The sequence below is a fragment of the Trichosurus vulpecula genome, chromosome 2 (assembly GCF_011100635.1).
Source record: "Trichosurus vulpecula isolate mTriVul1 chromosome 2, mTriVul1.pri, whole genome shotgun sequence".
NCBI lineage: Eukaryota > Metazoa > Chordata > Mammalia > Diprotodontia > Phalangeridae > Trichosurus > Trichosurus vulpecula.
In genome coordinates, this window is record NC_050574.1 from 308,767,578 (window position 1) to 308,911,756 (window position 144,179).

Consider the following 144,179-nt stretch of genomic DNA (forward strand, 5'->3'; position numbering starts at 1 on the left):
TCATTTTCCCAGAAACAGAAGCTGTGGGCAAGATCCCCTGGAGCCTGCTGTCAGGCAGGAGCTTGGAATGGAGCAATTGTCATGAGCTGAGACCTGGTACAGGAGCAGAGAGCTGCCTATGTGTGAATCCAGGAAAGAGGTGGGAGCAGTCAGCCTACAGAGGAAGATCCATGAGACTTGGAAGTCAATCTTGAGACAAGATGAAAAAAGGACTTTTCTTGGATGCACGTTCCAGTTCTTCTCAGCACTAAGGCAGTCAAGTACCTTTGACTGAGTCTTGCTTTTGATTGAATCAAAGGTCTTTGATGACCTGCTTAAGTCAAAGAAAAAAAGCCTAAGTCACGTAAATTTGAGTTACATGGTTATGATGACCTCTGACTCTGAAGAAGTATATATATACTTGGAGGTTAGCATTTTGCTTTACAGGCTCACTCACTGGAAAAGCATTCCTATGATTTCACCAGATGAGAGTCTGGGTAGCCTTTAAGGAGCTCCCTGACTTTAAAAACCAGTAGTTGGTACTTCTCTATCTGGTAACAATGTATGTATTGCTACAGACAGACAGACAGAAGCCCTGTCTGTTGATTTGGGTTATTTGCTCTGTTTATATAATTTCTGCTTGTAATTTCTGTTTGTGTTTTTCTTGAAGTCCACGGTACTGACTTTTTCCCTGAACTAAGTGAAAGTGATATTGTAAACCCCTTAAAGTTGCTTTCCTTAGAAAAGCAGATCAAAGAATCTGTTCTACCAGCCTTTCTCTGTGCTAGTGTTATTGGCCTTACACAGCCACAGTAGTTACAAGTAACATTGTTGTTACATGGAGGTACTATTATTATGCTCATTTTGCAGCTGAGGAATCTGATATAGACAGAGGTTAAGAGACTTTGACCATGGTGACACAGCTAGTAAGTGTCTGAAGTAGAATTTGACCTCAATTCTTTCTCACTTCAGACCCAGTGCCTGAGTCTTGTATTCTAACAAGATTATATAATCTCTGTGTTTTCCTATTTTCTATAACTAACAATGCTTTGCTTAATATGGTAGGAGAAATTAATAAATATTTAAGTAACTCTCCAGCTTCCATTCCTATTTCTTACACTATATGTTGTAACCAGAATGGCCTTTGTTTTCTTTGAATGACTCAGCTTACCTCATTGAGCCTCTGGACACTGTGGCTTGCTCTTCCGGGGCAGGAAGCCCAAAGAGCATTCCAGGAAGCAGACAACTTCCTGTGTGATGAGTCATGGGGCTGGCTGAGGGGAGGTGTTGACGGCTGCGCTAGGGGGAGGGGCCAAGTCGGGAACCAATCGGCCCTGGTCGTTCAGGCGGTGCTTGATGATGTTAAAAAACTCTATAAGAGGGGAGAGGACAGCTTGAAGATCCTCTTTTCCTTTTCCGGTTGGAGCCAGAGACAGTTACAGCGACAGTTACAGCGACAGTTACAGCGACAGTTACAGCGACAGTTACGTCAGTTACAGCCACAGCCACAGACACAGCTGAAGCAGGAGCTGCCAGTAGCAGAGCTGACCTACGGGAGAAAGCTGAACAAAGACTTCAGGCCAGTGGGTAATCTTATTACCATAGAGGGGGAAACATGATTTTGCTTTACGCAATCATGCTTCTCTGTAGCCTCCTGGTTACTCTTTCAAGGCGTACTTATTGGGCCTGGAAGCTTTTGATCAATATATCAAAATGGGGTTGCTGGTTCATGGGTTGGTTACTGTGGAGCCTAAATAAATGTTTTGATTCTTCTGCCTTCTACTTTGAGAGTTTCTTATATCCGGCGATTCCGAACGTTTCAGACATGTTTATGATCCTATTTGAGATTATAAACTCTGCCCTCCTAATACATATGTATATGTATATATGTATGTATATATATTGATCTTCTTGTCAGTACCTGATAAATTGTTAAATATTGTCATAGGCAGTAATTATTATGACTTTAGAAGAAGAAGGAATCACCTCCTACAATCACTAAGATGATCAAGAAATTGAGTCATGTAAGGATTCAATGAATTCTCAAATTTAGCTAAATAAAGTGGATTAGGGAGAGCAATATAGGCAGGAGAAATATTGCAAAAAAAATTTTTGGATATGGAAAAGACCTGCTTACAAATATGGAAGCATTGGTAGAAAAATTCGACGAGTATAGAGGTTTCTTATATTACTTTAGAAATAGGCTAATTAAATTGAAAATATAATTTAGGGATTTAATAGGGAAAGTCTTGTATTCCTGGCTTTACTCTGAAAGCAATGGGAAATTTATGAATTTTAATACAGGAGAGTGGCATGATCAGAGGAATTGAATTCATTCATTGGGAAATGGGGGAAATAAATGTGGGCCACTACAATTAAATATAGTCCAATTCCAAAAGTCAGTTGTCCAGCAAGCTTAAGGAAAATATTGGCCCATTTTAAATCTGTCTAATAGTTATGATGTTCAACCAGGGATGTGAGGATATAATATCAGCAAGGGTGACATAAAACACAAATGTACAGAAATGTTAACTCAGAGATAATCCATATCATTAGATGTCTAATCATCAGTACAATGATAGCATTCATATAACTCTTTAAGGTGCTCAAAGAGCTTTACAAATATTCTCAGCTGATCCTCCTAAAAAACAATGGGACTTAGGTGCTATTGCTATAATTATTTTATTGTAAACTGAGTGAGAGATAAGTTAATTGACTTGTCCAGAGTCACACACTTACTAAGTGTTGGAGATGAGATTTAAACTCTAGATTTCCCGACTCAAAGTAGAACTCTATTATCAACTACACCACCAAATATATGCATAAATGTTTCACCTTTAACTCAATGGATGTAATGAGAAGGCTGCAGAATTATTTCTCTAAGTTTTAAAGAAACCACTACTGAAGTTGTTTTAGTGTCATGAAACATGCTTAACTAATAGAGAAAATCTCCCAAATATGCTGAGTGACAGTAGAAGAAGTAGTTGTTAAAAATATTTTCCAAGCAATCCATCCTCTTGAGACAGCAAGAATAGAACCTAGTGAATTTGCTGTGAAGATGGTTTTATCTAGTCTAGTTTGACCGGAAAATGGTGATGTCTCTGTGGAACCAAATGTATTCTGGCTTCCACTAGGAGAATAATTTGCATTTGCAACTTACAGAGGGGAAACTAAAGCCAGAATCTCTAAAGTTATCTGTAGGGCCTATTGAGTAAATAATTAGGCAATGACAAAAAGAAATCAAATATTGGAAAGAACCCCATTCCAATGGGCCTTGGAACTAGGGTTACAAAAGTTAACATAGACCTTTCAAAAATATCCTCCAGGAAGGAGAATTCAGCAGTTCAGATGGAATTCAAATTTTCTAGGGAGCATTAAGAAAAAGGAAAAAGAAGAAATGGGTAGGGCCTGTTAGTTACTATGACACCCAACACTTTTACTCAACTTTTGGCTTTTAGAAATGTTTTTTAATGCCAGAAAGAAGTATTTTGATAATGTTCTTGTATCCAATATAAATGTTCTCTACTGGGGCTGCTAATACTTCAACAGTATCACATGGATTCAATGGCAAATATACAAATTGATGATACAGAATTTTCAATTGAAAGAGGAAATTTGTATAATTAACAATTTTTTGAAAGTATATGAAAGGCTGTACTATTTGCATCAAAAGTAGAGATAGGTAGGTGATACAGTGCATAGGATGTTGACGTTGAAGTCAGGGAGAACTAAATTCATAATCCATTCCATACATTTACTAGTTGTGTTATTCTGGACAAGTTTCTTAATTTTTTTTTCATTTGCTAAATGGGAATAATAACAACTCCTGCTTCCCAGGGTTGTCCTGTGGATCAAATGAGACATGTAAAATGGGTTGAAAGCCTGAAAGTTATATAAAGTTATATAAAATGTTAGCTAGTAGTTGCATCATACAGTGAGCTAATAATAGATCAAGATTGGTAAACTGAGTGCAAATGTCAACTTTTCGGTTACATTCATTTTCATTCTTAGATATGTTGCTGAATTTTTGAGTCAGTTTCCTTATGAGCAAAAGTGATCTAATAGTTGTAATATATCTCACTGAGGCATAAGTAGGATAAGCTTCTAAGTAATGGTATAACTTTGCAAATATTAAGTGGCTTGGATACCATATGATAAAAATTACCTCTAGTTTAAAATTTTCACAATACTCAATCCATTTATATCAGCTGCTGCAGAAATGGATCAATGATAACCTGAATAAGTAAACTAAGGTTATTCTTACACTTGAAAAAGTGTTTTGTTTGGTATTTTCCATAAAAAATCAGTTCATTTCCAAGGTCAATGCTATTATTTTTTTACTGTGTACTTAAGACACCTTATTGATTTTTAAATTTCTCTCTGTGTCAAGCTTTGTTTGGAATTATTATCATCTTTATCACTATAATTAATTTTGATAAATGTGGGTGAAAACAATGTAAATATTACATTTATCTTCTTGTTATTTATTTTTACAAATTACCTTATTTCTCGTTGTGATATATACGTGACCCATTCTTCTATTTTAGCATTTACCTCAAATACTTTTCCTCTTGTGATTCCTGTTGAGTTGTGGGTTCCCAAGATATATGCTACTGAAATTTTAATTAACAATTAAGCTTCATCGCACTAAAAATAAAAAGGGTTTTTATGACAAATAGGAGTTAAACATTAATATGAATCTGCCACTTAGAAATGAGAACAAAGCTTGCACTTTCTCAAGTGTTATAATCAAATATTAAAACAAGTTCTTATAAAATAATCTTGGCAAGGTTATTTTTGAAGAGCAGGGTCCACATATCCACATAAAATTGGCCATGACTAGGCATAATGGGTGAGATTAATGGAAGGAAAATTTAAGATGAGAAGCAGGAAAAAAAAATGTTAATGAGAATTACTGAATAGTGAAATGGGTTTTCTAAGTCAAAGTTAGAAAATTCAACATTTTCCATACCATTTGCACAAAGAAAATATGCTATTTAGTGATTCAGATTGTGACATGGACATCAAGACAATTATGTTTTTGTCCCACCATCATATTTATTTATTATGTGACCTTAAGTGCATTATCTTTTCCAAATTTCATCCCCTCAGATTTATAAAATGGCAATAATGCTGTTTTTGCTATCTTTTGTTAGAATATAAAATTTCTGCCCTACATCAACCCCATGGTTCATCTAACCCAATGTTCTGTCTTATACAATGGTAGTAAATTGTACCATGTACAAGGGTAATTAAATTCTATGGCCTCAACTTCAAAAAAATTAAGGGTATATAACCTCCTTAACTTCTCTTAATAAGGGGTTATAAAAATTTTACTCATGATTTTTCTAAACTATAATATATATGTATATATAGATCTACACACATATATGTGCAATGTGTGTTTATGTATATGTACATATACACACATATAAAGCATATATGTATATATGCATTCATATGCATATATGTATATTTTTTAAAGACACACATATACTGAAATGAATTGTGTTCAGCATACGCTACCTTTGTTTAACAATTTAAAACAAAGTTTACTTCTCTGTATGGAGTAGTACATCAAAAGATCTATGATTAATGATCTATCATTTCATCAAGTATGTACCCCACAAATTTGGATTATAATCCTTCCATATCTTATTAGATTATTTCACATGTTGTTGGGCCAAAAAGTTTGAATGACCAAATAACCAACCTCCTAGCAGGTGAGCCTATAAAAATGAAAGTAAGTTGGTGTTTTAATGACAGTATATGTCAGTTTGTATTTTAGAAAGACTATAATTGAAATCTTTCAAGTTTTGCAGGATTTGCTAGAGCTTAGATTCCAATGGTGTAGCCTCTATACACCTAGGTTCACCTTCACACTACAATAGATAGATAGATAGTAGATTACATATAGGACTATATATACTACTAGTATATACATATGTTATATATAACAAACACATATACATATGTGTATATGTGTTTATATAGATATAGATATAGCAGCATATATAGTACTATTGTATACATGCAATAGTACTATATATGCTGCTATGTCTATATTTACAATATAGACAATATATGTTGCTATATCTATCAACCTATCTATCTAATCAGAATAAGACTTTTATGGAGATATAAAGTAACATTTCCTTTCCTTTGTTCCCAAAATATATCTTCTAAGTTTTGAAGTGGGTCCACTTGTTCCTAGTGTGTTGGGATTTGATTTGATTTTTTAAATCTATATTTACCCAGAAATATTCTTCAAGCCATTTTATATCTGAATTATACGCCCTCTTGGCCTTTGGCATTGAAGTTTTATCTTTTGTTTTGCTGGCTTCTTGGGAAACTTTATTTTTAAGGAAATAAAAACCACTCTTTTACTCTCTCTTGAGCATGACAAATGGAGATACATTTATATGCATTGTTTATAAGTTTCTATAGTCATATCTTAGGCCTTTAAGAGCAAGTCACCCAATGCTCTGAAGTTGTTTCTAGTTCAAGAATTTAGTCAAACCTGTACAGAATGGTAAAAGTATTTTTTAAAAAGTCATTCATGTCATTACTTCATTAGTATTTCTCTATATTCCCAATCTTATTGAAGATTTCAAGTATTGTTGGGCCAAAAAGTTTGAAAGGCCAAATAGCCAACCTTTTAGCAATGAGTCTCTGAAAATGAAAGTAAGTTGGTGTTTTAATGACACAGGATTAAAGGATTTGTAGCTCAAAAAAACCTTAGAAAAACTCATTGAATGGGCTCGACTCAGGATAGTTTGCAGGTATGATCTTTGAATAAAATGAGATCTTCATAGGTCATTTAAGAGTCAAGAATGGATAGTTTACTTAGCAAAAGCTCTTATCTCAGTTGCATACCTTACTCCATTGTTTTACATCTGTTCATCATGTGGTGACTCATGGGCTTTGGGAATTCCATCAAGTATGTGGTCTTTTTTATGTACCTACGTGATCCAGAGATGAGGTCAACATGGCGAGAGGCACCCAGGAAATTATATTAAAACAGATTGAGACTTATCTTACTGAGCTAATTTAAGTTTTGGAGGACAGCTTCTGTGAGATCCAGGGGAAAACATTTATCTAATCTATCTTGTGTGGGTGTTGAGATAGATACTGACTCAAACATTGTAATCATCATTTCAATACCTCTTGTTTTACAGATTAAGAAACTGAGTCACAAAGGGGATAGCTGATTAGCTCAAGGTAGTCTGGCAAAACTATAATTCAATTTTATTATCTGGTTCCAAAATCTAGTGTGTTTTCTAGCAGATCTTGTTTAGATTAGGTCTCACCAAGATTTACAATATCATATTAAAACATTGGAAGCAAAGTTACTGCTGGAAAATCCTTACCTCCTCTTGGAACTACATTTCCTGAAGAAATAGTAATTCAATAATAGAAATAGAAATAGTAATATCAAATAATATCAAGAAACTTACTATGTTCTACATCAGAAAGATGCTGCCTATCATCTTCATATAGCAGAATATTTAAAAAGCTCTATATCATTGATTCGAAAACTCTACAAAATCTGTGTGTATTCCATGCTTTCTCTTTCCCCTACCCCACTTTATTAATCTTTGTGAGCTCAGTGACTAGGTAGAAAGATGATGGAGATGGGGAGAGAGAAGTATGTCCACATGCAATACTTCCACTTTCTTTTTGTAAGATGGATACTATTATTATCCCCTTTTACATTTGAGGAAACTAAGGCAAATAGAGGTTAACTGACTTGCCTACAGTCACACAGCTGGTAAGTATCCCATGTAAGATTTGAATTAGGTCTTCCTGAATCCAGGCACAGCGGTGAAGGACCAGCCTTCTACACATTGCTTTTGTATGTGCCTCTAGGAGAAAACCAATTTAAAGCAATTGATACCTGTATAATACCATAGTAAGCAGCTGGGTAGTATCATATATAGAGAGCAGGGCTTGGGGTCAGAAAGATATGAGTTCAAATCTGACTTCAAACATTTACCAGCTGTGTGACCCTATAATGGTAAGAAGGGTAGGATTTTTTTTTACTGTTTTCTCCTTTGGAATGCTAAGGTAATCAAGTACCTTTGAGTCTTGCCTTTCAAATGTAATGGCAAGCAAAATGAGACTTTTTGCTGTTTTTTGTTTGAGTGCTTCTCAGCAATGAGGTAATCAAGTGCCTTTGATGAGTTTTGCCCTTGTTTCTTTGATTGAATCAAGAGTCTTTGATGACCTGCTTAAGAAACAAGAAAGCCTAGCTCACATGGATTTGAGTCACGTGGTTGTGATGACCTCTTACCCTGAGAAAGGTATATAATATCTGAGGTTGTCTTTTTGTTTTGGAGCTCACTCATTGGAAGAGCGTTGGTGTGAAGACTCTGGGAAGGTGTTAAGGAGCCCTCCTGCCTTTGAAAACCCAGATGTTGGTGCTTCTCTCTCTGGTAATTGTGTACGTATTGCTATGGACAGACAGATAAAAGCCTATCTCTTGATTTGTGTTATTTTGCTCTGTTTATGTAATTTCTGCTTATAATTTCTGTTTGTGCTTTCTCTGAAGTTCAGAGTGCTGACTTTTTCCCTGAACTAAGTGAATCATATATGTACATTTAATTAAAGTGAGATTGTAAACCCCTTAAAGTTGCTTTCTTAGAAAAACAGATCAAAGAACCTGTGCTAGCAGTCCTCCTCTGTGCTGGTGTTATTGGTATTACACAGCCATAGTAGCAGCAAGTAATAGTGATGTTACAGACCCTAGGCAAATCACAACTTCTGTTTGTCTCAGTTTCCTCATCTGTAAAATTTGTATAACAATAGCATCTTGCTCCTAGATTTTTTCATGAATATTATACAAGATAATAATTGTAAATCATTTAGCACAGTGTCTGGGAAATAGCAATTGCTACGTAAATGTTAGCTATTATTATTAATAGTCATAGTCAATGAACATTTATTAAGTGCCTGTTATGAGCCAGGCACTGTACATAAGCCCCAGGGATACAAATAAGAAAAAAACTGTGATAGGGCAAGATGATGCATACACACACACACACACACACACACACAAAGTGGGATGGGTAGAAGACTACCAGTGAATGCCTTGAGCAGGGGAATAATGTTTGTGCAGTTGAAATGAAGCAGAACTGCTGCTAAAAAAAATGATGAGCATTACTGTATACTTTCAGAACTATATAATTAATTATAACAGATTTGGAAAGTATACCAACAAACCTATACAATGTTAACGAAATATAGATCCATTGCCATAAGGCAAGTATTTAAAAAAATAAATTTAAAACTTTATCAATTAATTGCCCAAGATGAAAAAGAGGAGTGATAGACATTCTTAGACCACAGATTAAATAAGTCAGATTAGCGAGAGAAATATTTTGAATAAGGTAGATATCACTTCATTGAGCAATATTAAAGACTGGTAACAGGTACATCGCACTGGTTTATCATATGTAACTGGAAGCCAATTGCATCTTGAAGGAGCCTATGAAATCACTAAGACCTATGAATGGAATTAAAAGGCCCTTGGTGAGCAATATCAACATGATCCCAGACAATGTGTCAACAAAAATTATTAAATGAATGGCTAAGTCATGGGATTTTTTAAAAAATGGAAAAGGATGGGTTTTTTTGTTTATTGTTTGATTTTTTGACAATAATTGAGGACCAGGTCATCACCACCTAAAACTTCAGAAGGATTATCTTTATGGAGCATATACATAGAGATCAAAGTAGATTGTTTCAGGAAATGGTAAAAACCATGGAACATATTAGTGCTTACTACAAAAATTTTTGTACTTACTGAATGCATGGTAAGATATAATATGGTGGCTAGAATTATTCATAATAAATTCTCTGTTATTCAGTGAACAACCCACAGTAAATATCATACAAATGAAGACCTTTAAATATCTTGAAGAATTGAAAAGTTAAAGTATGCTAGAACCTGAACATCATTACCAAGTTGTTGTCCATACTCACAAGTATACCATCGATAAGCTTAAAAAAAAAACAAATACAAACCCAGTGTTTTAAATTAGCATTTGATGATATATAATCGTATATATCTTATATAATCTACAAATTTCACAAAGCAAAACTATTATTTTTCAGTAGACCTGCCAGAGAACAAAACATAGAGTTTAAAGTCATGTGGGAACTGAGTGAAGTATATATCATTCCTGTTATCCTTTCTGATACTAGATTTGAACCAAGGATGCTTTCAGGGAGTACACAGAGAATGAGCTTATAGCCAAATGCTTTCATTTGCTTAAGAAAAACCAGTTATTTTATCTACCTGTGCTCTACTCAGTAAAACATTAATTTTAAAAGAATAGTGGTAACAGTGATTTTTTTTTCTGAACTATTTCTATCTGTACACCATCAAAACAAATGATGACAAGATGAGTAGCAACCACAGTAACACAATTCTTATATATTTATATTATCTCCTTTGATCCTCAACATAATACCAGGAGGTATTATTATCCCTATTTTCAGAAATGAGTAAACTGAGGATCATAAAAATAGATTGTCTTTGTCAAGGTCAAAAGATTATCAAGTGGCAAAGTGGGAATCGAATCCAGGACAGACAAACATTGAATATCTTATTTTGAAGGCACCTCAAGAATTTACATACTCCAACCAACCATTTTTCCATTTTACTTGTGGGTACACTGAGTCTTAGAGAGGGGAAGACACTTCAATTATAGGGCCAGTAAGTGGCAGAACCAAGTCATTTTTGATTGCAGGTCTTTTACAGTATACTGTCTCCTTCATTAGAATATAAGATTATTAAGAACAAAAAAAGTATGTTCCAAAAAGGCAACAACATTTATAAAGCACCTACTATGTGCCAGCCCCAGTGCTTCTCACTAGGGGCAGGTGAATGGCATAATGGATAAGAACAATGGGTTTGATGTCAGGAAAACCTGAATTCACATATGAACTCAGACGTTTCTGAGCTGTGTGACAGTAGGCAATTATTTAATCTCCTTTTTCCTCTGTTTTCTCATCTGTAAAATTGGGATAATAATGGCACCTACCATGTAGGGTTGTTGTGAGGGTGAGATAAGATAATAATTGTAAAATGCTTAGCACAGTGCCTGGTACATAGCAAGTGGTACATAAGTGTTAGCTATTGCTACTACTATTGCTGCTGCTGCTGTTGCTCCTGCTACTACTACTACTACTACCAAAACTGCTACTAAAAGAAAGACCAAAAAAGTTACTGCTCTAAGAAACTCATAAGCTAATGAACAATGCAATGGCATACAAAGAAATACATTCAAATAAGATTTATGCAAGATAAATTGGAGATAATCTCAGAGAGAGAAGTCACTAATATTAAAGACAAAGGAAAGAGGCTCCTGGGAGAAGGTTAGATTCTAGTTATCATTTGAAGGAAGCCAGGGAGGCAGAGGTAAGAAAGAAGAAAATTCTAGGTATAGAGGACAGCCAGGAAAAATGCATGGAGTTGGGAGATAGAGTGTCATGTTTGATGGAGAGGGGAGGCAAGAGTCAACAGAACATAAAGTATGTGTAGGGCAGTAAGGTATAACCGTGTTGGAAAGGTGGAAAGGTGCCAGGTCATGAAAGGGTTTAAAAGCCAAACATAGAATTTGATATTTCATTCTGGAGGCAATAAGGAGCACATAGAATCTATTGAATAAAAGTATAATACTGTGCTTTAGGAAAATTACTTTGATAGATGAGTGAACGATAGATTGTAGGGGTAGAGGAACTTGTAACAGGAATGACATTACATTAATGACAATTACAATACATGACAAACAGGAATGATATTACAATAGTCCAGTAGTCCAATGAAGGCCTACACCAGGGTAGTGGCAGTGTCAGAGGGGAGAAAACAGGGATACTCAACATATGTTTCAAAAGTAGCGGCCACATGGTACAGTAGGTAGTGACTTGGCCGCAAAGTCAGGAAGATCTAAGTCCCACCTCTGATACCTACCAGGCTGTTTGACTCTGGGTAAGCTACTTATCCCCTTAGGGCACTAGGACAGGCAACACAGAGACTGTATCTTGCAGAGAAAGTGCTGACTGATGTTTGCAAGGGGAGATTCCTGAACTTGGAATTCCTTATAGCAACTAAAGCATGGGTCCAATCCCTGTCCCCTTATATAACATTTACCTGCTGTTTTCCTCATTATTAAAGTATATTTTTTTTTCTTTTCCTGTAAGGTAGGAAATTTCCAGATTCATAAAATTCTTTAACCTCATTCAGGAAGCTGGATGACTTTGTTTGGCTAGTGAGTTAATTTCACTAATTTTTGTTGGATGATGCTGGAAGAAGTGGTTGAGGGTCAAGAGCTAAACCATCACTCTGAGCACCAGACTTAACATAAACTGTGTAACACACATGAAAACTGGAACTTTGCAGAGGATTGTTTTTTAAGTTTCCTACTCAGAGTATTTGGGAGAATAAAAAAGAAACACTTTTTTTTTATTTGAAAGTGTCATATATTATGATTTGTTACTATCCTGAAAAAGATACAGTTTGGGGAAAATATGCACTTCTGCTGATAATGATTCTAACAGAATTCTCACTGTCCTTTAAAGCAGTATTAATCTTACTTTTTGTACTCTTTGCTAGCTAGAGATGATAACATGCATAAAATGGGACTGGAATTCCTTTAGGATTTTAAAAGAAAGTCTGCTTTTCAAACAAATTTATTGAGATTAAGTAGACTAGGTTCACTGAGCAGTGGAAAAATTTAATTCAGACTGCTATCGATGCCTTCCCTCACAAAGGCAGTTAAACAGGAAAACATTACTCTCTGACACTCCTGTGCTTTGGGTCCTCAATGAGGTGACGCTGAATATGAAACAAACAGAAGAAAGTGATGCATGTGTTAAAAAAAAAAGATTTTTTTTCTTTTGAATTGGTGAGTAGTTTGATGCTTCTTGTTGTTAGTCTTTCTTTCCTTTATGAAGAGGACCAATAACATGAAAGTGAGTCTTGATTTGCCCTTCAGTTGAATTTAAGTAGCAGAATTGCCTCTAGTTGACAGCCTCTCTCCTTGAGAGTTCTCAAAGTCCAGTGGCAAGACAAATGTCAAGATTTGCTATGGCTAAGACACTTTGGTGTCTTGGATGTCTGACCAAGATCTGAGTGCTACACAGTACCTACTTCAGCTGCCTTCATTGCCATTGGTGGAAAAAATTGTTTTCATCTGCCCATTACACTAGAGGAAGTCATACATACTTGGGGTAGTTATTCCCCATACTCAGTGAAAGGTTTGAGACCCTTCAGTTACCTTCAACCTGGTTTAGCCTGTCTACAGAAATGGCTTGCTGGGGTGTGGCCAATGCAAATGCTACAGCTTCATAGAGCCACAGGTGAAGGTTGGGGTGATAGGATACCAATGCAGTCACATATCTGCAAGAAGTCTACAAGATTCTGCTAAAAAAAAACCAAAGAAACAAAAAACAACTGTGATCGATTATAAATATCCCATAAGTTGCCAAATTTCCTATTTTTTCCATTAAGCAAAGAGGTGTGATATGTGTGAGTATACATACATTGCATATATAAAGGGTATACCTAAAATCTTCTATTACATCTGAATAATTTAAACCTGCATTAATATTTTAGGGATACTAGATCTATATCTAGACAGACAGATAGAAAGACACACACACATATAGGTAGAGATAGAGACATAGATAAAGATATGCATTTGTGTATATGTGTATATATAAACATACATATATATACATATATGTATGATTTGTTGATATATACCTATACAATTCGTTTCTAATTTTATCTAACATTTTCTAATATTTTAGGTATAGCACTTTATAGAAAACTATATTTTATGTAAGGATATTCCACATTCATGAACAACTTGGTAAAAAGCTTCTCTCCACTGGTAGAAACCCAATTATATTTTCCATAATCAAATGGAAATATTCTTATTTATGATCAAATTTTAATAAAATAAATCAGTCAGGAACTATCATTTTGCTCCAAAAATTGTTTTCATGAAAATATAAAAAATTTCTGCCTTCAGGCACAATCGAAGCTTCACCATTTGGTTTTTTTATTGCTTCTTGGAATCACATTCATGAAGCCCTTTGTAGTCACCCTGGTAGTGTTTTCTGGGTCAGTTTGATGGTCATAAGCATGTATTTGATGCAGTCGACAAAAAATACAATTGACACATTTGAGTTTAGTCAAGATCATTTTGAAAAACACCAAGAAAGAAAATTGACTAGTTCTCATTTTTTGTGTGTTACCTACTTGGCCTATGCTTCTTCTTTACATTTTATTCATCTTGTATTTTTGTATTCACTAAAAGAAGCATATTATTTACAAAAGAAAATGCTGGTGAACACAGCATTTTCTTCATATTCCAAATGATCCATTTTTAGGAAAAAGTCATATTTTTAGCGCTTCCAGAAATAATTCACTTTACTCCAACAGTTTAGAACTGTCTGGGCACTATACTTCACTTATGGTATTGAGTTCTTTCTGTGGCTACTTAGCATAACTTTAGAAAATACACATTTTTGCTTGATAATAATTGTTTATTTAACATGGGCACAGGAAACTATTTTCCACCCGAACACTCTGAGATCACAAGACTATGTCCAATCTCTGGGTACTACAAGAGAGGAGAATCTGACCATTGATGGTCATCTCTTTTTGTTTCAGTGTCCCTACCTAGAATACTCCCCCCAAATTTCTTTATATATGCTTGTTTATGTTTTCCCAAGTGTGGGGAATAAAGTTCCAGAATCGTGTATGGCCATCAAGATAAGAAATGCATGTCAGGTATGGGACAGTCTTGATTTCACTTGTGTGGAAAATATACAGTATATGAAGAACTCTTTAAGAGTCTAGGAATATATTGGGGAAACTGTTGAATAAACAACCCCTTTGTACTGGATTTGCATTATCACTGAAACTCACAGCAAAAGCAGGGAGATCAGAGGAGGGATTATGCATTTTAAGAATTCTCTTCCTCTCTTCCTTCCCCCACCATGATATGGTGCCAGGCCTCAAGGTGTAGGAGTCATGTTGCCAATATTCTTCAGTTTTCAAGAAGCAAACCATTAAGGAGTGTGTGTGTGTGTGTGTGTGTGTGCGCGCGCGCGTGTGTGTGTGTGTGTGCGTGTGTGCGTGTGCGTGTGTGTGTGCGCGCGCGTGTGCGTGTGTGTGTGTGTGTGTGCGCGCGCGTGTGTGTGTGTGTGGCCCCCCTACCTGAACTGTGGAAATTGGAAACATTGAATTACCCATGGCGTAATGTCCATATTTGTGAGCACATGTTTATTTCTACCTTATGCTTCTGCAGAAGCTCTAGCAATGCCCTTGTTATTGCCATACCTTGGGCAGGGAAAGTCCATTCTCCGAATTCTAGTTTCTAATCTGTACTCAGAAAAGGAAACAAAAAGCAAATGGAAGACAAGAATCTGAGATCAAGAACTTCCTTAATAGGCAAACTGGGCAAGCAAATGGAGCTCACCATCTTTAACCTTTTACAAGGAATTGACAAATTGGTCCTCTGGATTCTTATTCCTTGCATCGGGCTCTATGATATTCTGCAACATGCTATATGGTGGAGAGAGAGAGAGAGAGACAGAGACAGAGAGAGACAGAGACAGAGAGAGAGACAGAGAGACTCCATAAATTTGTCTAACACTGAGAGATTTCACTTTTCACTTTTTCCTCCATGGAAAGATAGATCTTAGAGGCTTCTGCACAAATGATGAAAAACCTCCCCCCTCCACAGACAATCTCATGAAATTGTCAATGGATCTTATTTGATCAAGAACTGCCTGTTCTGTTATTTTTAGATTTTAATAAATTTTATGTAGAAAATGTCTTTTATAACTATTGTACATTAAAATGAAAAAAAGCAATTCTTTTTTCTTGTCTAATCCTGACCATATATCTACAATGACGTGAAAACTGCTCCACCATATCACATCATCATAGAATCTCAGTTGTGAAAAAACCTCAGAAGATATATAGTCAAAAGTCTACCTTAAAAAAATCTCCCTTGCAATATTTCTGCGTAGTTGACCCAAAATTAACCCCCTTCATCTAGGTAGAAGGAAAATCTGTCACTACCTCAGGTACCCTACCTGCCTTCTCTTTCTTGTCTCTTCATTTAGTCTCAAGCATTGCCAGAATCCACCCAGGACTTTGTGGCAATAGGAAGAGCCAATATCCTACCTCCTTCCTTGAGCTGTTTGATGGTTTGGGAAGTGTAATTGAGATGGAATTCAACAACTTTATTCCTCCTAAAGTGACAGAAGATCAATAGGTCTTACCATTTTTCTTGCCTAACTCTTAAGACAATATAGACTTTATGATCTGACCTGCTCCTTAGTGCTTCAGTAATCTGGCACAATCATCAAAAGTGTTAAAAAAAAAACCTGAGGATTTCTGGGCCTTCCTACATACCCTACTGGTATTCTTTAGTGCTTCTTGGTCTTCCCATCTTGCCTGCATCTGAACTTTAAAAATTTTTTTTAGTGTACTATCTTTCCCAATTAGATTATAAGCTCCTATAAAGCAAAGACTTAACATAGTGCTTTGAAGAAAGACCTCAAGGGAGAGGGAATTTCTGAACCTCAAAATTCTTGAGGGGCATTGAGAGTTATTGAAACAGTCTCCTAGCTAACTGCCAAGCTGTCCTGAATGCCCAGGCTACTGAATGGATACTGTAAGATTTCCTGGACAGTATCAAGTGACTTAATGGTTTTATGACCATGGGAATTCTTGGATAGAATTAGTCTCTTGGGGGTTAGGGAAAGATTGATCCTAAGGCTAGAAAATTTTTAAAGGGCTAAGGTGTACTAGGGGGAATGAAAGACCTGGATTTTGCATTTTGATTTCATCATCCTTATTAGCATATTGCAAATCCAGTGGTAAAGGGGCTTGCCTCTCTAACAGTTTCAATCTTTTTTTAATATAAATTTATTTATTTTCAGTTTTCAACATTCACTTCAACAAGATTTTGAATTCCAAATTTTCTCCCCATCTCTCCCCTCCCCTCACACCAGGCCAGTGTGCATTTTGATTACCCCCTCCTCCAATATGCACTCCCTTCTATTACCCCCTCCCCCTTTTCTTATCCCCTTCTCTTCTATTTTCCTGAAGGGCAAGATAGATTTCTATACTCCATGGCCTGTATATCTTATTTCCCAGTTGCTTTTAAAAACAATTTGTAACACTCATTTTAAAGCCTTGAGTTCTACATTCTCTCCCTTCCACCCTCCCCACCCACCATCATTGAGAAAGCAAACAATTCAATAAAGGTTATATATGTGTAGTCATGCAAAACATTTCCATAATGGATATGTTGTAAAAGAAATTATATTACCCTCTATTCTGTCCTGTCCTCCATTTATCCTATTCTTTCCTTTGACCTTTCCCTCCACAAAAGTGTTTGCTTTTGATTGCCCCTTCCCCCAATCTGCCATCCCATCTATTATCTCCCCTCTCTTATCCCCTTCCCCCCTGCTTTCCTGTAGGGTAAGAGAGATTTCCATACCCAATTAAGTGTATATGTTATTGCCTCCTTGAGCCAAAGCTGATGAGAGTAAGGCTCATTTATTCCCTTTCACTTCCCTCCCTTCCCCTCCATTTGAAAAGCTTTTTCTTTCCTCTTTTATGCAAGATGGTTTACTACATTCTCTCTCTCCCTTTCTCTTCCTCCCAGAACTTTCCTCTAAACACTTAATTTTACTTTTTTAGGTATGATTCTTTCATATTCAGCTCACCCCATGACCTCTGTCTACATACACACACATATACATGTATGTACACATATATACATATACACACTATATACATATATATACATATATACCGTGTATATATATATATATATATATATATATATATATATATATATATATATATATATATTCCCTCCAACTACCCTAATACTGACAAAGGTCTCTTGAGTTATAATTATCATCTTTCCATGTAGGAATGTAAACAGTACAACTTCAATAAGTTCCTTATGGCTTTTCTCTCCTGTTTACCTTTTCATGTTTCTCTTAATTCTTGTAATTGAAAGTCAAATTTTCTATTCAGCTCAGGTCTTTTCAACAAGAATGCTTGAAAGTCCTCTATTTCATTGAAATTCCATTTTTTCCCTCAAAATATTATAGTCAGTTTTGCTGGGTAGGTGATTCTTGGTCTTAATCCCACCTCCCTTGACCTCTGGAATATCATATTCTAGGCCCTCCAGTTCCTTAGTGCAGAAGTTGCTAAATCTTGTGTTATCTTGATTGTGTTTCCATAATACTTGAATTGTTTCTTTCTGGCTGTTTGTAATATTTTCTCCTTGACCTGGGACCTCTGGAATTTGGCTACAATATTCCTAGGAGTGTTCCTTTTGGGATCTCTTTCAGTAGGTGATCAGGGAATTCTTTCCATTTCTATTTTACTCTCTGATTCTAGAATATCAGGGCAATTATCCTTGATAATTTCCTGGAAGGTGATGTCTAGGCTCTTTTTTATCATGGTTTTCAGATAGTCCAATAATTTTTAAATTTTCTGTCCTGGATCTATTTTTTAGGTCAGTGATATTTCCAATGAGATATTTCACATTGTCTTCTATTTTTTCATTCTTTTGTTTTTGTTTTAGAATTTAGTGATTTCTCATTTCCTGGCTTCCATTTGCTCCATTCTAATTTTTAAGGAATTATTTTCATCAGTGAGCTTGTGGACCTCCTTTTCTATTTGGCCAATTTTGCTTTTCAAGGCATTCTTTTCTTCGTTGGCTTTTTGGACCACTTTTGCCATTTGGGTTAGTCTATTTTTTAAGGTGTCATTTTCTTCAGCATTTTTGTGGGATCTCCTTTAGCAAGCTGTTGACTTGTTTTTCATGATTTACCTACATCACTCTCATTTTTCTTCCTAATTTTTCCTCCACTCCTCTTACGTGATTTTCAAAATCCTTTTTGAGCTCTTCCATGGCCTGAGACCATCTCATATTTTTCTTGGAGACTTTGGATATAGGAGCCTTGACCTTATTGTCTTCCTCTGGCTGCATATCTTGATCTTCCTTGACAGTGTGTAGGAAAACATCTTTTCATCAAGAAAATATCCTTCTATAGTCTAACTCTTTTCCCCCTGTTTGCCCATTTTCCCAGACAATTATTTGACTTTTGAACTCTTTGTTAAGTGAAGAGTATAGTGCTCCAAGTATCAGGGGCTTTGTGCAGCTGTTTTCAGAGATATCTGTAGGGACCTGTAAATTCTTGGTTCTTCCAAAGCGGTATGATCAAAAGAGAGGTGTTTACTCCTCTCCTGGCCTGCATTCTGGTCTGTGAGCAACCACAAGCACTCTTTTCTGCCCTGGAACTGTGAGGAGGGTTCCCTCTCCACAGCTGCCACCAGTTCTGCCATGCCAGCACTCCTTTTCACCCCAGGATCACCACCCAGAACTGCAACCTGGATCAGCCCCTCAGTTCTCCCACTGTCTATAGGCCGAGAGCTCCAGAAGAAGCCATGGCTGAGCCAGTGGCTGTTGCTGCCCTGAGGCTGGGTCTGGGGCCAGACCATGCTCTGCTCTCACACAGGTGAGAGAGCTCTGCCTCCCACCCCCTACCTTCAAAACTGTCTTTGGCATTTGTAGGCTGAGAAGTCCAGAAAATAGCTATAGCTACCAGTGATTCAGTGTCCTGAGGCCTGCTCCAACACAATTGGACTGACCAGAGCTGGGCTGTGCTGCACTCTGAGAATGGTGAGATAAACCTTTCCTGTAGTCCTTCCAGATTATCTTGGGTTGAAAATCTGCTTCACTCTGCCACTCTAGAATTTCCTTAGAGTCATTTTTTACAGGTATTTTGAGGGCTTCAGGGAGAAGAGCTCAATGAGGTTCCTGCTTTTACTCTGCCATCTTGGCTTCTCTCAAGTTTGTGTTTTCTTCCAAGATTGATCCAGACCACAGAATGTCCATGTGTCTATGGAATATATATTGCTCTGGGGCAAATTAGAACTCATCACAGAGGGAACAGTGTCAACTCTTTTTGGGTAACTGTGAGTTCTTTCTGTTTTCTACATTTTTATTTTGTGTTATAAAATTATCTATCCTATATGCAATATGCACTGTTGCCTTAAACACTTGCACAGGAACTGGGGTCTTATTATTTTGACATGAAGAAGAACAAATCATATTATGAGATTTCATAGAGATATCTGGATGGAGAAGAAATGAGCCAAAGATGTGATTTTGGGTCTTGACACCAAGATTGAAACTGGTCTGTGTAAATAGATCTTCTCTTCATGAATTTATTAGAATATCTTTAGAACTGTTTCTCTCTTCTGTCTGTATTACCACTTATGATGGGCCATTCATTTCACCAAAATGCTAGGTGCCAGACAAAGAGATGGGACCTGAGTTAATCAGAGTTAATCAGAGAATATAAGACATTCACAATTAAAATTCTGATAGAACATGAAACTACAAAAAGATATAAAGCAATCAATTAATTTTATTTTTAAAATAAGTATTTTTGGTTTCTTCCATACTCCATTAAAAATTTTAAAACAAATAAACCAGCTGCAAAAAAAAAATCCCTTTATCCATATCTACATTCCCTAGCAAAACAAATTTCCGTATTAGCCTTGTTCGAAAACACATATTCTATTTCTATATTTGAAGTTCATCACCTCTTTGTTAAAAAAAAAATGTTAGTATCGTATTTTGTGTTCTTTCATTTGAACTTGTGGTTTATCATAGCATTGCTCAGAGTTCTAGTCATTGGGAGATTATTTTTACCTCTATAATGTTGTTATCAAAGTATAAATTGTTTTCCTACTTCTGCCCATATCACTCTGCACCAGTTTGTAAAAATCTTCACAATTTCCTTTGAAATTATACATTTCATTCTTTCTTATGATACAAAAATATTACATTATATTCCTATATCACAATTCGTTTAGCCATTCCCCATAAGGACATTTCTTCTGTTTCATATTTCAGCTAGCAAGAAAAGAGCTGCTAAAAATATTCATATAGATCCTTTTCCTCTTTCTTTGATTCTTTGGAGTATAGGCTGGTATTATCATATTTTACCCCCAATAAATTACAACTGCCTCACTGAGGAGATGGCAGTAAAATAACTTGGCCCTTCCCCAACTTGCATTTTCTGGTGCAGAATGTTCAATAGTATATCCCACGACTAAAGGAAATGCTCTCTATCTCAGATGCAGGGAAAGATCTTTAGCAAGAAATGTGGACCATTAATAGACAAGTGGATTAGGTTAAGAAAGGAAGGGAATAAAAGCATTTATTAAACACCTACTAATAGTCACTGTGGTAACTTCTTTATAAATATTATCTCAGCTTATCCTCGCCACTACCCTGGGAAATAGCTTATATTACTATCTCCGTCTTGCAGTTAAGGAAACTGAAATAGACAGTGCTTAAATGATTCAGGTCCACAAAGATAGTAAAAGTATCTGAGACCAAATTTGAATTAGAAAAGCTAGTCATGAAGAAGATGGAGCAGCTGACAAATCAAAAGCATAGCTATTCCATTTGATAAAAATGGGTCGCATTCTTTTTATATGTGGAAAATATGTGTGGTGCCTTTGATCAATACTCTCCATTGTGGCATTGTTATACTTAATGGAGAAGTCAAAATGAGAACCAGAGGCATGCAATGATACAACAACATTATCCCAGTCCCCCAGGCTGACAATCTAGGAATTGTACTCCACTCTTCACTCTCTCTCACCCCCAAATGCAATCTGTTGTCAATGCCTGTTGATTTTACTTTGCAATAACTATCAGATGTGCCCCCTTCTCTCCTCTGACATTGCCACCACTCTCGTGCAGACTTCATCACCTTATACCTGGACCATTGTAATAGTCTGTCAGTAGGTCTGCCTGTCTCAAGTTTCTCCCCACTTCAATCCATCCTTCTTTCTGCTAGTATAGTGATGTTCCTAAAGTATGGGTCTGACTTTATCACCTCTCCACTTAATAAATTCCAGCAGCTCCCTATCTCCTCCAGGATCAAATAAAAATGCTATCTTTGGTATTCAAAATTGTTCATAACCTAGGCACTGTCTTAGATTTCCAGTCTTATATGTTACTCCCAGCTATAGACTCTGATTCAGTGGCACTGATGCCTTGGCTATTCAACAAAGAGGATACTCTTCTCAGCTCTGGGCATTATTCTCTGACTGTCCCCCCTGCTTGGAATACAATCCTTCCTTAACACCATCAACTGTCTTCCCTGACTTCCTTTTAGTTCCAACTAAAATCCCATCTTTTAAAGGAAGCCTTTTTCAACCTCCCTTATTTCTGGTGCCTTCTCTCTGTTCATTTTTTCGTGTTTATCTTGTACATAGCTTGCTTGGTATATATTTATTTGTATATTGTCTCCCTGTTAGATTGTAAGCTACTTGAGGGCAGGGACTATCTTTTGCCTCTTTTTGTATTCCTAGTGCTTAGCACAGTGACTAGCACACAGTAGGTGAGTAGCTAGGTGGCACCATGGATAGAGCGCTGGGACTTGAGTCAAGAAGACTTGAATTCAAATCTGGCCTCATATACTTACTACCTGTGTGACTTTTGGCAAATCACTTAAACCTGTTTGCCTCAGTTTCCTCACGTGTAAATAAGCTGGAGAAGGAAATGGCAAACCATTACAATATATTTGCCAAGAAAACCCCAAACAAGGTCACAAAGAGTCAGACATGGTTGAAATGACTACACAAAAGGTCTTCAACAAATATTTATTGATTGATTGATGATCACATCTCAATATACTTGCCTCTAGTAGCTTATCTAATGGGAGACAGAAAAACAATACACAGAAAAAAACAATGAACTGTATGACAGGGTATTATGTACATCTCGAGAATGACTTGGATATTTCATCTTAATGACTTGGGTGCTCCTTCCTCTGGTGGAGAATGAAAACTAACAAAACCCATATTTCACTTGCCCATATCCTCCTCTAAAACCTCCACTGGGGATCCATCCACTGTGTTGGAGGTCTTCTTCCAAATCTCTTGATATAATATGGAAAGAAATGGAGAAAAAATAAAAAATAAAACAAACAGAAAGAAATGGAGCATAGTAGCTATAAATTGGCTATCTCTTGCTCTTTTTAGCCCACCTTCCTTTGTTTTCATACATCTCTCTTACAGCTATCTTTTTGCTATTTTTCACATGGAAGTCTTTAGTAGTAATATTCTACTATCTACTTATGCCCACCACCTACTTTACCAGTTTTATTTGCATGACCCATCATTTTAATTCTTCTGAGACTATGGCTTTCAATGACATTCAGACATTTAAATAATACTAGAAAGATGGATAGAAAGATAGACAGACAGAAAGAGATAGATAGATAGATAGATAGATAGATAGATAGATAGATAGATAGATAGATGGATGGATGGATGCGTGGATGGATGGGTGGGTGGATGGATGGATGGGTGGATGAATAAACCTTTTCTTCAGGGAGAAGCCCTACAGTTCTGAAAAGGAAATTAAGCTGGGTCTTCTTTTATTTAATTCTAGACAATTATAAGACCCAAAATGCCAAAAAAAAAAGAAAAAATGAGGAAAAATAGTAAAGTTTGGAATAGCCATGAAAGACTTTATTGCAAAGGTAGGATAATGTGAATTGGTATATTTTCAGAGCCACACTGATTCAGATTTAGAAAGGAAAGGTATTTTGGAAAGTCCAAGTAAACATACTGAGCAGTAAATGAGCATGGCATTTCTGTAGGATAATGAGGAAACCAACCTGACAAAAGCAGGGAATATGAATTGAGGTATAGTAGGCAATCATTTTAACACAAAGGCTGAAGCCAGATTTCAGAGGGCCTTGAAAAACTAAACAGATAAGTTTAGACTTGAAGTTGTAGAAAACAAAAAGCTATTGAATGTCTTTTAGGAGGTTAATGATATGAAAAATAAGTGTTCTGGGGAAAAATAATATATTGGAATCTATGGAGGGAGCAAACTTGAAGTCAGGGAGGCCAGCTAGGAAAGGCTGTTGAATCCACACGCGAGTTTATCCAGGAATGTATTTGAGGCTTGCCAGTGGGAATGAAGAGAAAAGAGAGGAGAGATATAATTTGTAACTCTGCAGTCTGATGGGAAAAAAGAATCAAAAATCAAAGATGATTTCAAAGTTAGGGCTATCAAGGTAAAAAAAAATAGAGAAATTGCTGAGGGAGAAGGCAGGAAAAGGGGGAAAGATGATTAATTTAGTGTTAGACATTTTAAGTTTGGACAGTGAAACCTAACATCTTTGCTATTTACTGATTGTGTAACCCTAGGCAAATCAAGTAACCTTTCTGAACCTCAGTTTACTCATCCATAAAATGAAACCTTGGACAAGATGTTCTCTGAGGTTGCTTCTAGGTCTAAATACTATAATCCAAGCTTAGATAAAAGTCAAAGACTCACAATTTCCAATTACTGTGCTCAGCAAAGGACACAATCTATCCCATCCTCTTTTGAAGAAACACTTCACTTCAGTTTGCTTGTAAATGGAACACAAACAGGAAATAAAGGACTCATTTGCATAATACAGTCAAATCTCATCATCTACCCCATTCCCCCTGCAAATCCTTTGAAAAGTGCAGTGCTACATGATAAATCCAAATTGAAAATGCATTTCTACATTAGTTATTGTAATTACTCTGAAAGCACAAGGGAGAAATATAAAATCCATATTGTCTGTCTGTCAAATGACTCCTCTACAAAGATCTTTTGAATAGCAATAAAAAATTCATTTAAATAATCCCATATGCTAAATATTATATTTAAGCTTTTACAAAGTGTGTTGGAGGCCTTCACTTTCCTTCCAGAACTCCCTCTTTCTTCTGGGCTTGTCTACCTACCAAGAAGGTAACCCACCCAAGTGTGCCTTACTAAGTAGTGCCCTCATGTTTCTTCTAGCTTATTCCCTGTTATTTCAATACTGGAAAAATTTCCAAGTGAAACATCTGAACTAATTCCTGATTAAAAATAAATGCCTCAGTAGACTGGATTATCCATAAGGGGTAAAGCCAGGAGGCTCCTGGGACTCCAGCTGAGGTCTCAAAGGATGCAACAAGAAGTCCAGGAGGAAATAAACTAGCCAGAAGTAAAAACAGTGCAGTAGCTGCCTGTATCATGTTGGCCCTCAGTTTCTCTGTAAGATGAAAGAGTTGAAGTAAATGATATCTAATTTATCTTCTAGACATACATTCCTATTTTTAAATACACACATATGTGTACAGGTATGTTATATATACATTTGTGTATATGAACACATACACACATATATGTATGTCTATATATGTGTTTAAATATATATGTATTTAAATTCATGTGTGTTATGTATTTGATAAAGGTTCAACATTGCATAGACTTGTCTTCAAAATTGGACCTATGATTAAATATAAATGATAGAAAAGTACACAGATAAATGCAGATATAGACATTTAATCATAACCCCAGTTCTACAGCCCGTTATAAGACTTTCTCTTTATTGGTGGAGATCAATGCCCCATACTTGTGTGAAGGGTGGGGTAGAGTGGAGAAAAGTAGGAGAGAGTAGATCTCTTCAACCTTCAAGCTTTTCTTGAGTCACTGAATCTCTACCAACTTTAGGGTTATTCTGGCTTCTACCTGTTAGAGAATAGATGAGATGCTAACTTTATTTCAGGTTCCCAAAGGAAAAGATTCTGGGAAGAAGCTGGTGTGAGAGGAGCCAGCAATTTTCATCATGTTCCTAACCCCAGTTTCCTGTATTAGATTCTTCAGGGAACTTTTCATTGTACTCGTTCTCTAAGTGGAACTGTATTATCTCATTCCCAAAGGGAGAGTTTTTCACTCATATACCTGCATATATTCCCTTATTTATGCTTTCTCTGAAATGTCCTTTGCTATTGATTTGGCTAAAGGGATTATTTTAATAATTGCTATGTGTATTCATTGCAGCACTGGTATTTGGAGAAAAAGGGGTCAAACCTTAGTGAGAGAGTTTGAGGTCCTCCTCCCCCAATATTGAAACAGTAATAAGAAATTAGCTGAAACCTCACAGTCACATTTCTTAGACTAATAATATTAAAGGGAGCAGATACATATAATTCTATCCCTATATCCCTTTTCTCTGAGGAGAGCAGAGAGGTAATCTCTGGCTCCTACCATCCTGTTTTTTTCTGACAGGGAATAAAGTCTCTTCTAGAGAAAGGTGAAGGGGGGATGTCTGTAGAGATGTCTATGTTGCCTCCCTTCAAGCTACTCTGATATCTCCATGCCATGTGGAGGGTCAGCCCTCACAACATTTGGGGGTCATACTACATTATATATATATATATATATATATATATATATATATATATATATATATATATATATATATATATATATATACACACACACACACACACACATATATATACATACACACATATATATACATACACACACATATACATATGTATGTGTGTGTAATTATTATATTATATGCATATAATATATAGCATATGAATATATAATAATATAATTTAAATATATAAAATTATGGATTCTACATATAATGTAATATGCACTTGTTTTTCATATAACATATGTATGAGGCCCCATAGAGAAGTGGAAAGAGATGTGACCTTGGTGCCAAGAAGATCTAAGCTCACGTCCCACCTCTAACACTTACAGGCTGTGTAACCCTGACTATGTAACCCTCAGCAAGTCACATAACTTTTCAATGCCCTGAGAAACTCTCTGAGAACATAAATTGCTGAGAAAGGGCTGATATGTATTGGTAGAGGTAGTATCCTAATCTGGAATTTCGCTATACAAATGAAATCATGAGTCCAGTCTCTATTTCAAGATTACTTGATTGATATATTTCATTTTTGTGCTACCTACATCCCTCAATGTATCAATCCTCTTGCTTCCTTTCAGAGATATATCCCTTACAATAAAGAATTACAAAAAAAGAAAAGAACAAGTAGGGGAAAAACAGTTCTTAAAGTCAACCAACCTATGGGAATAATCTGATATTATATACAGTGTTACTTATCTATCTGTCTAAGGGAACTTCTATGTAAAGGGAAAGAAGAGGTAGTACGACCATATTTCATAGATTTGAAGTAGGGCCAGAGGCAAAGCGTAGAACTGAAGCCCCCAATATCTCAGAGTAGACAAATAGCCCAGGGCCACGGAGCGGATCAGCAAAATCATTAATAGGATTGTGGTTCATGAATATAATTCACCATAATCTATTTTAGTCAGAGATCTCAGAAAACCTGCTAGACTTTAAAATGAAGTCTGAGGAAATAGTTCCATCCCCCTAATGACAGCAATGGGTTGTCTTTCTGGGAGTCGTCACTTTACCAAAATGTTATGAATGGATAGACAGTTTTTGGGGGGTTGGGGATTGCGAAGAGGGGACTTCTAGAGATCAAATGCCTCAATTCTAAGTAAAAATGAAATATCAGTCAGTTCTCCAGGAAGAACAATTTGGTGATTGAAGAGCATGGGAATGGGACTTTTTCAGCACTCTTCAAATAAAGTGACATAAGTAGTCCTCATATGCCTTTCATAAATGGATTTATTTCATATGGGACTTTTTTTGAGCAATACATCTCCCAATATTTCATTTCTCTTTAGCTCAATTGAGATGTTATTGTTGTTTTTACTTTCCCCCCAGAGTATCAGATCCTCTACTATCTAGACCCAATCGACTTCTTCAATTCAGTAACATTTCTGTGGTCACACAGCTAGGAAGTTTCAGAAGTGAGATATGAATTAGAACTCCCTGGTGTACAAGTTCATCTCTGTGTTCACTGTGCCATAATATCTCTACGAGAGAAGGCCATATTGAAATCAGGATTGATTGGGAGCAAATCTAGAATCTTTGAAATTGACGTATAAAAGACTCCATTTAATTCCATGTCTCCTATCAAAGATAGAACACGAGACTAGAACACAGATTTTATGCCCCACCCCCAATAATTTTTACTTCAATGTGGGGCATGTGGCAAGAGAAAATCATTGTTTCCTCCCATTTCAAATCCTATGAATAGAGAAAGTAGTTGTAAAGGAAATTGCATTCATAAATGCACTCCTCAGGGAAGTAACTGTAGTAAATTTCTCTGTGGCACCTACTAGGCCAACCATACCCAGCATTTGGATTTTCTTACTTCTTGCTTGATTCTACTTCTGTGGTGAATGGGGGAAAGGGCTTTTTTGCAGATGCTGATGAAACTTTACACATTCTCTTACTTGAAATATATTTTAAGACAAGACCCTGAGGCAATGTTCTTTATTTTTCCACTGAGGTCTTTTCCCCCCACACTTGTCTGGATTGTGCTTTAAATGTGATAAATAGCAGCCACAGGTAAAAGGAGGATGAGGACTTTAAGGAGGCTGAAATATTCAGAATGTAGTCAAAAATAAATAATTGTTTTTTTTTTCATTATCACTTCTAAATTTGAAAGGAGAAAAGCAATTCTGCAGCCAACATTGTTTTCAAGGTAAGAAGAAAGCATAGTAAAAAGTAACCTAAAAAAAGTAAAAAAGAAAGGAAGGAAGGAAGGAAGGAAGGAAGGAAGAAAGGAAGGAAGAAGGAGAGAAAGGAAGGAAGGAAGGAAGGAAGGAAGGAAGGAAGGAAGGAAGGAAGGAAGGAAGGAAGGAAGGAAGGAAGGGAGGATAAATAAGACCGGGGAGGAGATCTGGTTCTAGACCCACCTCTGGCAGTAATTGGCTGTGTGTCCTTGTGCAGGTCACTTTCCCTCCAGAGGCCTCAATTTTCCTTATTTTTAAAGATAAAGAAACAGGTCAGTTTAGATGTATGTCCCTTCTGGCTCTTGTGTTCTTTGATTCTATGACTCTAGGGGCATTGTCAGCAGTGGAAATTAACATGCACATATAAAATTAATTTTTCTCTGTGGTTGGAATGATGGCAGTTTCCTTGCACCTGTTGTGCCCCTTCTACCTTTAAGATACCTGTAAATACTTTTGGAAAGGTGAGTGGTCATTGACAGATGTGAGCAAAATTGTGAAGCAGGGCAAATTTATGCTTCCCTTCCCACATATTTTCTCCTTGCTACTGAGGAATCTTCTGCTCGATTACTCCATTAAGACCTGTTCCCTGAAACCTTTCCTGACATTTATCTATCCACCTTCTCTGTTCAATCTTCCATTCTCACCCCCAGTCCTGCTCAATGCTGTCATAGCTAGTTAAGCTAAGAAACAAATTTAATCAATAGTTTTCATTAGATTAAAATTATTCTTTTCCATGTTCATTTAGCTTGTAGTCTTTTATAAAGGTTGCCTTTTCAACACCATAATAAACATTTGGGTAGGTAATTTTTGTTGGGGGGAACATAAGGAATGTTTTGTTGCAGTTAAGAAATAGCCTACTTTTTCTAAGCAAAGAACCAGTTCTATTGATTGAAATATAGAAGGAAGACCCACTCAATAGATCCACAAAGAGCTAGCAATAAAACAAGGGGAAAAAACACTACTGTTTTCTGTTTTTTTTCTTCTAAGAGCTATTCTCATTGTCCATAAGTGTGTTATAATAGAAATTCACATCTTCACTAGCTATTTCCTCAGCAGGTGAATGTTTTATCATGAAAAGCTCCATTTGTAAATGCTAATCTTACATCTAGGCCCCAAAAGAGATATCACCTCTGATTTTTCCCATTTGACACTGAAGTCTGAAAGCAGAGAAACTAATTACCCCTACTACAGCTGCCTCCAGGCTGCCTTTAATTAACTCTCCACAAGATGATCCCCTGGGAAAAACCATAAGGCTAGACCCAGACTGAAGCTGCAGGTAAGGACCAGTATCCACACCCACAAAGAGAACTAATTTCCAAATAATAGTAAGGAGTGTAATAAAGATAAAATCTCACTTGTTTTATGGTTTCCAAAGCATTTTTTTTCTTAGGTACCATTCACAGTCCATTTATATGGCTCATTGCAAAGAGGGCTGGATTTGGAATCAGGAACTGGAGCGCAAATATGGCCTCTGCTACATATTGACTATGTGACTTAAGGCAAATCATTTAATGTCTCTGAGCCTCATTTTCCTCATTAGTAAAATGAGAGTACTGGATTAAGATGCATTCTAGCTTCCCTTCTAGCTCTAAATCTATATTTCTTCCCAGTTAGAAAAATTAGTTAATAGTAAGAACCAGCATTTATACAGTGCTTCAAAGTTTGCAAAGGACTCTAGATATGCTATAATGTTTAAACCTCAAACAGCTCTATGTTAGGTAAATAGGTAGAAGATTTAAAAAAAAACAAGGATTTATTAATCACTATATGCCAATCACTTCTTGCCATTTTACATAAACTGGGTGGAATCAGCATTTATTAAATACCTTGTAAGTGCTAGATATCTGTGCTAAGCTCTTTACAAATATCTCATTTGATCTTCAAAATAATAATAGCTAACATTTATATATTAGTTTCTACATGCAACCAAACTGGGCGAAGAGCTTTTAAATTATCTCATTTGATCCTCACAAGAAACCTGGGAGGTGGGTGATATTATTAGCAAAATAATAGCATTATTTGCTCCATTTTACAGTTAAAGAAACTGAGAATTAAGGGACTAGTCCTGGATCACACAGCTAGTGAATGACTGAGATCATATTGGAACTTAGGTCTTTCTGACTTCACACCCAGCACTCTATTCATGGCACCACACATCTATCTGCCTCTTGGATGAGTAAATTGAGCACTGGAGAAGATAAAAAATATGAAGAAGGTTGCATAGCTAGCAAATGCCAAATTCAAATTCAGGTCTTCCAACATTCTGTCCATTAGATTATATTGCCTATTTGAATAAAGTTTGCAAATGTATAGTCAGAATTCTAGTCCTTTATTTCCCTAGTGAACTAAATAATATAGGGAGCTTTCTAGGCCACAGCGATGGAAAAATTTCACAGGTGTATTCAATGACAAAATAATTTTAGTTAAATGTGCTTCTTTTCTATCTTTTTCAACCAACTTTCAAATCTAAATAGAAAGATATTGAGAAAATATTTATATGCTTAATTTCCATTGCCATGATACTAGATTCTTTGGGGTGGTATTTAAAAATCTGCTTAGAAACCTATATCTTTTCATCAGTATAGAATGGAATGATCTCTATCACAAGCCTCCTGGCAATCTGCTGGAGCCTGAATTCTTATGAAAAGAAGGTTTAACAATTTTTTGAAGGAGAAAACCAATTTAAATTGGGCTAGGGGAAAAAAAAACTTATTAGAGGTTTCTAAAAAACTCTGAACAAATGACAATCAACTGTGATCAATTGAGATAATGAACATAAAATTCTTTGCAAAACTTAAAAGGCTTTATAAATGTCAGCTGTAGCCGCTATCTTTCCTGCTGTTGTTTTTGTTGTTTGTTATGAAAAGAAGCAACTCGCAGAAAAGGCACTGTTCTGAACAATTGCTGTTGATTCAATAATTAGGGCATAAGTTAGCCTACATCAATTCTACCTGGGCTCATTGTTTTGGTCCACAAAGCAAGTGGAATCATTATGGTCAATTTCATTTGTTCATCTGTAATAAAGACCAGTCACTGTATAAAGGTAACCTTGTTTTTCAGGGTTTGGGGGATCTAAAGAACAAATGCAGCAGATCAAAGAAGCTAATAATACAAATTATTGTTTTATTCATAACCATTACCATGAATCATGAAAATGATTTATATGTTGCCCTTGGAGGCTACCCTAAGCCATAGATACATCCTTGGATCAGAGTAAATTTTCATCCTCTCTTCAAAGTGTTGCAGTGCTGAGAGGGTTTCCTCTTCCAGGTAGTATCCTTCCCCTCCTACATGTCTGATTAATCTTTTTCATTATGTTTTAAGGGGGGAGGGTAGTCATCTTCCATGTACTAACACCCATACAGTTGTTGTTCAGTGGTTGTTTTTTTTTTTTTCATTTGTATCAGACTTGTTGTGATCCCATTTGAGGTTTTCTTGGCAAAGATACTGGAGTAGTTTGCCATTTCCTTTTCCAGCTCATTTTATTAATGAGAAAACAGAGTTAGTGACTCACCCAGGGTCACACAGCTAGTAAATGTCTGAGGCCAGATTTGAACTCAAGAAGAGGAGTCTTTCTGATTCTAGGTCCAACACTCTATCTACTGTGTCAGTCGGTTAGTATACTCCAAAGCATTGGCTTTGGGCTGGCTTCTCTTTACTGTTTCTCATTTGATGATCACATCAACTTCTATTAGTTAAATTATGTTTTCTTCCAGTTGTCTCCTAAATCTATACATCCACCCCTAATTTCCTAAATTCTAGCATAAAATCACCAACTTATCTAAAGTTTACTTATTAAATTTCCAGTGGTTCCTTGCCAACTTCATGGTTAAATATAAAATCTTCTGTTTCAATGCCCTTCGTAACCTGCCCTCTACCTTTCCAGTCTTTTATGCCTTATATAACTCACCCCACTACACACTCTTTAATTCAGTGACATTGGCCTTCTTGTTATCCTTCTAAAATGACAAGATGTTCCATATCCCAACTCCAGGCATTTTCACTGGTTGTCCTCCATGACAGGAGTATTCTCCCTCCTTATCTCACCTTCTTTACTTCCCTGACTTCTTTCAAGTCTCAGGTTGAAAGCCACCTTCTACAGGGACCTTTCCTTGGTCCCTCTCAATTATAGTGCCTTCACTCTCTGGATTATTTCAAATTAATCCTATACATGGTTTGTCTGTACATCTTATTTGGATGTTGTCTTTCCCATTAGTCTATGAACTCCTCAAGAAGAGAGACTCTTTTCTCTTTCTTTGTAACCTCAGTGAATAGCATAGTCCCTGACTTGCAGTAGGCTCTTAATAAATGTTTATTAACTGATTCCGTGGAATTGTCAAATTGAAATTTCTAAAACCCAGGTCTGATCCTGTTACTCTCATGCTCAAGAAGCTTCAGTGCCCCCGTATTGCCTCAAATACAAAATGCAAATTCCACAGTTTGAGATTTAAACCCCTTTAATCTATTTCTAGTCTCTCCAGAATTAGTCCATATTGCTCCCCTTCAGATGTTCTGTTTTCTAGCCAAATTGGCATAATTACTGTTCTCCTAAGTCAGTATTCCCCCTTCTGACCTTTTCTTTAGCAAAGCCTATTCTACATGCCTGAAATTCATTTCCTTCTCACCTGTCCCTTAGAGATTTACCTCAGATGACACCTCTACTGATGCCCCCATGTTTTAGTGCTCTCTCCCTCTCAATCAATGTTAAATTTGTTCTATCTTCTTAAATGTCATATTGTCCCTCAAAGAATGTAAATTATTTTAGGACAAGAACTATTTTCCTCTTTCTCTTTGTATCCCTGGTACCTAGGGCAGTTCCTTGAGCAAAGTAAGCATTTAATAAATCCTGGTTCAATTAAATTGAATGCCCCTTGGGTAACCATATTTCTGTGCTATGCCTGTATAGATTTAACTAATCTGGTTTTTAAATGGCAATCAAGGGGTAGGCCTATTAAAAGCTTGGTTAAATGAAATGAATAATTGATTTGAATAGAGAGGAATTGGATTCAAATCCCTGCTATATTACTTTACTCTAGTATCATAGTTGCCAAATCAATTAATCTCTTATGACCTTAGTCACCTCATTTATAGAATGAGGTAATTGGACTAGATGGGCATTTAGCTTTCAAGCCTAGGAGTCATACTCAGAGCCTTTTTCAATTTGAGTGGATGAGCACTCATGTTTCAGTGGTATACCCTTCCTTACTGGACCTAAGGTCATTTCCATACCGAAACAAAGCATTCAATTAGGATTTAGCTTGAGGTTATTCATGTTATTTGTTGTTTTCCTTGGGGAGCTATGGGAATATGAAAAAAAGTATTCCCGAGACATGGTTTCTATATGTTGTACTCTGTGTGTGCTGCATATATGGGGAGGAATTAAAGAAAACATTACAGTTGTTGCCAAATTCTTTCATTCACATATTGCCAGAAAGGAGTAATGAGATAAACACATCAAACCCCTAAGAGATCATTCAACTTGATTACAATATGAGAGCTCAACTCACCTTGAGCATGAATGAATATGTGCCCTGGTGGGTGAACAGAAGACAGTGTTTGGTGCAGTTAGATGTGAGCCATTATGTGGGGTGGTATTTGTTTAACACAACCCTATCATCAGAACCAGGAAATTGTGTCAGAAGGTAAGGGTCATTGGCAGCCCTGTGGGAGCAGATGAAGAATGAAAATGCAATGAAGAGTCAATAGACTTGGGCCCTGGAAGAGCTTTGCAGAGGGAAGGAAAACCTCAGGGATTTCCAGACACCTGAGACACTTAAGTGGCTTCTATTAAGACATTGAAACATGGCATCTGATACTGGACTAAAGAAGGCATATCCAGCACTGCCATAGATTGAGCCATCTTTGAGGGGAAAAGGAGCTTATGTATCTTCTTCATTTATTTTCAGGGAAAGAGTGAAGTTCTTCCCATGGTACCTTGGTGGAGTCAGAGTCCCAGAGACTTTCTTATTGAGCATAAAACATCCATACAAATGGAAGAGACCTGATCTACATATTTCCAGGAGAGAATATACTCAGGAAAGAGAATGATGATGTATTCAACTAACACTAACTAAATACTAAATGCAAGACACTGTTGTGACACACTGAAGAAACAAAGACAAAAACAAAGATTGTCCCTGACCTCAAGAAGCTTATGATCTACTAGTGGATAGTGGGAGGGTACAATAAGAACACAAACTCAAGTCAATTCTACAATAAGTTATTTAAGCACCTATTATATAATATATTTAATTATTTATTGTTTTATATATTTATATATTGTATATTTATATATGTTTATATATAAATGTTTATATATTGTATATTTATACCTATTTACATATTCATTATTATATACTTTAATTGCTAACTATAGGCAGAAATTTCTGCCTAGAGTGTCAGATGTGCCATTTTTCATTGTCTTTTTTTTTAATTTGCACAAAAATATGACTTACATGAACTGATGCAAAATGAAAATAAGCACAATCAGGAAAACAGTATACACAATGATCACAAACATATAAATAGAGAGGAAAATAAATAAATAATCTCTGTGTAATTATGATGAGCAAGCTCAGTGTCAGAGAAAAATTGAGAAAATGAACTCCCTTCTATTCTATGGATCAGAGCAGGGACATGAGGAAAGGAGGACTGTGGTTGTAGAATATTGTTGTGGGCTTATTGGTTTCCTTGAATTATTTCTTTTGTCTTTCTTTTTTTTGTTTTTGCTACAAGGGGTGAATTATGTCATGGGAGACAGATTTATCCAGAGATGGAGGTAACATAAAAACAAAAGGCAGCAACAAAAAATACATAGTAAAAGAAAATAATTGCATAAGTCATTTAACGCCTGTCTCCAAAGACCCGGGTTTCAAGCAAACTCAGGAAGATGTCATAAGATGATGTTTCTTTAGTCAAGCTGAAATCTCATATCTTATTTGTCTTCTATAAAAATTCCTGGGTTAATGATCCATACTAGTCTTTGTGGGAAGAAAAATGCCTTCATTTACTTAGGTAATCACTTTAAGACACATTTTTCCCAAAGTACAGATTGTAAAAGAAAGGGATTTCATGCCAGAGCTGAGTAACAACTGAAAGAAACTTCCTTGACAGGGAGAACATATTATGTGACTTGGACTGGGGAAATAGTTAAGAGTATAACATTATTTGGTGGCTGCCAGGTTTTATTGTTTAAAGCATTCTTTTGTATTCCTGATGTATTATTAATGCCTTGTAAATAAGAGCCCAGAATGTACCAGTCCACATAAATGTTTTACCAGCCTGGCCTGGGGAGCTGCATGGATAATAAAAGGAATGAAATCAGCATCCTTCTCAACTCATTAGGCATAAGTTGTTACTCTGTCTGTAGGCAAGTGACTATTTTGAATTATAATTGTTCAATTATATTTATTTTATTTTATTCCTTTGCTTAAATATCCTCCTATCTTTTAGCCATATGACAATTCTGGTTTTAATACCAGGTCTCCATATATTCTGCCTTCTAACTGACCTTGAGCTATAATGAACCGCCATTTCCTCTTTTATTAGTCTGTCCCCAATTACCCCCAATGCCAAGAAAATTCACATTACTTTGATTGCCTTCAAGTTCCATGCTTGTTTTCGGTCCACTACAGGTTCCATATGCTAATTTACCTATTCTAAGTATGTCCTTGGGCTACAACAAAGTCAATGGGCTCAATAAGCTTCTCAATAGAAGACTACCTATCTTATCACAGCTCTGTCCAAACACATCTGGTAGGGTAATTTCTAGCACATATTTGGCTCATATTTATTGAAACCAACATTATGCCCAAAACTGTCCTTTTAAGCTAAAAGAGTATAAAAGTGAGGAGGTTGCACAAATTCTGACAAGTCTCTGCTGCCCTGACCATTTATTGTTCAATTAGTACTTTTTTTTTTTTTTGGAGTGGGGAAGGCAGGGCAATTGGGGTTGAGTGACTTGCCCAAGGTCACACGGCTAGTAAATGTGTCAGGTGTCTGAGGCTGAATTTGAACTCAGGTCCTCCTGAGCCCAGGGCTGGTGCTCTACTCACTGTGCCACCTAGCTGCCCCTCAATCAGTGTTATTCACTCTTGTTGTTCCTTCTTTTCTGTCATGTCTGATTCTTTGTGACCCCATTTGGGATTTCCTTGATAAACATACTGCAGTGGTTTGCCATTTCCTTCTCTAGCTCATTTTACAGATGAGAAACTGAGGTAAATAGGGTAAAGTGACTTGCCCAGGATAACACAGGTAGTAAATGTTTGAGGCCAGATCTGAACTCATGAAGATGAGTCTTCTCAATTTCAGGTCTAATGCTCTATCAACTGTACCACCTAGCTGCCTATTTTTCACTCTCATCAGTCATGATTTTATGTCCAATTTAGTCCAATGGAGCACCATTGTCATCTTATATCTCAAATGCTAATTCTCAGAGTAAAAAGAAATCAAACTCTTAATATATTTTCAGAACCTCTATCAGAGGAACCTTTGCCCTCAACAAAGGCCTATCATCCAGCCTGAGAGAAATACTCTCTTAGGTAGTATTTTTCTTATGAAAAAAAAAATAGTGCTGATCAGAGAATAAGAATAGCTGTATTAGGGGAAAACTTTCTCAAAGGTTGGATAAGAGCAGTTGGAGAACTAGGTATAAAGATTAATAATGAATAACATATTATCATTACTTCTCAACTCACTGAAAAAAATGAAGAAATCAAAATATGAGCCTTGTTGCTTAACATGTTTGGTTTTGTTTTGTTTTGTTTTTTGAAGTGTTTTATAGCAGTATATATTATCAAACTCCCACCTGCTGCTTTGAACTCTGAAAGCAAAAGCCACGTTTATAAGTAGGTAGAATTGGCAGTTGCCTACATGGTATAATTAAGGAATATCAAGCATCACCCTCCTGTCCACTCCTGTTCCCACCCCCCGCAAAAAAAAAACAAAATCTCTCCACCATCTCTCAGGATGGCTGAAACTCCATCATTATATATCACAATTTTGTCCAATTGCCTCTTTTCAAAGAAATTGATGAAGTAAATGGCCAGATTGTAGTGAGGGCTTGGGGGTAAAAGGTGTCTACTACCTATTTTGTCTCAATTGAGAAAAGTACAGTGGTGATGACAATGTTGGTATAGCATAGCTGATTTTGTGCAATGAGTTACTGATAACTGTGAATAGACCAATAATGACTGTTTAGACTAGCCATAGCAGGCCATAAACTGAAGCACAGAATAGACTGAAATTATAGCATGAGAGTCATCACTCCATGATGGCCACTTGATAGTCAAGAGCCCTGGGTTCTAGCCCTGTGTCTATTTGACATATGTATGCTTAATTTAATAAGCAAAGGCAGCTCAATCAGACCACCCAGGCCAAAGCATTTATTCTAGGAAATGCTTGACCTGGTCTGATTAGTCCCAAGCAAGAAATGCCAAATTTCTTTTTTTCCCCTCTCTGTTGTGTTAACCAAGTTTGTAATTCCTTGTTTTTCATACACAGAAGATTGAATACTGGTTCCTTCTGCTTTGGTTGATTAGCTGATGCTTAACATTGACAGCTATCCAAGTGCTATTTCTCAAAACTGAATGAAGTGTCATGACTTTCCATATCTCTGTTAAACTTTTATTAGTGGAAAAAAAACACCAGAAATGATATGGATACTGTTTGGATAAAGAACTGAGGTCTAAGGGATTTGGATTTTAGTTTTCCTTTAATTTATTTTTGCCTAGGTTTTTATTCACAACTTGAATAAGAGATTGCTCACTCACTAGTACAGGCAGATAGTTTGAGTGTTTTGTTTTTTTGCAGTAATGGGGATAGGATGACCTGGGCCTTCATGATTCTTTTGCATGGCTTTCTTTTTGACCAAAGACATATATTTGCATGACTGCTAGTCAAGGTTAGAAATCCTCAAATTTGTGACCATAAAACTGTAAAATTAAAAAGCCTCTATAGGAATCAATATTATAGAATTTAGTATGTTTACAAGTATAATCTCAAGATATCTTTACTAAATGAGTTTTCTAATTACACTCTATTATTTGGTACAAAACTTTGCTTTCACCATTCTGTGTTTCCTTGCTTCCATGGTGTAAAAGCAATTTAGATTTGAAGATCTTCCCTACACAATAATAGATCATGAGACCTTCTTACATTACAGGAAGCCTAAGTCATATGTGGTGGGAGGAGCTTCCTGACAGGAAAAGGAAGTTGTATCACAGGAAATGCTGAGAGAGAGCCGTTATGGCTATTAATGGCCTTTTATGATAGTTAAAGCTGAGGTTAAGAAAGTCAACCTGTGATAGCTGTATTGGGTGTTTTGGGAAGGCCCCAGCAGGGAATCAGAGAGGTTTTGGGATGGTGAGGCTCCATGTTGTGATATTGTGTTTTAAGTTCTTTGCTGTTATGATAAAGTAGGCTAACTTGTTGTGGGAGCAGATTGCCTGGTTATGGGATATGATTCTCTGGTGTCTGAATAAATGTTTTACTTCTACCTTCTACATGGAGTGTCTTTCATACTTTGTGATACAGAACTACATAGGTATATTCATGATTATCATTGATGTTGTGTTTATTGCCTTGCTGTTACACATGGTCAGCATATAGTATCATTATGAGATGCCTCTGGCAAAGCAAACAATAATATTTCACAGCAATATCTCATAGTGGTGACTTGAAGGTTGGTGCAAATCATGCTAAATTTCTAGGGTGAAGAGATTGCTTGGTAAATATCTAGTCTAGTTCTGAATTGGGCTAGATATATTCTAAGTGATTACTGGTGTATCTATGGGTAGGAAAGCAAAGCCTAAAGACAGACTATTAGAATCAGTAGATTGGAGAAGCAATACAAATAAGGAAAGTCTGTTGGGGTATAACCCACTGATCTTCCTTTGAAGGAATTAGCTGACTAAACATATGGTCTTTAAGTTCATCAAGGAGTTGAAGGTTTGTGTACAGATACACTGGAATATGCAATTGCTAAACCACTGATAGTGATTTCTCAAAAATCATGGAGAATAGGTGAAGAGCTACAAGCCTGATTCTCAAAGTAGAGAAAACTTTAGTTGTTCAGACTTTAGGATTTTGAGCAATTTTCCGGAGGCCATCCATTTTACTCTTTTCCCTAATTCAATTATGGCCTACTTTATCAGCAATTTTCAGAATCTATGCAGAAATCTGTCTCTGACTCTCTGTTTTTCTCTCTATTTGAATGCCTGTCTTTCTCCATCTCTGTTTCTGTCTGCATCTCTCTCTTTGTGGCTCTCTCCCTTCTCTTCCTCCCCATTAGTTACGTTTCTCTCTCCCTTCAATCAAAAGATAAGCTCTATGTGAATCCAAATGCATTTCATAATCTATAAAATAGACATTGTTAATGCGCCTTTCCCCTCCAAGTCCCTTGAGACAAAGACCTAACTTCTTAATTCCAATATACTTTCAGTGTTGCTGACTACAAAATGTGGGACATTCTTGCTTCGGAAGAATTGTCAAAAGGCAATGAAATGATGCATGATGGATGTGAGTAGACTGAAACATATTACAAACAAATGAAAATGACAAAGGAAAAATAGAACAAAGGATTTCATCAAAGAAATGTTTAAACATAAAAAGGACTGATCTGTATGCTACATTATTATGAGAAACTTATAAAGGAATATGGACAATAGTAGAGAATGGGCAGCCAAATATGGGTTGTGATCTGCAATGATAGAGGGCATACTAACCAGAATGAGACAGCAGTTGCTACTAAAATATTCTGGGTAGTGATCTTGACTTCAAATCTTTGTATAAATCAAGAATGTAGGATTAGAGGTATGGTTTATGAGCATTAACAAAAGGAAGTGATGATCAATAAATTCCAGTATGGCTTCATAAAAGCAGGTAATGCCAGATTAATCTAATTTCCCTTTCTGTAGAATTATTAGAGTGTTAGTTCTGGAATCTGACATTCATATTATACACCTGGGTTTCATCAAGCATTGAACAAAGTATATCATAGTAACTTTACAGACAAAAGGAATAATTGTGAATTTGATGGTTGTAGAGTCATGTGTTTGGGGAATTCATTGATTGACTAGTGCCAAAGAATAGTAATTAATAGTCGATACGAAATTGAAGGAAGGTCTTTATAGGAGCATCCCACATATTCATCCTTAGCCTTATACTTTTCAAAATTTATATTGTTCTTGGTTGAAGGTATACAGATGATATGCTTCTCAGATTTTCAGATTGACATACATTTGATACTGGGGGGTGGAGAGCACAGAGACAGGATAGAAAGAAACATCTTGACAGGCTAAATGAACCAGTCAAGTATAATATTAGCTAGGAAATATGCACACACACACACACACATGCGCACGCACACACACACACACCCCATATGTGTATATATACACACATATACATATATACACATATATAAATATATACACATATACCTATATATATATGTATATACATGTATATGTATGTGTGTATGTATATATATATATATATATATATATATATATATATATATCCCTAAATTAAAAAAAAACATTTATCATATATGGTCTCATTTGATCCCCACAACCCTGTGAATTAATGCTAATGGTTTACCACTGAAGAAATTGAGACTAAACAGTTGAAGTAACTTGCCCAAGGTCACACAGCAAATAACTAAGACAGAATTCAAACTTGACTGTAGGTACAATGCTCTATCTGTGGCTATCTAAATGCTATTCTTTTCTCATAAGGTAAAATTCAGTAGGTATAAATGTAAAATCCAGTACTTAGATTGATAAAAGAGTGTAAAAGTACTAAACAGAAAGGCATTACTAGATAACACAGTTCACTGAGGGCCAGGACTCTCTTTTGAATTTGTATACTCAGTGTCTGGCACAGCTCCTTACATAGAGAGTGTGTTATAGATGTGCATTGACTGATACAAAAAATCTGGAGAACATGGAGGAGTAGAAGCAGGGATCTGATTAAAGTCTTCCCCCAAACCCATCAAAATTCCTGTAAAAAATGACTCTAAACAAATTGTAGAGCAGAAGAAGCTACAAAATGGCAGAGTGAAACAGATTTTCAGCCCAAGACAATCTGGAAGGACGAAAGGAAGGGTCTGTCAAACTGTTCTCAGGGCAGAGAGCAACCTAGTGTGGGCCACTATGGCACAGATGGGACTGGAGCAACCATCAGGGCACTGAATCATTGGCAGCTGCAATGGTTTCCAGGCTTCTCAACCCAGAAACATCAAAGACAGCTTCTAAGGTCAGTGGGGAAGGGCTCTCACCCAGGTGAGAGAAAAGCATGGTTGAGCCCCAGCCCCAAACCCAACCCCAACCCGAGCCCCAGCCCCAGGCCAGTGGCAGCCACTGCCATAGTGGCTGCTGCTTCTTAAGTTCTTGGCCTACAGATGGTGGGGGAATTGAGTGGCTCATCTGGGTTGTAGTCCTGGGTAGCGATCCTGGGGTGAAGGGGAGTGCTGGCATGGCAGAACTGGTGGCAGCTGTGGAGAGGGAACCCTCCTCACAGTTCCAGGGCAGAAAAGCATGCTTGTGATTGCTCATGGACAGGGCAGATCAGGAGAGCAGTAAACACCTCTCTTTTGATCATACCACTTTGGAGGAACTGAGAATTTACAGGTCCTTAGAGATATTCCCGAAAAGAGCTTCACAAAACCCCTGAAACTTGGGGTAGTGCACGCTCCACTTAACAAAGAATTCAAAAGTCAAATAATTGGCTGAGAAAATTAGCAAATGGGAAAAACAAGACTTTTGAAGGTTACTTTCTTGGTAAAAAGGTATTTTCTTCTGTCCTTGGTGGCCAGAAAGATCAAAGCATACAACAGGTGAAAGGCAGCAAGGCCAAGGTTCCGATATCCAAAGTCTCCAAGAAAAATATGAAATGGTCTCAGGCCATGAAAAAGCTCAAATAGGATTTTGAAAATCAAGTAAGAGAAGTAGAGGAAAAATTGCAAAGGTAAATGAGAGCGAAGCAAGAAAGTAATGAAAAATGAGTCAACAGCTTGCAAAAGGAGACCCCCAAAATGCTGAAGAAAATAACACCTTTCAAAATGGATTAACCCAAATGGCAAAAGAGGTCCAAAGAGCCAATGAGGAGAAGAATGCCTTAAAAATCAGAATTGGCCAAATGGCAAAGGAGGTCCTAAAGCTCATTGAAGAAAATAATTCTTTAAAAATTAATTTGTAACAAGTGGAAGGTAGTACTTTAGGAGAAACCAAGACACTATAAAACAAAACCAAAAGAATAAAAAATAGAAGATAATGTGTTGGAAAAACAGCTGACCCAGAAAACAGATGCAGGAGAATAATTTAAAAATTATTGGTCTACCTGGAAACCATGATCAAAAAAAGAGCCCAGACATCATCTTTCAAGTAATTATCAAGGAAAACTGCCCTGATGTTCTAGAACCAGAGAGTAAAAAAAAATGGAAAGAATCCACTGATCACCTCCTGAAAGAGATCCCAAAAAGAAAACTCCTTAGAAAATTGTAGCCAAATCCCAGAGTTCCCAGGTCAAGGAGAAAATATTATAAGCAGCCAGAAAGAAATAATTTGAGTATTGTGGAAACACAATCAGGATAATACAAGATTTAGCAGCTTCTACACTAAGGAATTGTGGGCTTAGGATATGATATTCCATAGGTCTAAGGAGGAAGTATTAAAACCAAGAATCACCTACCCAGCAAAACTTAGTATAATACATCAGGGGGAAAAATGGAATTTCAATGAAATAGAGGACTTCCAATCATTCTTGTTGAAAAGACCAGAGCTGAATAGAAAATTTGGGTTTCAATTATAAGAATCAAAAGAAACATGCAAAGGTAAACAGAAAAAAGAAGCCATAAGGAACTTATTAAAGTTGAACTGTTTACATTCCTATATAGAAAGATGATAATTGTAACTTAAGAGACCTTTCTCAGTATTAGGGTAGTTGAAGGGAATATATGTGTGTGTATGTATATATGTGTATGTGTGTATGCATGTATGTACATGCATATATGTGTATGAATATGTATATATGCATGTATGTGTGTATATATATTTGTGTGTACATATATATGTATATATATATATACATACACACATATTTGTATATATATATATGTATATATATATTATATATGTAGAGACAGAGGGCACAGGGTGAGCTAAATATGAAGGGATGATACCTAAAAAATAAAATTAAGTGTTGAGAGGAATATCCTGGGAGAAAGAGAAAAGGAGAGGTAGAATATAGTAAATCATCTCATATAAAAGAGGCAAGAAAGAGTTTTTACAATGGAGGGAAAGAGGGGGAGAGGTGAGGGGGAATAAGTGAAGCTTCTTTTCATTGGATATGGCTTATGGAGGGAATAACACATACTCAATTGAGTTTGGAAATCTGTCTTACCTTGAAGGAAAGCAGGGGGGAGGGAATAAAAGGGGAGGGGGTAATAGAAATGACAGATTGGTGGAAGGGGTAATCAGAAGCAAACACTTTTATGGGGGGTAAGTCAAGGGGGAGAATGGAATGAATGGAGGGAAGGACAAGATAGAGGGAAATGTGTTTAGTCTTTCACAACATGACTGTTACGGAAATGTTTTGCATGATTCCACATCTAAGACATATATTGAATTGCTTGCTTTCTCAATAAGGGTGGGTGGAGAGGGAGGAAGGGAGAGAATGTGGAACCCAAATCTTTAAAAAAAATGAATGTTAAAAAATTAATTTTGCATGCAACTGGGAAATGAGATATGCAGCCAGTGGGTTATAGAAATATATCTTACCCTACAGAAAAGTAGAGGGAGGGGGGTAGGAGAAGGGAGGTGATAGAAGGGAGGGAAGATTGACGGAAAGGGTGGTCAGAGTCCATGCTGTCCTGGGGTGGGGGAAGGGGAAAGATGGGGAGAAAATTTGGAATTTAAACTCTTGTGGAAGTGAATGTTGAAAACTGAAAATAAATTATAAAAAAGTTTAAAAACTTGGAGCTTTGCAGGATTGTAAACTCATTATGAACCAACATTATATGACAGGCCAAAACAATTATAATAGGCTCCACTAAGAGAAGGCTATTGTCCTGCCTAAGAAAGGTGGAAGTCTCACTATACACTATTTTGTTCACATCACATGTGAGAATCACTTTTAATCCTAGATATTGCATTTTAATTTAAACATTGAGAAGCCAGAATGTAACTTGGATCATTTGAAAGAAAGGTGTTTCCCATGTAGAAGAAAATACTTACAGAAACCAATCCAATCCAACAAACATTTATTAAGCAAACATTGGGAGATAGGCATGGCACTTACAAAGACAAAAAGGAAACATCAGCTTACATTATAAGAGAAATTCTCTTCAAATAGTTTACGGTAAAAATAATAGATATTTACATAGCTTTTCTTCATAAAGTTTGCATACTATACATACATTAACTCAATTTATGCTTTAAAAAAATCTGCAAAACAGGTACTAAAGGTCTCATTATCCTCATTTTGCAGTTGGAGAAAGCAAGGCATAAAGAGTCTAGATGACATCCTCCAAGTTCTCACTGCTAATAAATGCAAGAGGTAAAAGTTGAATCTAATTTTTCCTGACTCCAAATACAGTACTTTAGTTTTTTTTTTTTTTTTTTTTGTTGTTGTTCAGTTGTTTCAGTTGAGTCCAACTCTTCATGAAACACCTGCTACACCATAATCTAAAGTTATCCTATGGAAATGGGCATACACTTAATTTACTTCTCCTCAGAGGGAAGAACTAAGAGAAAAGAGGTAGTATATTCCATCTTAATGCAAGAAAACCTTTATAATAATGAGAGTTTCCAAAACTGGTTTTGTTGGGAGGCAGTAGTTTGTGTTTAATTGGAATTGTTGACTTAGAGGCGGAATGTTCTCTTCCTTAGTGATGTTGTAGACACTATTCCTTTTTAGATTATAGGTTGGACCTCTAAGCTCCTTTCTACCTCTGACAATCTATTATCTTATGATCAGCAGAACGTGCAAAGTACTTGGGAAGCATAAACAGGACACTCTTACCTCATTCCAGTTGTCCAGCCAGGGCTTTCCAACAGGAAGCATAAAATAAGTAAGGGAAAGATATTTCATTCCTACAGAAATTCAGGCAAACTTGGCTCTTCCACATAGACCAATGATGGGAAGGAATCCTTTTTACCCCAAGCATTTGAAAAAACTGGCTTAGGTATTCTACTTACTCCACTTTTCTCTGCCCCCACCCACCCACCTCCCACCCCAAACACTTCCCTTTGTCACCCTGGTCTGTGTACTATCAAAGATCAGGAGGTGTGACCATTAGTGGTGACAGTAAGAAAAATGATTACACAATTTAAAAGGGGAGGAAAACCTTTTTTTTTTTTATTATCTGAGATCTCTTGTTGGCATAGGAGAATACTAGGCCTCCAGGCAATGGACCATACCCTCCGGAGGAATCCTGGAATAGAACTAACAACTCACATTTATATAGTGCTTTACCACTTAGGAAGCGTTTTTCTCACCATAACCCTTTGAGAGAGGTAGTTCCAGTATTATTGTCTCCATTTCACAGATGAAGAACCAGACTCGGAGACATTAAGTGGCTTGCCCTTCCACTAACTTGCAGAGCAATAGTTAGAACATGAGATAGAGTTAGATAGGTAGTTAGATCTCTCAGAGTAACTGATTCAAAGTGACGTACTAAAGTAAATGCAGACAGTCAGTATGAGATTCAGCTGACTTTCTAACCCTAATAGCAGTCTTCTATTCATTCACACTGTCTCTCCAGCAAGATCTGAAGGGTGGTGAAGAGTCTTCATTAAACTATCCCTAACTTTTTTGCCATTTTTGTGCTTCAACCTATGACTGTTTACAGTTTGAGTGCCTGATACTGCTATTTGCACAGGCATCATTGAGACAGAATGTTGCAACCAAAAAAAGCAATGGATCTAGAATAAGAGAAGATGGGTTCAAATTCTTCCTCTGTCACTTGCTATCTGTGTGACTTTGGGCAAACTACATTGAACCTCAGTTTCCTCACCTGTAAAATAAGAGCTCAAACTAGATAACCTCTGAGGTCCCTCACAGTTTTCAATCTCTGATTTCTTGATAATGTAATCCTTATTAATAATTGGGAAATTAAATGTGTACATAAAAGCAATGATACCAGAACTTTACTGAAAGAGAAATAATATATGCTGAACAACTTATCATTTTTCTCTATTAATCCTAAGTCAACCATCAACTTTGTTTTGAAGCTCCAGAAATGGAGGGCTAGTCTAGAACTAATCATATTGATAGATAGACAGAAATTAATAGAAAGGCAGACAGATGGATACGTATATACTGCAGGTCTACCTGTCTATACAAACTAATTTTATTGCTATAGTTTCTTTCAACACAGCCAGTAATTCCCAATATCCAACCAAGAGATTGATCTATTTTTTGAAAAGTGGTTCATTTAATGCATATATTTTATTAGCCCTAGCATAAAGTAGGAGGTTTGCGTGTGTGTGTGTGTGTGTGTGTGTGTGTGTGTGTGCGCGCGTGTGTGCCTGACATATCCTTTTTAATATGAACCGGGTTCATGATGAATGGTGATAATCCCAATAATAAAAGATATATCAAAGTCTACTGCTGGCACTCCAGAAAACATTTCTTAATTTTTATGACATGAAAAAGTACATGTAACAAAGCTTCCCAAAACCTGACACAAGTATCCCACAGATGCTTAAGGAAAACGAGAACGACCCTGCTGATTTCTACACTTCTGCTTTGATCCAGCTTCCTATTGACAATGTATTATTGACTAGCCTTTAGCTTATGGTTTCACATTTCATGTCAGCTTTCTTCTGTTTCTCTTGCAATCTTCTCCCACAGTTAAAGAAAGGGAATAAGCATTTACATGGTGCCTACTATGTGCTGGGTACTGAGTTCAATGCTTCATAAGTGTTGTATCATTTGATCCTCACAACAGTCCTATGAGGTAGATGCTATTATAGTTCTCATTTTATAGCTGGGGAAAATGAGGCAAACAAAGGTTAAATGATTTGCTCAGTGTCAAATGGCCAGTATCTGAGTCTGGATTTGAACTCAGGTCTTTCTGATACCAGGTTCAGTGCTCTATTCATTGTGCCACCTAGATAGCTATTTCTATTCTTTTGGGGACTGCCTCCCAAATTCCTTTGCCTTCATGTTATTTCCTTCTTCCCCTGTGATAGAGGTGGTGGACAGGGGAGGATTCACCAAGTGTGAGCAGCTCACAAAATGTTGATAGATTTACTAGAGCTGTTTGTGTTTATGTGTTTTAGACCCACAAGCAGACCAAATGGTGTTGAGAGACTTAAAAACTGATGGCCAATAAAATCGTATTTCCTGGATAGTCAATAAAATATTATGTGTGCGTGTGTGTTTTTTCTCTACAGAAAACAGATGTTACTGAGATGTTTTTATTTGGAGTACCTTTTTGACATTCAGCTGTGTGAAACAAGGCATTTCATTTCTTTCTTTTGTTTAAAAAAAATCCCTCCATGGGATTGTATGAAGGCCAAAATGCAGTTCAATACAGACAGTTCCTTGGGTAAGGAGAGACTGGAGGTGTGAGTGAGGGCAAAGTAGGATAAAACATTACCCCAACTAAACAGGATGTCCCTAAATTTACATGTCCTTCAAAATTCAATTAAGCTTACACTATATTTTGTGATTTTGCTACTTATTCTATGTCCCTAACTATTCATTTTGTCCTTGTGTCTCTCCTCAACTCATTTCTTTTATCTTTCAGTGTGTTCTTATGACTCCCTTTCACATTTGTCATAATTATCGCCTTTCTCTTCTAGTGCCTTCTCATTCCCATCGTCCTCATATTTGTTTCACCAGAGGAAAGCAAAGTAGCATTCTGGGAGTGAGGAGCAGAGGGATGGAAGGTGACATACAGTTGTGTAAACATCTAATTTACACACTGGAAACAATTCTTGATTAGCAGGTGGCAATCCTGGGGATGAGAGGGAAATGAGTAGAGGATTAATATGCAAATTAAGTTCTGTGCATCCTTGGTGAACTTAATGAAAGGGGGTATTGATTTAATTTGGATAATAAATTTGGGATAAGTAGCATTCTCAATTAAAATAAAACAGCTCAAGGGAAAGATACATTTTGAACAGTCAAATCTACAGAGGCTGAAGTCTTTCCCTGGCTGGAGTGTCACTCTAAAAACCTTGGAGTTAATGTGCCAACTTACATGCCAGCCATGACAATAATTTGAATTTGTTGCGTGTGTGTGTAATCCAGTCCAAATGTTTCTGTTTCCTTTTAGCTGTATAGTTAGAAGGCATTCAGGAGGAAATCAATGCACAAAATTCATAGAATATTATGGGTGAAAGGGACTTTAGAAGTTATTTGCAACTATTATAGAAGTCACCTTCTACAATACTACCTGAAGCACTTTGTAGTCACACGATATTTGTTGAATGCATGAATGAATGAATATCCCTGACAGAATGAAACAACATTGATTATTGAAAAGAACACTCAACTTGGAGTCAGAAACTTGGAGTTCCAGGCATTCCTTCTCCAACTTGTCACATGATCATGAAAAATTGATTGAACTCTTAAGTTTCACTTTCCTCATCTATGAAAAGAAGGTATTACCCTACCTGCCTCCCAAATTTCTTTTGAAAATCGGTAACAGGAAACACTATTTTCACACTATAAACAATAATAGGAAACACTTCAAATAAGAGTGATGATTTTAGGATGATCTATTTTCTATTGTAATGAAACTATTTTGTTCTTCCTCACTCACTCCTGAAACTCTTGAAGGCAGAATTTCATCCTTATTGCTCATCTGAAACTCACACCAAATCACCCAACATTTCAAGCTATAGATTATCCCCTCCCTGTAACTCTTTCTTACTTTGATTTTCTTCACATAGGACTCTTTTAAATATTGCTTCATTTGTTATACCTCTTCTTTTCAACTGGCTCTTCCAGTCTATTTCATGACATTACCAAGTGGGAAGTAATGAAGGCCTGGGAGCAGTGAGGATACAGAAGAAAGGACAAATGAGATGTTTTGGGGGTAGAACTGTGAAGGAATGAATGTGAGAGGAATAGTTGGCAGGACCTGGATTGAATTGGATAACGGCGTAGGAGGAAAGAGAATAATAGTTAACAGAACTTGGTAGTGAATTAGATAAATGTAGTTTCCTTTTATTCTTTTTAAGTCTAATTTTGCTGATGCTTTTTTTAGATCAAGCTTTCAACTGTATCTAATTTACTTCATCAGAAGCATGATAGATTTTGCTCCAGTCCCTTATTTTGATAGCATGCATCTTTTGCTTTGTTTTGTTTTGCCTTATAAACCACATTTCTTAGATTCTGCTGTCTAATCCCTTGGGCTATTTTGTTCTATTTCATGAGTAAGTTCATGCCATTTATATTCTTATTTCTGTTTGTTAATTGTGTATTTCACTCCATCTTATTCTTTTACACTTTTATTTTAGTTCACCGTACTTTCTTTAAGATTTTATTTTCTTTAAGACTATGCTCTCCCTTTATTTACCATCTATCTTATTCCCTCTCTTCTGTTTTTTCCCCTTTCCGTCCTGTTTCCCTGTTGAGTGAAATGTATTTCTATAACCAATTATGTGCACATGTTCTTTCATCCTTTGACCAGTACAGATATAAGTGAAGTTCAAGTGTCACTCAAGAGCCTTCAGACCTCTTTTTCCTTTTCTTTCACAGGCCCAGGGAATTGGGATAATTTCTCCTAGCCTTCTTCTACTTATGCTCTGTTTCAAATTGTGTTATTCTTCTCCTACTTTTATATTCTTCTTTTAAGATCATCAAAACATAACAGAACCATTTTAAGACCCTCTGTTTAAATACTCTCTTTATGAATCTTGATGATGATAGAATTCTGAGTCTATACATATATAATCTCCCTAAATTAAAATGTTTAACAAAAGCTTAGGTTTTATTAGTCCTTCATGATTGGTCATGTTTACTTTTTAAAGTTTCTTTATATTCCTATTTTGTATTTCAAAATTTCTACTTATTAGTGTTCATTGAGAATGCTTGGAAGTCCTCCATTTCTTTAACAATCCACTTTCCCCCATCTAGATTTTTCACATATGTTTCTATCATTTGTTTATACCCAAGACAAAAATTACTTGTTTCCCAACTTCTTTGTGACAAAATAAATAGAAAAAGTTTTTTTGTAAGGATTGACAACCTAACTAGGATATCATCCTTTAAATGACAATTTAAAGTTGAGTTTTAGTGTTTTTTTTTTATTGCCAAAGGAAGTGGGGAAGGGAGAAAGGAAGAACAAAGGAATGAAAGAAGAGTGGAAGAAAGAAAGGAGAGAAGGAAAGAGAACCTACTATGAAATCAAGACAATTGTTAAAAAAAAAAGATTCTTGCTTTCTCCAACTGATGGTATAATTTATCTTAAGACTATATCTACATGGAGCTCTTGGGTGGATTGTTTTGATTACATTTCTGGGTCAATTCGAACTGAATTCCTTGATTTCCTCTTCCACCTACCTGCTTAATTATTTGAGTTCTTTGAATTATTTTTGTTGGCCAGTTATAGTATCTTGTGGTTATAATAGGAGGCAAAATAAAGTGGTGCTTGTCTAGAACTTCTGGCCTAGATTATAACAAAGTAAATAATCTTTATAGAGATGATCCCCTGATTAGTGTCTAAAATAGCTTATAAAGTACATTTACTCACTAAATTCTTTATAAATGTAATGAAGATTTCTTGTCAATGTTTTATTCACAGGATTCTCTGTTCTCAGGGTGTGGATTCATCATTAGTTCTCTAACGTAAGGAAATCAGACAGCCTTTATAAAATTCTTTTTGGTAGGAGAAAAAAACGTGTTATCGGATACATAAGCATGTGAAAAGGAAAATAAACATGGATGAAATACACATTGAACCACAAATAAAATGATGCTCTATACATCCATAGGTTGGACTTGTCAATCTCAAAGAGAAACTGCATGTAATGGAATGAACACTAGTTTTGGAGTCAGAGGTCCTGGGTTTAAATTCTTCTGCTGCCATTTATTGATCAAGTAATTCTATCTTTCTAGGCCTCAGTTTCTTCATCTTGAAAACAAGGGGGTAGGATGGAATAGATGAAATTTAAGGTCTCTTTTACACATTATTCCAGGATCTATGATCTGAAATGCAACTGTCAATGGGCAAATAATTGAAAATTACCTATTACAAAGCCCAAGTGCTTTCCTCTATAGAAGAAACACTTAGTACTTTTCCTTAACTGAAATGAGAATGGATTTGTGGTTTTACTGGAATAGGGATATTCCAATAAGAAAATCTGGACAGCTGAAGAGTGCTGAACCTGGAGTCAGGAAGACTCATCTTCCTGAGTTCAAATCTGGCCTCAGATACTTACTGGCTGTGTGACCCTTGGCAAGTCGCTTAACCATGTTTACCCCAATTTCCTTGTCTATAAAAATAAACTGGGGAAGGAAACAGCCAACCACTCCAGTATCTTTGCCAAGTGGCATCACAAAGAGTCACACAGGACTGAAAATGGCTGAACAAAAACAACAAAAAAAGCAATAAGAAAATCCCTTCTAATAGTGCAGATACATTCTTTCTCTGCAACTTATAGTCTTAGAGAATTGCCTACTTCATAGAGAAGTTAAAGAAATTGACCAAGGGGCTCAGATTCAATCTAGCTCTGATTGAATCTGACCCGTTTGTGAAAACAAGTGTCACAAAGGGATCTGATGTGTTGGTGTTTGGGGTCTCGAGCACCCCTAAAAACCTATGGTTCCCTACCATCATCATTTTTCTTAAACCTCATCATTTTGGTTGTTCCCTGAGATTGGGAAAACTGCTAAACTCACATTCTTCTCCAGCCAAGACTGGAAGCTAGAGCTATACTGCTGGCGAGAAGAAAAATGGAGAGAAATTTCCTACATAATGGCCTTCATCGAGCTCTCTTGGAACCCCATTCTCAGAAAAGATCATAAGATGCTCATACCTAGAGCCACCCCACAAAGGGTCAATGGGGGTCAACAGGACATTTTGGATAACACCCTCCTTATGGCCCCCAGGGCTTCAGCCCCAGCCCCTCCTCCTGCTCCCCAACCTTCCCGGAGCACCCATGTTTCCTGTGCTCCCCCTTCCTTGGCCACCCCCTCTTTCCCTTGGTTTTCCTTCCCTTTTCCTCTAGCCCAACCCTCCTCTTTTCCTGCCTCCTTCACAGTCCAAGTCTTCTACCCTGCATCTCCTCCCCTGGCCCCTCCTCCCTTGGCGACCCCTGCTCAGGTCCCAGCCAAGGGTCTTGTTGAGGTACCTCCCTCTGTGGTCCCTTCCCATGAAGGGACCCCTATTCAGGTTCTGGTCTTATGGTCTGCCACTATTTCAGACCCTGCAGTGTCTATTACCATGGGCCCTACCCCCGAGGCATCCCCTACTCAGGTTCCAGCCTCAGGCCCTGTCCCCACAGCAATATCTCTTCCCCTAGCCCCTTTCTCTGAGGTGGTGCCCACTCAGGTCTCTAGGGTACCTCCCCCTCTGACCCCTACCCCTCCTCAGGTACCAGCTGATCTTCTCCCTTGCCAGCCAGATGCCCTGGCCTTGCAGTCTAATCTAGTTCAGCCCACACCCCCCAGCCCCTTCCTCACCAGAGGGACTTCCTATATGCCTCCCCAAGCTCCAGGTCCCATAGTGCCTTCAGGGCTTTTTCCTCCGAGGGAAGTGCCTGCCTCCCTTACAGGGACAAGGAGAGTACATGTTCTATTCTCCATTTCGGATATCATTCAAATTAAAGAAAAACTGGGGAGATACTCAGAAGATCCCACTAAGTTTACTGAGGGTTAGGATCTGACCCTACAATTTGGACTTTCTTGGGTAGATTTGCATGTCCTCTTATCTACCTGTTGTACCACTGAAGAGAGAGGAGAATCTGGGAACATGCCCAAAAATTTGGGGATCATTTGTCTAGCAATGACCCCATAAAATACCCCCCAGGAACAGCTGCTGTTCCCAATGGTGACCCATTTTGGAAATGGCAAAAGAGTGAGGATAGAGGGAAAAGAGATCATATGGTAATTTGCCTGTTAGAAGGCCTAACAACTGCATTTCAAAAGCAGATAAATTTTCAAAAAATTTGGAAAATTACTCTGGGAGAAAAGGAAAACCCTGCCCTTTTCCAAGCCCAGCTAGTAGAAGCTATTAAGAAGTATACAAATTTGGATCCTGATTCTATTGAAGGGGCGGCAAACCTTAGCATGTATTTCATTAATCAGTCTGTCCCAGATATTAGGAGGAAACTGCAGAAATTGGCAATGGCACCCCAAACACCTGAGGCCCAATTACTGAAGATGGCCTTTGGAGTCTTTAACAATGGAGACCTGGTTGCAGCAGAGGAAAGAGAATGCAGGGAAAGTGCTAGAGAAAGAGAACATGCTCCATTCTTGGCTGCTGTCATGGCCAGGAAAAGAACCAAGGAGCACCCCTCCAGGGTGCCCCCTTGGAGGAAGCCCTGCAACTTGGGCAGTGGGGAAACCTGCCTTTGGTGCCACAAGGAGGGTCACTGGTCCAAGGAGTGTCCCTCTAGGGCACCCTCCTAGAGGAAGCCACAAGGATCCACGCCTCTAGGACCATGACCAGCATGTGACCAGGAGGGACATTTGAGGAAATATTGTCCCCAAGGTTTGAAAAGTGGTAGAGCTTCCTCCCAGTACCCTGTCCTCCAGTCTTCTCAAGACACAAAAGGAGGGGAAAACCTGGGGCTTGACAGTGCTTCCACTTTCTCCACCCCTCTCACCGAGCCCTAGGCAAAATCAAGACAGAAGTTATGGTTACCCACTTTATCATGGCTATGTTCTCTTGTTTTAACCAATTTTTCTGGCCCATCAGATCACTGGCATCTCCAGACATCCCCCCCTCCCCTGCCTACTTGAGGATCTGTTGTTTGAACACTTCTACCTTATGCTCTCCTCTGGCCCTGCCCCCTTGTTGGGAAGGGACCTGATGGTGAAATTGGGGAGCCAATTTTCTCTAGTTAAACCTCATAACTCCCTTTTCCCTCTGTTTACCAGACCTCCCCATGTTCCCTCAGAGGTGTAGGAGAAGGTTGAGTCAATTGTTTGGGATCAGGTAATTCCTGGGCAAGCTACTTCTGCCACCCTAGCCATAGTTCCTCTCCATTGCCTTCAATGTCCAATTAAGCCCAAGGCTTGGGAGGGACTACAACCATTAATTGCCACTCAAGGCCCTGACTCACTCCCTCTAGAGTTGGGCCCCTACCCAGCACAAGCTTTTGAGACTTTGAAAACTAAATTGACCACCACTCCAGCGTTAGCTTTACCTAATCTGGAAAAACCTTTCACTTGGTATGTTGATGAAAGGATAGGACAGGCTTTGGGAGTCCTAACCCAGTCCTTAGGACCAGACCCCAAGCCAGTTGCCTGTTTTTCAAAACAATTACACTCCATGTCTGCTACAACCGTTCTAATTGAAGAAGCTTCTAAATATCTAGCAGACTAGCCCTTAGAAGCTCTGACTCCCCATCAAGTTAAGGGCATCCTAGAAACAGAGAGCTGCCAGTGGCTGGCTAGCCACAGGCTCACCAAATATCAAGCCTTGCTCTTAGATACCCCTGACCTAATTCTTCAGGTGTGCCACACACTCCTGAACCCCAAAACAGTGTGGTAGGCAGAACAAGTGATTAGGGGAGCTAGGTATGAAATAGTCATCTTTAATTCCCTCCAGGGAAATTGTCTTTTACACCGGGGAGATTGTCCTTTCTCTGTACTCCTATACTGTCTGTTTGGTTGTTTGCTTAACCCTCTTGCCAGGTTTGTCTCCTCCAGGCTCCAAGCCATCGACTTCCAGATGACTGCTCAGAGTATGTACCCCTTGAACCGGATCCATTGTGGCAGGGACAGCTCTACACCCCTTGTATCAGGAAGCAATTTCAGAAGCTGAGACCTTTGTCCCTGACCCCAAAATAATTTTTGTCCCATTTGTTTGAGGGGAGAATCTTGGGGTTTAGACTGTGGGAACCCCCTTGGACCCCAAAATAATTTGGGTCCCATCTGTTTGAAGGGGGAATGAGGAGGATACAGTCTTTGGGAACCCCCTTGAACTCTACTTGAATTGTCCCACTTGATCTTGCCTTGGCCTAAGGCCATAAGCCTTTCATTATCATTAAGCCCAAATCTCTACCTAGTCTTGCCATTTATTGTCCAGCTACTTCCCACCCTTGATACTATCAATATCCATGCCTTCAACTACTTCCCACCGTTAATCCCATTCTCTTGGTTCCTGGAGTCTGACCTTATCCCAGTGCCATCAAGTTCCTCCTTAGACTCCTCCTCAAGACCCTTCCTAGACCCCTCCCCACATCACCCCAGGACCACCCTAGATCCCTCCTACAATCTTTGTGTATATAAGTTTCATCTTGCCTCCATGAAGGCATTCAGATTCAATCTAGCTCAGATTGAATCTTGTCCCCTTGTGAAAAGGAACATCACAAAGGGTAAGATTTGTTAAACAATGGCAAACTTTTAATAAACTTTGTCTTTTTCCTTGAAAAAAAAAAAGAAATTGCCCAAGGGACACAGATAATATGTGTTAGAGGCAGGACTGGAATCTAGGTGTTCCTGACTGATCCTGGCTCTATATCCACTCTTCTATGCTGCCTTAGTTTTTTTTTTTCTTATTAAGTAGGAAAATTTGTTGAAAAACTTCTATCAAACATGGAATAATTGCTAACAAGTGAGAAGCTTCAAATACTTCATAAATTAACTAGTTAAGGTCCATCCCCACCTATGTACAGAATAAGTATGTAATAGCTATTTGTAAAATCTTATTTCCAGATGATATTGGGCAAATGAATCCATACTTCATATGTGAAATACTATGAAATGATTGATGAACAGTCACATATAAAGAGTGATCTCATTTGTGAAGTTTGCAAGTAGTCAATTTTGAATAAGATTCCTATCAACTGAATTTGTTTTTTTCCAGAGAGTTGAGTTGATACTTGTATTAAAGAAAGGTTGAAAGGCTATGACAGTATAGAGGGAATATATTTGCATTTATAACTGTGTGCTACATTCTGTGCTTACTAGATTCAATTAAAGATAATTGAAACAAGGGCTGTCATATCACTAGTTGAAATCATATTTGCCAAAAGTTAGCACAGTGGTATACCTGAAGACAAATTCAATATTGTCCATGATGTGCTATGATAAAAATATAAATCTAAGTAATTGGCCCTTAATGAAGACACTCTGAGCTGGATTACCAGAATATTAAAGAAATATGCTATATGTTCGTCTGCTCTTGGAATTATGAAAATGTAAGTTCTGTACTGCCTCTAGAACACACTGATTTTGCAAGCATGTGTGGACAAATCCCCTAACCTCACAGGGCCTCAGGCAACTTTAAAACCCTAAGCTATAATAAGTTGGCAATCTTCATTAGTGAAAGCAGTTCCCAATAAGAAATCACATTTCCAGACTAAATAAAAAGAGAAAATCTCTATATACTAAGAAGACTACTTTAATTGCAGCTGAGCTCGATTAGGTAATTTTTACTCTTCCTCCCTTTCAACGAAATAAGATATTAATACCTCATCTTCTTTGTATTCACAGCACTCAGTACTGTGCCTTGTATACAGTGATGGCCAGATATTGGCTGAATTAGTGAGATGACTTTAATATAATATATATTTTTGTATCTGTATTGTTTCCAAAATGCTTTATTGAATACTAGCATATTTCAGAAAAAGCAACCCTAGGTCAGTAGTATAAGCACCGTCATTTCCATTTCATGGGCAGAGAAACCAAAACCTGGGTAGATGAAATTACTAAAGCACAGTCTCCACTGGTAAGTAGAAGGACCAAAACACAAGCCTATTTTTCCAACTTCATATGTAGCTCCCTTTCCACTAGGATCACAAGATCTTTCATTTGGATCTAGAAGAAAACTTTTAGAACATATAGTTCAAAGTCTCATTTTGCATATGAGGAAACTTCAACTTAGAGAGCTTAAGTCACTCTTTCAAGGTCACACTCTCAGTCAGTGGCAGATTTGGAATGTAAGTCTAGATACTCTATCAACACTTTGCTTTTTCTAGTGCAACACACTACTGTAGCTGCTTCTAAATAAGTTATCCTCTAGTCTGTCAAACACCTGAGAAGTTGCAAAGGGTACATAAAAAGTATGCTGAATCATAAATCATTATAAGTAAGAAAAACAAATATAGCTTTGATTTTCTCATCCTTTATAGCTATGTGAACAAAATTTCATAAAATTTTCATAAACTCTTCTATCCATTCATCAATTAATTAATCTTCCTAGTTGGTTATCATTTATGAAGCATTCCTTAGGTGTGTACTATACAGGTGCCAGAAGTGTGACACAGAATTCAGAACGAACACACTCTCCATTCCTGAATAACTTGTTCTCTTATAAAAGAATGATGCAAGAACTACCAGTCAAGTCATTAAATTAAAGAGTAAAATTGTGGTTGGTATAGCTTAGAATAAAGAACCGCTAACACACTAACTTATCTACTCTACTTACCTTCTAAGGTTATAACAAGAGCTAGCATTTATATAGTAATTAAAGATTTGCAAGGCACTTTACAAATATCCCATTTTAATCTTACAAAAACACTGAGAGGTAGGTGTTAATATTATCCCCACTTTAGAAATGAGAAAACTGAGCAAGAAAAAAAATAGTTTTAAGTAACTTGGCCAGGGTCATACAGCTAGTGAGTTTCTGAGGTTGCATTTGAACTCAGGTCTTCCTGATTCTAGATCCAGGCCTCTGTACATTGCCCACCTATCTACATCTAGATTGCTATGAAGATCAAATGTGATAATTTGTGTGAGAAAAATTTGGAAAATATAAACCAACACATAAGTGAGGAAACTTAGCATATTGGATGGAAAGATAGTCTTAGAGTCTGGAAGATCTGTGTTCCAGTCCTACCTCTGATACATACTGGCAGTGTGATCCTGAACAAGTCACTTAATATTTTAGTTCTCCAAGAAAGCTCTCTGAGACTTTAAGTTGCAAAATAGGTGCTGATATTAATTGCTAGAGGGAGTGTCTTCATCTGGAAGTTCTTTATTATAATGAAATTTAGGATATATAAGGAATTAGCTTATCAGATTATTTAGTTGAAATTAATGATAAGGGTCTGTGTGTGTGTGTTGTTGTGTTGTGTTGTAGAGGAAAGAATTACACAAGAATTTTATACTCAGGAATGGCAAATGTTGGGGAGGGCATATAAGGGGAATGATAGAAATGACATCAGAATACCTGGGTTCAAATCCCAGCTTTGTTCCCTGTTACAAACGACATGATTTGAACAAGTCATGCCATTATTTGGGGCCTTGATTTCTTCATTTGAAAAATGATGGAGTTTAACTACATGACTGCCTTTCCTACTAAGCCACACTGTCTATTGAGGGAAAGGAATGTGTAATATTCATTTTTGTATTTTACATATGATAAAGCAAATATTAATTTTTGAATTAAATAATTTTATATCAGATTGAAATAATTTGACTGAATCTTATTCTCCCTCTTTAAATTAAAAGGTTTAACGCTGTGAGGCACATAGATATTTGGATTATGTCCTTTATTTTACTGATGAGGAAACAACAGACCATAGAGGTTAAATGATTTGCCTAGTGTCTTCAGTTTAATAAGTGGAAAATCTGAGATTCCAATCAAGGTCTTCTGACTCCAAATCCTGCGTTCTTTTCCTTACAACATACTGTCTCTGGTTGCTAAATGTTGCCTCCAGTTGAACAATATTTGATGATGATGATCCATTTTTAAAATACAAAAATAGGATGGATAAATTGCTTCAACCCTATTCCACAAACCCTGTGTGATGACAATACCTTTATGCTTTTATGGATGGATGCAAGTGCATTCTGTGTGTGTGTGTGTGTGTGTGTGTGTGTGTGTAAAATATTTCTAAATTGGTTACTACTGGTATTGGTATTATTATACTGTGAAAAAGGTTAAAAATAACTGAATTTTGTATACTTTCTAAATTTTCTCATACTAACTGTGTGAACATAAGCATGTCTCTTAAGTTCTCGGTATTTCAAACTACTCTTCATATTCCAGATGAGTTGCCTATTTGCATTGATAGAGTTTCTGCACTTTAGACTTCCTTATATTAATGAAGTCATAGATACAGAACCAGAATAAAACTGTGGACGAGGGATCTTTGTAAAATGGTTTACATCCATTACTTACATATGAGCCTTACAAAAATTATAGGAAGCAAATACAGTCTTACGTTCCCTATTTTATGGATGGAAAAATTAAGGATCACAGATATCAGGTAACTCACCCAATGAGCACAAAGTAAGTGTGGGAGATAGGATTTAAACCAGGTCTTTCTGATTTGGCATTCCATTTACTATCCTCACTGTCCCTCTTTAACAAGTTGATTTCACAATCACATTATTAGTTCATTAAAATAAATCCCCACAGTACGATTTTTCCAAGTGACATCTACAAACATTACTCCCATGGAACTAACTGAACAAGGAATATTGTGAAGCCTTGTATCAGGCTTTTGTAGAGACAAGTGATTAGGTCAGGGCCTGTGTGGTGATTGATTTACATACCACTCCTCTGACCCTGAAGTGAGCATTAGTGACTTAATGGCAATCTATGGGGTTGTTGATTTCAAAATTCATATCTAACAACTGGCAAACTTACTCCTTGGTGGTGTTCAGTTGTTTTAGTTGTGTCTGACTCTTTGTGACCCCATTTGGGATTTTCTTGGCAAAAATACTGAACTGGGTTGCCATTTCCTTCTCCAACTCATTGTGTAGATGAGGAAACTGAGGCAAGTAAGATCAAATGGCTAGTAAATGTCTGTGGTTCAATTTAAACTGAGGTCTTCCTGACTCCAAGCCCAGTACTCTATCCACTGCACCATGTAGCCATCCATGCAAACCTTACTTGGTTTTCAATCAATGCCCTATCATAAGAAAGATGGCAGATGTGGTCTTCCAAGACAATGATTTTACGGGGATTTAATTTTATTTGTTTCATTTGTTTGTTTGGTTTTTGTTGTTGTTGCTGTTTGATTGAGATCTATATGTTCTTAGTTAATGGAATAATCACAAGGAAAAAAAATCCAGCAAAGGGATATAGCCAACTAAGACCACTGGATAGCATATAACTATGCTCTGGTATTTGTGCTATGTTTGAAGAAGCTTTTCTTTTTTCTTGAATTAAAGAAACTTAAATATAAAGATGTATTTCCTTGAAGTGATCTGGGAATTAGGCTTTACAGTGGCAATCAGTGTGTCTGAGAGGAAAACAGGCTTTAAGAATTGTCAAATACCAATCTATTCTTAAGGCTGATCTATGTTTCAGTTTTTTTTTTCTCTTTTGCTCATCCATAGATATGACCAAGGAGATTTCATTGGAAAGAAGATAAACTCTTTGAGTACTGTGATTATTTATTTTCACTAGACAGGCAGACAGTTCTCTCGGACACAAACCTGTAGTTAACCTTATACCATGTGTTTCGTTGTGGAAAGATGAAACAATTCCACAGAATGACTCGGAGGGAGCTGCTAGCTGTTCTGACACCAAAATGTTTAAGCAGAAAGTTGTTGAAAGCTGTTACCATCAGGCAAGCCCAAGCATGCATTGTTAATGTTAAAAAGAGATAAAGAGATAATGTATATAAATCACAAGAAAGTCTATCAGAATATTTTCCTCTAGATTTCATCTCTTTACAACCTTCTTTCTTATTGCTTAGTAGCAATTGAGAGAGTTTTGATTTTTTTTAATGTTTTCTCTCTCCCAAAGGATTTTCTATAGTGTGATTTTAAAAAAAAATATGTATATACTCATCCTTGCTCTATCCTAGGAGCAAGATCACAAGTGAAAGTATGCTAGTTTAGAAAGTTTAAACAGCTAAATTCCAATCCTTTTTTGTTGAAATTTTTGAGGCAGAATTCCTTTATTGTTGTATTAAAGACTATTTAATTCTACCACTACATGGGAGAAGTAGCAAGGCACAGTAGAACTGACCTTAAAGTCAGAAAGATCTGGATTCAAGCCCTGCCTCTGAACATATTGACTGTACTCTTGGGCAAATGACTTAACCTTTTAATGATATCCCATACAGCTCTCAAAGAATCGGTGTGGCAGCGAAGATGCTTATCTGCATTGGGAGAGGGAGCTTCCTTACCTAGAGTTCCCTACCAAAGAAATGTCAAACATGAGGCCCACAGGTAAGTTGACAACACTTCCAAATGTGGCCTGAACTAAATTAAAATGTCATTGGGAAATATTTAACAAAATCAACAAAAATATAATAAGACATAGGCAATATTATATTTTAGAACTAAATATGTAGCCCCATGGGGATCCCCCCATTTCTATTTGAGTTTGACAACAATGCCTTACAGTAATGCAATCATACATAGGACTGGACCAAATTTTAACCACAATAAATAACAGCATCTAACAGAAACTAATGGATGTATATGTCATTCATAGTCCAATATACACAAGAGTTTACAAAAAGAGCCAGCTGTACTCTCACCAATGACAAAACAACATATCATCTTCAAAAACTGGCACTAACACAACCAGAAAGGTCACAGCTATACCTGCTATGATGGCAGTAGACAATGTAGACTCCAAGAGAATGCCTGTAACTGCAAATAAGTTATTAGGTTTATCTTTACATAGGCCCAAGTTGATGACCCAGTAAATACACACGTACATATTTATGTGTGTGTGTGTTTTCTGTTCTCTGTTTTAGATGAAGTAGAATAGACACACAAATGGGTTGTAGTATGGGTTGTGCCTTGGGTTAACTCTTGGGATGTTCCTGGCACTTTGAAATGCTGAATAATAACCTTGTTTATTACCAAGTACTAAGCAACTGATGGTGTCAAGGAGAAGCTTAGAAGGATGATGAATGGAGTTCATTATTTGCCTGAACACTTAAAACTGTCCAATTTACAGGAAATTATTTAGAAATATTTTGATGGATTATTTTGTTAAATGACATGTCTATACACACATATAGAGATATATTTATCAGTCTAAGTGATTTGCATTTTTGAGTTTATTTTGTTCATGGTAGAATGGATGGGACAATGACCTTGAAAGTCTGAGTGGTACAGGGTTCAAATCCTGCATTAGATATTCCCTAGCTTTGAAAGCCCAGGCAAATCGCTTCACTGCTTTCTGCCTGAGTTTTCACATCTGTGAAATGCAAACTTGAAATAGACAGCTTCTAAGATCCTTTCCAGTTTTAAATCTATTATTCTATGATTCTGAATGCATACTTTTTTTTTTAAATTTCCTAAGAACACTAAAATAAAACGGTTATACTTGTCCTATGTCACAATAATTTTGTGACTTTAATTAGCCTGGGTAGCGGTATTAGTCTTTTCTCTTTTTGTGCAAGGACTCATTCATTCAGTAAATATTTATTCAGAACTTATTTTATATGGGTCCCTGTTTGAGTCACTGAAGTAGAGAGCATGTCCCAAAATTCTTAGTTGAGTTTTAAGTTCTAATAGCTTAAAAATACAGTAATAATTTTAGGATACCCTGTATGTACAAGACATGGTCTCTACCCTGAAGAAGTTTATACTGTATTAGAGTTAAGACTTGTATGCAAGCCTAAAGAATTTACATCAGAGAAGGTGGTGGAGCCAAGATGGACGCTGGAAAGCAGGGACTTGCATGAGCTCCCCGCAGGTCCCTCCAAAAAACCTATAAAAATGGCTCTGAACAAATTCTAGAACTTCAGAACCCACAAAATAGCAAAGGGAAGCAGGGCTCCAGCCCAGAACAGCTTGGATGGTTGCTGGGTAAGGTCTGTCGAGCACAGAGCTGTGAGTGGAAAGGAGCAGAGCCCAGTGTGGGTGGCAGCAGGACCAACCAGACCGGGAGCTGGACGGCACATGCCCTAGCCCCCTGAATAAGTGAGCTCTGGCCTACCAGACTTCTCAACCTACGAACACCAAAGACAACAGAGAAGGTTAGTGGGAAAAACTGCTGGGGACTGAGTGAAAGGAGTTCCCGGTTTGGCCACCTCCCTGGGGGCTGAGGGGGAGGTGCAGCTACAGAACTACAGCTGTAGTTGCTTCCAGCCCCAGGCCCACCTGGTGGGAGGAATTAAGTGGAGGATCAGAGCAGGGGTGCAGAGCCTGCTTAAAATCTGAGTCGCAGTCTGGATTGGCAGTTCTTGGGGAAAGAGGAGCGCTGGTGTGTTGTTTTAGGATAAATTATCTTAGCAGCTGGGTCCTAAGTTCCTGTGAGGAGTGGAAATGGGAGGGCATGATGGTCAGAGAGGTGGCACCATGGTGGCAAGATGACTGGGGTTGTGGCTGTTACATGCAAGAGAATATATAATATTCTATTTGTTAGATACACAAAGAAAAGAATCAAACAGTCCCTTCTCTCAAGGAATTTATGTTCTATTGAGAGTATCTATGATTCACATGGAAAAGTAAAGATAACATATAAAGTAATTCCAATTCAGAACTAGCAACTGATGGAATAAGGAATTCTTTTAGATTTCTCTGAGTGGCGTCAATCAGATTTCTTTATTCCTTTGGTATTCTAGATAATCAGGGTATTAAATATATATAAAAATAAAAGAATAACTAAAATAATAAGAAAAAAGACTTCAGTAAAGAGCAAACCAAAGCAACATCCTTAGTCACTCTTCTTTGCAATGGAAAGTTCCAAAGTGGAAGTGGAAATGGGTCTGTGTATGTCTGCCCTACTGATCGAATCACAGAGCCTCAAAAAGTATTAAATAAAATAAATCACTGTCTTCCAGATTTGCAAGTACTACGCTGATCAGTAAAGAATCTAGTCGCATGGACAAAACATTATTAGGCTTCAGGAACACACATTCGAGAAACCCTAAAAGGAATAACTGCAATATCGCTCCAGATAATTGGTTGTTTGGTTTATGTGGAGATACAAATGTGGAGGATGTGAAGTTGATGTCTTAGATATATCCTTTATTTTAACTTAGATGCAATTGCCCAAATTCTCATTGAAGAAAACACATTCCTAATATTTGCATCCTTTTTTCCTGAAACAGTTTAGCTTTTTATTACCCCTGTTTATAGGAAATGTGCTATAATATAAATGGGTTTCATAAAAGTTGCCAACTTTCAACAACCTGCTGGGTAATGACAGCAGTAACAACAATTCAGTAGCTGCAAAATAATATTCAATTGCAGTATCTTCTAGTTGATCCACAAATCTCTCTCTTAGGTTATGTGGTTTGTTGAAATAAAAACATATTTACTAATACTGCAATGCTATCTCTCAAATACCTTGAAATTATTTGTTTTGATGAACTTCACACCAAAATGGGGATGGTGGGGAGGATGGAAATGACACTTTCTCCACTAAAACCTCATTTTCCTACAGCACATATCAGGGCAAGGGGAGAAAGGGCAAAGTATAGAGTTTGCCAATTTCTGAGAAAGTTACAGGCAAAATGGAAATGCTATCTTTGCAGTTCAGATCATGTCTGCCTGATTTAGCTTCCAACACCTCATTTCAGCATTTGAGTTTTTGCACAAGCTGAGGAGCCAGGATGACAGAGAGACTGGGCTCAAAAATCTCTACAATGGATCCTCAAGTCAGGAGGAACTGCCTATGTGGACAAGTCACAATAGCTTTGTTTATATATAAGCAGCAGTATCTAGGTAGAGAATATGATGAAACAGAATGAAGGGGGCAGAAGTCTTCCTCAGATATGTGATTACTGACACCTGCTGATGTGACAGCTGCTTACTAAACTCCAAAAACAGCAGGTTATATAGGCTTATGAGGATTGGATTCCAATACGGTAGAACCTAACTGTATTTAGTATAGAAAAGTACTCAGTTTAAGGCAGGACCCTATAACAAGGAGGTTTGTTTGTTGACATGTTGCCATGAATTCTGGGCAACACAGTCCAACTGAAAAAAAGGTGGGGGTGTTGTCAGTGAATCTTGTTTTGGGCATCTCCAGTCTGACCTTTGTGTGCCCTTTCACCTGTTCTAGTGGTGTTCTTTTCCCTAGCTCAAGTACTCAATAAATAACTTTATACTCCCTTATTAAAATGTGATTTCGAGGGGAAAAAAATTATTCTACTATTCATCATTTACACCTTAGCATAAATGAGATTGCAATTTGAGTTTGTTTCTCAATAGAAGTCTTGATTTCACCTAAGAGATTTTAGCCATCAGTCAGAGAAAGTATCTAGACCCTGAGGGCAGCATCCTAGTGGGAATGCAACAAATACTGCTATTAGCATATCAAGGAGTCTTTTAGAGTTTGCCTTCAGGACCATTCTCTTTTCCAAACTTTATCTAATTTTTATCTGATCTGAATTTGAATTTTAAATAAAATAATAACCAATTTCAAGGTAATATATATACATACATATATGTATACACATACATACATATTATACACACACACACACACACACACACGTGTGTGTGTGTGTGTGTGTGTGTGTGTGTATAGTTGCTAATGTGCCTACTCAAGCATGTTCATCCTATAAAGAGTACACCAAAAAAAAAAATAGCAAATCTGAACCCACATGCTTTTCACTTCCTCTTGCACTCCTCACTGGGATATAACATTTTCATCAGACAAAGAGCATTTACCTTAGGACTTTTGTTGGGGGAGGTATTTGAAAATACAATTCTTAACAATGGTGCATCCATTCACCTAGGAGAGCATTCTGTTACAAATCCTTACATCTCCTAGTGCTCCATAGCTGTTGTTCACCCGATATCTTTTGATTTGTCCTATCAGCTGTCTAACTCAAGAAAGATGGGAGAAGTAAGTATAAGGGAGGTGGGGAAGAGAAACAATTTGGACACTGAAATAATCCTTGAGTTTTGGAAGAAAAATTATATCTTTTTCATTTCAAGCTCTACCATAAGTTTACTTTTAAGGTACAAGTTAATTTTGAAATGAGAGATTACAACCCATTAATACAATGTTGTGTATTCAATCTAGTCATATGATCCATTATGAACCCCTTTTTAGGATATCTCTGGTTGTGGGGATTAGCTAAATTGGAGGGAATGAGATACATATATTATTTTTTCTTCACTCTTCCCTTCTCAATCAAATTTTGCTGCTTGTAAAGATTTGACTGGGGAATGCCAAGATGAAATTATTTAGCTGTGACAAAGGGGAAAATTATGCCTGAGAGGGAAGAATGAAAAGATGATAAAAAATAGAGACAGGGCTCTTTGTTGGAACTGGCTGAAAGTTCCATCATGCTCCTTTGTAATGGGCTACCTGAAGGCAGTGGTGCTCAGAGATCCCTGTGAGTGGTTAGATGGCCAAAAATTTAAATAGAGCAAACCTACCAGTCAATGGGATTGGCAGTAGGTGGACTTATTTCTGATTGGGAAAATCCATAAATCTACATATCCTCTGACAATGAGTTTGTTTTCCCTGCCAAAAGATGGAAGAGATAGAGAGAGGATTGATGAATATCATCAAACCAGTTTAATAATCAGCAAGTTCATCTCTCTGAGAATGTACTAACTTTCAGGGTAAATGTGGGACTCCCATGAATATATCCTTTTTCTTGGACAAGATTAGTTGAGTGGTTATCAATAACAATCAATATTTCAACATGATTATCTGCTCTTCAAAATACATGGAAAATACGATCTCTCAATAAATATTAGGGACCTCTATACGAATGTTTTAATTTTGTAAGCATCCATTTATCTCTTAGTATGTGCCAGGCACTCTTCTAGACATTTGGGAAAAAATGAAAACCTGTTTCCTACAAGCATTACATTTGTGTAGAAAAACAATGTACTATGATTAAACAAAGTTTAAAATGAAGAGTTCTAGTTAATAGTTTTCTAGATCTCTTCTGAGTCTTGACTTCCTTAGACTAGTTCCCCTAGAAAAGGGAAAATGACAGCAAAACTAGGAAGCTAGTATCACTTTCTTTTTGTTTTAATGATATAGTTATAGATATTAATGGCCAGAGGTCAGTAACGATTCAGCCAAATCTCTTTCACCTTTTTCAATCCCATATTTTCTATGCTACAATCATTATGGGTTTTCAGAATGATAACTTTGAGGGCTTGAAATTTTCTCAATCTTTAAAAGCTAATTGAATTTTATAATTAAAGATAAAGTGTTGCAGGGCAACTAACGTCTCCCTTAATTTCTTTGGATTTTATTTGGAATGTGAAATGATTGGACTAATTGGCCTCTGATGTCCCTTCCAGCTCTAGATCTATGATGGTATGTTTCTATCATCCTAAGACGTGAATTTTACTGAAATAGGTTCAGGTTCTGGTTCCCTAGACACTTCTACCTAGCTTTCTCCTAAGCTTCTCAGATGGTTGGTCCCTCTAGCCTTATTAACTGATGTATGTTCATTCACTGACTCATTGAATTTCAGACATTTGAGAGTAGGAAGGGACTTCACCAACAATCTAGTCCAACCCATATCCGCAAAAGGAATCCACACTGAAACGTGTCTGACAAATAGTCATCCAGTCTCAATTGAGAGTGAGGCTGAGGGCTGTGCAACTTTGCCTCACTTAAATATAATTCAGCACAAGTTAAGATATCACCCATGATGTCATTGGTCCTCTTCAAAAAGGAAGGGAGAACAAAAACAAGCCTCTCAGGCACAAAATGTGATTTCAGGTGAGTCATATTTGTGGCTCACAATCTCTTTAATTTTATGTAATAGGAGGAAAAGAAGTTGTCACTTCTTAAAATTGTCCTGAGGATAGTATAAAGTAATAATATGCGACAACAAAAAACTTCTAGAAAGATTTAAAATGGTATATAAATTCAAGCTCTCACTAGTTAAGCCTGTCTACACCAATTGGCAAAATTTTAGTGCAAAGGTCCAGATAGCAAATATTTTCTGTTTTGTGGGCAAAAAAGGAAAATTGAACCTAATATGTGAGGCACTTATAAAACAAGAGAAAAACCAAATTTTCAAACTTTGTATTTATTAAAATAAATATAATAATAATAAACTTTTTGTTAATACAGGCCTACTGATGAGGATATAATTCTTTTTGGAAAACAATTTACTTAATTATGTTTCAAATTTAGTGTTCCCTAAATCAAAACTGATTGCAAATATTCATCTGTTAATTGTTATCTGTATTAAGATTTTACATATTTCATCTTTAAAATTGTCTTTTCACATAGAAAAGTTCTGCTGAACACTGATATTAATCTACAAGAATATGATGCAATTAAGGATATTAATTGCCTGGAAAGTATTTGTAAAATTCTATTTGATTGTTCTCAATATTTACCTTTTAGCATGTCATTGCATATAATAGATTAATTCCTCTGAATTGACGGTTAGGTAGGAGTTCCTCAAGTGCACAGTCAAATGAATTTTGAAATATGGACATTTCTTTGGCTCTTGCATTAAGGTTCAAAAAAATTACCACTGGAACTGTAGTTTGAACTTGGAATATAGATCTGTTGAAAATGTGTGTGGGAATGAAGACCTCATTTCTTGTTTTAATTTTTGACAGCATAGGAAATATATAAAGCAACTTGACATTACTTGAGATTCAAAAAATGTTGGTTGTTACAGAATTGACTTTAAGGCACTATAAATTTTGCATGTAAGAGTCATTTCATATTGTAATTTTGGGCTGAATTGATTAAAAAAAATATGAAGTATGCAGGAAAAGCTAATTTCCAAAGACATTCAGTGAAAGTTTGATAATAGTGGTTGAGGGTGGTTTTTCTTGTTCAGAAAAAAATATACCATCATTCAGAACAAAAAAAAATCATATTTTTTCATTCTCTTCTTGTTTTGATGATAAGTGCATATTAAAATACAAAAATAATGCCATGGTACAGCAATACATGTGGCATTTTAAACACTATCAAGTTAGAACTGAGTCACTATGATTTGTTTTAAAACAAGCAGCAACGAGAAGTGATGAAAGTGTCATATAAGGTTTCTGTCACAACTATTCAACTTTGTATTTGTATTCTGAAAGCAGCTAGAAATAATATGTAAAAGAAGAAGCATGACTCTATTGTAATACAACTTTTAAAAATATGTGAAAGCCGTCATGGGCCATACAAAAACAGAAAGCAGGTCATGTTTCACCCATGGGACATTCTTTGCTGACCCCTATGAGATCATCAAAAAGGGAAAAGAACCCACACGTACAAAAATATTTGTAATAGCTCTTTTTGTGGTGGCAAAGAATTGGAAATTGAGGAGATGTCTATCAATTGGGAAATGGCTGAACAAATTATGGCATATGGAGGTAAGGGAATACTACTGTGTTAAAAGAAACGATAAGCAAGAAAATTTCAGAAAACCTGGAAAGACTTACATAAACTGATGCTGAGTGAAGTGAGCAGAACATTGTACCCAGTAACCGCAACATTGTTTGATGATCAATTTTGATAGACTTGACTCTTCTCAGCAACATAATGATCTAAGACAATTCCAAAAGATTTATGATGGAAAATACTATCCACATACAGAGAAGAAACTATGAAGTCTGAATGCAAATCAAAGCATATTATTTTCACATTTTTGGGAAGGGGTTTTGGTTTGTTTTTTTTTCTTTGTCTTGGTTTTTCCCTTTTGGTTGGATTTTTCTTTCACAACATGACTAACATGGAAATAAATATGTTTAATATGATGGTACATGTATAGCCTATACCAGATTGCTTGTTGTCTTGGGGAGGTGGGAGGGAAGGAAGGGAGGATAGGGGGAGAGGGAGAAAAATGTTTGGAACTCAAAATCTTATCAGAGTGAATGTTGAAAGCTTTCTTTACATGTGATTGGAAAGAAATACCATTTAAAAAAGAAAAAGGAATAGAAACAACGATTTAGAGCATTTTTTCATATGGCTATAGATAGCTAGCTAAAACAGTTTACAAAAACTTTTTGGAGAAGTATTGAAACAAATAAAATCAAATAACAAAAGTTCTAGGAGATAGTCATAATTTGACTTGGACATAAAATTCAATATTCTGTTCCCAGTCCATTCAATCTTGGACACACATATATAAAAACAGAGAATCAGAGGAAGTAAATTTTCTACAGCTATCTTTTTTTTACCTGCTTTTGTGGAATAATAATTAAGAATACTTTTAGGAATAGATATATAGGTGTCAATATAAAAAGGGGGGTACTCTACAGCTGTATGTGGACAATGGCAGGTTTCAGAATTCGGAAATCCCTCATGATGAAGAGAAATATTCTCTATAGACCATAGAAAGGCATCTCTACACATGTGCTTTACTCTGCTATAAGTCGGAGCCAATTCTGTCCAGGAATGTTAGTTGTGCTGTAGAACATATGACCTGAGGAAGGGAGATTTTTTTGGCCAATTGTTCTAGCTATATCTTCTCGGTAAATTCCATTTATAAAAGCTAATGGAGATCAACAGATTGATAATGGCAAAGACATTAACATAAGTGACAATACTAGAAACTTTATTTCCTCAGATTAGTCCATAGAAACCAGAGAACGGTATCCATTTGCCTCCTTCTGGAAACTATACCTGGCAGTAGGAGTGGGAGTTGGAAAAATGAACCCATTATCTTTTCTTTGTATCCCTAGTACCTAGCAAAGTGCCTGACACATATTAAGTGATTAATAAATATTTAGTGACTGACTGATAACAGCTATAAGAATTGATTTATGCTGATTCATGCATCTTTACCCAATAGACATCTCCACCTGAATTTCTTAGAGTGTTCTCAGATAACGGCCCAACTAGAACATATTTTCACCACTAGATCTGACCTTTCTCCATACCATATTGTCTTTTGTTAGGGTACCACCATCCTTTCAGTCAATCAGGTCAGCAGTCTCAGGGTTATTTAGGATTGCTCCTTGTTGCTCCCAAACTCCTCATATTCAATCATTTTCCATGTTATATTTATTTTTTTGTCTTCATGATATAGTTAGCATTCATCACGATCCCCTCCCTTTTAATAATATAGTCAACACTCCAACTCTAGCCTTATCTATTAATTAGTTTTTTGTAAAAGCCTCCTAATTATTTTTCTTTCTTCCAGACACTTCTAGCTCTGACACATCTTTCTTGCAGTTTCCAAAATAATATTTCTAAAGGTCGTAAATCAACAAGATGGTGGCTTAGGCTAACTCAAAATTATCAGTGACTAACTTTACTACTATGTGGGTCAATGACTGCTAATATTTTTGTCCTGGGACATCCCCTCACCAACTGCTTTTATTAATGTGTGCCTTCTCCTATCTATTTTCCTGTTCTCCCCTTGAAAGAAGCATACTTCAGCTATGTCTTTTTAAGACTTTAATATTATTTTTGCTTAAGAAAAAGAAAGATAATTTCACACCTTTTATTATACCGTGAGACCTCTTAAGACATCACAAAAGCTATGCTAGGAGGTGAAAGAGAAGGAGACAGAACTCTTGATATGAAATGTAAATGATGCAAGCAACGCAGCCCATCAGACAACTGTCTGAGGAGCACAATATTTGGAAAATCAAGAGCTCTTACTTGAATGCTCTTTGGCTGTACATTTTTGACTACCATTAAGGTCAAAACAACAGTTAATCTACATAAGTATGTCTTCATTTGTGTTTAAATGTGACCACCTAGAAATTAATCTTCTGTAACAACAATGTTGCTAGCAGCTGCTGTGGAGGTGAAAGATAAACAACAAGAACACATAGGAGGGCTGCTAGCACAGGTCCTTTGATCTGCTTTTCTAAGGAAAGCAACTTTAAGGAGTAAACAGTCTTACTTTAATTAACATACATATACCATTCACTTAGTTCAGGGGGAAAAGCCAGCACCCTGAACTTCAGAGCAAATACAAATTGAAATTACAAACAGATCAACAGACAGGCTTTTATGTGTCTGACCAAATCATGATATATACATATTTACCAGAGAGAAGCACCAACATCTGGGTTTTCAAAGCTGGGGGGACTGCTTCAACAGGTATCCAGAGTCTTATCACCAACATTCTTTCAATGAGTGTGCCCCCAAAGGCAAAACACTAACCTCTGAGTTTATATATAATTCTTCAGGGTCAAAGGGCATCACAACCATGCTACTCAAACCCATGTAAACTAGGCCTTCCCTCAACACCAGCAGGTCATCAAAGACTCCTGATTCAATCAAAGATTCCTTAGTGCTGAGAAGCACTCCAAAAAAAGACAACAAAAGTCCACTTTGCTTGCCATTACATTGGAAAAGGAAAATTCATCAAAGGTACTTGATTACCTCAGCATTCCAAAAGAGAAACAGTAAAAAAAAAAAATTCCCACCCTAATTACTATAACATCTTTCTTCTGCCCTTGGCTGAAGTTAGGTCACCGTGCATTCAAGTTTAGGTATGTGTCAAAAGGTGTTGGAATCCTCCCTAGAGAAAGTTTTTCTTCTTCAGATAGATTTATTCCACTCCCATGGAAAGCTTTTCAAGTAGGTAAAAACAGAATCAACAACACAATGGGATATAACCAGTAGAGCATCCACAGTCATGTGGAATGGAGGATTTCTTTTTTTCAAGACCATGCTCAGAGTGCTGACCAACATATATGAGTTGATCATCCTCCCAGATTCTTTTGAAGACAGTCAGCCTCTTGAATTTCTTCTGCAGTTTGTGGCTCATGTGTATTCAGGAAAACACCAGGGCGAGATGTTATGCAAGCTAGCTAAAATGTTATTCCTTTCTGGAAGTACACATATTCAGACTACATGGAAATGAGTAGGATATGCCTAATAATTTATATAATGTATAAAATAACTTACATAAATACTAATATGTTAGGACATGCTCAATGTTTTTTTTTTTTCTTCCTGCCCTCAACCCTATCTCTCTAAACAGAGAACAACCTTTCTGAAAGAATCTTATCTTTTTTTTCTATTGATATAGTCTAGGAACTTGAGTCATGTTTCCCTCAGTTTCTGCATCTGAAATCAAAAGCAAAATCAAGTGTGATCATAAAGTTAGAATATGTGTCCAGATATTAAGTAATTGAAATGGCTGCCTGAATGCAATCATCTAGCCAAGAAACAAATAGAAATAGGATAAATAAGCTATTTCTTTAACTGAATTAAAGCTTAATTTTCCCTAAAAAAATTAACCCAAAACAAAACTATGACCATTTTTAATTTTTTCATTAAAACTGATTTTTAAGCCAATTTCCTTTTTATAAAAAAGAGGGAAAAACAAATATTAAATTGTTCTATTGCTCCTACATCGTATTAGCATGACCTTGATGAGTACTGAGAAAGAAAATCAAAAACAAATATGTGCTTAACAGATCTGACACCGGTTGAATAATAGTGCTCTTGTATCACAGGGCTATGGTGAGAAACTGTTGTGGCTATTTTTGTATTGATTTTCATGTTGAAATGTTCTTTCAGGCAACTTACACTTAGAAATAGTGGTCTAAAGTCAATTTTATGTGTCCAAGTGATCTTGGGATGGTAATCTTGATGGGGACATTGGGAACCCCGATACTTCCATCATCTGATTTTACATTTTGAAAAAAATCCAATAAACATCACCTGTGCAAGATATGGGGAGGGGGTGATGACTGAAGGAAAAAAAAAACTGAGTACTGCAGTGAATTCTAAGCTCAATACATTAACAGTACGTGTGGCCACCAAAAAATCACTTCATCTTAGACTTCATTGAGAAAATATTAGATATTTAATAAGGTCAAATTATTATTCATAGTCTACAATGCCTGAGTAATTTAGCAAAAAAGAACACTTCTGGCTTTCTATGTGACATATTAAAGATGTTAAGAAAAATGGAAAGAATATTGTAGCCTTAGGTATTGCATACTTGTTGATTATGAAAAATCATTTAATTTGGTGAAAATGATGGCAAGTTTAAACACATTGCGTGACAGTGGAGTAGACCCTCCACATGTCAACATCTTTGAAGTGATATAAAATAGATGTAAAACCGAGCACTTGGTGGAGCCAAGATGAACCAACATCTCTTGAGGAGTCCAGCAAAGGGATGTAATTTCCCCAAAATTATTTCTAGCACTTTGAAAAAAAAAACAGAATCAGTGTTGGGTGAAATCACCTCACTGATTTGTTTGATTATGGCTATATTTTGTTTGTAATTAAGATTTTCCAGGACCAAGAAAGTCAAAAGTGTCTGGAAAAGTTATATTTTATGCTAATTGCCTCAGGAATAAATGCTCACAAAATATATGTGGCTATTCACTGAAACATACTCTAAGCCAGAGCTGTCCAAAATATGGTCCACAGTGCGATTCTATGCAGCCTGCTTCTGGGTTTTAATTTTCATGAGCGAAAAAATAAAATAATAATTTGCATGGAATGCCTATTAGAATTTTAATTCCATCACTAATAAATAATCTTGTTGATGTTAATTTTCTTTGGTGGTTTTAAGCAGTATTACAGACGGAACATATCTCATGGAATTTTCAATCGATCTGTGGGATGCGTTCTGTCTGTATGATGCAGACTAGTTAGTATGCACCTAGCTTTATACTGTTGTGTTGTTGCTTTGTTGTTTTGTTTTTGCTTTCATGCTTCACGCTTTCACCTGTCATATTGATGATGCACATTCCCCCACTTTCTATTAGTGTAGTGTATTTTTTATTGTGGGTGCAGCCCTCGAATAATTATTTTACTTTAATGCAGCCCTAAGATAACCTAAGTTTGGACAACCCTGCTCTGAGACATGATGCACAGAGATGGTTTAGAGATCAAAAGATATTGTTGGATACTTGAATGGGTTACCAATTTCAGCAAAATGATAATATGGGCAAAAAATAGACTAGAAAGAGACAAAATGGCTAGATGAACTTAAACTGCCTCCATACAAGGAAAAACAAAAGATGAAGAGGAACCCATGAAAATCTAGAAAGAAAAGTTTACATCTCTAGTATTATCCATGGTGTGTATGAATTGGAATGTAGAGTACTAATGAAGAGTAAAAGTTTGTAGTCATTCATCCATTACTTCAATAAGCATCTGTTAGTCACTCTGAAAAGGCACTGAGAATAAAAAGATAAAAATGAAGCGATCCTTGACCATCGATTGCCCCTTACATCCAAACTGAAACACATCTAGTCAGCAGGGAAGGGTATGGCAACTCATGTGTTCTTAAGAAATCCCCCAACTTGGAGGCGTTCAATTCCACATAGGATTTTTTAATTCTTTTGGTGACCAGTAAGCTGTATCAAAGGAAGCAGGATTCAATTAAGCCCCGGGTTCAGCTTTGTTGCCTTTCAGAGTAAATGAATACTTATGGTGAAATACCATGCTGACACAGGTACAAAGAATTGCTTCGCTGCCATGTTTGTTAAGTGTTATCTTCTTCAGCAAACCCAAAAGACAAAAATCTGTAATTATATAAAAGATGAATTATGGGAAGATTGTTTTCTTAATAAAATAGTTAATCACTTTACAGAGGGATGTCTTATAGGATTCTACTAATAAAGCCTTCCTTATTATTTAAAATAAATTTAGAAAAACAAGTCAAATTTGTATTTAACAATAAAATATATTTATATTACTTTTAAAGAAAAACTGAGAGCTATTTAGGGCTTTTTTCAGCCTAGGCTTCTAGAGCTCAAGGACAATCACATTCTATCAGTAGTTCTGCTAGACTTGTGATCAAATAAAGTGAATAGCTGAACTGAAAGGAAAAGAAACTTATTAGTGCCCTAAGGGACAATGACTTCTGGAAGCAGCTCCATCACCCTCCCATCCCCTTACTAGTGTACAGATTTGGTTGACATAGCTTTTCAAACATGCTTTGAGCACATGGCCAATGAGCACAATGGATTATACTTCTACCATACAAAGAAAGATGACTATTTAACTTCTTGTAATGGGAGGCTCAACAGCTTCTTGTATAACCAGCTTGCTTGACCTGGCTGTAATGTGGCTGGAAAATGTCATCCAAAAAGTTGTCGTTTTAGTCATATATTTAGTCATATGTTTCTAAAATAGTGTATCTTTACCTAAAGAGTCAGGAAAACTTGGATTCATGTCTTGGCCCTGACTTATATTGGCTGTGTGACCATGGATGTGTCATTTTACTCAAACCCTCAGTTACTCCTTCCATCTATTTAAGAGTACTGAGTTTCTATGAGTTGCTAATTTGCATTGGACATAATTAAAATGGGAAGATCAATGAGAGCATGCTTTCTGAAAAAGAGAGGAATCATGACCTCTTAACCAGAATGCATTATTTTTAATAATAAAATATATTTGCATTACTTTCAAAGAAAAATTGAGAGCTATTTGGGGTTTTTCAGCCTAGGTTTCTAAAGCCAAAGGACATTGGAAAAAAATTATACATTTTACATTGGAAAAGCAAACTGGACTCTGAATTAGTAGGCCCAAGGAGTAGTTCCAGTTCTGCCATTAACTACTTCTATAGTCTTGAGAGAGTTATTTGATATCAGCAAGCCTTAGTTATTATTGCATCTATAGAAAGAAAAGTTTTGATTAAATTATCAATAGCTAAACAATCCATTAGTGAGACCCATTAGAATGGCAAGGATTATAAAAAAATAAAAGAAAATGACAAATATACCAGCTATAGAATAGTCACATTAATGCCCTGTTGATGGACCTGTCAATGGGTACAACTATTTTGGAAAGCTTTCTGGAATCACACACAAAGAATTACTAAAGTAGTGCATGTTCTTTGACTCAGCTACACTAGCTCTAGGCCTATGCCAAAAAGAGATTTTGAAAAGAGGAAAATAGTCCTATGTATAGAAAATATCTATACGAAGCTCTCATCGTCATGGCAGAAAGTTGAAAAATAAAGGGATGCCCATCAGTTGGGAGTGGCTGAACAACATGTGGTATATGACTAAAATGCAAAACTATTACATTGTAACAAATGGAACAGATGATTTCATGGAGATATGGAAAGACTTATATGAGCTGATGCAAAATGAAAAAAAGAAGAACCAAAAAATTAGTTCTATCATGTCAATATTACAAAAATGAACAATTTTGAGGACTTTTATAGATGAAAAATAAAATCAGCAGAAACGGGAGAGTAATTTATACAACAGCAAAAGTAATTTAAAGACAGCAAACTTTGAAAAATATAAAAACTATGATCAATGGTGCTATCCACTTCTTGACCAAAAAGTGATGGATTCAGGGTGCAGAATCAAACACACACACACACACACACACACACACACAGGCACTTATACACACACACACACACACACAGGTACTTATACACACACACACTGCCAAATAAGTGATTTACTTTTGCTTGATTATGCATATGTTACCAGGATTTTTTTCTTTTTCTTTTTTTTTCCAATTAGAAGGAAATGAAAAAAAGATATCTTTTTTTTTGGTTTTAATGATTCTCTTCAGTGACGGGTTCGGACCTGCTACTGGGCACCCGCTGCTGGGCCCGCCTCCTGCAGCTGCTTAGGCCCAGCACCGGATGGTGCAGGCCTGGCACGAGGCCCAGGCCTCGCTTGGGCCGCGGGAGTGCGCGAGCTCCGGAGTGGTTCGCGGTGAGACAAGGCTGACGCCCCAGCGAAGCGAGCTGCCGCAGGTCACACCGAACCCAAATTTGACATGGACCTGCTGGTGTCACTCTTGAGGTAAGAAAATGCAAAAGATGTTTGTGTGATCCAGATTTCTCCAGAACTGAAATATACGGATGACTTTGTGGTTGTGAGTGGAACCTCCCCGAGACACTTAGAGGCTGTGGCCCAGTACATAGTGAAGATGCACAAGTTCCAGAGTGATGCTTTCGTTCGGATTGAAGGGAAGGATACGGGTGATTGGCTGTGTGGATTTTGGCAGCATGGTGATTCATTTGATGCTTTCAGAGACCCAAGAAACCTACGAATTGGAAAAGTCATGGACTTTGGGCACTTAGGATAATCAGTTCTCTCAGATTGCACCAGAGTCACTGCCTGAAGACTGCATCCTTGGATTTCCACCAGAAGAGGAGCCTTCGGCATGTTCTCCATTATAGGCAGAGAGAATAAAGTAAGAGCTTTGAAGCAACTAGAATCGGGCAATGCTACTATGGGGTTTTCTGTTTGAATTTGCAGTGAATTAATCCACAGGGCGGCTTCTAAGTCCTGTCTGAAGGCTCTGATGGCTGCTGCTCAGGGCCAAGCACACTCTCACATGCTCTTGGTGTGGAAAACTCATGGAAAACGTTGAAAGCTTTGGAAACTGGGCAGTGGCAACACTTTAGGGACTGGCTGGCTGGACCTTTCAGACAAGTGACCTCAAACAAGAAGCACTGCCTACAGCCAGGAGGGACATCTTCCGACTTCACTGGAGACAGGTGATTTATGCATCTAACCAAACTTGCTTCAACATTTCTCCTGGTCCCTAATCAGTCTTGTGCAGTCGTTGGCCCGACTTGGAGAAGTCGCTTCTTGTATCATTTAAAGAACTCTCTTTTCAGCTTACAGGTTTAGCACAGGGCAGAAATGTCCTTTCGTTTAAGATCTGACTTCCCTGGGGGTCATCTACACTGAGTCTTCATGTTTATTTTTATTTATGGGGAGAGAAGAAAACTTTCATGTGAAAAATAGGCAGCTCAGCTTAGGGACTCTCTAGATTTGATATTGACACAATATGAAATTTAAAAAATTAACTAAAAAAATAATTCTATTAGTCTGAATCTAGCTAGTTATAGGAATGAGTTTTCTAGAATTGTGGACTCAACAAATCAGAATTCTAACCACAAGGGACTAGAGTAATGTGTTGTTTAGCTTGTCAATTAAAGAAAAGACTCTTCAATACTATTTAGTAAACAAACAACCAATCAATTAACAAATATTTGCCCAACAGTTACTCCGTCCAATGTACTGTATGATTCTAGATACTACATAAATGGTAGAAAGCAATGTGGACTTAGAAAGAGACCTTAGAAATCAACTAGTCAAATTCCATCCAACCTGGGAATTCCCTACATCCTTGACAAAGAATCATGCAGCATCTAATTGGATACTTTTGCGGGGGGGGGGGGGGGGGAACTCTCTACCTCCTTAAGCAATCTATTCAATTAATGAAGAGTTCTTTTTTTTAAGCAAGTTTCTTTTATTTTCCAAGTACCTATCCCTCCTTTCCACTCTTTCCCGCTCCCTGAGAAGGCAATCCATTTCATGTAGATTATATATGTGTAGTGATGCAAAATATATTTCCATATTGGTCATTTCTTTGAAAGAAAACATAGTAAAAAAAGAAAAAAAGCTAAAAACAAAAGTACACTTTGATTTGCATTCTGACTCCACGTGGGTAGCATTTTTTTATCATAGGATCTTCAAAATTGTCTTGGATCATTTTATTGCTGACAATAGCTAAATTATTTATAGTTGACCATCATACAATATTGCTGTTACTGTGTATAATTTTCTTCTAGTTCTGCTCACTTTACTTCATATCACTTCACATATGTCTTTCCAGATTTTTCTGAAAGCATCCTGTTTTGCATTTCTTAAAGCACAATTGTATTCCATTATAATCATATAGCACAATTTGATTAGCCATTCCCCAATTGATGAACATCTCATCAGTTCCTAATTCTTTGCAATAACAAAAGGAGCTGCTGTAAATATTTTTGTACATGGTCTTTTTTTCCTTTTTCTTTGATCTTTTTTGTATTTAGTAGTGGTATTTCTGGGTCTAGGGGTATGCACAGATTTTGGACGTAGTTCCAAATTGCTCTATGGTTGGATCAGTTCACAACTCCACCCACAGTGCATCAGTGCCTCAATTTTCCTACATGCCCTCCAAAATTTATCATTTTTCTTTCTGACATTTTAGTCAATCTGATAGGTATGAGGTAGTACCTCAAAGTTGTTTTAATTTTCAGTTCTCTAACCAATTCAGACTTGGAGCATTTTTTTATATGATTGTAGATAGCTTTGATGTCTTTTTCTGAAAACTGTCTGTCATATACTTTGACCATTTATCAACTGGAGAATGACTTGTGTTCTTATAAATTTGACTCAGTTTTCTATATATTTGAGAAATGAGGCCTTTATAAGAGAAACTTGCTACAATCTCCCCCCATCCAGTTTTCTTTTTTTCTTCTAATTTTAGCCACATTGGTTTTGTTTGTGCAAAAGTGTTTTTTTCATGTAATTTTTCAGATAATTAAAATGACCCTTTTTACATCCTATGATGCTCTCTCTTTTTTAAATCATAAACTCTTCCCTTATCTATAGAGATAACAGGTACATTTTTCCAGGCTCCCATAATTTGCTTATGATATTACCCTTTATGTTTAAACCATGTACTCATTTGACCTTATCTTGATATATAGTGTGAGATTTTGGTCTAGATCTAGCTTCTACTAAACTACTTTCCAGTTTTTGCAGCAAGAAGTTCTAATCATTAAAGAGTTTTGTAAACTAAGTCAAAATCCGCCTTCTACTATTTTGACATACTAGCTCTAGGTCTATTTAAATATACATATACATATGTATACATATGTATGTGTATACATATATATAATATATATATATATATGTTTTTGCACCCTTTACCTACTACAGTGGTAAATTTCCCCTTTTTTCTGTTTTGTGAGCCATACAAAGTTTATTACCCTAACTGCATGACAGTCCTGCCAATATTTGAAGATAGTTTATATTTTATCTCTCTTCTTCCCCCCCTTTTCTATGACAGTCTTTCTCAGCTCTCTCAAGCATTTTTCCTTCATATTATATGATACCCATCTACTCAAGCAGGACCTCAAAATCATAGATAATCTGCTCATAGAATCCCAGTGCTAGAGAAAACAGTGACTCCAGTATCTAATCCAATGCCCTTATTTAGGGGTGGGGAAGTTCAGGCCTACATTAGCCTAGAGAGGGCCTAAGATTACCTAGCTAATTAGGAGTGGGGCTGGTACTTGAATTCATTGTTTTCCGAATATTAGAGGACTTCAACATATTACTCCTTCAAACACTCTAACCTTCCACTTCCTCAATTTACTCATTCCAAATCCCCATTCTTCTACTTGTCTGTCTCTCCCAGGCTGCTAGCTGCTTCTTGAGAGCTTATAAACATACCCACGTCTTATCCATATTCAAAACAAAACAAAGCAACCTGAATTATTATATCTCCAATAGCTATTGTCCCGATATTTTCCTTGAGAATGCTGTCCAAAGTCTTTACTTCCTTTCCTTTAACTCTTTTTTTAATTAAGGTTTTTTATTTTTTAGTTTACAACACTCAGTTCCACATGATTTTGAAGAATTATGACCAATGGAATGAGTCATGAGAAAGAAGAAACAAAAACAAAAACAAAAGAGAAAAAAAAAGGAGAGCAAATAGTTTGCCTCAATTTGCATTCAGCCTCCATAGTTCTTTCTCTGGATGCAGACAGCTCTCTCCATCATGAGTCCTTTGGAGTTGTCCCTGAACCTTGTATTGCTGAGAAGAGCAAAGTTCATCAAGGTTAGTCATCACAGAATCCATATGTCTGTGGTTGTGTATAATGTTCTCCCAGGTCCTTTCCGCTCACTCAGCATTATATCATGTAGGATTTCCAGGTTACCACGAAGTCCATGTCTTGCCCAGCTCCCACAGCACAACAGTATTCCATTACATCCATATACCACAACTTGTTCAGCCATTCCCCAACTGATGGGCAGTCCCTTGACCTCCAACTCCTTGCCACCAAAAGAGCTGCTGTAAATATTTTTGTACATACAGGTCTCTTTCCCACCTGTGTGATCTCCTTGGGATACAACCCAAGAAGTGGTATTGCCTTTTAGTCTTTTTACCTTTCTGAATCTCACTTGACCTTTGATACTGTTAGTTGTGAAGGCTTGGGAAGATCATGGCAAAATTTGGTTGCCCAGAGAAGTTCATCAGTATTGTACTCCAGTTTTTTTACACTGTGTTTGCATGGGTTCTGGATAATGGATGATGCTCTTGAACCTTCCCAGCCACCAGTGGAGTGAAACAGGGCTCTATGTTCCCTCCCATCCTTTTTAGCATGACATTTGCAGTGATGTTGTCAGATGCTTCCAATGAAGACAAAAATAGCAACAAGGTCAGCTGTAGCACTGATGACAAATTATTTAACTTGAAAAGGCTACAAGCCAAGACTAAATTAATCAAAGAGTTGGTGCATAACTTTTTGTTCACAGATGACTGTGCATTCAGTGTAGCCTCTGAGGCTAAGATGCAATAGAATATGGACCAATTCCACTTAGATCCTTTTTCAAGCTGAACTGCCAAGCATTCAGACTCTACTGCAGAGATCACAACTCAGATGAATTGGCCAAACACGAGACCAGTGCTCTCCAGGATGTCAGAAGTAGTGAAACAAGGACACTCTCAAGGTCTCTCTGAAGCACTTTGGAGTCAATTGTGAGACATGGGAGGCACTGGGACAGGACCACCCAACATGGTGCGCCCAAATCAAAGAAGGTGCTGTGCTCTATGAGCAAAGGAGAGTTGCAGTAGCTCAGAAGAATATATAAGAGGTGCAAATTTAGAGGCATCTTCACTCTATATTTCCATATGAACTTTTTGTGCCCAACCTTTGATAGAGCCTTCAGAGCTCATATTAGTCTGGCCAGCCATGTTTGAACATGATATATCTGAGCCTGACATAGTTATGTCATTTTGGTCCTCTTCGAGCACAAAGGACAACAACCAACTTGCTACATCTGGCTCTTGACCTCATCATTCAACCAAAACCAAGCCCCACAAAATTACCAATGATTGAATTGCCAAATGCAATAGCCTTTTCTCAATCTCTATCTTTCTTTCTTCTCTGCAGCCTTTGATACCAATAATTACTCTCTACTTCTTAACAGTCTTGTCTCTCTAGGTTTCCATGACACTACTGTATCTTGGGTCTCCTCCTACCTGCCTGATTATTCCTCAGTTTTTTTTGCTGGAACTTTATCCTGTTCATGGCTACCAGCTAAGTGTGTCCCACAGGGTTTTGTTTTGAGTCATCTTCTCTTCTCTCTTTGTTCTATTTTGCTTCTGTCAGCACCATGGATTCAATTATTTCTATGCCAATGACTCTTAGATCTACTTTTCCAATTCTAACCTCTCTCATTACCTGCAATCATGCATTCCAACTGCCTATTAAACATTTCAAAGTGGATATGCCATAGAAATCAACCTGGTCAAAGCTGAATTCATTATCTTTTCCCCAAAACCTTTCCTCTTATAAACTTCCCTATTGCAATTGAGGTTACAACGATCTGTACAGTCCTCCAGGTTTAGAACACTGGAGTTATCTTGGATTTTACATTTTCTTTCATACCCTGGATTCAATCTATTGTTGGAGTCTATAGATTTTTAACTTTGCAAAATCTCTTGTATATATCCTCTTTGGCTTTCAAAGTCCTTCATATCCCCTCATATGTTTCCAGTCTTCTTACAATTTACTTACTCCCAAACACTTCAATCCAGAGACACTGTACTCCATATTGTTCTTCACAGAAAACCATCCATCTCCAAAATCTAGGCATTTTTCTGGACTACTCTCAATTCCTAGAAAGTTATCCATCTTCATCTCTGCCTCATGGCTTCCTTTAAATTCTATCTAAGATCTTACCTTCTAGAGGAAGCCTTTCCCACACACCCTTAATGTTAGTCTTCTTTTTTATATTATCTATGCGTTTTTGTACATAGTTATTTGAATTTTGTCTTTTCCGTTTAGAATGAGCTTCTTGAGGGTAGGGACCACATTTTTGCCTTTTTGCCAGTTCTTAACTGATGCACAGTCAGTGCTTAATGAATGCTTAATTACTGGCTGTTTGGTTCTAGATCTAGTCTTCTTTTCACTTTGCCATACTGCTGTGCCCAACCTCAGTAATTGATGCTTTCCTGTCTTAGATCTCTTTTCCTACCTATCCTTCTAAACTGCTATATGATGATAGAATTTTTAGTGGATCTTTTTGGAGGCAGAGCCCTCCCCCACTTTTTTCCTAACTAACTCATTAATGAATTTGTTTGTGAGAACATTCGCTCCTGAGTGAGGTCAACAGGGGAGATACTTAGGGGAAGGCAGACTTTCAAATAATTCTTGAGTACACTGTACAGACAAATGACTATTTCATCTAAGGATAAATCTGGCCTACTAGATCAGGCATATAATCACACCCTAGGAGGCTCAATGAACTCTTATTAATGTAAATAAAATATACTGTCTCCTCTCTTCTCCCTAAAAATAATTTTTAATAGATCTGAAAGTATGTATTATGCTAGAAATGCATGTCAAAAGCCATGTTCTTTCAATTCCTCATCAAATACTCTTTCTATAATAGACTGTTGCAGAGGTATAACCATTTTATTGACAGAGTATACTCTAATGTTCTATTGACCATTTACTCATATGGAAGTGGAAGGGACATCTACTCAAATCTGAAATTCTTTTCCGGAGCAATGTTCATATCACAAAAATCAGCAAATGTGCTTTATAACAATTTAGAAATTTCTCCTCTGGAGAGGTAGAGGTCACTTTCAGTAAGAGTTCCATCTTAATAGAATTCCCTGCTTGTCATTGTCTAAATAAGCCTGGACTTGCTGACCTTCACAGACCAGTAAACCAAGTCAAATTTTGCAAAAATGTTTGATAGTTGGAATTTCCATATCTGTCAATGAGAGGTGCTTTTCTGATTTTATACCTTTTCTCTACATTCTTAATTCTTTTAACCTGTTCCTGAATTGATTTTCACAGTGGGACATTATAATCAAATAAGCAAACCCAGAAATGATATTTAGAAATACAATGCAAATGCCTTAGAAAGAAATATATATGTCTATATATCTATGTACACACATGTATATATGTATATATAAACACATGTATATATGTATATGTATATATACTATATATTGCACATATGTGCATATATATATGCACATATATATGTGAGTTTGTATGTGTTTATCATAGCTGGAAAGGTAAGTAGTGGGGCAGTTAGGTGAGACAGTGATTACAACAATGGGCTTGGAGTCAGGAAGCTCTGAGTTGAAATGCAACATCAGATACTACCTAGCTGTGTGACCCTGGGCAAGTCACTTAACCTTTATTCACCTTATCCTCTTCCACTGTAAAACTTGGGATGATAAAAGCACCTACCGCCCAGGGTCCTTATGAGAATCAAATGAGATAATAAAGCCCAGAGCATGGCACAAAATAGGTGCTATATACATGTTTATTCCTTTCCCCACTACCCATCAAGCTATTTGGAGTGCCTTGAATGATACCTATCATTGTGCCAGCCACATCCCAGTCCCTGAAAATTTTCCAGCAAAAAATCTTCCTCACCCCACCCCATTTATTCTTGGCATGGCTTCCTCTCCTTCTCCTGTTAGAATTCCTAGCTTCATTCAAGGCTCAGTTCAGGTTTGCCCTCCTATGTGGAGACTTTCTTTCTCTCTTCCCCACTACTCTTACCCCCAGTTTTTCTTTCTCACTCTTCAAACTATCTTTTATTTAGCTGCTCATTATGGGTTATATTACCCAGTGGAACGTGAGTTTCTTGAAGTTATTGACTCTGTGTGTATGTGTGTTTGTGTGTGTGTGTGTGTGTGTGTGTGTGTGTATGTGTGAATCCCCAGAGTCTAGTATGGCTCATTTCACATAGTACATGCTTCATAAGTTCCTATTTCTGTCAGGTTGTGGAATTCTTACCTCCCCTGCTTTAATCTATCTTCCACTCAGTTGCCAAAGTGATACTCCCAATGCATGGGTCTGACCCCATCAGTCACCTGCTCAAAAAGTTCCAGTAGCACCCCATTTCCTTTAGGAGAAAATAAAAAAGACTTCTTCTTTTGGTATTTAAATCTATATGAAATCTAACTCTGGCCTATCTTTTCTGTCCTTCTCAATCATATACATAATGTTCCAGCCAAACTTGTTCATTTTAAATTATCTGTACCTCTGATGTAACTGTATTCTCTCTTTAATCTCCATGTCTTCTCACAGGATGTTCATCTTAATGGAAATGTACTCCATCCTCACTACTGCCTTTCAGAACCTCTAACTCTCTTCAATGCTAAGCTCAAGTGCCACTTTCTACATTAGGCCTTTCCTGATTCTTTTTCACCCCCTTCACAACCTAACTAGTAGTGCCTCTCAAAAACAAAAACAAAAAAAGACTTATTTTTACCTAGGATATGTGTAGCCAGAATGGCCTTTGTTTTCTTTGAATGACTCAGTTTACCTCATTGAGCTTCCCTGGACGCTGGGGCTTGCTCTTCCGGGGCAGGACCAGAACTTCCTGTGTGATGAGTCATGGGGCTGGCTGAGGGGAGGTGTTAGCTCCAGAACCTGGTCTACCCTAGGGGGAGGAGCCAACTCAGGAACCAATCGGCCCTGGTCATTTGGGCGGAGCTTGATGATGTCAAAAACCCTATAAGAGGGGAGAGGACAGCTTGAAGATTCTTCTTTTCTTTTTCCGGTTGGAGCCAGCGACAGTTACGACAGTTACGTCAGTTACAGCGACCGTTACATCGTCAGTTTCAGTTGCAGCTTCAGTTACAGACACAGACACAGCTGAGGCAGGAGCTGCCAGTAGCAGAGCTGATCTACGGGAGGAAGCTGAACAAAGACTTCAGGCCAGTGGGTAATCTTATTACCATCTAGGGGGAAGCATGATTTTGCTTTACGCAATCATGCTTCTCTGTAGCCTCCTGGTTACTCTTGCAAGGCGTACTTATTGGGCCTGGAAGATTTTGATCAACATATCAAAATGGGGCTTCTGGTTCATGGGTTGGTTACTGTGGAGCCTAAATAAATGTTTTGATTCTTCTGCCTTCTACTTTGAGAGTTTCTTATATCCGGCGGTTCCGAACCTTTCAGACATGTTTATGATCCTCTTTGAGATTATAAACTCTGCCCTCCTGATACAATATGTCTTGTATTTACCCTCACAGCCAACATCAGGGGCAGCAAATTGTACAGAAAAGGGTCCAGCCATGCCCCTGAAATGCCACATACAAGTCAAGCAAGCCAGTCCAATAGAAGCAGAAAAGGATCCTGAGGGAGAGACAGGAGGCAGCTTGTGCCAGGCAAGTCAAACCATCATCACCACTTTGACCACTATCTCCCCTCAGACCTTGATGGAGACAGCCCAAGGCCCGAATAACTCTGCTTCTAGACCACTGCCCTTAGCCTGGGAAGCAATACCCATGAATATGCAGCCTGACAGTTGCTCTTGGAGAAGTTACAACTACAGCACTATAAGACCAAAAAAGGAAGCTTCTTGTCCAAAGTCCTTGATGTTGTCAATTGTTCAACATCAGAAAATAATATTAATTTATCAGAGGAAATGATATTAAAGAAACATTGACATCTGCTTTACAGCTGCACTATAATGATCACAGGACTTTTCCATCTAATTTGCAGCTTTGCGTATAGTAATTACTAAATAAATGCTTTATTCCCTTATTCATTCATTCATTCTTATTCCTTGCCCCTTCTCTCCCCTCCCTCCGAGCTGTCTTTGGCACAGTCTAGTAGGGAGGGAGGGAACCAGTAATATTAAAGTGAATAGATAACCCATAATACATTTGGCTCTCCGCACAGGAGAGGGATAAAGGATGGAAAAATGTATGGGACAAAGAACGTCACCATCTCCCTTCCTAAATCAAGCTCAGGCAATAGTATGGATTTCATTCAGTTCATAGTCACCCTCAGATCATTACTATCAGACCTAGATCAGAAAACATGGAATCTTCACATCCACTCACATGGCTTTGCCCCCTGACAGCTCTCTGTGGCTCCTCTTATTCTCTTTTTGCTTGAAGTGGCTCCCTGCTTCTTTTCCCCCACAAACTCCGTTTAACTGTTGTTCAGGCATAGAACATGAGATATTCAGTAACCTTGCTCCAATCTATATTCACTGACTATTAGACCTAAGACAAGTCACCTAGCCTGGCTGAGCATCATTTTCATCATCTGAAGAATGGGAATAAAAATATAATGGAGGTTATTATGAAGAGCAACTGAAATGTTTGTAAAGCACTTTTCAATCATGTCAGTGTTTTATGACCATTGCAAATGATAAGCCTAGAAGATTTAAAATTTTTTTTTCATTGAAAAAATGGGCTTTTAGGGGCAGCTAGGTTGTGCAATGAGTGGAGTACCAGCCCCAGAGTCAGGGGGACATGAGTTCAAATCTGGCCTCAGAGACTTGACACACTTACTAGTTGTGTGACCTTGGGCAAATCAGTTAAAACCAGTTGCCCTGCCTTCCCCCCTTAAAAATGGGCTGATGGATTATTAACTAACACCAGCAGTGATGCAGAAATGAGGCTATTTATTTATTACAAATAAGCTTTGGATGACTTGCCTTGGCTTTCCTTTTTTTCTCTAATTTTAGAATGATGTCACTCAGCAAGGCCTTCTGGTCTTAACACATTCACTGCAATCATAGCTAAGCTTTAATTGAACTATTTCATTAGACAAGGTAAAATATATGGCATTAGTTAATTAGGGCTAGAAGGATATAAGAGGAGTGAATCAAGGAGTGAAATTGTTTTATTGCTCACTCCTGAATTATCCCTTAGCTACTATAGCTTGTAGTTCTTAATTTCTTTTCCACCTTCCCTCCTCCCTGAACTCTCAAATGTTTTAAAACACTAATAGATCCCAGAGCCAGGGCTAGAGCCAGGCACTGAGTTTGGTTCATTAGACTAATTACTAGACTAGAATCATCTTACAAAAACACAATCTAGGATTTGAAAACAACATAAATTGCCCAAACTGGAGTAACAGTAACATAAGGCAAAATTGAAAACCTGACATCAAAGGTTGTTTATGGTAGGTTTTTCACTCAGCCTTCTATGTTTTCTTCTCCCTTCTGATGCTTTCACTGTTTGCATGGGCTGTCTTCCATTGCAGGAAGAAGCTTCCTCTTCACTTCTGTCTCCCATAATATCTAGTTCCCTTCAAGGCTCAGCTAAAATGCTACCTTCTACATGAGTATTTTACTGATCTATTGATTATCCCAACTATTAGCCCATCCTCTCCTTTCAGATCATCTTTTTAAATCTATTTTGTCCATCTTTTTATCCTGATTGTATACATTTTGTCACCCCAGGGACTGTTTTAACCTGTGTCATCATAACACCATTGCTTAGTACTTGGCCTGGCACATAGCACACTCTATAAAAATGTCTATTTATTGTCCATTATAACACCATAATCAGCCCTTACTACTCTCATCAAATATTCCACACTTAAAAGTTATCTTTACCTTCTCATCAAAACATCTATCTTTTCTCAGAGCCACTAGGGAGAAATCTCAGCAAATCACCAGGGAAGGAAGTGATGTGTCTATCTTCTTCCAATGAAAGTCCCCATTCCTTCCATGGATATTTCCATCCTCTTTTGGGGATTATTGACAAAATAATGCTTTAATTCAATATGGTGGGAGATATATTTTTACATAATGAGTGCTTTTTTCCCTTCATACACTCAATATATAAGCATACTCCCTACATTTGTACCCTTAATTTGACACCTCACCATGACTCATCTCATATATCCAAACATTTGACTTAGATAACTTTTGTATAGTGTTTTCTTTTTTGCATGTCTCATCCTCATAAAATGTCATATAAATATGAATGATTTTTTAAATGGTAGGAGGGCAATAGCAGGTGCTTAGTAAAAATGAGCCCCTTCCCAGTCTTTCCAATTTCCTTTCACTTGGACCTGTTTTTTCTGCATCCCGCTAATCTATATATCATATATTACTCCACCAATCAATCAACTGATATTTATTAAGCACATATATAAGCAAGGACCTGTGCTAGATGCTAAGCATATAGGTTCAAAGAACTAAATGATCCCTACTTATAAGGAGCTTGCATCCCAATGGGGGTGACTTTGTTCAATCTCAATCAAATGAAATATTACAATTTCTGTGACATTTAAGTGACTTATGAGTACAGTGGGACAGGATATTTAAACTCAAAACAGTTTTAGAAATGGGATTATATGGTTGTTAAAACATTAGTTTCTCCCAATTGATATTTTTAATTAAAATTGGAATGCTAGAGCAAGAAGGGTCCTTAGGCATCATCTATTCCACCTCCCTTATTTTGTAGGGGCCAAAACCGATACCTAGAAAACCAAATGATTCACTCTCCCAAGGTCACACAACCAATGAGTGATAGTCCTATCCCTAAAACCCATGTCTGTCTCCTGTCTGCATAGTACCACTCCCAAAGTGGCCTTCAGATAAGTGGGAAAGGTTTCACCCAGGTAGTAAATTATCTTCAATTTTTAAAATAGAAGAAAATAGGAGAAGTATTTGTTGGTTTCTATATATTGACACCTGCAAAAAAAAAGGTTCATAAATTTAATGCCTGAGATTGGATTCAGAAGCATTAACCAGAGAGCTTACAAACTCCATCAAAACCCCTGTGAGTTTGCCTCTATGCTACCACAGCTTAGTGACCTTGAAAAGCAAAGAGAATGTACCTCTGAATGTGCACCAAGAGAAAAAAAAAAGGCAGTCTCTAATCTTTTTTTTAAAGTTTGTTTCATCAGTCCCCCTTTTGATTTCCATCTTTCAATATGGCCATGCTCCCCACACATTTTCAAAGGTCAAGGACTTCTGTCGCATTTGATCTTTAGCAAGCGAGTGGGTGGTGCTATATTTTTTTAAAGGCACTACTTCCAGGACAGGAACAAAACAGTGAATCTAATGAAGTACTGGAGAGAGTGATTACAAAGTCAGACCTCAAAGGTTTGATTTACTTGCTAAAGAGTAGATAGATAATAGTTTGTGGAATGGGAACAAAAAAAGAGTCATAAGATAGAGAACTGTGTGATTTTTTTTAAAGTGCCAAATAATTATCATATTTTTGAGACTTAATAGAAGTCAGCCTGTAATCTCTCTGATTTATGTGACTGTCTCCTACTGTGATGTTTCTTCTCCATCCAGGCCAGGCAGTATTTTTCAATTCCTAACTTGTCCTTTTTGTTGTGGTTTTTGTTGTTCTTTCCCCTGGAGGGAAGCAACATCAAGAATACAGTACCCTTAAATTTAGTAAACACTTAAATGATAAATATTTAATCATTTGAGATAAAGAACTATATATCAAGTGGTTATGAATGGAGAACTTTGGATGGTAATTAGCAGCTTCTGATGCCTTAAGGAGAAATAGGGTATGCTACTGCTCCAGAGCCATTTGTAGATTTTCCCACAGAGCAGAGATGCACAGGAAGCAATTAGACCAAAGTGGTCAGATGGGGGAAAATTCTTTCAAGTACAATAAGATAATTTCTAAGTATGCTGGGATTCTAGAAACCACTGAGGAGTAGACTTTATTTTTCCCTTTATTTGAGATAAAGTGATTAGTTCTCCACATGTTTTCCAGTGTTTGCTCATTTTGAAGCTCAAATCATGAAGGAGTGATTTAAAATGGCTGAAATACATGAACAGGAAAATAAATTGGGACTCAGATACTCTTTGTTGAAACTAAAAAGTTTGGCAAGAAGGAAAGAGAAAGAAAAAAAGGAAGGAGGGAGGGAAGGAAGGAAGGAAAAGAGGAAAGGAAAGGAAGAGAAGGAGGAAGGGGAAAGGGGGAAAAGAAAGGGGGAAGGATGGAGGAAGGAATGGAGGGAGGGAGAGAGAAAAGAAAGAGAGGAAGGGAAAGAAAGAGGGAGGTTAGGAAGGAAAGAAGGGATGGAAAGAGGAAGGGAGGGAGGGGTGAGGAAATAAAGGGGAAAGGAAGCTATTAAGTGAGGGAGAGAAGGAGGGAGAGGGAGGGAATGAGAGAGGAAGAGAAGAGGAAAGGAAGGAAGGGAGAAAATGAGGGAGATAGAGAGGAAGGATATACATTCCACTGTTGGTCCAATTTGGACTAAAGTGAGAGGAAAAGGCAAGCATTATTCAAGAAATGGCCATTATTGATCACAGGGGACCATTTCCAGTCATCTTAATTTATATCTGGCCACTGGACCCAGATGGCTCTGGAGGACAATGTGAGGCTGGTGACTTTGCACAGCACTTAAATCCAATTCATTTGCAAATCATGACATCTCCTTCCTGACAAACAACAACATTATTGATTAAAGCCATTCATTACTCACTGGAGCATATCCCTGGCTTGCCCTCATGTTTGCATTTATTTAATATTATTTATTTGACATGTGTATACTCTGTACATGTTCTCTATATGCATACATATGTACAATATCCATGATTATAAGTAGATCTTATCTCCCCTGAATAAATTCAAGCTCTGTGAGAGCAGGGATTAGAATCTAGATCCACCAAGACATGATCCATCCATCTTTCTGCATGTACCAGAGCCTGGCTCTCTCACCAGCCCCATGCATCAGAGAAAACCCCATGCCACAGTTCCTGAAACAGTCAAAATCCTCAGAAGGCATTGGGGTGCTAGGTTCTGCCTCTCTCAGCAGCCTATATGTAGAAAGTCAGATGGCCAGGGCCAAGGACAAGAACAAGGCCAAAGGTGGGGCTCCAGGCTCTCTTTCCCTTTGCCTGGGAATTGCTCCAGAGTCCAAACAACAGTTCCAAGGCCAAAATAGTCAGGTAAGACATTTAAGCTCCTGCTCCCTTTCCCCTAGAGACAAGTGAGCCACGTTGAAACCAAAAAGATACCTAATAGCCAAGCTCTATCTCCTCCTCTGCCTCCTCTGCCACAGATTCCAGCCATCCATCTAACTATCCATGCAGGTAGGCAGCCAGGGAGCCCTTCACCTTCCCATTGTCATTTACTATTCTGGGCTTTAGCTCTCTCTGGCCCTGACACTTTTCAGAGAAGCAGAATATAAACCCTGGGCCTCTCCTTGTGCTTTGGAACCACCCCTGAGGAAAAGGAGAAAAGCCTGTAGACTTTCCCTTTGTCTTGATGGTGAACATGAACTTTATCTTGACCTACCAGACTTCAGGGCCTGGGGCTCCTGGGACAAGATGAGCTCCAGCTTGGGGCAGAGAACCAAGGCCTGGAAATATTCTCTCTGGACTCTCTACTTCTTGTGTATAAGATCCCTTTCATATCAGAGAAGCTGTGTTTGCATCTTTAAAATTGATCTTGGGCAGCTAAGTGGCACAGTGGGTAGAACAGTGGTCCTAGAATCAGGAAGATTCAAATGGATTCAAATTTGGCCTCAGACACCTACTAGCTATGTGACTCTGGGCAAGTCATGTAATCCTGTTTGCTTCAGTTTTCTCATCTGTAAAATGACCTTGAGAAGAAATGGTAAATAACTCTGGTATCCTTGCAAAGAAAACCCCAAATGGGGATGTGAACACTCAGACACAGCTGAAACAATTGAACAACAATCAGCCTCTAAAAATCTTCCTTTATTAATGCTTTTTACCATGTTACTACCTTGCTAGCAAATACTTTTAATACTGTCATATTTCATTCTAAATGAATTTGAAATATGCCTGTCTGGCATTTAAATATCTGGAATATCATGAATAGCAATTCTACCACCCAAATTGGAGAAAACAACCCATTTATGCCTGCTTATACTTTATGATTATTTTCCATTTCTTCCCATAAATCTACTACAGGATTTCCACTCAAATGAGCTAGCTGGCCAATCACAGGAAAACATCTCTGACATCAATGAGTTGAGACTATTATCTGTTATAAAAACTCCAGTCATCAAAGTCTGGGTGAATTGTTCACAAAGCTGAGATTTCAGGAGTTTCTAATGAGATCTTGATGGAGGGAGGGAAGGCACTCCCTGAGGAAAATAATATTTTATGTACTATGGTTCACATAGATGTTTGTGACATCTGCTTTTCGACAACTCCCAGTTTCTCCTAATTCATTAGAATATTGGCTTTCTTCAATGCAGATATATGTATAAAAATATTCTTAAACCAGATTGTCTCTGTGAATATGTATGATTTATTTCATAAAATGAAGTTTTGAAATATTCTGCCAGATGTAATTAGACAAATAACCATGTCTTTCACTAGACTTTGGAGTAGTACTATTCTTGGTCAATCCACATGCCATAATTAGCTCATTTCCAGGCATATTTTGCTCTGATGACACTATATGTTATTTTTTTGCTGTGCAAATCTTTCTCATCTGTGATGTGCTAGGAACTATTTACCTGACTAGATCCATGTGAATACATAATAGTCACTCAATCATTGGTTCTGAGAACCCTAAATATCTATCACAGTGGCAAAAAAAAATCATACTCCCACCTGCATAATGGACAGCAAGCACACTTGCCTGGGAGATTAAAGCTTTGTTTCTCTACATATTGGAGATACTTTTCTTCAGGGAATTTGGCAAGGAGTAATCCAGAGGTTAAATAAGTTTAAAATGCCCCTGGCCTTGTCAGAAACTTAGTTGGAAGCCCAATTTTGACCTCCAAGATAGTTGGATTATCTAATTAATTTTAATTGATATTTCAAGAAATTAGGAAGGAAAATTGAGCTTTTTACTGGTCCAGCCATTTCCAACAATTTGGAACTTTTCAAGAAAAGTCACTCAACTATTTGAAACTTTGACCCAGCCCTCTGTCCATGACAAGGCATATAAAAATGAGGTCAAAGAGGGATTGAGGTGATGGAGAGCCCGTTTTGTGGAAGAAACTACAAAGTTGAGTTATTCAGAGAAAGTGGAGAAGATTTGTATAAACTTATGTAGAGTGAAGCAGAATCAAGGGACATGTTTCATGAAAAGAAAAAACTAAAAAATAAAAATTCAGGTTAAGGTAAATAATATTAATTAGAAGACTGATGGAACATTTTTTTTCTCTCAGCAGAAGGTGTGTGTGTGTGTGTGTGTGTGTGTGTGTGTGTAATAATGTTTCAAAATATGTCAGTTTCACTTGCTTAATTGTTTTTGTTACAACAGGGAGTGAGGGGCGTGGAGTAAATGTATAAATGCTAGGTTTTTTAAAGCAATAAATTTTTTAAAAAGACCAGAGCTGAATAGTATATTTGTCTTTCAAATACAAGACTCAAGAGGTATATAAAAATGTAAACATGAAAGAGAAATTATAAAGGACTCAACAAGGTTAAATGGTTTGCCTTTCTGTATGGGAAGATGATCCATGTAACTTCTAAGAATTTTATTATCATTAGGGAAGTTATAAGGATTCTACATAAGAAAACAATTCAGGAGTGTGTCAATTATGTTGGGATGATGTAAAAAAATGGATAGGCAATAAAGAGGAATGCCTAGGGAGAAGGAAAAAGGAAGAGAAGAAGGAAAACTACCTCACATAAAAGAGGCACACAAGGATGAGCTTTTACAAGTGAAGGGGAAAATGGGGGGCAAGGTTTGAACTTCATTCACATCTAACTTAGCTCAAAGAGGGAATATATATATATATATATATATATATATATATATATATATATATATATACTCACCTACTTAACTGGTAACAGAAATCCATTTAACTAACAATGAAGTAAGAGAAGAAGGGGGTGAACAAAAGGTGGGGAGGGTGATTGAAGGCAAGGTAGATAATAGAGGACAGTGGTCAGAAACAAAACAGACTTTAGAAGAGGGGCAGGATAAAAAGAGAGAATGAGAGAAGAAAATAGAATGGAGGGAGAAGAAAATAGGATGGAGGGAAATGCATAGTTAATAATCATAACTGAATGTCAGTGACCATAAAAGGGAAGCAGATAGAAGAATGGTTTAGAAGCAAAATTCAACAATATGTTGTTTTAAAAAAACACAAACACTTGAAACAAAGAGACACACAGAATGTTAACATAAAATGCTGGAGCATAATCTATTAGTCTTCAGCTAAAGTTACAAAAAGGGGGAGTAGCAATCATTATCTTAGACAAAACAAAAGCAAAAGTAGAACTAATTAAACAGGATACGCAGGGAAGCTACATTTGCCTAAAAGGAACCATAGACAATGAAATAATACCAATACTAAATATACAGGCACAAAATGGTATAGCATCCAGATTCTTAAAGAAGTTAAATGATTTACAGGAGGAAATAGAAAGCAAAACCATATTAATAGGAGACCTTAACTTTTTTCCTTCTCAGAGACAGATAAATCTAAGCAAAAATAAAAACAAAAGGAATCAAGGAAATGAATAGAAATTAGAAAAGTTAGACATGATAGGTTTCTGGAGAAAAATAAGTGGGAATACAAAACAGTATACTTTTTTCTCAGCTATGTATTATAAAAATTAAACATTTATCAAAGCATAAAAACCTCAAAACCAAATGCAGAAATTCAGATATATTAGATATATCCTTTTCAGACCATAATCAATGAACATTACATTAAATAAAGAGCCATGGAAGTATAGATTAAAATTAATTTGAAACTAAATAATCTAACTGTTAAGATTCACTAGGTCAAATAATGAATCATAGAAACAGCCATTTCATTAAAAAGAATGACAAGGCATTACAAAATTTGTGGCATGCAACCAAAAGAGTGCTTATGTTAAAAAATCCTGTCTCTAAATGTGTACATCAATAAAAGAGAGAAAAAGCAGAATAATGACCTGGGAACACAACAATAACGAAATAAAAGCTAGAAAAATAATTTAAAATCCTCAATTAAATGCCAAAAAAAGATGAAATCCTGAAAATCAAAGGAGTAAGTAATAAAATTGAAAGTTAAAAAAAGAAATAATGACTAAAACTAAGAGCTGGTTTTATTTTTTAAAAACAAACCATTGGTTAATTTAATCTTAAAAAGAAAGAAAAAACAAATTAATATGATCAAAAATGAAATGGGTGAATGTAATATCAAGCAACATGAAATTAAAGCAATTAGGAGTTATTTTACATAATTGTATGCCACTTAAATTGACATTCAAAGTGAAATGAATGAATATTTGCAAAAATATAAACTGCCCAAATTAATGGAAGAAGAAATGGATTGTTTAAATAACCTTATAGTAGAAAAAAAATTGTATAAGCCATAAATGAGATCCCTAAGAAAAAATCTCTAGGACCAGATTGATTTGCTAGTTAATTCTACCAAACATTTAAAGAACAATCAATCCCAACACTATTAAGCCATAATAGATAAAAAAGAAAAATTCCATTTAAAATAAGTAACTGCAGACAATATAAAACACTTGGGGATTTATCTGCCAAGATAAAACTAGGGACTATATGTGTGAACACAATTACAAAACACTTTTCACACAAATAAAGACAGATCTAAGATGCAGAAATATTGTTCATGGGTAGGCCAAGCCAATATAATAAAAATGACAATTCTATTTAAGTTCAATTACTTATTCCATGCCATACCATTCAAACTATCAAAGAATTGTTACATAGAACTAAAAATGAATAGTAACAAAAGTCATCTGGAAAAATAAAAGGTCAAGAATATCAAAGGAATATTTCTTTTTTAATGTGAGGGAAGGTGGCCTAGCAGTTCCGAGTTTCAAATATATTACAAAGTGGTAATAACAAAAACAATCTGGTGCTGGCTAACAAATAAAAACATAAGGGGATGGTATTAAAAAAAATAAAATTAAGGGGTGAGAGAGGAATGCACTGAAAGGGAAAGGGAGAGATAGATTGGGGTAAATTCTGCCATATAAAAGAGGCAAGAAAAAAGCATTTTCACTGGAGGGGAAAAGGGGGGAGGTGAGGGAGAGTGAGTGAACCTCACTCTCATCAGAATTGGCTCAAAGACAGAATAACTTACACACTCAATTGGGTATAGAAATGTATCTTATTTACCCTACAGCAAAGTAGGAGTGGAAAAGGATAAGAGAAGGGTGTGTGGAGGTTGATAAAAGGGAGGGCAGATTGGGGGAGGCAGTAGTCAGAGGCAAAACACTTTTGAGGAGGGACAGGGTGAAAGGAGAGAGAGAATAGAATAAATGGGGGTCATAGGATGGAGGAAAATACATTTAGCAATACTAACTGTTAAAAAAAATGAAGCAAGTTTCTCTAATAAAGGCCTCATTTCTGAAACATATAGAGAACTGATCCAAATTTATAGGAAAAAAAAGACACATTCCCTAATTGGTAAATGATCAAAAGATATTATCAGTTTTCAGATGAAGTAATCAAAGCTATCTATACCCATATGAAAAGAATACCCTGACTCATTATTTATTGGAGAAATGTAAACTAAACAATTCTGAGGTACTACCTCATACCTATTAGATTGGCTACTAAGACAGAAAAGGTAAATGACAAATGTTGGAGGGATATGGGAAAAATGAGACTTTATTGCACTGGTGGTAAAGTTGTGAACTGATTCAACCATTCTATGCCCAAAGGACTATAAAACTCTGTGTACCCTTTGATCTAGCAATACCACTACTAGTTCTGTATCCCAAAAGAAATTAAAAACAAAAAGGAAAAGTCCTATATGTACGAAAATATTTATAGCAGCTCATTTCTATGGGTAAAGAATCAAAAGTTGAATGGAAGCCCATCAATTGGGAATGGCTGAAAAAGTTGTGTTATGTGATTATAATGGAATACTATTGTACTATAAGAAATGATGAGCAGGATACTCTCAGGAAAGCCTGGAAAGGGTTGTATTGGCTGATACAAAGTGAAATGTACTATGTACAAAGTAGTAGCAATATTGTATGATCAGCCGTGAATGACTTAGCTATTCTCAGCAGTACAATGATCCAAGACAACTCTTAAGGACTTAAAGATGAAAAATGCTATACATGCCAAAAGAAAGAACTGATGGTGTCTAAATACACATTGAAGGACACTTATTTTACTTTATTTTTCTTGAGGGGCATTTTTTGGTCTATGTTTTCTTTCACAACATGACTATTATAAATATGTTTTGCATGACAACTCATAACCTATATCCAACTGCTTGCCTTTTCAATGGTGGGGGTGCGGAGGGAGGAAGAGAGAAGTTGGAACTAAAAGTTTTTAAAATGAATGTTAAAAATTATTTTTTCATGTAACTCTCTGTCTCTCTGTCTGTCTCTGTCTCTGTCTCTCTCTTACTCTCTGTCTCTCTATCTCTGCCTGTCTGTCTGTCTCTCTCTTCCTCTCTCTCTCTCTTTATCTCTCTCTCCTTCCTTCCAATCAGGCTTTCACCATAGATATGCTGAATGAAAAGGACTAGACATTGAAATATTCAAACCAGAAGTATCTAGAACAAAAGGAAAGTTGAGGATTAGCTTTAAAAACACTGAGCAAATCATTTGACTGCCTTTGAAAAGGTCAGACAATATGCCTGAATTAAATGAAATGGTAGAATGCTCTACGTGGTATTTGGAAATTGTAAAAGGCACTAGAAGGATATTAACATACCTAGATGACAAGCCTTATGTAGGGCATAGACATATTTTAGACACCATATATTAGGAAACACCTCAAACAGACTAGATTGTACTTTGGTTTCACTTGCTCTTCAGATTTAATTGATCTCTTACATGTGTATACAAAACATTTTTATATTTTTCTAACTGTTTTCACATATATTCATATTTGACTCTTTTTGAGAGTTTGATATAAGACATAGTAATATATTATCCTGATTTTACCATAGAAACTAAGCCTCAGAGACAACAAGTGACTTAGTTAATTCCCCATTGCTTGTAGAGTTAGAACTAGAACCCAAGGCTTTGGTTTTCTTTCCACTAGTCTCATGCTCAGTAAGCTGCAGGGTATAGTATTATTTGCAGATAAAGTAAATAAATAAAAGTTAAAAATAATCCCCATCATGTTCTAGATAATGGTGAGGGTGTTATTTCCACTTCTAAGATGTTTATGAACTGCTGAAGGATGAATTCCAAATAGTTTGTTGTGGACAAGAGATGAATGGTGTTAGCATCTATAAAGGGGATTAAGTTAATTATGGGTTTTTTTTTCTTTATGGTTCAGAAAGATTTCTAGATCATTCTGTCTCGTAGTAAGTCTGCTTTGGCACCTAGGCAGTGATATCATTGGCAAAGCTGGTGTAAAAAGAATAAACAAGTGCTTGGGCTGAGAATATTAACTGCTAGAAAATATTGGAGCTTCATCTATACAGTGATGAAGCAGTTGGACTGATAGTACTGATCCATATTGTACCATCAAGATCCTTAGCTAAGAATGTGCAAAAAGGACAGTTTCTGAAGGTGTAACTCAGAGTGTGAATGTGGGGGTAGGATGATGAATTTTTAATTATTATTAAAATAATTAAATATAGTAATTAAATAAAATAATTAAATTTTTAATTATTATTGTTTTCAAATTCACCTTTCTGAACTCCAGAAATCTCTATCTCATGACATCCAGGGGTTTATTTCATGATAGTGAACTTTCATGCAATACAGTGAAACCCAAGGCCCCTGATGTATAGTAGCTCACAATGGGCCACATTTTCAAGTCTTTCCCATGGCCCACAAATGTATAAAGAATCCATAATTATATTTGGACTCTAAATGGAGACTTCCATGCCACTGTCATGCCACTTTGATGAGGAGAAATTTCCGTTTTCTATCCTGATTAAATTTTTAAAATTTTTATTTATTTTATTTTTAATTTATGGAATAAAACAAGCATTTCCATAATATAGTATAATAAAAACAAGATGATTGCACATGAAACTGAAAATCTGTTTTGTACAACTTGCTATTCCCTTTAAATATATAATAAATTTACCATATAAATTTCTTTTTCTCCCTCCTCTGCCCCTGCTCCAGAGATGGCTACCATTAGACATAAATATGTATATATCTGTATCTCTATATATCTAGTATTTATGGCAGATATGTCTATAGCTACACTATATAATATTAAATCATTCTATACATACTTCTATTTATCAGTTCTTTCTCTGAATGTAGATAGCATCTTTCTTCATATATTCTTTGTAGTCAGTTTAGGTATTTATAATAGTCAAAATGACTTATTCATTCTTAAAACAATATTGTTATTTTGTATACAATGTTTTCTTGGTTCTGCTCATCTCACTCTTCATTATTTTATGCATTATTATATTGTTTCATCTTTTAAATATTCTTGTATCATTTTAATATATCATGTCACTATATTTACTGTATGCATTGGAAGAAGGCCCTCAAGGTGCAATTTTACTTTGCTAAATTAAATGCTTCATCAACAACTCATAAAAACAGGGAGCAAGAGCATTCCAGGCTTGGGGATACAAAGGCATGGAGTATCTTGTGTGAGGAACAGAATATATGACTGTATAGCTGGATCATAGAGTATGTCAAGAGGAATAAAGTATAAGAAGACTGAAAAGGTAGGAGCCAATGTAGTTTATTGAGTAGGAGGTGAAATGTTCAGACATACCTTTATGGAAACTCATTTTGGTTACAGAGTGAAGGATATATTGGAATGTTTAAACAGTTGAGGCATTGAAGACTAATTTGAAGTTTATTGACATAGTACATGTGAGAGGTCACTAGGGCCTGTACAAAGGTGGTGATTGTGTGAAGAGATAGATAGATAGATAGATAGATAGATAGATAGATAGATAGATATACATATATACACACATATGTGCATATATATATATATACACATACATCTACATATATATGGGAGAAGTGTATGAGAGACACGTATTAGACATATATGTGTATATATGTATTTGAATATATGTATATATGTGTCTGTGTATATTATATGTATTTACATGCATGTATGTGTATAATATACACGGAGACACATACATGCATATACATACATATCTATATATACATATATACACACACACTTATATATAAAATGGTAACATCAAAGTATAAATGACGAGATTTGGCAACAAATTGGATATGGAGTGTTAGTGTGATTTTGGAACCCAGGATGACCCTGAGATTACAGTCCTGAGTGACAAGGCCAGTGGTGATTCCCTCAACAATAAGAATAAAGTTGGGAAGTGGGGAGGGCTTTGGGGATGGAAATAATAAGATATATTTTGGATATGTTTAATTTGAGATGGCTAAGGAATATCTAGTATGAGAGGTTCAAAAGTAGTTGCTAATGTGGGACTATAGCTCAGGAAAGGGACCAGGCCTCTTCATTTAGATTAGAGAATCTTGTGTATAGAAATGATAAGCACACCCAAGAAAGTTGATGAAATCATCAACAGAGATAGTAGAGAGGGAGAAGAAGACCAAGGAGAGAGGTTTAAGGGAACCCTGTGATATATGGATATGACATGCAAAATATTCCAAAAAGGGAGACTAAAGAGGAAGAGGAGAATCAGGAACATGAAAACACAAATAGGAGAACATTGAGGAGAAGGCGGTATTCAACAGTGTCAAAGTTTGTAGAGAAGTCAAGGATGAGAATTGGGGAAAGGCCATTATGTTTGGCAATTAAGGCATCAATGGTAACTTTGGAGGTGTCAGTTTCATTTGGATGGTGAAGTCAGAAAACAGATTTCAGAGGGTTTAGAAAGAAGTGAGGGGAGATAAAGTTGTGGCTCTAGATGTGAGATGATTTTCTCAAGTCAATTCCTTGAGAATCAGAAGAGAAACATCAGACATTAGCAGAAATTATAGGATCAAGGAGGTGATTTTAAGGATAGGAGATACGTGAAATGCTTATAGGCAGCAGGAAAGGAACTCAAAGGCAGGGAAAGATTGAATGTGAGATAGTAGTTAAAAGAATGGAGTTAATCTGGGGCAGTGAGGTGGTGCAGTGAGTAGAGCGCCAGCTCTGGAGTCAGGAGGACCTCAGTTCAAATCAAGCCTCAGACACTTGACACACTAGCTATGTTGTGTGACCTTGGGCAAGTCACTTAACCCCAGTTGCCCTGCCTTCCCCCTCCAAAAAAAAATCAAGAATGGAGTTAATCTACTATTGAAGATAGGATGGGATAAGATCAAGAGTACACTTAGAGGGTAATTCTGTTGCTATTAAAATGTGGTCTGTTCTAGAATATTATTTGGGAAAACTTGCCATTTTCCTTTTCATGTCTTCATCAAGTGCACCCTCAATATATACCATAAAATTTCAGAGAATTGAGACTAAGCATACCAAGACACTTTCTAAACATTTGGTATCCTCTCATCTTTCTCATACTTTAGAATTGATCTTTCAAAACTTCAAAATTGTCTCCAGAATGATCTTTCTCTGTGTATATTTGGTTTGCTCTCATTTTTCTTTCTTTCCTTTTTTCCACTTAGTGCCATTTCCACTGTAGCACATTAAGGATTGTGTGATGTTAGGATGCCAAATATGTTGAAGAAGGAAATTATAGGAATTTTTTTAAGGTCTTTTCCATTTTTATCCATTTGTTTTCATTGAAACTCTCACCATTTATTCTTAAACATCTTGGGACAATCGGTCTTAATGGGATCTCAGGCTAAGCTGTTTAGGACTTGTTTTCTCCTCTAATGCTTCTCGCCATTTTATGAGGAGATATTACTTATAAACCTATAATGGCTTACCCTACTCCTTCTAAACAAAGATTTTACAAGCCAGTTTATATTTTAAACTGGTGTTACCCTTAGCTGTCATATCCCTCCATTCAATAAAGAGATAAAATGTTTGCTAAGTATGCTAGTTTCTAGGCTCTTTTGTTATCCTTGATATGGTAATTGATTTTCATTGGTGAAACATCTTAGGAAATGGTGATAGTCCATATGGCCATCTATTCTTTTATCTATTTCCCATTCTTTTCTTGTATAACAGTTTGTTCAAATTGGTCAGTTTAGAGTTCCCTTGACTGAAAGTCATTATCTCCTTCTCATTTTTATTCCTTATTTTAATTTGTTATTGATTTTGGTCTTGGATCTAATAGTAAATGATCTAACTATATACAGACATCTTATTGGAAAATGTTCTTTCCCTTTCATTTTCTTTCTGATTTAATCAATTTCATTTTGTGCTGTTATTCAGTGTTGGCCACCAACCAATGTTTTCCAACTCTCTTCTTAAATAAGGGGTGTGTGTGTGCGCGCGCACATATGGCTTTCCTACAGTTTACGAAATGTTTACCTCATTTTTTACTCCTATGTTTTTCACCATTTTCTGTTATCCTCACCTTAACATCTAGGTCACCAATTTTTAAAGTAAGTATTGATTTAAGTTGAAGGGCCTTGATGAGGCATTTTATTTTTTTCAGGGGTGGTTGTAGCGATGGGATGGACTTATCTGGCTTGATGTCAAAAACTGATGACTAGGAGGATTTTCTTGATGGTCTTTTCACAACTGCTTGTCTTAAGCACAGTAATATTAGACAACCAAATGTACCATTAAAATATACTACCTGTTTTCTTTGAATACACAATAAAACCACCTCTGTCAACTCCTTGATTTGCCTCTCTAAAGAGAACTTCTGGGTCATGCTTCCATTTAATTGTCAGTTCCATTTTTTTGCAGATTTCATTTGTAGAAAGCATATTAAGATAGATATGATTTTGTTTCTTGAACAGCATAAATCCATTCAGTTACTGTGTATGTGTGTATTTATTTATGAGATACCACTGCTAACCATTATCAGAGGATAATAGATGTAAAGCTGGAAGAAACCTCAGAGGCCATTGAGAATTACTCCATTATTTGGCAGATGAGGAAAATGAGAACCCTAGAGGTTAAGTTACTCATGGCAGAAAACAAGAATCTGAATGCATATCTTCTATCTTCAAAGCTGGTGTCCTTTTTCTGCTACCACGCTGTCTAAGGGTTAATATATTTTTTAGTTGCCTTTGTAGTTATGGAAATTTATTACATTGACCCATTTCCCAAATGATCAGTGGTCACCATTGATAAGCCAGTCAAGTTCTAAGGATTCATTCTGGGTTTATGGAAAATAGCAAACAGACTAGTGAGAAAATCTCAATTCATGAGAATAAGATTGAGCCTTCCAATTTGATATAGCTCAACTTGTGCACTCTTTAGCCAAGCTGACCCTCTTAACCTTATGGATGTACTGAACACACTTAGGGCAACACTAGTTGTTCAGGTTTTTATTCAGTAATCTAAGCCCCCTCCACCTCTGCCCTCTCACTACATCTCACTTAGAGGAAAAAAAGTGAAGCAATTTGACCTGACTGAGCCAGTTAGTCTGACTCCCTTGATCTAATTCCCTAGGTAACTTCTTAACTCTCCTTCCCTCTGCTTGTTTAATGAAGGTTGTGTGGATTTATTTATTCCTTTCTGTTTTTTTATGCATATTTTTTAACCTTCTGTGTTTTCATGGACATGCTTCAGAGCAATTAACTAGGGAAACAATAAAACACTATCATTTCTGGGACTTGAAGGGAAAATAAATGCTTTAGTGATGCAGGCTATGGATGTCAGTTTTTACCCAGAGCTTAAAGTTAGTGAATGTTCATTTATTTGAGATTCTCTGAAGGTTGTTAATGGAAGCATTATTTTGCAGGAGATAGAGATTTAACCTTGGAAGCAAGATGCCTAATATTCATGCCCAGTTTACCATGAAATGCAATGTGACCTTGGCAAAGTCATTTATTCTTTTGAGGTTTAAATTTCTCAAATATATAAAATTCAAATATGGGAATGAACTCAGCTGTCTCCAAGTCGTAACCAGGTCTGATCTTCTTTACTTCAGTCAGATACTTTTCTAAGGGTGGATACCATAAAGATGGCCTGCTCTGTGGGAATGGTGGGCCTGAAGGACAACAGTACCCACTCATAACAACTATGAGACTGTGGTCAGTTTGTTTTGCTTTTAAGGCATATCAATATGGCCTAACAGAATACCTTATTAATTCAGGATGTGTCATTACTTTAATTCATTTTATATCTTTCCCTACTCAGGCCAAATAGTTTACTAATAATCGCATGTGTTTCACAGACTGAGGCAGGCATATGTTATTATACTTGATGGCTTGCCCATTAATCCAGATATTGCTGCCGAGCATGCACTTTGCTGATGAAATTTTACATTTTATGGATCTGTCTTTGAATTTTGATGATTTGGTTCAATACTGTTAGCAAGACAGTTGCCTTCTTTGGAAATGTATTGCCCATTAAAAGTACCATGCTAGGGTTATCCGGATGTGTTGTGATTTAACAATTGGGCTAATAATTGTATACACTTCACTAATCATGAAGCTTTCTCTACTGTCAGGGACTGAACCTTCTGGGTGTCAAAAGGTTGGGAAAAGAGCTACCTAAATGGCCAAATGAACAATGATTATAGAAACTCTCGAATATCTTCTTCCCTCTATCACCACTTTTTAAATTTGAAAATGGTATTTGTGATGGGGTGCTTGTGCTTGGACCCTAATTCTAACATCACATTTCCCCTTAGCCTCTGCTTGGGTGCCTGTGCCTGAACTCCAGTTCTAAAATCACATCTCTCCCTAACTTCAAAGCATTGGCCCAGGCAACCTCTCTCCAGTTCAAGGGCAGCATGACTTACCGAAACAAGTTCTAGTTCTCAAAACGTATTCTTTCCTAAGCAGCCTCTCTATAGCTAAAGGGCAGCATGCCCCAAACTATCTCTGCTTCTTCCTCAGTAAAAAGCTATGCCCAATTATAGTTTGATTCCCAGGTGTTGATAACTGACTATATGCTGAGTCAAACATATATCCTAGACATAGTCAAATGTATATTCCCTTACATTAATCTTGACTAACAAGACACTTGATGGAACCTAGCCAGTATCTCCAGCTAGCCCTGAACTTTTGGTGACTTGGTGACATTTCACAGCAAAAACCACACCTCTACCTAGGCCCCCACCCTCACTCCCCCTCCCCGTGGGCTGTTTCCCAGTGAACTCTGGGTAAGATACCTGGGCAGAAAATACAAAAAGTCCATGTTCCTTTAAGAACTGACCACTCTTTAACCATTCCATAATCCCACCCCAAAACACCTAATGGACAGATTTTACCCCTAAATCTTATACTTAAACTTTCCCTGTAGCCCTGTATGGTTACAGGTTTCCTGAGAACTCTTGCCCACTGAAAAGTGTAATGAATCTTTGCCTCCTTGACTTAAAGAATGCTTGGGTCCGCCTATTCATTCCAGGCAACCTGGGAACTTTGGTTTGGGATTCCTACATCCCTGGGTTTATTTTTCCCTCAACATTTGCAGTTTGGACATCTTGAAAAACTGAGCTAAAACTTATGATTCTGAAAGAAAAAAAAGGGTACAGAAATAAAATGAGAGAGACAGACTGAGAACCCTTTCAGTACCTATGCAGGGTATAAACATTCGGTTTTATTCTATGCTTGAGCAGAGTTCACAGTTCAAAACTTTTGAATAGATGAATACTCAAACATACAAATAAAGGGATTCCCTAATTTATTCTGGACTAAACAAAGATATTTGTTTTAAATTTATTGCATTCCCTCAATCCAATTGAATTCAATTAAAAATTCATTTCATAATTATTATATACAAGACTCTGGCATAACAAAGAAAAATAAAACAAGAGCCATCCCTGCCCATAAAGAGTTCACATTCTATTGGGAGGAGGTAGAGTATGGGAAATATAAATTAATTTTTATCAAAGGAAAGTGCTAAATCCTGGGTGACTATGTGAGGAGGGGGTGTGGATAGTGAAAAGTCTCATGGTGGAAAGGGGTACCTGAGCTATATTTCAAAGAAAACTAGGACTTTGATAAGGCATCAGTCAGGAAAGAATGCATTCTAAACTTGGGGAAACCCCTTGTCTTTTCCAGTTCTAACAGTCATTCAAGAATTCTATTTGTTAATTGGATTTGCATTTATCTGAGGGTTGAATAATATTATGGCCTTGAGATTTGGAGGTGAAACTATCAGTAGCCAATGTGACCCACAGAAGGGAGATTAAGGTAACTATTTTTGCTTAGTTCAGTAAAACAATAGGTGTTTCTATGTATTTTGCATTTTTAATTGAAATTATCAGTTAGAATTAATTGGTATAGACATAGACTTAAACTGAGTGTGGACAATACTCGAAGAATATTTTTCATGATTTGTATAATCAATCAGCATACACTGGAAATGAAATAAAAGGTATAAAAGGTCTTCTCCAACTCCTACTCCAAGGAGTCTACTTAGGAAGATAAAACCAAAATATTGTTTAGAAAATGTACTGAGAATTTAGATTTGAGCGTCTTTCCCACCCATTAATAGGCCCATGTGACCTGCTTACATTACAGGAAGCCCAAGTCACATGTGGTGTGAGGAGCTTCCTTAGAGGAAAAGGAAAGTGTGTCACAGGAAATGCTCAGGGAGCAGTTAGAGCTGAGGAAAGAGCAGACATGCTAACTGTGCTGTTAGTGATTGTTGGAGGCAAGGCCCCAGCAGGGGGCAGAAGGTTATGGGATGGCTTGGCTCCCTGTTGTGATGTTATGTTTTAGATTCTTTGTTGTTATTACAAAATGGACTTACTGGTTCTGGAATTTGTTTGCTGCTTGGATGGGTTGGATTTATTGGTTTGGGGACCTGGTTCTCTATCGTCTGAATAAATTTTATATGAAGAGCCTCTTATATTTTGTGATACAGAACTACATAGACATACTTACAATTAAAATCCAGATTGTGATTATTGCCTTGGTAATATAGAAGGCAAGAAAAATTACTGTAGGCAATGATAAGCTTGTTTCAGAGGGATTTGTATTAAAGTTCAGTCTTGAGCTTGAAGGGAAAAAAAGAAGAAAAAGAAGGAGATTCTAGGTGAGGAAAATTAGCATAGCATAGTATTTATGGTTCCAGAAAAAGTTGTCTGCTTTTATCATCTCTATATTATTGTCATCTCTATTTTTTGTCATCTCCTTTTATTTACTTCCCTATCCCCAGCACCCAACTGAAAGTAGTCTCTATTTTTTCAGGGATTACTTAACTGACAAATTTGATAATCCTTCTCAATATTCATCCTTCTCAACCTCTCTCTAGCATTGTTGCTATACATTATTGACTCCTCCTGGCTACTCTCTCCTCTCTAAGTTTTTGACACTATTCTGTTTTGGTTTTGTTTTCACTTATCTTAAATTTATTTATTCTCTTACCTATCATATGACCGCTCCTTGTCAGCCTTCCCTGTTGGCTTATCATCCGATACCATCCCTTTAACTATGTGTATAAACCAAAGTTCTGTCCTGGGCCCTCTTTTCTTCTCTGTCTCTCAGTGTCATGTGGTGATGTCATCAGCCCTAATCAGCTTAATGATCATTTCTGATCAGATGACTTCCAGACTCCATGACCAGGCCTAGTATCTCTCTTCAGTACTGATTCTGTATGGCCAGGTGCTTTTAAACACCTCAATTTGGACACCAAATACAACAAATCTAAAAGAGAGCTATTTTCACCCTAAAACTCAACCATCTTTCAAATTTCCCTTTTTCTGAAGAGGACAATATTTTCTGTCTAGTTCATTAGGTCCACAACCTGACAGTTATCTTCCACTTGGCATTCTCCTATATTTCACATATCCAATCACTTGCCAAGTCTTGTTGATTCAACTCAATAACAGATCTCAAAAAAAGTCTCCTGCTCTCCCATCTCATGATCACAAAACTGCTTCTGCTTCTTATCATCTTTCACCTGGAATATTCAACTAAGGTACTAATTGACTTCACTGCTTCAAGTCTCTTCCCACACAGCCACCAAAGTGATTTTCCTACAGCACAGATCTGAACATTTCTACTGTCCTCAATAAACACTACTGTCTCCCTATGATCTCTAGGATAAAAAAAAAATCCTTTATCAGGCACAACTTGGGCCTTAACTTATCTTTTGAACCTTATTCTGTATTACTCCCTTTCACACACTTTGAAGTCCAGGAAGCCAGTCTGCTTGTTGTTCCTTACATAGGATACTTCATCTCCTTTTCTCTTTTTCAATAGTTGTTTCCTGGGCCTGGAACATACTCCATCCTTACCTCTACCTTTTAGAATTCATGGTTTCTTTTCAAAACTCATCTCAGCTGAAGTACTAATTTCTACATGAAGTCTTTGCTGATACTCTCGAATATTAGTGTCTTCACCTACCCTAGTTACTTTGGAGATACACACACATACACACACACACACACACACACACACACACACACACACCATACATACACATATACATATACATGTACATTATGTATAATTTGTGCATGCATATACGTATGCATGTATGTGTGTTTGTATGAATGTGTATGTATATATGTATGTTTATTGTGTATATACGGATATATACATGTATCATCAGTATATGTTATATTTGTGATGCATTTTATAGTATATTTATAATACATATTGTGATAATATATTTATTTATTTAATATAAATTTTATGGATATGTTTTCTTTATTAAAGGAATGGGAACACCTTAATGGCAAGGATATTTCATTTTAGCCATTATATGTATCCTCAGGGTCTAACATAAAAACTAGTCCAAAGTATATCCTTTAAAAACTACTTGATTGCTCTACTTCCAGAATCAAGAAGATGTGGATTCAAATCCTGCCTATAACTAGTTTTGCTGTATGACAATAGCAAGTTAAATTAATCTCTTTGACACTAAATTTCTTCAACTATAAACTGTACCTATGTTTATATTGTCAGACTAATGGAATTATTGTGAAGCTCAATTGAGACAAAATATTTAAAGCAATACATGGTCTTTAAAATGCTATATAAATGGCAAATTATATATATGTGTGTGTATGTTTATGTGCATATATTTTTATGTATGTATATGTATACATGTATGTATAGATGTATACATGCCAAAGATCAGATGTAGAGATTCCCAAGGTATTTTGTTGTTGCTGTATTATTTCTTTATTATTATGGGGATGGTGGAAAGGGAGCAGTTCAAACCAATAAAATTAGATTACAGAAATGATATAAGGGAATAGTAGGGCTAAGTCGGTAATGGCTGGGCCCAGACTCTGAAGGACAAAGAAATTTATATTATTTTTTTAAATATTGTACTGGTATTAAGGAGCCATGACAGTAGATCTCTTTATATTTTAGTCAGGACAGATGCTAAACTGTGATTCCTAAAGTACAGATCTTGCACTATCATTATATTGCTCAGGAAACTTCAGTGACTTCCTACTGCCTCTGGTATAAAAATGAGCTCTTTTTTTCAGCATTTAAAGCATTGTACAATCACAGTTGATTCTATCTCTACAGGGTAGAGCACTTCAAATTTCAGCCAAGTCTGTGTATTTTGTATTTCCCATTCACAACATTTCCTTTCTTACCTCTCTACCTTTGCTGACCTTGTCTCCTACAACTTGAAAGCTAGCCCTCTTCATGTCTTCCTCCTAGGACCCCTTTAACTCCCTTTAAGGATCAGATTAACTACTATTTTCTATAAAAAACTCTTTCTTGATTCCTCCAGGTGCTAGTTTTTCCTCCCCCAATTCTCTATCTACTTTGTAACATACACACACACACACACACACACACACACACACACACACATATATACACACATACATATATACACATAGGTGTGTACATGCATGTATAGACACATTATATATACAGATAGAATATATTTGTGTTTCTGTACTCTCTTGAGTTGGTTTGGTATTGTGTCACCTGTACCTTACATGGTACCTTCTTATAGTAAGTTCTTGATAACTACCTATTGAGTTGAATTTAATTCAAAGAGGAATTCAAATAGTTAGGTGAGATCTTCATAACCCCAGTTAAAAAGAAATAAACCACTATAATGTATACAAAAAAATTTAGGGCTTCTTTAGCAGACCTTTATTAGTAATATCACATAGAAATACACTAAAATACTACTGGTGGAGCTTCAAACTGTTCTGAGAATCATGGAAAGTAATTTGTTGTTAAGGTAAGAGAATGATTTAAAATGTCCCTGTCTTTCTTTTTTCTTTACAGTTGTATACCCAGTGCTTATACAGTACCTGATATATAAAAAGTAGGTAATAAATGCTTGTTATTAACCTACTGAGCTCTCCATATTCTGACTAGCATGTCACTGTTAGGTCAGAATATGCCACAGTATTTATAGCAGCACATTAAATAATAATAACAATAATGAATACATGGAAACAAGCTAGCTAGCTATCCATTAGGAGGTGGTTAAACAAATTGAGGTACATGAATATAATGGTATAGTACTGTGTTGTGAGAAACAATATGAAGAATACAGAGAATTATGACAAGAGCTTTATGAACTGTATAGCAGTAACAGAAAGGAAAAAAAAACAATGCCTATAATGACTGCAACATTATAAATGGAAAGAATTTAAAAGCAAAAATAGAACTGAATACTCTAAATATAAAGGTTGAATCTGGCTGCTGAGAAGAGAGAATCCTGATAATTAGGGTCAAATCTTGGACAAAATTGTAATTTAAGGGAAGTTTATCTTTGGTGTCTCTAGGCTTCCTTCTCTATTTTTCCCATTCTTCCAGTTCCCCACTCAGGTGCTTCAGGCCCTTAGGCCCTTGCACAATGCAAGAATGACAAAGTCTAGTTAAAATAATATAAGAAATTTAGAGCTGAAAGGAAACACAAAGGCCATCTATTCTGACCTCCTCATTTAAAAAAAAAATGAAGAAATTTAAGCAGAGTGACATTAAGTGGCTTGGTCACAAAATAGGTGTTAAAAGACCTTATTTCAAACCCGGTCTTCCTGAATCCAAGTCAAATGTAAACACACACGCATGTGCATGCGCAAACACACACACACACACACACACACACACACACAATCAGCACTTTTTTTAATACTAGGACTGCCTAAATTATTTTGTATGGAATTCCTCTTAAAGAACAGAGTTTTTTCTTCCTGTGGTCTTCCAGTTCATAGTAAGCTGATCTCTACATTACTTTCTATTTCTTTTTCATTAGGAGTGCTTCTTTTATGTTTTTCATAGTTTCCTCTTAAATAGAAAACACAAAGCTCTTGCTTAATAGGGAGAGAAAAGTAGTAAGCTCTCCTATGGATTTTTAACCATTTCATCACAGTTTTCATATCTTACACCCTCTTTTATGCCATGTGATCCAGAAGCACTGGCTGCTTTCCTGTTCCTTGAACAAGACAATCCATTTGCAGAATGATCATTTCCTTTGACTGTTCTCCATTCCTGGAATGCTCTCCCTCCTCATCTTTGCTTCCTGGATTCCCTGGATTCCTTAAAGTCTCAGATAAAATTACATCTTTTACAAGAACCCTCTCTTGATCTACCTTAAATGTGCATGCCTTCTCTGTATATTATTTCCAGTTATTATTGGAAGGTGGCACAGGAAGACAAAGGCTCAAATCTGGCCTCAGACACTTGCTGGCTATGTGACCTTGGGCAAGTCATTTGTTTTATTTTTTATTATTATTTATTTAAAATTTTTAGTTTTCAGCATCAATTTCCACAAGATTTTGAATTACAAATTTTCTCCCCATTTCTACCCTTCCCCCCACTCCAAGATGGCATATATTCTGATTGCCCCATTCCCCAGTCAGCCCTCCCTTCTGTCACCCCACTCCCCCCATCCCTTTTTCCCTTACTTTCTTGTAGGGCAAGATAGATTTCTATGCCCCATTACCTGTATATCTTATGTCCCGGCTGCATGTAAAAACAACTTTTTTTTGAACTGCTTTTAAAACTTTGAGTTCCAAATTCTCTCCTATCTTCTCTCCCCACCCACTCTCCCTAAGAAGGCAAGTAATCCAACATAGGGCACACATGTGTCATTATGTAAAACCCTTCCACAATACTGATGTTGTGAAAGACTAACCATATTTTGCTCCCTCCTATCCTGTCTCCCTTTATTTAGTTTTCTCCCTTGACCCTGTCCCTTTTTGAAAGTGTTTGTTTTTGATTACCACTTCCCCCTATCTACCCTCCCTTCTATCAACCCCCCTTTTTTATCCCCTTCCTTCTTCCCTTGGGCAAGTCATTTAACCCTGTTTGCCTCAAGTTCTTCTGTAAAACAAGATGGAGAAGGAAAAAAGGAAAACCACTCTAATGTCTTTGCCAAGAAAACCCAAAAAAAGGTGTCAGTGGTGACTGAAAATGATTGAACAACAATATACATTATTTATCTACTGCATAGCTTGTTTAAACAGATGTTTGTATATTCTCTACCCTCTTGGACTGTGAGCCCATTCACAGCAAGAACCTTCAGGAAATCAAAGCCGTATTTGCCTTTCTTTGTACCAGGCTTAGCACAGTGCTTTCCAAATAGCATTCAATAAATGTTTATTGGCCGACTGATTAGTGCCAGATTCGCTGTCATTCATTTAGTCTGTAACATTGAGTTTCCTTTATTTGTCAAAATCATCTTATCTTTTATTATGAATACAAAGAAAGGCAAAGTTTTCTTGTCTTTAAAACCTATCCCAAGTGCTTACAGCAGTGTTATTTACTATGAGGCTGCTTAATAAATACTTGTTTACCAATTGGTGAGTGCCAAGCCTCAACAGAGTTGTCAATGTGAAAATAAAACTGGACGGTGTCATGAGACCTGGATTTAAGTCCTGGCTCTCCCACAAAATGGCTATGTGGCCTTGAGTAACTCAACTTTATTGCTGCGGGCCATATTTTGCTCAGCTTAAAAGTGAAGAAGTCCTTTCAGCTCTGAAATGTTATTATTCTATGAAACCTGGGGAATAAGGAGACTGGATAAAACATGGTACAAACTTCCTTGCCTCTCTGGTGCTGCCCTCTGCTTCTATGTCCATAAAATCAGGTTATGAGTATCAAGAGAGTTGGCTGCAGAGTGTAAAAGAAGTAATAATATTTTTTTAAAGGACCTTCCCAAGAGATGTGCATGATAAAATCAGGAAGGGTACTCTCACCTTTTTTTTTGCTTTGGTGATATTGGGGTAGAGAGAGTTACAGTCTTGTTATGCATCTTCTTTTTAGATCTCCTTTTCAGTCTGACCCCTCAGTCACTTTCTATAACCCCTTGGAATATGCTGAATGCAAAGAGATTAATGGGAAGGTTGATGCAATAGTCCAGTCAAAATATAACAAAGCTTGAGTTATGTTTGTGTATGTGTAAGTGGAGAGAAACATAAGTAAGAGATTTTATGGATATAACCTTAAGGAGACTTAGCAAATGATTGGGCAATAGCATCCAACTCCAGGAACAACTCTTGATTGTCTGCTTTAAGTGACTATCATTGTAATTGAACACTGATGGCAACCAACCTAGATAAATCTGACCAAATTAAATCCCCTGCCTTAATTATTGTGATAAATGTTTCAGCTCAACATTCTATTTAGCCCATGTAGCCAAAAGCAAATCATTTTCTCTCCAAATAGTTTGGGATTTCAAACAACTGATTTAATTTCATTTCACATGAAAGATTATTTGAACTTCATCTTCAGAATATATGATTGCTGAAATTTAATAATGTACTTGATAGAACTTTAGGGGCTATAATATGTTTTGCTGTTTCAAGAGATGTCTGTATTCCCTTACTATTTGGATCATTTTATATTATACTGTTAAGAGGTGGGCTAAAATTTCCATCTGCAAGAAATTATTCTAAGAGTTTCATAATCATGAACTTGTAGATGAATGGGAATGTTTCCAAAATAGTGATGTGATAATAGCAGACACATGGAATTTGACTACCTGGAGAAAAAGTCAAGCATGATATTTGCATGATGAGGTCAAGAGGAATATGAAGAGCTTATTAGTTTCAGGAAGAAAATAATATTACCTAAGGAGAGAACGCCTAGAAATGGAGAACTAATACAATATTTAATTGTGCCTTACTTGGAAAGTTAGCATGATGCCAAGAAGTTTTACTAGCTGTGGACTAGAATACCAAAGAAGTGATGTTTTTAAGGCCTAGAATCCATTCCCAATCTCATGCTGAAAAAACAGGGATATTCACAATGAAAATAAATTACTTGATCTTTTTTTATCACTATATATTCCTAGCAATTCTATTTCTAATCTAAAGGAAAAAAAGTCTCTGTAGCCAAATCAGAAGTTTGTTTCCTACCTTTAAGACATAATGATGACATAAAATGACAGCTTCAGGATAGGTCAGTAGTTCCCTCTGAAGTTTAAATCTGGAATGCCCTCTGAAAGAGCTGATAGGGCTGCCCCTAAAACAGTGGAGATGACTTAGAAAATAGGGGAACAAAAGAAATAACACCAAGTGTTTCAAAGCAGGAGTGAGAATCTATTCCTTGTAATCACACTGGCAGTTTCAAAAACTGAGGGTCCCCAAGGAAGCATAACAGATTAACTGAAAGATTCTCCATAAGGATTTACAATTAAATTTTGTTTTCTATGTTTTATTTGTTCATTTGTAAAGTCTTAAAGTGATTAATTGAAAGTGAAGGAAGGAAGGTATGAAGAGAGAGAGAAAGGAAGAGAGGGAGGGAGGAAGAAAAAAAGGAAGGAAGGAAGAAAGGGAGGAAAGAAGGAAGGAAAGAAGGAAAGAAGGAAGGAAGGAAGGAAGGAAGGAAGGAAGGAAGGAAGGAAGGAAGGAAGGAAGAAAGGAAGGAAGGAAGGAAAGGAGGGAAAGAAGGAAAGGAAGGAGGGAAAGAAAGGAAGGAAGGGAGAAGGAAGGAAGAAAGGGGAGGAAGGAAGTATAAAAGGAAGGAATGGAAGGAAGGAAAGAAGGAAGGAAAGACAAGGAAGGAAGGAAGGAAGGAAGGAAGGAAGGAAGGAAGGAAGGAAAGGAAGGAAATAATTTCTTCCCTTAAGTAATTTATATTCTACTATGCTTTAGGTATACTGTGCTTTAGAAATTCTGATTTGGCAGCTATCTGAAAGATAGATTCTAGAGGAGAGGCTGAATCAAGCAAATCCAAATGCAAGGCTATTACAACAACCCAGAAGGGTAGAAATGAGGCCTTAATTAAGGTGGTAGGCTTGTCAATCAGGAAGAAACATTCATACATGAAATTTTATTGAGGTACAACCAATAAATTGGTAGCTGATTGGATGATAGTCAATGTAGATTTTACATTATTTCTTTTCAAGATCAGGAGAATAAGCAAGTCAAATCAAGTGTTTCCCTTACATTTTTTTTTTTTGTATAATGCTTCTTAGAACATTGTTACCTCAACCCAGGATCATAGGATAGAATCTGCCTTACCCATGCCTTTCCAGCTCCAAAACACACATCTGCAAACGGTGTAAAACCATGGCAAATTAAGGCAGCTAGGTGGCGCAGTGAGTAGAGCACCAGCTCTCAAGTCAGGAGGACCTGAGCTCAAATCCAGTCTCAGACACTTGACATACTTACTAGCTGTGTGTGTGACCTTGGGCAAGTCACTTAACCCCAGTTGCCCTGCCTTACCCCTCCAAAAAAAAAAAAGGAAAAAAAACACAGCAAATTGTTGCCAGTCCATGAGACCAAAGATACTTATAAAAGCCTATGAAATTAATTTCTTCCTTATTTTCCTCTCTGTCTCCCAGTCCCCATTCCCTGGACTTCCTAGACTAGTCACACTGATGTTGTAGAGAGCAAAGCAGTAGAAGGTAGGCTATTGAGATACTTTACTAACCTGCAGTGTAGTTTGAAGTGATAAACAATGGCCCACAAGGTTTATAGGGCTTCCAGGAAGAACCTAACACCACCACCCCTAACTCCTCCTTCACCTTCAATTATGTTTGAAAGTATGCAGTTGAAGTCTAATAAATTTGGCTTAAAACTTTGATCTTTATTTAGTTCTAGATCCTTCATGGAAGAGTCACACTTTAAGTTAAGGTCACTATATGACAACACGCTGGAAAGGAAGGATCTCAGAATAATTTTTCTTAGAAGAGGACAGATCATGATGGCATTGGACACCTGAGTGAAAAGTCTGACAAATTTCAAAGCACTTAATTCATCTGTTCTCTCATCAAGCCACCAAGAAACTTTAGTTCACTTGAGCAACACATATTTATTGAGGGTCATCTCTATGAAGGGTCCTGGGAGATTCAACAACAGTCTTTCTCTCCTTCACTACCTAAAAGAGCCAAACTTCAAATCCAGGTCTTATGAATCCAAGTCTAGTACTCTTTTTTTATTGCATCACAAAGGTTCCATTGGGGTAATGGAACTTGAGCTGATGCTTAAAGAATGGATGGATGGGTGGATAAGAGAGAATTGAGTGCATCAGTGCAATAACCCAAAACTTTCATACTTATGTATCATAGAATTTCATCTGCCAAAATAAAGTGCCCAGTACACATCAATGTCTCTTTTATGGATTAACATGATAGATCATGGAGGCTCAGAAAGGGACCTTAATAGTAAATGTGTCACCAATATGCTTATGGATGTCCTCAGCTGAAGTATGACATGATGCAGTCTATCAAAGGTTCAGTGGGTAACGTCTCCTCGGTGCAGAGTGACAATGAACCTTTTATGATGTATTATTTCTTGCAAGGAGACTTTGGAGACTCCTGAGGGCTTTAGAGGCAATTCTCCCACCTCAAAGTAGAAATCAAAGCAAAAAACTATATAATTTTGTTTGTCTAGAAAGCTACTTTTTTTTAACCACCCCACTCCTCCATTCTCTCTAAATTAGGCATTGTCTATTTATTAGTTTTCCTTTGTCTTTACTTCCAATATCCTGGACAATCTCCTGTAGTCTCATACACTTACCTAAGAACTAATGCAATAATATTTTTAAGATATTAGTGTCCCCATAGTGGGAAGAATAGGGTGCTAATTTTGAAAGCCATAACTAGCAAGAGATGGACAGGAATTTGTCCCAGTTTTCTGACATCCATACTATCATTAAGGTAGATAGGGATTCTAGTTTTTCTTTTCTTTTTTTAAAAGAAGCCTTCACCATTATAACCCACCCCCTAACTGGTGTGAGGGGTGGGTGGTGTCAGGTTTCCTCCCTACAAGGACTGACATTTCACCTCAAAATCCTCTAGTACATTTATTAAACTTCGACTGTAGACTTTCAAACATAACTGAAGGTGAAGGAGGAGTTGGGGGTGGGGGTGTTAGGTTCTTCTCAGCAACCCTGAAGTTATACTTTTTAGGCCTTTTTATCAACTCCAACTATACTGCAAATTAGGAAAGCTTCACAGTAGTTTACCCTCTACTGCTGTGTTACCCTTGCTGGATCCTGGACTACCCTTTCTTTTCCTGATTAGAGCATTTGGGAGAATGTCCACTGTGCCACTAGGCCCCCTCCCATTATAAGGTCAACAAGCCTTTATTAAGTGCCTACAGTATGCTAAATATTATGCTAAGCCCAGAGGATACAAAGAATAGTAAATGCAGTCCCTGTCTTCAAGGAGGCTCACAATTTAAAGGGAAAATAACTTATAGAAACTATGTACAAACAACTAAAAACAGCATAAATTGAAAGTAATTTCAGAGGGAAGATACTATCATTAAGGCAGATAGGGATTTTAGTTTTTCTTTTCTTTTTTTTTTTAAGGAAGACTTCACCATTATAATCTACTCTCTAACTCATTTACTTCAAAAGCAGTTTTAACTAGTTTAGGGTTCTGTCAATTTGTTTAATTGAATTTTATGTTTGCTTCTTGTGATCTCTCCTTGCATTGCTTAGTTGCCAAATTTGCATCAGGATCAGTTGGGGAAAACTCCTCCCCTGACCTCTAGCCCAGTATGGATGTGAAATGAAGTCACTAAAACCACAAGAATAACTTTGAGTAAATGATAATTCAATCCTGGTTATTGTTTACTGAGAATCCACTAAGTGCAAGGAACTGTACTGAACACAGTGGAGATAGTACAAGGATGAATACAAAAGAAGCCTTTGCTCTTAATGTGCTTAAATCTAGACAGACACATATACAAATATCTTCAATGCCCAGAAGAAAATGAGAGTGGGACAAAACAAATACAATGGACTTTGAGAACTCAGAGGAGGGAAAAATTAGGTTGTTCTCATATGATTACTTAATGTGTGGCCCTAGAACTTTCATAACCAAAGAAGGATGAGAAACCTCATTTCCCCACCTATTGAAATTATCATTATAATCATCACTCATGTTAATTAGCACCTTAAGATTTTATAAAGTTTTATTTTTTTTCCTTAACATCTCTGGGGAACAGATAATGCTAATATTATTTTCCCCATTTTACTTATGAGGAAATTTAAGTACAAAGAGGATGTAGTTTCCCAGGATCAGACAGATTAATTTGTGAATCTTAGACTCTGACTCAGGTATTCTGAGGTTAAGTTCAATGATTTTTTTTCACTATAATTATCAGATTTAAACTCCTAAGAGACTGATCAAGTTTTTCATTGCCATTGTTGGTTTTCCACTTTTCTCTTTTCTCTTGCATCAACCCTCTTTTGAAAATTTGGAACAAGAGACATACCTTTAAGCCTCTTATGGAGTTAAATATCTAAGATGACATTTCATAACTTCTTTCTTAGAAAGATAGGGTCTGTATTGATCAGTGAACTCTGTTTTCCATTGAAAATTAACCATTTCAACAAATGTTTATTAAGTTCCTATTGCATACAGAGCACAATGCCATGGTCTGGGGAAAATCAAAATTGAGAAAGACTCAGTTTTTACCTTCATGGAAACTATAGCATCATAGTTGCAAAGAAGTCCAAAGCATCCAAACATATCACAGGATCCAGAACTTGGTGGCTCCTCTCCATTGGTCATTCATCCTCCTTTCTCAAGGAGTTTAATACCTGGATCCCACTCTTCTTCCTCACCAAAGAATTCCAGAGGACTTCAATTTTATTTTTGATGTCTCTTCAAATATTCTTGTTTCCTAGTTCAACAGTCTCCACTGTATTTCTGCCACACACTGGCATAACATTGATCTCCTCATCAAACACATGTTCCATCTCCAGAATTTGTAATTCAAAATTCTACTATTTAATCATAACATTCTCTCCTTCCCTGTGTTTCATCTGTCCTACCTGCCCCACCCCCAACCTCATGAAAACTCACTTTGTCTCTCCCTTCTTTCTCATGTATTATTCCTTCTCTGGCGTCACTTTCTTCCCTTCAAATCTGCATGCTAGAGTTAACCAATCCAGCTGTACACTACTATCCTCTAAACTTGAATCCCCTTGACCATTGTCCTTTGACTGCTGATTTTTCTCCAAATTTCAATCCAATATCACTCTTGCTTCTATTAATGGGTGACTGAACAACCTTACAATGGGGTTCACTACAAATTCATATTATTTAATCTAATGACCCCATTCACCCTGACTTTCAGCAAAAGATTACCTCATACTACTCTGAAAAAAAAGATACTGAAGCCATCTGTCAACATGTCAGGATAAATGATATTTTTTTTATTTTATTATAGGGTTACAATACAATGAGATTTTAAGTTGAAAGAGTACTTAGAGATCAGCAACTATCATTTTTTTCATAAAGGATTTCCTTATCAACCCTTCCCCAAATTCTCTTGCATTTATTTTGCAATTATTCTCTATATTCTAAGTACAAAGTATCTCCTCTAATACAATATAAGCTCCTTGAGGTCAACAACTGGTCAATAATTTTTATTGTCTTTGTATCTCCAGCACCTAGCACAGTAACTAGAATATTCTATGTGCTTGATGAATGATAATTGATTGAATGATAATGTACCCTCCACACACACCAGCATTTAAAGCATGAAGCTCTGGTATGAGGAAATGATCTCCATCCTCACCAATTTCCCACAGGTGACATAGTCGGCATAGTCAGGATTTGAATCTTTTCTGAATCTAAAACCACTAGCTACTAATAAGATACTAAAATTAAAAATTAAAAGAGTGGGTAAGCAGTCACTTTGATTCAGTTTCATCAGATCATCTTCAAAAAGACACATAAGCAATAAATACCTTTTTACCCCTACAAGGTGAAAGCACTCAGCTACCCATTGCTGCTCTGTGGAGTATGTGTCAGGACAGCCTTTGTCCTGACACAATTAAGGTGATTTAGAGTACAGCTATGAATCAACCAAAAGATGACAAAGGAGATTGTTAACTGTATATTAAGACCAAATATACTCTATTAAGAGTTTTTGAAGATTTCTGAAATAGGATCATTCTCTACAAAATGACATATAATAGGAGTAAGGGAGAAAGGCTTTGAAAGAATTTCTCTATGATGCTGTTAGGTTTTCTTTGTCCAGTTTGGCCCCTTGTCTTCATCTGCATAGAGTTTGCACAGTGACAGGACTGCAGTATTAATATGGAGAACTATACAGAACTGGGTTTATTTACCTGTTTAATGATTACGTATGAGAAAAAATTGGTGCCTTCCCTCCAAAGCTGATGAGCTCTTCAACATGTTATTACCAGAATAAATGTGAAAAGTAAAATAAGAATTTTGAATAGGGGGAGTGATTAAACAACCTTTCCACTGAATTTTAATTAGGAATGCAAGGGCTATTTGATTGTGGAGTGCAAAATGGGTTTGTGATAAAATAGCAATATTCTAGAACAACTTCCATAAAACTTCTTTCAAAAGGCATCCAAACACATACATTGGTGGGCATATAGAGCTCAATCCTTAAATCACCCCTTGGCTCATAACCCAGTTTTTGGAATCAGGCTCAAGGTCTGAAAGAATAATGTGAATTAGATGGCCCTTGTTTTCAGCATTTTCCCATCTTCCCTATTTGTGTCCTACTCCCCCAAGAGGTACCCCTTATTCTGCTTTTATTCTGCTTACTATGGCACTCTGCCCCAACTACTCAGCTCCAAAATAATCTTTACCTTTTCCCACTAAAATGTCCCTCATTAGAATATAATTATCTAGAAATGCAGGGGAAGGTGACCTAGCCATTCCAGACCTAAAATTTTATTATAAAGCAGCAATCATCAAAACTACTTTGTACTGGGGGGCAGAGTCAAGATGGCAGGGTAAAAGCAGTGACTTGCTTGAACTCTTCCCCAAACCCTTCCAAATAATTGTAAAAAATGATTCTAAATAAATTCTAGAGCAGCAGAACCCACAAAATGACATAGTGAAACAAATTTCCAGCCCAAGGCAACCTGGAAGGTCTATAAGAAAGGTTTGTTGCACCAGTCTGAGAGAAGAGCACAGTTCAGTGTGGGCCACACAGGAACAGACTAGGCAGGAGCAGGCCTCCAGGGCCTGAATCACTGGCAGCTGTGGCAGTTTCCAGACTTAACCCACAAATGCCAAAGATGACTTAGAAGGTCAACAGGAAAGGTCTGTCAGAACTGGGTGAGAGAGAATTAAGGACCAACCTGGCCCCAGCCCCAGGGCAGCAGTGGTGGTGGCAGCTGCAGTGGCTGCTTCCAGAGATCGTGGCCCACAAATAGTGGGGGGATGCAACAGTTTATCAGAGGTGGATTGCAGTGATCTTGTTGGTGGCACTGAGGCAAGATTCTCTTGCTTTGCGCTGCTTGGATCTGTTTCATAGTCCTGGGTGGTGGTCCTGGGGTGAGGAGGAGCACTGGGGTGGCTGAGCTAGTGGTGGCAGTGGAGAGGAAATCCTCCTCACGGTTCTAAGGCAGAAAAGAGTGGTTGTGGTCACTTACAGACCAGAGCACAGACCAGGAGAGGAGTAAACACCTCTCCTCTCATCATACAACCTTGGAAGAATGGAAAATTTACAGGTCCCTAGAGATATCTCTGAAAACAGCTGCACAAAACCCCTGAAGCTCAGGAGAGTATACCCTCCAGACTGGAAGCAGAGACCTACCTTAACAAAGAGCTAAAAACTCAAGTAATTGGCTGGAAAAATGAGCAAACAGCATAAAACAAATCAGACTCAAGAAATTTACTTTGATGACAACGAAGATCAAAACATACAACTAAAAGAAGACAACAAAGTCAAAACTCCTACCTCCAAAACTCCAAGAGAAATATGGAAGAAGGCCAGGGAAGAACTCAAAAAGGATTTAGAAAATCAAATAAGAGAAGTAGAGGAAAAATTGGGAAGAGAAATGAGAATGATGCAAGAAAATCATGAAGAATGAGTCAACAGCTTGCTAAAGGAGACCCAAAAATTGCTGAAGAAAATAACACCTTCAAAAATAGACCAACTCAAATGGCAAAAGAGGTCCAGAAAGGCAATGAGGAGAATGCCTTGAAAGGCAGAATTAGCCAAATGGAAAAGGAGGTCCAAAAGACCACTGAAGAAAATACTACCTTAAAAATTAGATTGCAGCAAGTGGAAGCTAGTGACTTGATGAGAAATCAAGATATTATAAAACAAGACCAAAGGAATGAAAAAGTGGAAGACAATGTGAAATATCTCATTGGAAAAACCACTGACCTGGAAAACAGATCCAGGAGAGAGAATTTAAAAATTATTAGACTACCTGAAAGCCATGATCAAAAAAAGAGCCTAAATATCATCTTTCAAGAAATTATCAAGGAGAACTGCCTTGATATTCTAGAGCCAGAGGGAAAAATAGAAATTGAAAGAATCCACTAATCACCTTCTGAAAGAGATCCCAAAAGGAAAACTCCTAGGAATATCGTAGCCAAATCCCAGAGTTCCCAGGTCAAGGAGAAAATATTGCAAGCTGACAGAAAAAGAAAATAACAAATCAAGTATTGTGGAAACACAATGAGGATAACACAAGATTTAGCAGCTTCTACATTAAGGGATCAGAAGGCTTGGCCTATGATATTCCAGCGGTCAAAGGAGCCAAGATTAAAACCAAGAATCACCTACCCAGCAAAACTGAGTATAATACTTCAGGGGAAAAAATGGATATTGTGAAATAGAGGACTTTTAAGCATTCTTGATGTAAAGAACAGAGCTGAATAGAAAATTTGACATTCAAATACAAAAACTGAGAAGCATGAAAAGGTAAACAGGAAAGAGAAATCATAAGAGACTTATTAAAGTTGAACTATTTACATTTCTGCATGGAAAGGTGATATTTGTAACTCATGAGATCTTTCTCAGTATTAGGGTAGTTGGAAGGCATCTATATTTATATCTCTCTATCTATTCATCCATCTAGCTAACTAGCTATCTAGCTATCAGCTACCTAGCTATCAGCTATCTAGCTATCTACATATATACTACCTCTATATATGTAGATAGCTAGATAGACATCACCCTTATTTCATATATATATATATCTATATAGATATGTAGATATATCTATATATATAGATATATCTATATATATAGATATCTATATATATATAGATATAGATATATATATAGATAGATATATAGATAGATAGATATATAGATATATATATATAGAGAGAGAGTGAGAGACAGAGAGAGAGAGACAGGGAAAGAGACGGAAACAGAGAGACAGAGCGTTTGTGTGTGTGTGTGTGTGTGTGTGTGTGTGTGTGTGTGTGTGTCAGAGAAAGATAGAGGGCATAGGGTGAGTTGAATATGAAGGGATAATATCTAAAAAATTAAATTAAAGGGTGAGAGAGGAATGTACTGTGAGAAGGAGAAAGATAGAGGTAGAATGGAGTAAATTATCTCACATAAAAGAGGCAAGAAAGGGCTTTTACAATGGAGGGGAAAAGGAGGGAGGTGAGAGGGAATGAGTGAACCTTACTATCATCAGATTTGGCTTAAGGAGGGAATAATATAAACACTCTATCTTACCATACAGGAAAGTAGGGCGGAAGGTGATAAGAGAGGAGGACAAATTATAGAAGGGCAGGCAAATGGAGGGGGGGGGTAATCAGAAGCAAACACTTTTGAGGAGGGACAGAGTCAAAGGAGAGAATAGAATCAAATAAATGGGGAGGGAGTGGGATAGGATGGAGGGAAATATAGTTAGCCTTTCACAATGTAACTGTTATGGAAGTGTTTTGAATGACTACATATATATAACCTATATTGAATTGCTTGCCTTCTCAATGAGGGTAAGTGGGGAGGGAGGAAGAGAGAGAATGTGGAACTCAAAGTTTTAAAAATGAATGTTAAAAATTGTTTTTACATACAACTGGGAAATAAGATATACAGGCAATGGTGTATAAAAATCTATCTTGCCCTAAAAAAAATAGAAGGGAAGGGGATAAGAGGTTGGGGAGTGATAGAAGGGAGGTTAGATTGGGAGAAAGTGTAATAAGAATGCAAGCCATCTTGGGGTGGATGGAGGAAAGAGATGGGAAGAAAATTTGGAACTCAGAATCTTGTGGAAGTGAATGTTGAAATGAAAACAAATTGATTAATTAATAAAAAAGTTATAAAAAAAACAAAAAAAATCTACATACTGGCTAAGAAATAAAGTGGATCAGTGGAATAGGTTAGGTACATAAGACGCAGTAGTCAATCACTATAGTAATCTACTGTTTCATAAACTCAGAGGCCCCAGCTTCTGGGATAAGAACTCACTATTTGACAAAAATGGCTGTGAAAACTAGAAAATGGTAGGGCAGAAACTGAGCATAGACTAATATTGTACACTATATACCATGATAAGGTCAAAATGGGCACACAATTTAGACATAAAGGGTGACACTATAAACAAATTAGGAGGGTAGGTTTTCTTGGTAGATTGTAAGCTCAATATGAGTCAGTGATGTTATGTGGTAGTTACAAAAAGCAAATATTGGCTTTTTACTAATTCCAAAGTATGGACTTTACTTAATAAGTAATAGAGAACCACTCAAGATTTTGAAGACTTATAATGTCACTGACTCATATGTAGCTTACAATCTACCAAGAAAACCTACCCTCAGTTCCTTTTCATAAAAAAAAAATATTCTGCCATCTTACAGCTCTCTTTTATATGTTATATTGGTTTTTTGCACCCAAAGGTGAGACCTTTTAAATTTCATATTATTAAATTTGGCCTAAACATTGCATTTGGTGCATTACATAATAGATCCTTTTGAATCCTGTCATCAGTTGTGATAACTACCCCTCATAGCTTTGTGTCATTTGCAAATTTAATGAACATCCCTTTAATAATCTCTTCTAAAATTTTCCCAACAAAATCAGACTTACTATTCTAGAGTATGCCAATTTTATCTTCTTCTATTTATTGAAAAGAAAGATATTTGACCTTATTTAATTTTGTGGTGCCCCATTCATTTTGCATTATGCTTCAAATATTAATGACAGTGGTTCAGAAATCATATCTATTTATTCATTCAAGACTTAAGGAACCAGTTTATCCAAACCAGGTGACTTGAATTCATGAAAGGCAGCTAGATTCACTCCTTTTACTTATAGATCTTGAGCAACATTAATTGTTAGTCATTTTTATTCTAACATTACTAGTATAAAAGTCATTCTTTTTTTGCAAATAAAATAAAGAGGAGGAAGAAGAAAGGATGAAGAGAAATAGAAAGCAGAAGAGAAGTAGAAGAAGGAGAAGGTGAAAGAGAAGAGAAGTGAGCAGTGCTAACTTCTTTCTCTTAATTATTATTCAATACATTCTCAAGAAAAGGTCCAATTAGTTCTTTGATTTTTTTCCCAATAAAACTTTTTAAGGATCTTTTTTTTTTGTTATGTAGCATTTTAATAAATAACTTTTATGAAAATGTTTATTGAATATTTTTTCAAATTCTTAAATAATATAAATTCACAGAATTTTCAAGATGAAAAGGCCTCAGTAGCCATCTAGTCCACTCTGAACCTGAAACTGTCACTATAATACATCTGAGAAGTGGAGACCTAGCTTTTATTTGAAGATAACTCCTCTCCATTTGAGTCACATCAAACCTTTGGACAGGTTTAATTGTTTAGAAAAATTTTTCTTCATGATATAAAACCCAAACATGCTTCTTTGGAACTTCCTTTGTTTTCCCCACCAAATCTAATGTCATTCTGAATTTTTGTATACATTTCTTACTATCTCTTATGGAACCCCTCCTCAAATATGCCAGGCTCCAAAATTATCTCTCCCTCTTCCCTTTATAAAAAGTTTAAATGTTTACAATACTTTGCTGTGTGTGCCCTTATGCTCTTATTTTGTTGCCTGGCTTTACTTTCATCTTGTATAGATTTCTTTTTTTTTCCCAAACTGAACTTAGCATGTGATTTCTCACACTCTACATTGAATTCTTTACACATTTTGTTTTCTCTTTGCATTGTAATTGTTTGCTTTTGTATATTCCAGTTTTCATTCTTGAACATTTCCCAGCTAGCCTGACTGCATCTGAGTCAGTTTAGTCCATGGAATCCTACCTGTCTTTCTTATTAACTTTTTAGCCAAATTTCAGAGCTATAAACTCAAGGAGAAAATACTGCAAGCAGCCAAAAAGAAGCAATTCAAATATCGTGGAACTACAGTCAGGATCACGCAGGATCTCTCAGCTTCCACATTAAAAGACAGGAGAAATTGGAATATGATATTCCAAAGGGCAAAGGAGCTGGGACTACAACCAAGGATCAACTACCCAGCAAAACTAAGCATAATTTTCCAGGCAAGGCGATGGACATTCAATGAAATAAGGGAATTCCAGACCTTCCTGATGAAAAGGCCAGAACTCAATGGAAAATTTGATCTCCAAATACAAAACTCAAGAGAGACATAAAAAGGTAACCAGGGGGAAAAACCCCACAAACCTCATTAACCAATAAGCTTAGGTTGTTTACATCTTTAAGTGGGATTATATCATCTTATGTATGTTTTTTATGTGTATATATATACACATATATAAGTCATTCTTGTGAATGGTACAACTATTATGACAAATGAAAGGGATATACATAGGTTGTGAATGCCTGTATAAATTAACCGATGTAAAGATATAAAATATAAATAAGAGATATAAAGGGAGGGCTATGAGGGAAGTGGAACGCATCTGAAACAGGGGGATACACATAGGGTTAAGGTAAAAGGCTGGAGTAAAATATATTGTGCCTCAGCTAAAGTAAAAAAAGCAGGTGTAGCAATCCTAATCTCAGACAAAGCAAAAGTAAAGATAGATCTAAATAAAAGAGATAAGGAAGGACATTATATCCTGCTAAAAGGCACCATAAACAATGAAGCAATATCATTGCTTAACATATATGCACCAAGTGGTACGGCATACAATTTCTTAGAGGAGAGGTTAAGGGAGTTACAGGAAGAAATAGACAGCAAAACTATAATATTGGGAGACCTCAACCTCCCCCTTTCTGAACTTGATAAATCTAACCTCAAAATAAATAAGAAAAAAGTTAAGGAGGTAAACAGAATTTTAGAAAAGGCACATATGATAGACCTCTGGAGAAAACTGAATGGGGATAAAAAGGAATATACTTTCTTCTCAAAAGTACATGGCACATACTCAAAAATTGACCATGTACTAGGGCATAAAAACCTCACAATCCAGTGCAGAAAAGCAGAAGTAGTCAATGCATCCTTTTCAGATCATGATGCAATAAGAATCATTTTTAATAAAGTACGATGGAAAAATAAGCTAAAAACTAATTGGAAACTAAATAATTTAATTCTAAAGAGTGAGTGGGCCAAAGAACAAATAAGAGAAACAATTAATAATTTCATTCAAGAGAATGACAATAATGAAACAACATACAAAAACTTATGGGATGCAGCAAAAGCAGTTCTTAGGGGGAGTTTTATATCTCTAAATGCCTACATGAATAAAATAGGGAAAGAGGAGATCAATGATCTGGGCATACAGCTGAAAAAGCTAGAAAAAGAGCAAATTGAAAACCCCCAATTAAATACCAAATTAGAAATACTGAAAATTAAAGGAGAGATTAATAAAATTGAAACCAAGAAAACTATTGAATTAATAAATAAAACAAAGAGCTGGTTTTATGAAAAAACCAATAAAATTGACAAACCTTTGGCCAATTTGATTAAAAAAAAGAAAGAAGAAAATCAAATTACCAGTATAAAAAATGAAAAGGGTGAGGTCACCTCTAATGAAGAGGAAATCAAAACAATAATTAGGAATTATTTTGCCCAACTGTATGCCCATAAATTTGACAACCTTAGAGATATGGATGAATATCTACAAAAACATAAACTGCCCAGACTAACAGAGAAGGAAGTGAAATTTCTTAATGACCCCATATCAGAAAAAGAAATTGAGCAGGCCATCAACGAACTCCCTAGGAAAAAATCTCCAGGACCAGATGGTTTTACATGTGAATTCTATCAAACATGTAAAGAACAACTAACTCCAATACTTTGTAGACTATTTGGGAAAATAGGTGAAGAAGGAGTCCTACCAAATTCTTTTTATGACACAAATATGGTACTAATACCCAAACCAGGTAGAGTTAAAACAGAGAAAGAAAATTATAAACCAATTTCTCTAATGAATATTGATGCAAAAATTTTAAATAAAATATTAGCAAAAAGATTGCAGCAACTCATTACGAGAATAATACACTATGACCAGGTAGGATTTATTCCAGGAATGCAAGGCTGGTTCAATATTAGGAAAACTATTAGCATAATTGACCATATCAACAACAAAACTAGCAGAAACCATATGATCATCTCAATAGACGCAGAAAAAGCCTTTGACAAAGTACAACACCCATTCCTATTAAAAACACTAGAAAGCATAGGAATAAGTGGAACCTTCCTCAAAATTATAAATAGCATCTACCTAAATCCATCAACAAGCATTATTTGTAATGGGGATAAACTAGATGCATTCCCAATAAGATCAGGGGTGAAACAAGGATGTCCATTATCACCCCTATTATTCAATTTGGTACTGGAAGCATTAGCTGTAGCAATAAGAGAAGAAAAAGAAATTGAAGGAATTAGAATAGGAAAAGAAGAAACTAAATTATCACTTTTTGCAGATGATATGATGATTTATCTAGAGAATCCTAGAGAATCAAGTAAAAAACTACTTGAAATAATAAACAACTTTAGCAAAGTTGCAGGATACAAAATAAATCCACATAAATCCTCAGCATTCCTATACATTACTGACAAAGCCCAACAGCAAGAGATAGAAAGAGAAATTCCATTCAAAGTTACTGAAGGCACTATAAAATATCTGGGAGTCTATTTGCCAAGACAAACCCAGGGCCTATATGAACATAACTATGAAACACTTTTCACGCGAATAAAATCAGATCTAAATAAATGGAGAAATATCAGTTGCTCATGGTTAGGCCGAGCTAATATAATAAAAATGACAGTTCTACCTAAATTAATCTATCTATTCAGTGCCATACCAATCGAACTACCAAAAAATTTTTTTACTGAGCTGGACAAAATAATTACAAAATTCATTTGGAAAAACAAGAGGTCTAGCATATCTAGGATATCAATGAAAAGACATGCTAGAGACGGTGGCTTAGCCACACCAGATATTAAACTGTACTACACAGCAGCAGTCATCAAAACTGCCTGGTACTGGTTAAGAAACAGGGGTGTGGATCAGTGAAATAGGATAGGTACACAAATAGGTGAAATCAACAAGTTTAGCAATCTACTCTTTGATAAACCCAAAGAGGCCAGTTTCTGGGCTAATAATTCACTATTTCACAAAAACTGTTGGGAAAATTGGAAAATGGTAGGGCAAAAACTGGGCATAGACCAATATCTTACACCATATACCAAAATAAAGTCAAAATGGGTTCATGATTTAGGAGTAAAAGTTGATACTCTAAGTAATTTGGGAAAGCAAGGAATAGTTTACTTATCAGATTTGTGGAAAAGTAAAGAATTCATGACCCAACAAGAGATAGAGAGCATTACAAAATGCAAAATGGATAATTTTGATTATGTCAAATTGAAATGTTTTTGTACAAAAAAAGCCAATGCAACAAGAATTAGGAGGGAAGCAGAAAATTGGGAGAAAATCTTTGCAACTAGTATCTCTGATAAAGGCCTCATCTCTAAAATATACAGGGAGCTGAGCCAAATATATAGGAATACAAGCCATTCCCCAATTGAGAAATGGTCAAAGGATATGAACAGGCAGTTTTCAGAGGAAGAAATTAAAGCTATCTACAGGCATATGGAAAAATGCTCTGGATCGCTGCTGATTAGAGAAATGCAAATCAAAACAACTCTTAGATACCACATCTCTCCTGTCAGATTGGCTAAAATAACAAATCAGGAGAATGATAAATGCTGGAAAGGATGTGGGGAAATTGGAACATTGTTGCATTGCTGGTGGAGTTGTGAGCTGATCCAGCCATTTTGGAGGGCGGTTTGGAACTATGCCCAAAGGGCTATAGAAATGTTCATACCCTTTGACCCAGCAATACCACTTCTAGGGTTGTATCCCAAAGAAATCACACAAGCGGGAAAAGGACCCATATGTACAAGAATATTTATAGCGGCTCTCTTTGTGGTAGCCAAGAATTGGAAAGCAAAGGGATGCCCATCAATTGGGGAATGGCTGAACAAACTGTGGTACATGAAGGTAATGGAATACTATTGTGCCATAAGAAATGGGGATGATGCAGACTTCATAACAACCTGGAAAAACCTACACGACATAATGCTGAGTGAGCGGAGCAGAGCCAGGAGAACGTTGTGCACAGCCACAGATATATGGATTCCGTGAGGACGAACCCTGACAAACTGCGCTTTTCTCAGCAACCTAAGGGGCAAGGACAACTCCAGGGGACTCACGATGGAGAATGCTATCTTCGTCGAGACAAAGAACTGCGAAGTTTAAATACAGACTGAGGCACACTACATGCTCGCCTTTTCTGCTTCTCTTTTGTTTTTGTTTTTGGGTTTTTTTTTTTTGGTTCTGTTTCTTCTTTCTCATGATTCATTCCATTGGTCAAAATTCTTCTCCACGACTTGACTAGTGCATAAATTAATTCAATGCGAAGTTATACATGACAGTTATATGAGACTTCATGCCGTCTTGGGGAGGGAGGGGAGAAAAACTGGAACTCAAAACTATGTAGAACCGTGTGTGGTAAACTAAAAATAAATAAAGATATTCATAAAAAAAAACTTTTTAAAATGTTTTCCATGAAATGTAGCATTCATATAAACATTCAGATTTCTTCTCCTCTATCCTAAAATCTAAGATAGCATGGTCATTTCCCCAAGAGGTTTCCATAATTTCCACTCTATTAATGAGTGTCTCCCTGTTAGTATAAACCAAATCCAGAATAGAAATTTCTTTTTTTGTTTTGAAAGATGAAAGAGGATTCTGGGAAGATGGCAAAGTAGTCAGAAGATTGTAAGTTCTCAAGATTTCCCTCCACAAAAGTTAAAATAGAACTTTAGGGCAAAAAAAAGTGTGGGTGGAGATAAAGAAGAATGGGGCACAACCTGGATCTTCCTGGGACAATTTGAGAAGATCCAAAGAAAATTCTCCAGAGGAAGTTTGGTCCCTGTGAGGAGTAAACAACCCCATGCTATGTTCCATTTTAACAGCAAGTGGCAAGCTACTTACACAACTAGCCACAAGCCCTGGGGTCAGTTGTTTTGAGAGGCTGCCTTGGTCCCAGTCACAGGAACTTTTCATTCCATGATAGTGAGGGGAGTTGGGCATTTGAGCCCAGGAAAATTGAGGGAACCTCTGCTGATGAAGAATGCCAGATCCAGCTGTGCTGCCAAGAGCAGTGGGGGCGAGAAGGAATTAGCACAGGCCTGGTGATTGCAGAAGCAGTGGGGCAGAAAGTCCCTGGCTGTAAGCACTTACAGGAGGTTGGAGGTTTGGCTTCAGTTCCAGCCTAGAGGGGAGAACTTAAGATTTGGGGCAAGAGGCACCATTTCCCATACCCCAGGGCTAGAGGTGATTATACAAAATCAAGCTATTATCACAAAAAATGCACAGGCAAAGGAGAAAGAATTCAACCATAGAAACCTGTTACAGGAATAGAGATGACCAGGGTTCATCTTCAGAGGAGGATATTGAAGTAAAGAAACCTTCAAAGAGTAACGTCAAATGATCACCTGCCCAAAAAGAATTTATGGAAGATTTTAAAAAAGACTTTAAAAATCAAATGACAGAGATGGAGGGAAAAAATAAAATAAAAATAATCCAAGAAAAAACAAGAAGGTTATGAAAGGAAAGTCAAACAATTAGAAAAGGAGATTCAGAATCTCAAGGAGGAAAATGACACCTTGAAAATTAGAATTGGGCATAATGAAGCCAGTGAAATTATAAGAGATCAAGAAATAATTAAACAAAACATGAATAATGAAAAAATAGAAGAGAAAGTGAAATATATTATAAGACAAACAACAGATTTGGAGAATAGATGAAGAAGAGAAAATATAAAAATAATTGGGCTAATAGAAAGTTATGATCAAAAAAAGAATCTTGATATAATAATACAAGAAATAATTAAGGAAAATTTTCCTGAAGCATTAGAACAAGGCAGGGAAGTAAAAGCCAACAAACATCATTTAAAAGAGATCCTATGAGGAAAACTCATAGGAATATCATAGTTAAATTCAGAAACCTGCAGCTTAAGGAAAAATATTAAAAAGAACAAGATTAAAACAATTTAAATATGAGAGTGCCACAATCAGATTTGCAGAAGACCTAGCAGCAGAGACATTAAAGGACTGCAGGTCTTGGAAAATAATATATCAAGAGCAAAAGACCTGGGGCACTGACTGAAAATATCATACCCTGCAAAGTTAAGTATTTTCTTTTTGATGTTGGAATTTTTTTTTTATTTTATTTAAATTTATTTATTTAACATATTTGGTTTTCAGCATTGATTTTCACAACAGTTTGAATTACAAATTTTCTCCCCATTTCTACCCTCCCCCCCACCCCAAGATGGCATATATTCTGGTTACCCTGTTCCCCAGTCAGCCCTCCCCTCTATCACCCCCCTCCCCTCTCATCCCCTTTTCCCTTCCTTTCTTGTAGGGCAAGATAAATTTCTATGCCCCATTGCCTGTGTATCCTATTTTTTAGTTGCATGCAAAAACTTTTTTTTTGTTTGTTTTTGAACATCTGTTTTTAAAACTTTGAGTTCCAAATTCTCTCCCTTCTTCCCTTCCCACCCACCCTCCCTAAGAGGTCGGGCACTTCAACCTAGGCCACGCATGTATCATTATGTATATCCCTTCCACAATACTCATGTTGTGAAAGGCTAACTACATTTTGCTCCTTCCCAACCCATCCCGCTTTATTGAATTTTCTCCCTTGACCCTGTCCCCTTTCCAAAGTGTTTGTTTTGATTACCTCCACCCCTATCTGCCCTCCCCTCCATCATCCCCCCTTTTATTTTTTTTCTTAATCTTCCTCCCTTTTCTTTCCTGTGGGGTAAGATACCCAACTGAGTATGTATGGTATTCCCTCCTCAGGCCAAATCTGATGAGAGCAAGGTTCACTCATTCCCCCCTCACCTGCCCTCTCCCCTCCTCCCACAGAACTGCTTCCTCTTGCCACCTTTATGCGAGATAATCCACCCCATTCTATCTCTCCCTATCTCCCTCTCTCAGTATGTTGCTCCCTAGTCCCTTAATTTCATTTTATTTCTTTTAGATATCTTCCCTTCATCTTCAACTCACCCTGTGTCTGCTCTCTCTCTTTTACATATATATGTATATATATATATATATATAAACACACATTATATATATATACATACATACACATGCATACATATACACATAGATACATACACATTCACTTATATATATACATAAACATATATATATATATATGCATATTCCCTTCAACTACCCTAATACTGAGGTCTCATGAATCATACACATCATCTTTCCATGTAGGAATGTAAACAAAACAGTTCAACTTTAGTAAGTCCCTTGCAATTTCCGTTTCTTGATTACCTTTTCATGCTTCTCTTGATTTTTGTGTTTGAAAGTCAAATTTTCTATTCAGTTCTGGTCTTTTCACTGAGAAAGTTTGAAAGTCCTCTATTTTATTGAAAATCCATATTTTGCCTTGGAACATGATACTCAGTTTTGCTGGGTAGGTGATTCTAGGTTTTAATCCTAGCTCCATTGACCTCCGGAATATCGCATTCCAAGCCCTTTGATCTCTTAATGTAGAAGCTGCCAGATCTTGGGTTATTCTCATTGGGTTTCCACAATACTCAAATTGTTCCTTTCTGGCTGCTTGCAGTATTTTCTCCTTGATCTGGGAGCTCTGGAATTTGGCAACAATATTCCTAGGAGATTTCTTTTTGGGATCTATTTGAGGAGGTGATCCATGGATTCTTTCAATTTCTATTTTCCCCTGTGGCTCTAGAATATCAGGGCAGTTCTCCTTGATAATTTCTTGAAAGATGGTATCTAGGCTCTTTTTTTGATCATGGCTTTCAGGTAGTCCAATTATTTTTAAATTATCTCTCCTGGATCTATTTTCCAGGTCAGTGGTTTTTCCAAGGAGATATATCACATTGTCTTCCATTTTTTCATTCCTTTGGTTCTGTTTTATAATATCCTGATTTCTCATAAAGTCACTAGCTTCCACTTGCTCCCATCTAATTTTTAAAGTAGTATTTTCTTCAGTGGTCTTTTCGACCTCCTTTTCCATTTGGCTAATTCTGCCTTTCAAGGCATTCTTCTCCTCATTGGCTTTTTGGAGCTCTTTTGCCATTTGAGTTAGTCTATTTTTTAAGGTGTTGTTTTCTTCAGTGTATTTTTCAGTATTTTTTTGGGTCTCCTTTAGCAAGTCATTGACTTGTTTTTCATGGTTTTCTCACATCCTTCTCATTTCTCTTCCCAATTTTTCCTCTACTTCTCTAACTTACTTTTCCAAATCCTTTTTGAGCTCTTCCATGGCCTGGGACCAATTCCTGTTTTTCTTGGAGATTTCTGTTGTAGGCTCTTGCACTTTATTGACCTCCTTAGGCTGTATGTTTTGGTCTTCTTTGTCACCAAAGAAAGAATCCAAAGTCTGAGACTGAATCTGGGTGCGTTTTCGCTGCCTGGCCATATTCCCAGCCAACTAACTTGACCCTTGAGTTTTTCAGTGGGGTATGATTGCTTGTAGATCACAGAGTTCTATGTTCCACGTTTGGGGGGGAGGTGCCAGCTCTGCCACACCAGCACTGCTCCTTCCCCAACCCCCAACCTGAACTGGGCTTAGATCTTCGGCAGGCTGTGCACCCCTGCTCTGATCCGCCACTTAATTCCTCCCACCAGGTGGGCCTGGAGCCGGAAGTAACAACAGCTGTAGCTGCCCCACCTCCGCTGCCCCCGGGGCTGGAAGCCGAACCGCAAACTCTTTCTACTCCCACAGCTTTTCCCACTAACCTTCTCCGCAGTCTTTGGTATTTGTGGGTTGAGAGTCTGGTAACTGCCGCAGCTCACTGAATCAGGGTGCTAGGGCCCCCTCCGCCCGGCTTCTGGTCTGGATGGTCCACACCACTCAGGCTGGGCTCTGCTCCACTCCGTTCCCAGCTCCCAGCTCCCAGCTCCAAGCTCGGTGTGGGATAGACCTTGCCCAGAGACCATCCAGGCTGTCCTGGGCTGGAGCCCTGCTTCCCTCTTCTGTTTTGTGGGTTCTGCCATTCTAGAATTGGTTCAGAGCCATTTTTTATAAGTTTTTGGAGGGTCTCCCTACGGAGCTCACACTATTCCCTGCTTACCAGCCGCCATTTTGGCTCCGCCCCGGATACCAGTTAAGTATTATTTTCAATGAAAAAAATGGATATTTGATAAACTCTCAGACTTTCAAGACTTTGTAAAAAAAAACATCCTCAATTTAATAGAAGATTTGATATACAAGAACTAGGAGAAACATAAGGTATATACCAAAGACAAATTATAAGGGATTCATGAGGATAGACTGTTTACCTTTTATGTAATGTAAAATGTATGTCTAAGACTCTTATTAATAACTGTTGAGCTCATAAGAAAGAAGAGGGTAAACCTGACTGTGATATGAATTTAAAAAGCAAAACCATTTAGGAACAGCTAAAAAGAGTAACTATTTTATACAAAATAGGTGCAAGAGGAAGAAAGGATGCAGAAGATTTAGATGTGGGAGAAGGGCTGGTATTTCTTTGGAAATAGGTTTAAGAGGGAACAATACATACATACATACATACATATATATATATATATATATATATTTAGAAGAGTATAAAAGTCTTCTAAATTGAGAAGAAATAAAATGGTAGGGGTATAGAGATGGGGAAGAGGACAAGGGAGGGATTTTTAGAGGGGAGAATGAGGGAATAGGTAAAAGGCAGGTATAGAAGGATGTTTAGATTTATAGGAATGGGGGGTTAGGGAAGGAATCCTTGGAGGGGGGTAGGCAAGTAATAGGAGGGCAAGGTAGTTGGTAGAAGTAAATTAGAGGAATCAGGAGGGATAGGATACAAGAGATATGCACAAATATAAAAACAAAGATCAGGAATAGAGTACATTTGGGAATGTATATGCATATGTACATGTATATGTCTATGTCTATAGCTATAGAGAAACATATCTAAACTTTATTGTAGCCTTTAGGGGCAGGGTGTGGGGAGGGAAAAAAAGAGCAAAGTAAAAAAGTGCACAGCAGAGAACAAAAGAAAACTCACAAGGAAGCAAGGAAAAGACGGACCAGTCTCAACACAACATGTATTATTTATCATATAGGCTTTCTTGAAAGGAAAATCTGTTGTTATATATTTTGAATCTTCTCTTATGTGCATGACATGCTTTTTTTTTCTTTGTATTTAAGTTTCAATATTTGAGTTTATGATATGTTTTGTTCCTTTTCTCTATTCCATATTTGTGTTGTGGCCCTTGAGTCTAAAATAAAATTTAAATAAAAAGAAAGATGAAATTTTTAAGGCAAGACAAGAAATTATTATCTACTCTGTTTTTGAGGATAGAGCAACAGTGACAGAAATGCCTGTCTGGATAATTTAAGCCACACCCCCATCACTACTTTATTATGCCTGTTTGCCAGACTTGTGATTCATTTCCTGAACTCTTTATTTATTTTTTTTTGTTTTCATTTATTTATTTTATAGACCATGTGGTCTGTAGTATACATTAGTAGCAAAATCACTTATTTCTCCCTTCTTCAAACTACGTCATACAATTTACCCGAATGGACAAAACACCCTTTGGCTCCTGAATTTCCTAACATGAATAGGTCTTCTTAAAATTCAGTGTAACCTCCCCTCTTTGCTCTGTCTTGTTTGACATATATAGCCATGAGTCAGTCCCTCTGATTCTTGGAAATATCTATGAGGTCAAATGCACTCCTTTATGTTAAGATCTCTGGTCCCAGGGGCAGCTAGGTCATGGCACAGTGGGTAGAGCACTGGCCCTGGAGTGAGGAGGACCTGAATTCAAATCTGGCCTCAGACATGACACTTAATAGCTGTGTAACCCTGGGCAAATCATTTAACCCCAGTTGCCTCACAAAAAAAAGGAAAAAAAGCAAATTCTGGTCCTATTTGCTTGTTGTTTAAATTTTTGGCATTTATATAGAATCTTGGTAATGGGTTTAACTATTGGCTCCTTTCTTAGATGTTGTCTCCTCTGAAATTATGGGTATCACAGCTATTTTCTTCCTTGTTTGTGTATCTGTCTAACTTGAGTATTATATGTAGATAATATTCTCACTCCTATCTTTCTTAAATTTAAATTTAACAATTTTAAACCCTTTTGATTAAACTAGCCAGATGTCTACATTCTTGCAAAACTTTATTAGGTGTTCTTCATTTCCGGCCAACACTTTATTATATCCTATAATATAGATGCCCAAATTTCATTGTCAAACACCACATTTTTAACTAGCTATTTATTTCCTAAGCTAATTTTTTTCCTCTTCTTGATCCTTTGCCTTTAAAAAAAAGTGAGAGAAGCATAGGCTGTGACATGCTTGTGTCCTTCATTTTCTTATCCACATCATCATAATCATTGACAATCCTTTTAAGGTTACTTCTGCAAACAACATTTGTGCCCACATAATTTCACTACAAGTGGGTAGTTGTTCTCCATTTTGATCAACCTTGAGAAGTTCTCTCCTATGATTTGGATACATTCCCCAACAAGACAACAGGCCTATCCTCTATTGTTTTCAGGGCAACAAACAGCTGCTTCAGTATACATAAACAGGGAATCATTAACCTATGTGACTTTTTTTCTTATAATACATTTCCTTGACAGTATCTTTTCTGTCACTTCCTGCAAACAAGTCTTTAGTGAGAATAGGTTTTACTCTAGTTATGCCCAACATCCAACATACATATTTCTATTACCCTGTGAGTCACTCCCAGATGTGAATGATTAGAGATTGGAGATTCTTTGAGAAAAAAAACATGGTTATTTTCACTATCTTTCTCATTATCTTTCCTTGTGGGTAAATAAACTCTTGATGTCTCCACAGTCTGAATTTGCTTAATTCCTTTTGGGACAGTTAACAAGTGTGGGTAAAGTCTGTTATGCATAGCTGCCTTTCTTGAAATAACTATTATGAACAATTTACATATATGTTAGACTCCCACCTGGATCATTTGAATTATTTGTTTTTCCTGTTGTCAATTGAAGCAAAACAAATATTTTGCCTTACTGAATTTGGGAGCGGTCCTAGATAATCCACATGAATGTGTTGAAAAAGTTCGGATTATTGGAAAAGTGGAAATTAACTCAACTCTTGAGTCACCTAAATAAATACCTAGATAGGATGCTTTTCCTCTGATGAGAACCAATTCCTTGATGATTTTTCAGCTTCTTAAAGACAGTAAAGTATAGCATCAAGAGTGTTAGATCTACATTCATGAAGATACTGGTTCAGATCCTGCTTTTGACACTGTTTGACCATAAGAATATCATTAAATTTCTTTCAGACTCAGTTTCCTCACTAGTAAAATGGGAATGACAATGTTTCAAAAAAAATGACATTTTTATAATTTTCAAATTAGATGATTTATATAAAATGCTCTTAATAAACACATAAATTGATAGTTAATTAAGAAAGGTGCTGTCTCAGAAACATGTGCCATGTTAAGCATGCTAACTCTCTCAATTTGACTTCATCATAGATACCAGAGGTAATAAGAGGAAAAAAAAATCAAGAAAGGTATATCTAGAGTATTGTATTCCATCATAGGATAGACACTAACAAAGTGAAGAGAATCAAAAGTAGGAAACTAAAGCCTTTAAGTATAGTAATATGAAAATTGGTTAAAGAAGCTTGATGTATTTAGCATGCAGAAGATGAGGTAGGGGTGAGGACAATATAATTGCTCTTTTTTTAAAAAAAATATATCAAGCGAAAGAATAATTAGAACTTTTGCCTTTAGCCCCAGATGTCAGAACTGGAAAAAAAAATGGGCAAAAATTGCAAAGATGAATATTTTGGCTTCCTACAAGGAAAAACTTTCTAAGAATTTAAGATATCACAAAATCTAATGGGTCCCTGTAAGGTTAATGCGGTATAAGATATTGCCCACCCATTAATGTGCTTCACATGGAGCCTTGGAGCAGAGCCAATTAGGATCTGGGTCACAGGGATTTCCACACCTTTCCAATTAAGTGCTGATTTCCAAGCTTCTCAGTACCAAGCCAATCAAGTGCCCAGTCTTTGATTGGAAACAGTTTATTTTGTGTTGCTTGGAGGGAGAGGTGTGGGTGGAGAAACAGGCCTAGGGAAGAATTTGCCTATGGGAATTTAAAGAATTTGTAGGTGCTCCCTAGTTTGGTGATATGTACAAACATTTTTATCACCATGCTAAATTTTGCTTTCCACTATCTGAATAAATATTTTGGTTTTGTCTTGGAGGAAGAGAGTTTTTTGTATTCTGTGAATCAGTCCTGGAAATGCCTGTGCATACTCATAGCAGCTCCTGTGAATATCACATTGGCAGTACAGACCCTTAACAAGGGAGGTAAGTCCTCCTTCATTGGAAGTCTTCAAGTAGAGGATTTTTTATCCAATGTGTGGTAGTGAGGAATCTCATTCAGTTATGAGTTACAATATATGTGAAGGAAATAGTCTCTGGAGTCCCTTTCAACTCTAAATTCTGTGCTCTTGATAGTTCCTGACTATTCTACTGAAGACAGGTTGGACATCTGACTGCTTCACTTCAAAAGGTAAGTTGACTACCATCTTGATTTGCTCACTAAAAGAGACAAAGCTCATACAAATTCTTTTTCAACCTCATACAGATTTACTAGAGGTAAGGTGGTCCAATCTCATCCTATGATTGCTTGAAGCAGACTTCAATTCCCTTGACTTCTGTTGGGTTTGTGAGGGAGTATACATGGAATGGGTGGAAAGGGGGAGGCTGGGCACAGATCTTCCTAACTGCTTAAGTCTTTAGAGAAGAGAGTTAAGGCAAGGAGCCTGAGACCTGTTCTTAGACAAATTCTGAAGCTCACAGGACTTCATAGAGAATATACAGGACATCCATCATTCTGTAAGAATTCTGTCTTTCTCTCCATCAACATGGGTAATTGATAAGGCACTGAATTTTTCCTCCACTCCCAAAACTTCTTTCGTAAAATCATAAGTAGGATTGGATTAGAAGGGAACTCAGAATAGAAAATAACAAGTACAACAACAAAAAACAGTCCACTCCTATGACATTTTACAGATGAGAAAAGTGAAGAACATAGGGAAAGACCAATGAAATTATGAGTTTGATTGTTGTGACTTGAGGTAGTTCATACAATTATGAATGCTTATCAAAATCTGAGTAGTTTTTTTTTTTTAAGTAAAGGAAAAAAAAAGTGGGGAAAAAATGTTTCAAGTGCAATATTCAATTCAAAGACCATGGAAGGTGAGCTGTAGTTTGATCAAAACAAGTGCTTCTAGGTCTGGAATTTTCTTCTATAAAGAAGCTCCTAATAGGATATAGAATCCTAAATTAATAACATTCATCGTGATTACATTGAGATGCCAGGACTAATTGGTAAATGTGTTTGATCACAAAAATAACTATCAATTTTCCCCCTCTTTTCCATAATGAATTTAAATGTGCACTTGATAGAAAAGGAGAGTAATAAAGGTGAAGAAAATTATGCATGCCATTTTGTGTGTTACAAGGACAGGTATAATTAACTGCACATTTATTAAGCTATCCTTTATATTCTCTCCTTTCCTTCTGTAGGGCCAATCTGGCTTTGTGTTTGTAAAACAAAATCATTGCTAAAGTTACATAATGGAATAAGAGCACGTGGTTGCTATTTACAGAATAAATGGAGATGTGATTGATTAATTTGGAATTCAAGTTGCATCACTGGCCTCAAGGTCAACTAGTTTCAATATTACTGGGGTGAGAGGGTGGAAATGACTGGGATTCTATACCACTTTTGCTCTGCTGCCTTTACCAGTGAGGGAGAGCTTAATGATCAGAGCATCTGCCATGGTATTCTGAAAACCCAGGGCCACATCCCAATAGTTAGGAGAGCCAGATTGAAGCTTTGGTAGAGGTAGTGGAGGCAATTGTCATTTTGAACTTGGATTGTTGCTTCAATGACATCTTTCTTGAAATGGATGCTTTTAATCCTTAATAGTCAGCATTGTTCTTCCAGAGAGTCAGATTGCCTCTGAGGCAACACTTAACAAATGTACACATAAATTTGATCTGGTTACTAAATGTAGTCAAAAAGGCAGAAAAAAATAGGATCATAATTGTAGAGATAGAATATACTATAGAGGTCATTGAGTCTAACCCTTTATTTTTCATATAAGAAATTCAATTCCAAAATACAAAGTGACTTATTCAGGGTTACTCAGATATACAAAATTCCAACCCATGACTTTGTGACTGTGAATCTAGTACTCTAACAATTACATCCCATTGCCTCCCATCATCCAGATGGTTTTGCCCCTGTGGTATTGAGGGACTATTCTAATTGGATTTTTTACGAAGGTCCCTAAATTGTCAAGATGTTTTGGTACTACAAAAATGAAGTCTGTCAATCCACAATCACCAAATATTTACTGAGAGCCTTGTAGGTATAAGACACAGTGCTAGATCTAGGTATAACAGTAAGTTCTTGTTTTTAAGTTCCAATCTTCATTCAGGAATTTATAATTTAGTTAAGAAGATTGGAAACAATAAAAACAAACATGAAAAGATCATAGTAGAAAATTCCAAATGAACTCACCAGAGCAAACTGTTGCAAAATTTCAGTCTGTATGATTCAAGCTACACGTTGAAG

The 144,179-nt window shown here is 36.8% G+C and overlaps 1 pseudogene; it reads left to right on the forward strand.

Annotated features, from left to right (window-relative positions):
* The first annotated feature begins 19,483 nt into the window (after positions 1-19,483).
* LOC118837075 lies at positions 19,484-78,550 on the forward strand (annotated as a pseudogene).
* The last annotated feature ends 65,629 nt before the right edge of the window (positions 78,551-144,179 follow it).